Here is a 142,982-nt window from a genome sequence, read left to right on the forward strand (position 1 = left end):
ATATTAAGAGTGTTTCTGGGAATGATATCTGACTCTTTAAAAAATGAATCTTTCTAGTACAGCTGTTAATTTTAATGACTAGAAATCTTAAGTAGAGGTTTACATCTTGTTAGAGGTGACCTTATGGGGCATTTTTACTTTTTTCTTTTGCATTTGGGGTGACAGGAGAAGGTTTTATAATATCATGAATTTCTATAACTCAGGAAATACACTGCCTTGATCTGCGTTACAATTTTTTAAAAGATTTATTTATGCATGCAAGAACTGGGGTACAGGCCAGAGGTGTGGGGAATGAGAGGATTCACCAGAGACAGTGGGGAGCAGAACAGGCAGATTGACTGAAATACACTGCTGGGCCTCCCCAGTGGCGCAGCGGGTTGAACGCAGTGCTGTGAAGCTGCCTGCAGCCTCTGCAGTGCAGGAAATATTCCCAGCTGGCCAGGGAGATTCCCACATGGCGTGACAGACAATGGTAGTGGTAGTGTTATGCTCTATGCCTTGAAAGTGAAATATAAAAATTATTTGGAATTCTTCTGTGTGAGATATTTGTAAAAAACTAGCTTAATTAAATTATTTTTTTAAATTTATTTTGAGAGTTTGTGCTGTTTTCATTGCTTTTTTTTTATTTTTATTTTTTTTTAATAGAGGCATGTTTTTTTTTAATTTATTTATTTGTTTGTTTGTTTGTTTGTTTGTTTTGTTTGTACATGCACTGGGTACAGTCAGAAGTGCGGGAGGGTGAGAGAATTCACCAGAGCCAGAGCGGGGAGCAGAGCAGGCAGAAGGACCGAAGCACACTGCTGAGGGGAGCAGCGGGCGGCAGGAGAGGTCTGCGCGCCATGTGGGACCCTCCTCTGGTGGCCGGGGAGCAGCCGGGGATCGAACTGGCGACGTGGAGGCTGTGGGCAGCTTCGCAACCCAGCGCTCAACCGCTGCACCACTAGGGAGGCCCTCATTGCTTTTTTTTTTTTAATGCCCATAATGGCATCTCTTTTATTTATTTGTTTGTTTGTTTATTTATACAAGCAGTGGGTACAGTCAGAAGCACGGGAGGGTGAGAGAATTCACCAGAGCCAGAGCAGGGAACAGAACAGGCAGAGTGATGAAATACACTGCTGAGGGGAGCAGCGGGCGCCGCAGGAGAGGTCTGTCGCGCCATGTGGCACCCTCACCGGCGGCCGGGGATCGAACCAGCGCTGCAGAGGCTGTGGGCAGCTTCGCAGCCCTGCGCTCAACTGCTGCGCCACCAGGGGAGGCCCCTTAATTAAATTATTTTTAACATGTAGGTATAAAAACCTCTTAGGCGTTTTTCTTTAGAAAGCCTGATTATCATGGCAATACATATTCACTGCAGAAACTTAGAAAATGCAGGAAGATGCAAAGCAACAGAAAAAGAACTACCTGTGAGTCCTCCTCTCATAGGCATCCATTTCTAGCATTTGTTCATATTGCCTTCTAGTAATTTTCTGCATAAAGTAACTTTTAAATAGTACTTTAAATTATCTCATATGAAATAAAAATACTTTATCATTGAATATGACAGTATTTCTAATAGTATTTCAGAATATAAACTACTAACTTGGTAGTTTCTGAAAACGACACTTTGACCTCCATATCCTTTCACTTATGAGGTGCTCAAATGTTTATAAGTAGAGCATTCAATGGTAGGCCTCTTCTTTGCTTTCTAAAACTCAAATTTGTTCTTTATTTTACTATTACATAATGCATGTTTTATTTTTTTTTTAAGATTATTTATTTTATACAAGAACTGGGGTACAGGTCAGAAGCACGGGAGGGTGAAAGAATTTACCAGAGCCAGAGCGGGGAGCAGAACAGGCAGATGGAGCAGAACAGATAGCCGGAGCAAAGACAGTGCTGAGGGGAGCAGCAGGCGAGGCACGAGAGGTCTGCTGCTTTGCAGCACGGCGCTCAACCTCTGTGTCATTGGGAGGGCCCCATAATGCATGTTTTAAAATGGAATAATGTTTGAGTAAACTCATTGGCTAGTTAAAAACTGGCAATGGTCTGGGCTTCACATCTCCAAATTTCTTGTTGTACGGTGTGTTTGAATTCATGACAACTCTATTTTTCTTTATGAGAGAATTTATTTTGTAAAGGTAATACATACTTGTCACTTACAAGATCAAGCAATACAGTAAATACATAGTAAAATCCAAAAATTTTGCTACCTAGAAGTAACCATTATTAACCTCATTCCAGAAAATTTCCCTTTGCATATGTAAGGGAGGGATAAATTTACAAAAAAAATGCTCATATAATACATAACGTACATAAATTGCTACTTTTAAGAGAAGAAAATGAAGCTAAGTTTAGTTAAATATTCTTTTGCAATATATATTCTCACAAATCCCATTAAAGTTTTGCAAAAAGATTATGAGAAGCATTAAGGGGTTGTAGGTTTGTCTGTATATAAAAAGTAATTGAGACAAGAGCAAAAGTTACTTTGAAGCAGCTTTTGTTTAGATAATAGTACTGCTAGATGGACAGAGGTAAAGTATAACTTTAGATATCTTCTTATTAGTTGTAAGGGGCCTTAGAGGACCTTGAATTCAATGCCTTATTCCATTTTTTGCTATGTATGGCAAAGGCCTGATTCAGAATACAAGATTTGTAGTTATATTATCTGAATTGATACCTGTTCTGCCAGTTAGCAACCATGTGGCCACAGGCCTCAGTTTCATCTTCTCCAAGACAGGCTAGTAGTAGCTTTTTCATGTGCTTGTTGATAGGCATAAGGGAGATAATACCTGTAAAGTTCTTATGTTAATAGTGTCTCATACACAGTAAGAGCTGAATAAATATAAGCTATTATTATTATAGAGGAATGTTAGCATCTGAGCCAAAGTATGACATTGAAAACTGTCATTCACAAAATAATCTCTTTCTCATTCATCTTAGAATAACTTCCTTATTAAAGCTGCCTACTCCACAAGTTAAAGGCTGGGGCCCTTAGGACTTAATGAGTGGACATCTGGGCATGAGAGTGCTGGATGTGTGAATAGGCTCCTGATTGTCACCTATATTTATATGAATGGATAGAATACAGTTCTAAACATAATTATACACTACCTATAACAGCAACAATCACTACTATGCATGTTGCTTACATGAACATGCAGAAAGAATTTTATATCCCTGTTTAAAAATCCTCCTTAAAAGTAAACCGATACTGGGCCTCCCCTGGTGGCACAGCGGTTGAGTGCTGGGCTGCGAAGCTGCCCCCAGCCTCTGCAGCGCTGGTTTGATCCCTGGCCACCAGCAAGGGTCCCACAGCGCAGACCTCTCCTGCCGCCCGCTGCTCCCCTCAGCAGTGTACTTCGGTCCATCTGCCTGTTCTGTTCCCTGTTCTGGCTCTCTGGTGAATTCTCTCACCCTCCCGCACTTCTGACTGTACCCAGTGCTTGTATAAATAAATAAACAAATCTTTTAAAAAAAAAAGTAAACTGATAATAGTTTTTCTAAAAACAAGGTATGAAATTCACACTGAGCTTTAATTTTTCATATACTGTGAATTATTCCATGTTTTTGGCATAGAGTGTTTTTGGTTTTTAATTTGAATTTTATTAGTAATATGCAAATTAAGTGGCGCAGCGGTTGAGCGCTGGGTTGCGAAGCTGCCCGCACCCTCTGCAGTGCCGGTTCGATCCCCGACTGCTCCCCGGCCACCAGAGGAGGGTCTCACATGGCGCGCAGACCTCTCCTGCCGCCCGCTGCTCCTCTCAGCAGTGTACTTCGGTCCTTCTGCCTGCTCTGCTCCCTGCTCTGGCTCTGGTGAATTCTCTCACCCTCCCGTGCTTCTGACTGTACCCAGTGCTTATATAAACAAAACAAACAAACAAATAAATAAATAAAACATGCCTCTAAAAAATATGCAAATTAAAATTATTAATAAAAAACTTTATAAAAACCAAGGTAAATTTTACCCCCCCCACCTTATTTCATTATGACTGGCTCCTGAATTTGAACTTTGAGGAAGCTGATGATTTTCTTAAAGAATGGTTTAGTCCGGGCCTCCCTGGTGGCGCAGCGGTTGAGCACTGGGCTGCGAAGCTGCCCGCAGCCTCTGTAGCACCAGTTCAATCCCTGGCCACTGGGCTAGGGTCCCACATGGCGCGCAGACCTCTCCTGCCGCGCCCGCTGCTCCCCTCAGCAGTGTACTTCATCAAGTCTGCCTGTTCTGTTCCCTGCTCTGGTTCTGGTGAATTCTCTCACCCTCCCACGCTTCTGACTGTACCCAGTGCTTGTATAAATAAATTAAAAATAAATAAATAAATAAATAAATAAATAAATAAATAATCTTGGGGAAAAAAGTATTGTTTAGTCCACTGTAATCTTCTTTTTTCCTGAAAATTAATATATTTATCTACTTTGATAATAAAGTGCTATTCAGGTTCTCTATGAAGATATATGTATTTACTTCTGTTACAAACTCATTTTTTCAGCCACAGTTGATTTTTTTGACATACCCAGTCCTAAAAAAGAATTTAAAAAAATGATTTTTTTGTAGTGTGGTTCTTTTCAAGTTTGGGTTAAATCTCAAATTGGATTTTGTTGGTGGGGGAAGGGTAGGGAGAATTGATGAAAAATTGTAGTTGCTTCTTTAAGCTGAGACTAAACTAGATTAGAAACGTTATTTTTTAATGCTCAGGAATTTAGGGATACAAGTTACCACCAGATAACAGAATATATGTCAGTTTTCCATTCTGACTTTTCCTTTCTGCATAGGGAGTACTTTGACTTTTTTTTTTTTTTAAGATTTATTTATTTAGAGAAGTACCGGGGCACAGGCCAGATGCGTGGGAGGGTGAGAGGATTCACCAGAGACAGAGCGGGGAAGACTGACGCAGACTGACGAAATACACTGCTGAGGGGAGTAGTGGGCAAGACAGGAGAGGTCCGCCTTGCCATGTGGGCATCTTCCCTGCGGGTGGGGATTGAACGGGCACTGCAGAGGCTGCGGATAGCTTCACAGCGCGGTGCTCAACCGCCTGCGCCACCAGGGAGGCCCGGGAGTACTGTGACTTTTTAAAGAATTCTTTAAACCATAAATTCTGCTTTAAACAGTTCACTTGTCCCCTAGTTTGGATGTGGATGAGTGATTTTTCAAATGATGTTTTAATTTCTTCATCAATGAAGGTGACATGGGATAAAGAGTAAACTGCACTTGTGTGACTGGATTTTAATCCTGACAGTTTAACTTGGGTTAATTAAGTAGGTTTCTGTCCCTTCATGGTGCTCTACTAAAACTAGGTATAATGTGGATGACCTACTCAGCTTTAATTGGTGTAAAGGAATGGTTCAAAAATAGTCAAATGGTAAATTACAAATGTGACTAACATAAATCTGAACACAAAATGTAGAAACGTTATGATGTATTCCTCAATGTCTTGCTTCTAGAGGTGGCTCACAGTACATGATAACTGTTGAGCTGATGATGCCATTACCTCAGTTTGCAGTTTTCCTACCTTAACAGTTTTCTAACAGTATAGTACTGTGAATAAGTATATTTCTTTATAATGATCTCTAAGAGAGGAACAAAATTATTTGCTTGCACTGCAGTGTCATATTAATATTGTTTTTAATAAGTAAAAACCACTGAATGGAGTTTGGAAATCTTTGTCTACACTAACCCCTCACCCCTCCTTTTTTTTGGGTAAGGATATTTTTTGTAACAGGATTTGACCTGTAACTATTACTGAGAATTTTCTTAGAGGAGTTCAAAGCATTTTACAGGGATCATCTCATCCCTCGAAAGTCAGGCAGAGGTATTATCTCCACTACAAACTGAGAACACTAAAAGGACAAGATAGGTGGGGTTTTTGTTGTTGTTTTGCTAAGATCAAAAAGTAATTCCAGGGCAAAGCCAGATTCCAGTTTGACCTTGTTACATGCTGCTTCTGTAGCACTATAATGTGATGTAGTTGCTTCCCAAGTCTCTCCTTGGCTATGCTAGATATTGAATAATTTCCAGAGTTGACTTCTCATTCATTCTTGCTCTCTGAAAATGGGTCTTAAGAAGAAAATACAAAATAAAAACCTCAAGTTCTCTCTGTCAGAATTTGAGGGACAGGATACACAGCCAGGGATAAACATCTTCCTCCCCACCCCCACTTCTAGCCCAGTACTGTCCACAGTAAGACAAAATACAGGCTGTCAATGCAAGTCTCATGTACAAATTAAAATTACTAATAGTTACATTAAAATATATTTTACGCAGTGTATCAATAATATTATCACTTCAAGGGGGTGGGGCGCAGGGAGGGGAGGGATTGGGGTCAAAATAAGGGGGTTGCTATTGTGTGGGGAATATAAAAATAAAATTTATTAAAAAAATATCACTTCAATATAAAATTACTGAGACTAGTTCACATACTTTTTTCCTGTATATCTTCAAAATCTGCTGTGTATTTCACCGTTTCAGCATATTTCAATTTGAACTAGTGACATTTCTGATGCCTAATAGCCAGCCACCTGCGACTGGGGGGGATCCTGTTAGACAGCATGTCTAAACTTCAGTAGGTTTTTCTTAGTAGATCTCCCTTCAGATCGTTGCTCATGTGAGTGGAATGAGTAGTGTGGGGAAGGGCTCCTAGGTGACCTTGGATAATCCACTTGCAGTTGGGTGGTGACTAATAAACCCTAGCCTTGCTATTTTCCAGATACCAACTGGGGTTAGTGGATCCCATCTAGAAGACTGCCACTTCCCTAAATAGCTAAAACACAAGCGCATTGCCAGGACCAGGTTCATACCCTGTGTGAGAACCTGGGCTAAGGAACCTGTCCATTTCCAGGACTGCTGTTTTGTGGGGCCCTGGTATGTGGCCTGTGGAAAGAAGGCATCAGCAGCAGAGGAAGAGGAGGGCTTCCAGAGAAGGAAGGCCAGCCAAATGGGGGCTTCTTGAGGGCAGGGACTCCAAATAGGCGCTTCTTGAAGGTTAAAGTTCTTTTTCGGCCTTGGTCAGGTCCTTAACGGGCTCCCAAGCCAGGTGAATGAATGCCTGTGCTTCCACCGAGCGTTAGGGGCGGCCTCGGGGGCGAGGATGGGGCGGGGGTCTGTCCCAGTGCCCAGGCCCGCACCCCGAAGCGGCTTCTCGGCGCGGGTGTGAGGGGCGGGCCCAGGCTTCGGCCCGCGCCGCCCCATGTGACCCGGTCCGACATGGTGTCGCCTCCTCCCGGGGCGGCGGCGGCGGCTCGGGCTCGGTTCCGCGTCGGGCCGGCCCGGGGGCCGCTCATGGGCAGCCAGGGCCGCTCGGGGCCCCCCGGGAGCGCGGGATCCGGCGAGGGCGAGAGTGCGGACGCGAGGAGGCTGCAGGAGGGAAGGGTCGCCAGGGGGAAGCGGAGGAAGGGGAAGGGGAAAACAGGAGCGGGGCCAGGCGGAAGAGGAAGAGGCGCGGAAGGGAAGCCGGCGCCGCCAGAGGAGGAGGCAGCGGGGCCCGGGGCCGAGGCGGGAGCAGGGGCAGGCCCGGGCGAGGAGGGAGAGGGGCCCGGCGGCCCGGAGGACGGGGCGGGAGGGCGCCTGAGGGAAGCCGAGGGCAGCGCGGAGGCCGGGAAGGCGGCACGAGGGCGAGATGACGGGAAGAAGGAGGGACGGCGGGTTAGGACTGGGCGGCGGGAGGACCCAAGGCCGGGGAGAGCGCAGGGACGAGGGGGCCAGGCTTGGGGCCGCGGCACAGGCACGGGGGCGGCCATGGCGACGGCGGCCGAGGAGGAGGAAGAGGAGGCGGCGTGGGAGCCGGCCGCCCGCCCGGCCGCGGGGTCCGCGCTCTGGCGCCTGCCGGAGGAGCTGCTGCTGCTCATCTGCTCCTACCTGGACATGCGGGCCCTTGGCCGCCTGGCTCAGGTGTGCCGCTGGCTGCGGCGCTTCACCAGCTGCGACCTGCTCTGGCGCCGGATAGCCCGGGCCTCGCTCAACTCCGGCTTCACGCGGCTCGGCACCGACCTGTAAGCGCCCGCTAGCCCGCCCACCCCCAGCCCCGGGCCGGCCAGCGTCCCGGGAAAGGGCGGGGCGCCGCGGCCTGGTCGGCCTGGGGCCCAGTTCACCCCAAATTCCGAAGCCCAGCCCGGGTCTCCACCGAGGCCCTCTCTTAGCACCTAGGGGGTTCCAGGGCCCCTCTTCTTGAGGCCCCCAGCCGGGGAAGCTTCTCAAGAGCATCCATCAGTCAGCACACTCCCTGGGGTGGCTCCTCACAACTAGCCAGGTCAAGCGTTCCTCGGTTGTCTTTTCGCAGACTTGCTCTGCTGTGGCTTCTCAGCTTCTGTGGAGCCCGACTGGCCTGTGGCTTTTAACACCACCTCCTGTGCAGGTCTAAGACCCAGGTCCACTGTGTGGTCTGTCAGGACGTTTTTGTGGTTATTTGTCCTCTCACCTTCTTGTAAAGGTTGTTTGGCTTCAGGACTTGGGTAAAATGAAATACGGAGAAGGGGCTTAGATCCAACAAGCAGGCCCTAGGTCCAAGTGTCAACCATAGTTTATACCTCAGGAAGGGTGCCTGCTTATGGCTTAGGGCTAGGCTGAATACAAAGGCACGTTATGGCAATTTGGCCTGCTTCTGGTATGGGCTGAGACCTGTGAATGCAAAACTTTTCTGAACCACTTAAAATGTTAAATATGAAAGGGAAAATATGTATATAGAGTTGGAGGGAGTAAAAACTTTCAGTTTGGGTTAAAACATCCAGTTTGGGTTAAAAAGAAGGTCGTGCTAATCCAGTATAATAACATTAAAGTTTGCTAAAACACCTCTAGACAACTATTTTCATTTTTAAAAGTTACCTTTCAGTTGCATACGTCTCTCTACCATTTAGTTGCTGTCAGTGCTCCTATCAGAATAGGTACATAATAAATATGACTTGTATCACGAGATTGTAAACATTCCTCTAATATTAAACTTTCATATTGTGTCTAGCATTTTGCTGTTATAGATAGCAATGGGATAAATAATTTTATGTATTTTGGGTAATAGCTTTATTGAGCTATATATCACATGCCATATAATATGTGTCTTTTTAAATTAGTTCCTTAGGATAAATTCTTGAGGTTGGCATTAGATGAAAGGTTAATAGGTTGTAAAGGTGTTATATCAAGTTACAGTGGTTCCAGCAGAGAACGATTGAACTAGCTTCATGTGAGAATTTAAAAAAATTTTGCTGCTTTAGTGGACATATCTTGGTATCTTTTGTTATTTTGCATTTCTTTTACCACTGAACAGGATAAATATTTTCCCATGTGTTTCTTTCACCTGTGAGATTTTCTGTTCCTAGTCTTTGCCCATTTATTATTAGAGTCTTGATGTTTTTCTTAAAATTGGAATTCTTGTAGGTCATAGATATTAGACTCCAATCTGTCATCTTTGATGCAAATATAAAGTAGATCTGCCCATATTTTGTGATTTTTTTCTTTTGCCCACAAAGCAGAGAAATGTATAGTTTCTCCAGAGACTTGATAACTTTCCTTAATATTCTGATTTTCTTATAATTTTATTTTTTTAACAGTTAACACTTTAATCAGTATCATTTTTGTTTTGGTGCGAGGGGTGAATTCACTTATACTGTTTTCTTCCTAAACATCTGTGTAGTTATCCCTGTACCTTTTGTTAAATAATTCTTTTCCTCCTTTCAGAAAGTTTGCTTTTCCAAATATTAAGTTTATATTTGTATATGTATGCACATATATATGGGTATGTGTATGCAGCCTGTGCCACTTAGAAATGGGGATTCATTATGTATCCTAGACAGTCTCATCATTGTGCAAACATCATAAAGTGTAATTACACCAACGTAAGTGGCATAGCCTACTACACACCTAGGCTAGGCACAGGGACCATGGATATTCTACCTGTCCTTGACAGGTTAGTTGTTAAGTGACAGATGATTTAGTGTATGTGTGTGTTTTTTTTTTTTAAGGATTATTTATGCATACGAGAACTGGAGTACAGACCAGAGGTGCAGGGGGTAAGAGGATTCACCAGAGACAGAGTGGGGAACAGAATAGGTGGATTGACTGAAATACACTGCTGAAGGGAGCAGCGGGCGAGACAGGGAGAGGTCTGCTACGCCATGTCGGTCACCTCCCTTGCGCCACCAGGGAGGCCCCTAGTGTATGTGTTTATATTGGATCTCTATATAACCTCAGTTTTGTTCCACTGCTATAGTTTTACATTTCCATACTATTAAAAATATTGTTGCTTTTGATAGAGCCCAATTATCTGTTAGACTATCCTTGTTTGATTTTGCATGTTTGTCACTCACTCCCAGAAAAAAAAAAATCCTGTGCCTTTTCAAAAGTTTTTATGACTTTCACTGTGAAGTTCCACATGTCTGTTTTTCCGTGTATTCCCAAATATATTTGGCAATCTCTTTCAATATGTTTTCCAGCTGGGTATTATTAATGGTATACAAAATTACTTTAATCTTTTGTAAATATTGAACCTGGTCATTTTGCTGAACTTCTATTAATTCCAGTACAATTCTTGTTAATGATGGTAATGATGCTTTGGGATTTTTTTGAAATGCAGTCTTAATTACCTTCTTTTTCAAAGAACATAGCGGTTGATACGTAAAAGAAATTAAAATAAGTGGAAACCAAACCAATCAAAGCAAAGTTTGGTTTTCCTTATAGAGATTAAGTGAACAAATGAAAGAATTCATGTTTATTTTTCTTTTCATTTCAAATGCTCTAAAGGAGAAAATGGGAATGAGTGTGCATTCTATAAGCAATAATAAAGTGAAAATGTGTTTATGTCATAAAGTGCTTTGAGACTGTCAAGTGATATGATTTTAGTATTAGCCATGTGTGTTTTGATTTCTTGACTGTCCTAGGATGAGGTATCTAGGAAGTTGTTTTTCCACAGTACTTGATAAAGAGCAGGGTCACTGCTCATGTTTTCTGAGTTGCGGGGAGAAGTTATACGTATTACAGCAGGTGGAGAGAGTGTTTACCAGTGTGGTCTCTTTCTGGACAGCTGCAGAGATGTGATAAGCCACCAAGAGAGTTGTTGTCATCTCTGGAGGGAGACAGCATACATCCCAGCCCTCTTTGGGCATAAAGGAACCTGGGTCCAAAGTACAGTGAGAGAATGGCTGCTTGGGTAGTTGGCAGGGCTGTAATATAGACTTTGGGCTTATTTACTGCAGTCTGGACATTGAGATAAGTTTTCAGAAGTACAACCCAAAACTTCATTTATCAGAAGCAACACAGCCTCACTGGACCTGAAATTTACCATCTTTAGAGAATGGGAGTAACATACCCAGTAATATGAGGCTTACATGTAGTAATGTGTAGTTGCCAGCACATTGTCCAGTCATAGTAGTAGTAAATTGTTGTAAAATGGAACTTTTTTTTAAAAAGATTTATTTTCATTTATTTATGCATACGAGAACTTGGTTGTATGCCATACAAGAACTTGGGTGTATGTGGGGCACAGGGGATGGTGAGAGGATTCATCAGAGATTGAATGGGGAGCAGAACAGGTGGATCTACTGAAAGACACTGCTGAGGGGAGAAGCAGGCAAGGCAGGAGAGGTCTGCTGCGCCATGTGGGTCAGCTCCCTGGCGGGGGATGGAATTCATGCTGCAGTGGCTGGAAATAGCTTAATAGCTGAGACTTTAACCCCTGTGCCACCAGTGAGGCCCCTAAAAGTGAAACTTTTTATTTGCTTGGGTTCTCCTGTAATCAGTATGTATATAACAAAAGTGGTTTTATTTAGAGTGTGCCTGAAGTCAGGTGGATGAAACACGTGAGAGAGAGAGAGTGAGTGTGTGTGTGTGTGTGCACGCGCGTGCACAAACATCGCTTCTCTTACCTGTCTTGAATGTTTTTAGAAACATGACAGCAAAACCTGTTGGCTTAGAGTCTGCACTGCCTACCAAAGTGCCTCTTGATTCTCAGAAACACAGACTACTAAAGTTTAGTGACCTTCCGGCCCAGGGGAAGTCTCATTCAGTTTGGCTGTTCCTAACTGATCATAGCTTTGTTGAGTAAGATGAACTGTTTTGGTTCCTTGTGATTTGTTAATGGTCTTATACTTGTGCTTGAAGGCATTTTGACCACTTAAAACCACAAACAAATAATTTGCTTCCCTTTAGGCCTCTTGCCCAAACACTGGTAGTTATCCTGACCCTCTGTGTGTGTGTGTGTGTGTGTGTGCGCGCCCACGTGTGTTTAAATTAGACATAAAGATAATTTGAGTCAGTCATCTGGGTTAAAATCAGTTTTGTTTAAATATTTCACAAAGCCTAGGGGAACAGAAACATCTTTAATATAGAAAAATGAAGGAACTATTTTATAGAACTGTTTTTTAAGTTTTCCTGAATGAATAGTGGAAAAACTGTCTTAATTCATTCTTTCGGAACAAAACAGTGACAGTTGACTGTCATTTTTATAATGTAGGCTAAATATAAGAAGTTAAATTGACATAACAAATGAAAAAGCAGAAGTGCTGTCTGCAAATTCTGATCCTGAAAATTAAAAGCAAAGAGTGGAAAGAAGAATGTGTGTTTGTTTATAAATCTACTTTTAAAGAAATATTTTTGTCAGTCTTAGGGAAAACTTACTTGATCTTCTACCTCCCAAATTAAATCCTACATGCTTAAAATTGAATTTTACTTAAATGTCCTTCCAGCAATACCCGATGCTCTCTTGCATTTGCCTGTGATAGAGATTCCTAGAATTTAACAATAGCTGTTTAGGGAGTAAGGCTCTTGAGGTGTTTGCCCTGGCATGTACATTCATTCCTCAGCCAGGGTTGTAGGCTTGGAGCTCTTTGAGGCTAGGGGACTAGGGTATCTATTTCAGTGATGATTAACGTCCAGAGTGGTGAGATGGATACAGATAAGCAGTGTGTGTTTGTTTGTTTTAAAATGATTGCGCCTAAGAGCATTTTTTGGCCTAGAAAGCATAAAGTTTCCTTTTTTAACTCTGAAAAGAGAAGGCATTGCTGAGTGGTTACATTTAAGGCCTAAACAGTGATTTTCAGAAAACATTTAGCCACTTAAAGTAAACTTAGGCTTTCTCCTTTACCTTTCTGCCTTACCTAGGAAGGAGAGTCTCTTATTCTTTGTTGAAAACTTCTGTATATGGATGTATTTATCTTCAGCCATTTTGAAAGACCATATTTTGAATGGTTTTGTGAGTTAATAAAAGTTGAGTCAGTTTACATGCTTGAATAAATAAGACAATACACCTGTGGAAGCATGAAATGGTGTCGTGCAGTCAGTACCTCCAAGGGCAAAATGCAAGGATGGAAGAGGCCTTTTCTTCCAAGACCATGAGACTATAGAAATTGCTTATATCCTTCCCATTCTTGTAAAACTTAAGTAGTAGGGGATGAATTTCTTAGCTTTCAAGGCAGAAACATGGGGAAGTCCAAAGTCCCATAACTTGCATGATAAGGAATTCATATTGGAATAAGGTTTCTGAAAATATTTTAATATTCTGTACGTTCAGATTTTTTGTGTCTAGCACCTTCACCTTAGGTGAAGATAGTGCTTAAGCAGTTTGAATCAAAATGACAGTGAGATTACTGAAGAAGCATACAGATTTTTTAAAAGAGATTTTTGAGTGTGTGATATAGAAAAGAATCGCCTTTGTGTGACAACTTAACCTTAACTCTGAGTTAACCCTGGATTAAATTAACTTCTCGTCTGGATTTATAAACATGGAGTAAGGAGAAGATGAGATCAACTGTGTGAAAAAATGAGAAAGTTGAGTTTTGAATTTTTAGTAAAAATGGGCATATCCCCCACTTTGTTCTATAGACACAGATATTTGCCAAGCTTCAGAATTTACCTCAGGTGTGTCAGCTATCGAGTGAGTCTGAGAATCCTAAGATTCTCAATAGTAAACTTCTTGAGACAAGTCCTTTCTATTCAGCAGTTTTCCTTAGATTTGAACAGGATCCAGATGGGAGTCAATGGAGGCAAGATGGCTGCACTAATTAAGAATATGTTTATGAATCTTGCATCCTGTGACTGCTTGAACTATATCTGAAACTGAGTGTGCGGCTATCCGGACAAAGAATTTATCTCCTGTTAGAGGTTTGGCTGCTTTGTCTCAACTTTTAAGTGAGTTTGTCATTATATCCAGATTGTTCACATTGCCCACCCTGGATGTCTGGGCCACCCAATGGGCCCTGTGCCTGCCCCTCTTTAGCCTACAATTAATTGCCAGTGCATTCTTTCTTCTTTTCCTTCTCTTTTGGTATTTGACATGAGCTCAAATTGCTGAGAAAGGTGACAACTGTGAAATGAAGTCAAGGCTTGGAGACACCTTAAAAAATACATGCAAAGGCCACTAAATGACAAGAGCAGACTGCTAGGCTCTTTCAAAACATCGCCATGTCTGTTGATTTTCCATTCCTTGTCCACAGCACAGAATTGGAGGTCAAAGAATCATAGGAGTTAGAGATGGAAAAGACATTTGGGGTCAACCAGTTCATCCCTCCGCCTTCTCCTACCCCTGATTCCAAATCATTCCTTACATTATATTTTCTGCTCCCCCCTTTGCTCTTGTACAGTTTTCACGGTCTTCACTTCAACCTCGGCTGTCAACCTTTGGGGAATGATGCTGAAGGCTCTGTCCAGTTTCTCCTCTGCGAAGAGAGATATTGCCTCTACCCCCCGGTGAACTTCTTTGTTGGTGGTCTCAGCTGGGAAGCAGAGACTAACTGGTGATGAGCTTTTCTAGATGGAATTGAAGAGCATTTAGTATATGATGATGTTGAGGAAGGGGAAGAGGTTTCTGGGGTACAGTGTAGTGATAGCTGAATGTGTTCTTAGATTTTGTGTTTCAAGTCTCTTTACCTGAAGGAGATTGTGTGTGTGTGTGTGTCTGTGTGTGTGCGCGCGCGCGTATGTGTATACACAAGGAACATGGTGTTGGGGAGGTCGACAAAGACAAGGAAATTACATAGATTAGGAGTTAGATAACAACCCTAACTTAGATATTGACGAGTTGAGCACATAAATTAAAAATATTAATTCTGTGGAGTGGTAGAGGATTGTTTCAAGAAATACATGTTAGGGATGAAATAGAGTGGTAGCTTACTGTACAGCTTCAGCTTAGAGTCAAGTCGAGGAGAACAGATAGTTTGGAGACAGGTGTTTTGGACTAGGGGACGCTGTTGGTTTTGGGGTCTTCCCGTGCTTTAAGAAAGTAGAGAAAGGGCCTCCCCGGTGGCGCAGCGGTTGAGCGCTGGGTTGCGAAGCTGCCCGCGGCCTCTGCGGCGCCGGTTCGATCCCCGGCTGCCCCCCGGCCACCGGAGGAGGGTCCCACATGGCGCGCAGACCTCTCCTGCCGCCCGCTGCTCCCCTCAGCAGTGTCCTTCGGTCCTTCTGCCTGCTCTGCTCCCCGCTCTGGCTCTGGTGAATTCTCTCACCCTCCCGCGCTTCTGACTGTACCCAGTGCATATATAAACAAAACAAACAAACAAACCAGCAAACAAATAAATAAAAGCATGCCTCTATAAAAAAAAAAAAAAGTAGAGAAAGAGGGTCTTCTGCTTACCTGCTGCCTCATTTGGCAGGGGGAATGGCCAATTTTAGAGGCAGCTTTGGAAATTTCCCTGCTCCCCATCTTGTTCCAGCAGCTGTTGGGAGCTGTCCGAAGGGGGTATTATATTTCTTTTGGTAACTCTGCCAAGAATGAGAGGAAATCCACAATCTGTGGGCTTTGCTTGGGGTAGGGTGGGGGTGAGGTGGGGATGGCAGGTGATGCGACAGGGAAATTAAATTGTTTTATAGAAAATATGTTGAGTTACTTTTCCTGGAAAGCTGTTTCACTGGAAGGAATATTTCCCCTCTTCACTAGCTTCTGTAACGGGCTCTTTCTCTGTGGAGAAAGGGAAATAGTCTTTTAAGGGTACTCTTTTTCTTTCTCCTTTCTAGCTCCTCTAGGACCCTCCTGTGTTTCTGAGTATTTTCCTTTGATAGTCCATGTCAAAAAGTTGAGTCAAGATTCAGATATTAGTAGTGTATGTGTTAAAGAGGGGTGTCTCTCCATAGTGAGTTACTAAGAAAGAACTTCTCTTGCATCCTTGGGTGTCTTGGTTGCAGTGTGACTTTATCATAATGGCCTAGAAACTGGTGGTGTAAAATCTTCATGGGTGGCATCTGGTTCATGTTCTCTTCATTCCTTCATCTAGGCTGGACAGGCGTCAGGGGTTTTGAAACCTGGCCCCTTGCACTGAGAACCTATTTTGCTGATTAATATGGAACACAGTTAAAAACAATAAAAAACAACCTTGAATAGCAGAGCAGTGAATGTACTTGTTCCTTACTTTTCATAAGTGTGCTGGTACCTAATACATAATGCAGAGGATGGCCTGTTTACAAAAATAGCATCTTTCTTGCTGTTGCTTATTTTCAGGAAGTGCTGGATCAGACTTTTTGAAAATTGTATGGTGGAATTACTAAAAAACTGATTATCTGATCAGGTAAGTGTGGTAAATGCTGTGCTCTACATTCCTGCTCTTGGAGATTCTTAATGCCCATTGGTGAATTAAAGGCACTGAGAAGTTCTGTTATAGAGGGACCTGTTTGATTTTGTTTCAACCAGCATGGTCCAAAATGTTTTGATCATAGAATTCCTTTTCCCCCTTATTAATATCTCTTAACATCTTACAGAACACACACACCGGTCAAATGACTGCAAGACAGAATTTGAATAAACAGCAGTTGGAAATAAATATGAATGTGAACATGACCCTAGATCCCAAGCGCATATAAGGATCAGGGTTATGCTCAGTGCTTCTGAAACTACTTTGGGCAGCTTTGACATATGGGTGCCATGTGTAGATACATTATCTGTTCTGATTCCATCCCTCGAGCCCTCTCTAGCATAAGAATTTGGAGGCTTGGTTGAATTCCTAAAGGTGTGGTTTGTTACATGTCTTCAGGAAGGGCCTTTGGAGCTTGAGGGTAATGTGTCCAGGCTCCCGAAAATGCATTGCTGAAAGTGTGACTTCTGAAACTAGACTTTGAGAACTCTTATTTAAGCAGTTCCTGAACAATAGCTATCAAAATACCTTACTATGCTAGGACTGTGGTTGTCATCTTTTGTGTCTAAGACTTGCATCATACGATGTTAGAGTTATTGGTAGTGCGTGGAAGGATTAAAAGGTGAATGCCTTTTTCTTTTGTAAAGCATGTTTCAGAAAGTTGAAAAACCTGCCCTTGATTATTTACTACTTCACTGTCTGGTGTGTTAACTGTTTAAGTAGACCTCATTACTGCCCTGATTGTGGTTTTTCTTATATCCTTGAGGTAAAGTTCATATATGTTCCTCTGAAGATGTACTTTTCCTCATATTTGTAGCAAACTGTGTCATAAGCTACATTGTAGCTCAGTGATTTGTCTGAAATATTCATTGAAGGGGATCTTTAGCTGAAGGAACCTTACTCAAGGTCCCTGGTGTACCAGTGCTATGCAAGCATGCTGGTTGAGAGCAACTTTTAGAAGCACTGGGAGACTGAAGATTTGATCCTGTGGAATTTATGACTGAATTGAATAAACAAGGCATATAACTGTGAACAGCTAACAATGCCCAGATTTATGGTAGTTTCAGTCTAAGTGCTCAGGTGAGATGGAAAAGAATGTTTGGCAGAATCAGGAAAACAACAGCTTCCTTAGATCTTAAAGGATGGATGGATTTGGTGCCTAGAAGAAGAAAGCATTACAGAAAGCTATGGGTATAGGAATGAAGGTAGAAATGGATATAGGAGTGAAGGTAGGAAAAATGGGCTTGGATAGAGCCCATTTACCTATTCAATGGGAAGTGAGGTTGACAGTTGGAGGCTTTGAAGAGAGGATATACTCTAAGCGTTTCTTATGCATGGCCCTGTCCTCATGCTGGCGTGTTCTGTACGATTTCACTTCACTCTGAGTCTTGAGGCTATCCCTCTGTTCCCTCCCAGGAAGGATAAGCAATTATGTTAACAATATAATGATTTTTCATGGATTTTATTTTGCATCTTAATTATAGATCAGTGCTGCTGAGGCCACTGGAGGATTTAATTTAATGCAAGTGTCAACGGAGAGTTAGAAGTTCCTTGTCTTGGGCTGTTTAAATATTTGTACTTTAAAGTCAAATTCTTAGTATTGTAAAGACTGGTGGATAAAGGCAGTATGAAGGGATATCTGCTTTCTGGTAAGAAGATCGGAGAAATCAAGAGACTGTGTTAAAATGCTAAGCCCCCAAGCATCGTTTTGGCCAGTCTTACCCTTCCTCGTTGGCCTAGTGCCCCTTGAGAGGGCCTTGCTCCTGATTTTCAAGCCAGTGGGAAATCATGCCAATCTGCAGGTATGCAGAATCAGCTCCATCAAGGGGAATTAAACTTCAAGATGGGCCAGGAAGGCAAATTGATTTGTGACCCAGGAGTTTTCTGATCTTAGAGGCTGTGCAGGTTTAAGACGTCTCCTATATACCCACATTCCCCCCCTCCACTTCCCAGCCATTTTTCTTCAGACGTGGTTTATTTATTTCCTTTTGGTTTGGGGTGTGATCAAGGAGAGGTGAAGTGAAAGAGGACTCTAGATAACTGCCTAGATTAATTTCTATCCTTTTGGACTCACTTGTTGCTAACATTTTAAGGGACCTGATAGTTTACCCCTGGGTGCATGTTGTATTGTTTTTGTTTAAAATAGGTCCTGCGCCCAGGAATGCAGTCAAACTGTAATGGTGACTAAGTGCCGGAAAGCTGAGAACTGGGCCGAGTGGAAAAATGACCCTGAGGCAAAAGGAGGGCTGGGAAAATGGAAGTTTGACCAGATCCACAGGCCAGGTTAGAGATTCTTCTGTGCATTAATAGCCAAGCAAGAGGTTTATTTACAGGGCACTAATCATTTTGAGGGAGCACCCCCACTTTATTTCTGTAACTATGTTGGGGAAACAACCAACCAGAAACATTTCAAGGATGGGAACAAGGATCCTGAGCGTACTTCAAGAGGCACGTTGCCCCTGTCCTCTCAGTACTTGTGCTACCTTGTGCTATGGATGTGATAGACTCCCACAGGAGGGAGTGATACCTGTTTTCAGAGAAGGGGGATTTTTTTATTCCTTCTGATTTTTCAGGTGCCAAAAATAGGAATATAGATATGGTTTTGCTACCAATCAGGGGAACTGACCATCAAAGATGATTGATCAAACAAAAGGGATGAGAAAGGTGAATTGTTAAGCTGCGTCTAACAAAGTGATACTATATGTCAAGTGAAAGCCACATTGAACAGTTTAAAAAAAAATCAGAATTTGATTTGAAGAAACCAGAGCCAATTATTTTGATTCTGGTGTTGGTTGTGGGAGAGGATGCTTGTACCTGCTATTTGGGAACAGTTTCTTGAGTTCACCTTTGAAAGTTTCTTGTGATCAGGCCCTTAGGGGAGTGCTTTGACCCTTAGTAAAGTGTCACCAAATGGCAGTTGAAGTGACCTGGGAGATGAGAGAAGTGTTGTCCTTATCCTAGTTCAGGAAATGCATTGATTCTTTGCCCCTTATTTTCTTCCTTCTGTGACCCAGGATATTCAGTTTTTGGTTTCACCTCCACTAACTAACTTAGACCTAATTCAAGAAGAAATGCTAACTATAAATGAACTACTATTTGTATGTATGTCTGGGAAGGATTTGCAGATAAAATGTGACAGGGAGTCTAATCCTTTTCCATTAAGACTTTCAGTTCTTTTGGCCCATCCTGTTAACTATTTTTTACTGCCTTTGGATCTCTGTCCATCTAATATCACACTAGTAATGTGAAACCAAGGACCCACATTCACTAGTGGAAGAATTCAGTAATACATTTTAGCTTTTAACATGTATATTCTCAAATCTTAATCATTCAACGTGAAAAAGGACTAATGTTTTACTTAGAAGAATAATTTCTCCTAAGTTATAAAATTAGAAGAAAAAGAAATGATTTAGTTTTAGCGATGACACTATTAATAGATATTAGCTCTTACATATATTTATGTAAAAATAATCTTTTTAATAGTGATTTATAACTTATAGTGCACTTTTGTTTTAGTTATTTTAAAAAATACAATAGCGTGAAATACTGTCCTCATTTTATTTATTTTTAAAATATCCTCATTTTATAGGTGAAGAAATTGACTATGAGGAAAGTTAGGTAACCAAGGTTATAAAATTAGTAAGAGACAGAGCTGGGATTCATTTTCTTAAATCTGCATTCTGGACATTTCCCGCAATTTCATTTAATCTATATTCAGCTAAAGGTAAATTGAAAGACTTAGCCATCAATAATTGTGTAATATATTTAAAAAAATTGCTCATTTCTTAAAGTACCATCTGTTTACTACTACTTTCCTGTTGTTTATGGAGATAAAATTTTTTGTGATGTCTCCTTACCTCTACCTTTATAAATTTGACTTAGTTCTAAATTACCATTATTTGCTATAGTCATTTTTAAAATGTTTTACAGTCTTTATCCCTGTTATTTCTAGAGACAGTATATTCCATTTCATTAGTATACCATTTCCCCCCATAGATAGACATTTGGGCTGTTTCAGGATTTTAGCTCTCATATACAGCTGCAACTATAAATACCTTTGTAAACAGTGTTTTTCTTTTGAATTATTTCTTTGTGATATTGGTACCAAAATTGGGTATGCTGGACCAGAAGCTGTCATTTAACAACTTTTCTCTTAACCAACAGAATTTTTTTTGAAAGGCTGTGCCAGTGTGCTACCAGCAAAAACCCAAAGTAGTGTCTGATTTTTCTGCTTAATAGCTAGGAGGCTGTAATTTACTGATTGTCTTAATGTGCATGGCTGTGAACCGAACTGTTGTGGTTGTAGGATGTCTCCCCTGTGTTCATGGTGTGAATGCTTTGTGACTGTTCTTACCTGTTAGTAGGTATGAATGACAGGGTATTGGAAACAATGTATCAGCCTGCTAGATTTTTATTGGTCCCCTAGAAGTTTTAGAGAGAAAATTTGTAACTGTAGAATTGTTAATTTTCTTCTAATCTATTGCTTTCACTTAATCTGTTTTCTTTATGCAGTCTTTAAATACCTTAATGTCTTCTGAATCCTCTTAAAATCTTGCTTAAAAACTGTTTTAAATTTACTTTCATTTTAAAAAAAGTTTATTATATTGTGGTATGAAATGGTAGTCTCAGTATTTTGCTCTGTTGATAAAATTTTATCAATAGCATTTCTTATTAATATTTAATATTTTTTTCTCTTTACCAAAATATTACATTATAGAAAAACTGGAAAATGCATAAAAGCACAAAGAAAGTAAGAACATCTAATGCTGGCTATCTGGAGTTAACTATTACTATTTTAGAGTATATCCTTTCATTGTTTTTTCCAGTTACGAATATTCTGCTTCTTTCTCTTCTAATGAAGTTAGGAACATGCCACATATAAACCCAGCAGTACTAATTTAAGCAGTCATTTCCTTTTTTAAATATATATATATATATATTTTATATCATTGTTCATTTTTGTACAAAGTATGCTTCTATGCTCTCCTCAGGTGTATTCCCTGTAAAATTCCCACCACCAGTTCACCTGTGAACCATCACCATAGTCCCTTTCCTTTTTCCTCCCCTGTTTTGATCCCTCTGCTTTGTTGGATATTAAGTTCATTTCAGTTTGGGTCATTTCTGGCTTTATTTTTTTTTTTATAGAGGCATGTTTTTATTTATTTATTTATTATATTTGTTTGTTTGTTTTGTTTATACATGCACTGGGTACAGTCAGAAGCGCGGGAGGGTGAGAGAATTCACCAGAGCCAGAGTGGGGAGCAGAGCAGGCAGAAGGACTGAAGTACACTGCTGAGGGGAGCAGCGGGTGGCAGGAGAGGTCTGCGCACCATGTGGGATCCTCCTCCGGTGGCCGGGATGCAGCCGGGGATCGAACCGGCGCCGCAGAGGCCGCGGGCAGCTTCGCAACCCAGCGCTCAACCGCTGCGCCACCGGGGAGGCCCCTGGCTTTATTTTTTTAAGGTCAAAGTATCAGACATTTTGTTTATTAGTGCCTTCTAATTGGATAGAACTAGCAATATAGGAATATAATTGCTCTGTCAATATACACTTTTTGATACTTATTATGCATAAGGCATTGCATAAATGAAAATAGCACCTGGCACATTGTAAGTACTATATTTGTATTTGTTAAATATATTATATTTCTTTTTTTTTTTTTAGTAGAGGCATGTTTTATTTATATGTTTGTTTGTTTGTTTATACAAGCACTGGGTACAGTCAGAAGTGCGGGAGGGTGAGAGAATTCACCAGAGCCAGAGCAGGGAGCAGAGCAGGCAGAAGGACCGAAGTACACTGCTGAGGGGAGCAGCGGGTGGCAGGAGAGGTCTGCGCGCCATGTGGGACCCTCCTCCTGTGGCCGGGGAGCAGCCGGGGATTGAACTGGCGCCGCAGAGGCCGCGGGCAGCTTTGCAACCCAGTGCTCAACCGCTGCGCCACCGGGGAGGCGCTTAAATATATTATATTTCAATCATGGTCCAGAGAGAGCACATTCTAAGTCATTTTTAAATAGTATTCAACTGGGTTAACTAAGCTCTGCTTACTTTGGTGAAAAGATTTTCAGATGTTAGCTTTGAAATAATATATTCTTTGCCTATCTTGGGCCCAAAAAATTGTAGCAGGGAAACCTATCCTGAAAACTCACTTTCTTTAAAGTGTTTCAAAAACAAAAGACCAACATGAAATTATGGATATATAAAACTTAATGATATTTTCAGGAATAACATACTATAAATTAAGCAAAAAGAACATGATAAATTTATAACTGAATATATAAAGAGTCTTTACAAAAAAAAAAAGACCATGAATGTAATTGTTCACACAAGCAGAAGAAATACTAATGGGTTTTAAACCCTTGGCCAATTTCAATATTATCCATAATTTTAAAAAAATTCCCATTTAAAGAATACAAAGGAGTAATTTTTTACTTCTTAAAATGGCAAAGAATAAAAAAAAAACAACCTTAAATGGCAAGATCATGAGAAATAAGGAAAGGCTAAGAAACTGCTGTATATTAGAGGAGACTTGGGAGACACGATAAGTCAGTACAATGTGGATACTAGATGGGGTCTTGACAGAAAAAGACATTAGTGGAGAAATTGGTGAACTCTGAACAAAATCTGCAATTTAGATAATACTGATATAGAGTGTTAATGTCTTAGTTTTGACAAATATACCATGGTTGTATAACATGGTAGTTACCATTAGGAAAAGCTGAGTGAAGGGTATGATTTTTTTTGGAAATTGAAAATGATTCCAAAGTAGAAAAAATTTTTCTTAAAAAAAAAAAAAAAAGCATGGGCCTCCCCGGTGGCGCAGCGGTTGAGCACTGGGTTGCAAAGCTGCCCGCAGCCTCTGCAGCGCCGGTTTGATCCCTGGCTGCTCCCCGGCCACCGCAGGAGGGTCCCACATGGCGCGCAGACCTCTCCTGCCGCCGGCTGCTCCCCTCAGCAGTGTACTTTGGTCCTTCTGCCTGCTTTGCTCCCCACTCTGGCTCTGGTAAATTCTCTTACCCTCCCACGCTTCTGACTGTATCCAGTGCATGTGTAAACAAAACAAACAAACAAATAAATAAATAAACATGCCTCTATTAAAAAAAAAAGCAGAAAATCAAGAATATTTAGAAATAAACACCCTAATATGCTATTGGGAGTGTAAGTTGGAATAACTTCTTTTGATAGTATCTATCAGAATAATAAATACACAATTTCTTTCCGCCCATTCCATACATAATTTTTTCTCCATATATTTTCACATGCAAAAAAAGTATATATTTATTGCAACATTGTTTATAATGGTGAATTTGGAAACCTTTTAAATGTTAATAAGTAGGTGACTGATTAAATGATGATTGAGTCACACAGTGGAATTCTGTGCAACTATTAAAGAGAATGAGATGGTATGTTAATATACCTGAAGGGTGTGATTCTATACCTCTAGGTTATATATAGTGTTATAAATGAATGCTATCTCAATTTAAAAAAGAGAGAATGAGATGCATCTAAATATATAGTAATGAAATGATCCCCAAGATACAGTTAAGTGAAGAAAGCAATGGGAGAATAGTACATGATTTGAAAATGAAAAGTGAGTAGATGTACCCATCAACCATGTACAGTATATAGTTATCTCTAGGGAGGGAAACTCTCAGCCAGGAGTGAAGAGAATGAATCATTTTTGCAGTTAATCTCATGGTATCTGTAATCTCATGGTATCTGTTTTTACTCTCTATATTTACTGTTTCCTTAACCAAAGCAATTCTTCTATACAAATAAATAAGTGAGGATAGAAGGTAGAGTATTATATATCTACCTGCTAAAATAATCTTTTCTAACCTGTATCCATTAGAATCTTGATGGCAGGACTGGCTTGCTCCCTTTGGGGTGGCACAGAGAGGTGAATGTGAAAGTATAGTGGAGGCTGGAAGAAATGCATGTCTCTCTTCTCTGCCAGTGCGTTTCTCTGTAGACATGGCAGTTATCACTGTGTCCTAAGCAGTGTACCTTCTGTTGTCCAGTGGGACAAGCCAAGGAGACAGGAGAGGTTCAGGGGCCTGAAATGCAGTTTTCAGATTCTTGCCAACAATTTCAAAATTGTGTCTAAAGATGCACTTTCAGAGGGGGCTTTGAGCTATTCTTATCCTCCACCACTTAGCGTTCTCCTCCACCTCCAACTATGCCATTTCTATTGCTGATGTGTGTGCCTATCTTACTGCTCCTACCTTACTCACCTGGAAAATACTGTGGACACTCCATCTCCAAAATTTTAATATATGTCAAAGTTGAATAAATTGTGCATACACCTGTCACCTGGATTCTACAATTAACATCTTGCTATATTTGCTCTATTGTACTTTCAAAGTAAGTTGCAGATATCAGTATATTTCAGCTCCAAACATTTTAGCATGCATATTCATGCATATCATTGTCTAGAACATGTTTGTGGGTTTTTTAAGGACAGTTACATGTATGAAACACAATTACATATATGAAACACTCATCTCAATCATTGGGTGCATTTTTGATAAATACACATCACTGTAACCCATATCCCTTTAAAATTTAGACTAGAACATTACCTTAGAGTTTCTGTATGTTCCTTTTCAGTCAGTCCCCATTCCTATCCTGTTGATAATCAGGTTTATTCATCATAGGTTATTCATTATAGATTAGTTTTCCTTCTTCCCAAACTTTACATAAATGTAGCCATACAACGTGAAATCTTCTGTATAAGATTTATTTCATTTAGCATAATGTTTTTGAGATTTTCCCACATCACTGTGTATAGCAATAGCTCTTCACTTTTTATTGATGAGTAGTAGTCCATGACCTGAACACAGGGGTGTGTTTACTATTCCCCTGTTGATGATGCTTGGGTTGTTTACAACTTTTGTCTATTATGAGCAAAATTCCTATGAATATTCTTGTGAGTCTTTTTTTAAATTTATTTTTTTATTTTTATATTCCCCATACAATTGCAACCCTCTGATTTTGACCCCAACCCCTCCTTCCCCCCCCCCCAAAGTGTGTCTCTGGTTCATAGTTGTTTGTTGATTTTGATTTTGTTCTTTCTTGTAGTTACTCTTCTTGTGAAAGTCTTTTTGTGGACATATGCTTTCATTTCTCTTGGGTAATTACAAGGTCATAGAGTAGATGTAGATTGAGATTTATAAACTGCCCATAATACTTCTTCCCAAAATGACTGTACCATTTTGCATTCCACCAAGGGTAGGAGAGTTCCTTATTGGCCTTCAAAAAAAAAAATCATCTATCCATCCATACACACATACACCAAGGAGATTTCTTCATACTTTCTGGATGTAAGCCTTTTGGCAAATATGCATTTTGTGAATATTTTACTGTGGCTTATGTATTCATTTTGGTGAGCAGAAATTTTTAATATTGATAATCCAATTTTTGAATTTTCCTTTGTGTTACTGCTTTCTGTGTCTTCAGGAACCTTTACTTATCCCCCAAGTTGCAGAATTATGATTATATAAATTTTTCTAACAACTTCATAGTTTTAATTTTATGTTTAAGTCTGTGATTTATTTTGAATTCATTTTTATGGTGTGAGGTAGGGGTCAGGGTTCATTTTTTTTTTTAGAGAGCCTGTGGTTCCAGCACTTTTAGTGATCCTTTCTCCATTATGTTGCTTTGACATTACATATAGACACTTTATTTATTTTTAAAGATTTATTTATTCATGCATACAAGAACTGGGGTGCAGGCCAGAGGTGGGGTGTGTGTGAGAGGATTCACCAGAGAGAGAGTGGGGAGCAGAACAGGCAGATTGACTGAAATACACTGCTGAGGGGAGCAGTAGGCGAGACAGGAGAGGTCTCTTACACCATGTGGGTCAGCTCCCTGGCTGGGGATCAAACTCTTGCTGCAGTGACTGTGGACAGCTTCATAGGGCAGACACTTTACCTCTTGTGCCACTTTTGCCTTTTAATACCAGAAAGAAGATTAAAGTATAGACACTTTAAAGAACAAGCTGTTCTCCTTAGCTTTCTTGGTTATCCTAGTATGGAGAATTAAGTGTTCTTCTGACCATTTCATTTATATCCAGATATAGTTTGTGTGTTCCTGAGATCTGACAGAATAAGCCCTGGGACTTTCTCTGGTTGGCAATTTGTTGTAGTAACTGAATTATCTGTTATGTCTTTACATAGGATGACCAATGTTCCAGTAAAGGAACGAGTGAAAGTGTCTCAGAACTGGAGGTTGGGGCGTTGTCGAGAGGGGATTTTGCTGAAGTGGAGATGTAGGTAAGTAGCCTCTTGACTCTTTCACAGCTGCCTGGAACAGGAAAGCATGCTGGGAAATGAGAAGACACCACATTGTCTTGGGCAATGTGGTGCTCTCTGGTGATCCTTTAAATATCACAAAAGAGGCATCAGATGAGTAACTTTTTTTCACATTTTATAAAAGGATTACTCTAATAAATAAATAAATGGATTTCCAAAGACTTTATTTTAACTTTAACAAATTCTGTACTTTTCATAATTATAAAATAATAAATGTTTATTGTAGAAAACTGAAAAAAAAAGAGAAAAATATAAAGAAAATAGAACTTACCTATAACTCTACCACTCAGCAGTAACCACTATTGTTGTACCTTATCGAAAGATAAATGAAGCTAATATTTCAACCTATCTGGTTTTACAATTATATATTTTTTTTATTATTCTACTCTAGAGAGTTAAACCTTCACTCGTGGCTTCCTATAGCCCTGTTTCTTTTCTTTATTAAAAGGCAAAGTAGAATTTAAGAGTTTGGACATATACGCTGTAGCAGTTAGACCTTCAAAAAATTGCCAGAAAATTTAGACATTGGCTTTGGTATTGCTAATGCCACAAATTTTATACTCCATTGATGGAAATTAATTCATAGTTTTAATTTCCTACCAAAAAAGTGCTCCTTGCTGATTGGTTGGAATGGATAGGGATCATCATGATTCCTCATTTCATTTTAGACTGTACTTGTGCTAATAGATTTAGGCAGCCTTCTTTGACTGATGACCCTTTCACTCTTTGCTTGTGTCCAATGTCACTGGTTGCATTGACATTATTTGTTTTGAATCGTGTGTTATTGAAGGTGGTAGTAATAGTGAAGGAACTACAGGGGAGACAGATGGATTTTACTAATGAAGGATTTTACCCTCTGCTTTTTTCTGTTACTCTTCTTTAACTCTAGAGAGTTAAACCTTCACTCTTGGCTTCCTTTTGCCTTTTAATACCAGAAAGAAGAGTTGAGTTCTTATCAAGTTTTTGTCCCTGATGAATTTTTGGGCTGATTTCAAGCAGTTTGGCAAATAAACACACAAAAGTAGTTACCAGGCTGCCCCAGGATTCTGTTGTTTACCTGTCATGAACCTGGTTTCTAGTCCTAGGCTGTTTAGTAGATGGCTCTAAACACAAGAATTCCAACCCAGCCCCCTCTTCTTGTTGCCCACTTGAGTGTGCCGCCAGCTCATGCAAGGGGATGTTGAAGAAGAATGTGCAGAACGTGAATGCAGGAATCTGTACACACTCTACACATGTTCTATACAGTATATACACACACTTGTAAAAGCCTCATGAGCAGAAATTCCATTACTACAATGTCCAAGCTGCATTTAATGGCCCGTCAAGTCAATTTGCAGAACTTTTCCACATTCCCATGACATTTGTGTTAAGGAGTCTGGGGAAGAAACACAGCCCAGTTTGTTCAGATAGGCTTGCAGTTGGAGATGGTGTCTCTGTATCTGGGAATGAATGTGCTGGCCTTACAGTTTGCTCGGGGTTTGGTAGCTCCAAAACCACAAATAGTGGCTGCTGGATATCTCTCTTGGAAAAGGGTAGGTAGTCCTCAACAGAATCTGCTGTCTGGCAGAGTCTTCTTAATGTTCACTCTGTGCCATGGGACTCAGCCTTTCTCCTTTACCCAGATTGTAGAGGGAATCTTTTTTTTTTTTTTTAAAGATTTATTTATTTATGCATACAAGAACTGGGGTACAGGCCAGAATTGTGGGGAGTGAGAGGATTCACCAGCGACAGAGTGGGGAACAGAACAGGCAGATTGACTGAAACACATTGCTGAGGGGAGAAGTGAGCGAGTCAGGAGAGGTCTGCTGCGCCATGTGGGTAGCTCCCTGGTGGGGATTGAACTCGTGCTACAGTGGCTGTGGATAGCTTCGTAGGTTGCTTGTTAACCCCTTGCGCCACCAGGGAGGCCCCTGTAGAAAGAATCTTTAAATATTTGTAGATTCCTCTTATCAGCTGCCTATGAAAGATGACTATTTCTTTGTAGCCCCTGAACTGTTGTGGACTGCTCTGGAGCTGTGTTTTCCCATTTCTGTACTTACCCTTTCATGCAGAACTATAGATCTCCTCTACTCAGTACATTGGCATCCTTTTCTAAATGGCTTTATCCTCTTTACTTATAAATGACCCATTTGCTCTAGTAGGACAGGGAATAGAACTTTCCAGGGCTCCCCCTTTTCTTTTCTCCATCACACCCTAACTGATTTATTGGGGAAGAAGAATGTACAAGAATATTGAAACCTTGAAAGTTGCCACTTGCACTTCAAATCAGTAAGGATGCAGAATGAAAGAAAGGTGCTTCATCTGGCTGAAAGGTTTCTTTTTGACTCTTTCTACCTCTCAATTATTGAATCAGTAAAATTCACCTGCCCACAAGAAATCTGGGTTGCTCGTGATTCAAGTCTTAAGCATTCTCCAATTAAAAGTGATGGTCTCACTCATAGCAGGAATCTAGAAAACTTAAATAAGGGACCAGGAAAATGAATAACTATAAGAAAGTGAAAATCAAAATCAACAAAAAACTATGAACCAGAGACACTTTTAGGGGGGCGGGGGCGGGAGGGGAGGGATTGGGGTCAGAATGGGGGGGCTGCAATTGTATGGGGAATATAAAAATAAAATTTATTATTTAAAAAAAAATAAAATAAAATTTTATGGTTGGGAAAAAAAAAAAAAAGTGATGTTTAGGTACTTCTCCAAAGACGTACATGGCCAGCAGACAACATGAAAAAATGCTCATTACTTATTGTCAGGGAAGTGCAAATAAAACCACATTGAGATAATTTCCTCACTTCTGTGAGAATGTCCCATATCAAAAAGACCAGAAATAACAAGTGCTGGTGAAGGTGTGGAGAAAAAGGAACCCTCTTATACTGGTGCAGCCCATATGGTAAACAGTATGGAAGTCCCTCTAAAGATTAAAAATGGACTCCATACGACCCAGCAATTCCACCCCTAGGTATCTATCCAAAGAATCCATAAACACTAATTTGACAGTCAGCTTGCATTCCACGTTCATTGCAGCACTTATTAACAATAGCCAAACTATGGAAACAACCTCAATTCCCCAAAACAGATGACCAGATCAAGAAGGTGGTATATATACACAATAGAATACTACTCAGTGATCAAAACAGATAAACTCGGGCCTCCTCGGTGGTGCAGTGATTAAGCGCTGGGTTGCGAAGCTGCCTGCAGCCTCTGCAGTGCCGGTTCAATCCCTGGCCGCTGGAGAGGGTCCCACATGGCGCGCAGACCTCTCCTGCCGCGCCCTCCGTTTGTCTCCCTGCTCTGCTCGTCGCTCTGACTCTGGTGAATTCTCTCACCCTCCCGCGCTTCTGACTGTACCCAGTGCTTGTATAAATAAATAAATAAATCTTTAAAAAAATAAATAAAAGACAAAACAGATAAACTCATGTCATTTGTGACAACATGAATGGAGTGGGAAAGGATTATGCTAAGTGAAGTAAGTTAGATGGAGAAAGATAAATACCATATGGTGTGACCTGTATACAGAATATAGAGAAACCACAAAGGGTCAGATCAAGCCAAACTTCAAAACTAAACTTGAAAGCTGACTGTAGAACAAAGGCATCCAGAGGGTGTGGGGGAGGGGCGAGGACAAAATGAGAAGGGAGCACAATGGACTATGGTGTTGGACTGTAGGTGCTTTGTGGTGGGTGTGCTTTGGTAACAACACCTTAATGGGAGGACCCTGTACTGCCAAGAAACAAACAACGATGTGAACCATGTTACCTCAATAAATTTTAAGTTTTGTTAAATTGGTCCGTTAATTATGATTCTCTTAGAAAGTCTAAAGAAGGACCTCCCTGGTGGTGCAGGGGGTTAAGCACTGCACTATGAAGCGATTCGCAGCCTCTGCAGCACGAGTTCTATCCCTGGCCAGCCAGGGAGCAACCTACATGGTGCAGCAGACTTCTCCTGTCTCGCCCGCTGCTCCCCTCAGCAGTGTTATTTCAGTTAGTCTGCCTGTTCTGCTCCCCACTCTGTCTCTGGTGAATCCCCTCAACCCCTGCATCTCTGGCCTGTACCCCATCTCTTGTATGCATAAATAAATAAATCTTTTTTTTCAAAAAAAAAAAAAAGAAAGTCTAAAGAAGATTAGGTCAATTATGCTAATTTTCTGAAAGAAGCCTAGAGAGGGGTAATTTTGAAGGAGGGGAGCAAGGTATACACTTAGCCTGCAGGTTATCCTTGCTAAGATGAGAATCAGTTGGCCGCTCCAAAGAGTAGAGTTGAGTTTTCATGCTATATCTTTTTTTTTTAAGATTTATTTATCCATATAAGAACTGGGGTGTAAACCAAAGGTGGGGGACTTAAGAGTATTCACCAGAGAGCGTGGGGGGCAGAACAGGCAGACTGACTGAAATACACTGCTGAGGGGAGCAGCGGGCAAAGACAGGAGAGGTCTGCTGCACCATGTGTGTTGCTTCCTGGCCTGCCGGGGATTGAACTCGTGCTGCAGTGGCTGGTGATAGCTTGATAGTGCTGTCTTTAACCCCTGTGCCACCAGGAGGTCTCTTTCATGCTATATCTTGATGATCCTTAATTTTTTTTTTCCATCTCTGCAGCCAGATGCCCTGCATGCAGCTCAAGGGTGATTCTCTATACATATCCCAGGCTAATTTCATCCTGGCCTATCAGTTCCGCCCAGATGGTGCCAGCTTGAACCGTCGGCCCATGGGAGTGTTTGCTGGACATGATGAGGATGTTTGCCACTTCGTTCTGGCCAACTCGCATATTATCAGTGCAGGAGGGTAAGTGCTGCAGGTCTCTCCTCCCACCCTCTTTCTTACTGTTCTTCAGGGACCTTTTACTTGCCTCTGGCTTTTCTGTCTCAACTTCAAAGGAATGAGGAGAGAGACTGGAAGAAGGGGTAGTCGTTTTTTCCATTTAAAGTAGAGATTTACCAAAGGTACTTAATAGGGTTAGAGAAGGAAAACAGGAAGAGTCTAATGAAAAGTGAAGCTGGTTTTGATACTCTCAGAGGGGGGATTTGTTTTATCTCTGCTCTGGTCAGCCCCAGGAGATCTGAAGAAGTAAAGGAATCTAGAAGTTCAGGGCCTTACTGGGCTGAATTACTTAAAGTTTAGCAAATTTGGACATCATTGGAAACTTGGGCTGTTCTGTAGACCTGTTCTCTCCAGAAAGAATAATTGGCTTTTGGGTGGGCTCCTTATTTCTCTCCTAGAGATGGGAAGATTGGCGTTCATAAGGTTCATAGCACCTTCACTGTCAAGTACTTGGCTCATGAACAGGAGGTCAACTGTGTGGATTGCAAAGGGGGCATCATTGTGAGTGGCTCCAGGGACAGGACAGCCAAGGTGAGGTGGTCTCCCTCTTACATACTGTTACTCCTTCTGTCTATAGGGAGTGGGTTGGGAGAGGGTGGTTAGGGTCTTGAGTCTCAGGATTGGCTGAGAGCATTGGGTGGGGACAGAGGGGCAACAACACAATAAAGAACTCACTTATTTGCCTCTGGCATGCAGCTTGCCATGCCAGGCTGTGCCCTTGCCAGCTGGATTGGGAAGGGAGCGGACAGTGGCTGGGAAACTTGCCATTCACTTGAAATGTGTGAACTCAAAAACAGAGAGCCTAGCCAGCTTTTTCCTCCCTGAGCTGAGTTTTCTCAAGTTTGTGGGTTAAGTTCTGACCCCAATATTTTATTTTAAAATCTACTTTTTGCTTGCTCTCTGTTTAGGGAGGTTAATTTTTCACCACCTTGTTTATAAGCAGTCAGGCTGATAATTAAAATGTGTTTTTACTGTTCCTCTGGAGAGTGATGTGGTCAGTAAACAGTAGAAAGACGATGAGAAAAAGGTGCTGTTGGTTGTGTCGTTGCCAAATTGCCTGCTCTACAGTCAGACATCTGACAAGGCATGCAGAATGGGCTGATAAGCAGTGTGACCCCTGCTTCAAAGACTTAGCTCATCTACGTCTGAGTCGAACAGGCTCATCCCCATGAAACAGAGAACTTCTTTCTCCATCCCTGTGTCCAGCAGCCCTAGCAAGGGCCTACACAGTCTTTTGGGGCTGCTGTGGGAACTTCACTGACAATTCATTTGATGGTGCAGGAGGCTCAGTAGTATCTTGCTTGTCTGTTTCCCAGCATCGGGAGAGTTCATAGTGCTAACAGGAGCAAAATGCTTGTCTGTGTCAGCAAACAGGCCTGTACAACACACAGGTTGGGAATCAGGAGTGGGAAGTGGCAATCTTTACTACTGACTTTACCGACAACCTGTATCTGGTGATTACTCCTTCATGCGAATATATTGCTAGTGTTTGTGAAAAGAAGTGCTAAATATGTTCCTTTATATTTTTGGAAGTTTCTCCTCACTTTGCTGTTTCCTGCCTTTCTTTTTACTCTTTGTGACCTATGAGAGACATGTATACCAGTGTTTGGGGTCTTGAGAAAAATTTTTGAACCAACGTGGAAATTGAAGTTTCTGTCATGTACTTCCCATTCTCCCTCTGAATACCTGTGGCATGTTTCTCATTGGTCACTGTTTTACTACTGTCCCTTGCAAAGAGACTGGCTTTAACTTGCTGTACTGCTCAGGAGACAGTTTGCATAGAAACATGCGTCATGTGTGACCATCTCATTCTGGCATCTTCTTGTCATGACTTCAGGCTTCCCTTGACTCTTCCTTTTCAGTAACATTTCCTTCCTCTTTCCTATTCTCTGGTCTAACACCCAGAACACTATGAAACTAAGCTTTGTAGCCACATGTAGCAATTCAAGGGGATGAATGGCTCATGGTGGAAGAATGATAACAATTTGATCTGGGATATGGGGTTAGTTTCCTGTTTTACATCCTATCCTTTTGAGAGTTATTTTTTTTTAGGTCAGTGACAATTCTCTCTCCTGGTTCATCAACTGCGGAAAGCTTGTCACCTGTTTTGGAGCTCCCCAGTGACTTCCAGGCCAGCTGATCTCATACAGCTTTCTTGAGCTTGCTTCTGTTGACTTCCTTTCTGTTGTTGTCTTTGCATTTAGCCACCTTCATCTTCCTGGCCCATTTCTGTATTACCCACAGTCTTGTCTAACTGACCATTTCTTTTTGGTGGCATCTGCAATTCCACAGACTTCTAATACCTGAACCTTTTTTAAGAACTTACTTATGTTTGCCTGTGAACACCTATAGGCAATAGGTTGCCTGCTGGGTGTGTGTGTGCGGTGTTTTCAAATTCCCCAAATATTACTGTGTTTTGAAAGGAAATTGGTTTTACTGAGGTGAAGAGAACTAAAAAATTTTCTTTGTAAGTCTTCAGAGCTAGTGACTGCACAGAGAACCCTCTTCCTTCCCCTCCCCGAAACCCTAGTTTTAAATTTACTGTGATTTATCTTGGATTGCTTCTTTGGGCTTCAGTGGATTTGGCTCCATCTTCCATTCTGAGAAGTGATAGGAGGGTAACTTATGTTCTTGGTGGGCCTGGGCTGGTACTGAGCGTTCTTTCATTTCCTCCTTTGTTCTCAGTTCTTTCATTCACTCTTGTGTTACTCTATGTGAAGTTTAGCACACGAGGCGCTAGAGCTCTTCAAAGATGAAGATACAACTTTTCTCCTTAAGGGGGACTGCTGTCTGTGTTCATTGGTTATGAAATTGATTGGAAGTAGCCAGGAATGTGAAGTGTAAGCCTCTAGGGAAAGAAAGTTCAGAGTGGAGAGATCACATCTGACTTGGAAGGAGATACTTTATGAAGGAGAAAGCACTTGAACTTGTTCTATATATTTTTCTTCTTTTAGTTATTTTTCAATGCATAGGTTTGATTGTTTTTTCAATAATTCAAAATTTAACCAGGCACTGTGCTTAGTACTTTATTTTTTTTTATTTTTATTTTTTTAAAGATATATTTATTCATGCATACAAGAACTGGGGTATAGGCCAGAGGTGGTGGGGGGGGGGGCGGTGAGAGGATTCACCAGAGACAGAGTGGGGAACAGAACAGGCAGACTGACTGAAATACACTGCTGAGGGGAGCAGTGGATGAGTCAGGAGAGGTCTGCTGTGCCATGTGGGTAGCTCCCTGCCTGGGGATCGAACTCGTGCTGCAGTGGCTGTGGAGAGCTTCATAGGTTGCGTATTAACCCCTTGTACCACCAGGGAGGCCCTCTGCCAAGCACTTTACATTTATTTACTTTCTCATTTTATTCTTTAGGATAATTGTTTCCCTATATAATTGTGCTCATAATATGTTTCAAATACTCACTATGCCCTGCTGTATATACTTTATTTTATAAGGTTTTCCATTATTATGCAAATTGTGTTATCTTTAATGACTCCACACTGGACTTAACATTTAGGTACCATTTTTCCTACCTGTCATGTTTGTACCTAGTTTTTTCCTACAGTATTAATAACCACTGTTATTGAATGCCTAATACCTGCCAAATACCATGTTATAGTGCTTAACTCATCCACACTAAACTTTGAAAGATAGGTGTTATTTCCCATTTTACACATGAAACTGAGGCTAAGAAGTTATGCGAAATCTCTGTAATGAAAGGTAAATAATAGCAATTAGGGTTCAAACTCAGATTTGTCTGATTTCACAGCCCATGCTTGCTCTTTGTAATTACAAGTTTTAGGGAATATTTTCACCAGTTAGGTTTTTCTTTGTTTTAGGATTATTTTCTTAGGATTGAGTGTCAGCAATAAAATTATCAAGTCACAGACTTTGGTCATTTAAAGTATGTTAATATATATTGTCCGTTTGCTTTTTAAAAGGACTGTGTAAATGTATATTCTCATTGCGTTTATTTTCTTGAGGGTCTGTTTTAGATTTGACCATGAGATTGACGATGTGATCAGCACACTCATGTTTCTGGGGGATTGTGTGCTGCTTAGGTAGGCCGGGAGTGCTACTTTCCAAAGATCATATAAGCAAGAACTTACCTCCTAGGGAATTTGCATCAGGGAAAATACACAGCTTTTCCCCCATGCTGAGGTGGTCTAAAAGAGGACATCAGGAGTGCATCTAGTTACTACCAAAATGGTCTGACTGTAGATCCAGAAGAGTAAGCCAGAATCATGGCACTCCAAGAAAGATGTGGTATTTACCTTTTTTTTTTTTTTTTTTACCCCCCTTCATTCAGGATTTTGTTCCACTTTTATTTTTCCTATGTTGGGAAAAGTAAGTCACACCCTTCTTCCAGTACCCATACACAAAAATCTAAAACACTTTCTCCTTTTATAGAGAAGAGATATCATGTAACCCTAAGACGGCAGGATCACCCCACTCTATCACCTACCCCTTAAACTCTTAGGAATGTAAAAGTTCTTCCATCTAAGGCCCTGACTGGGTTTAGTGTGTTCCCCTTATAGCCCTGCAGGGACCTTGAGAGGTCATTGGTCCACTGGCTGCCTCAGGATCCCTCCTTGGCTGCTGTCTGTGGACAGTGCCGTACATTTGAGGTTTCCTTTCTGTTTGGTTAGAGGCTTATTTCCCTGTGTGTGTCATCTGGGGTAGGGTGAGGTGAGGGGGGCCTTGTGCTTAATGGGAGATTTCTAAATGCACTGGCTGCTGAGAGGACTCTGTGAGTGTTGATTAGAGTTAAGCCCAGAGTGGCTGCTAATGTACATTCCTGACTGATAGGGACCAGATAATGCGCTCCAAGCAATATTTTTAACCTGTAGGAGATATGGACGCTTAAAAGAGTTAAGCTTTTCTGCTACTTTTGGTGATACTAGGTGCTAAATTCCCTGCTGACATGAATAACTTTGGATCCTGGGCATTATCAACAAACAAACAACAATATACCACCTTCTGACATAGAAGTCTCTCTTCTTCCATCTTTCCTTCCCTTTCTTTTTACTCTTTCATCTAATTCTTCTCTAATTCTGTCTCTGTCCTCACACCCATACTATGCCTTGATCTTCTTCCCTCTCTCTACCTCCTTAAAGTAAAATCTTGGTTTGAGATAGGAAAATCCACAGTCATGGGAGGTTGCTGAGAAAAGTGAGCTCGATCTACTCATTCTTCTCAGTCAAGTCTCAGTGAGGAATGTGGAACTTCTGTTTCCCTGGTGTAAAATTGGCTGGTAAGTAAATGCTATCAGGTAGTGATCAAAGGAGGTGGTTAGGACCATGAACCAGGATTTATTAGGTGAACCAGAAGCTGGAGAGGCCCCTTGGCTATATTCTGAGCTCTATGTATGCGGCACAGAAAGGATTCTCCAGTTTCCCAGCCCCAGCACCTCTAGGGACAGTTACCCTGCTAGGAGCATCTTTCTCACCCCATCCTGACCCCAGGCAGTGCCAACAAGAGCATCTTCTCTCATGTTTCCAGGTATGGCCTTTGGCTTCAGGCCGACTGGGGCAGTGCTTACACACCATTCAGACTGAAGACCGCGTCTGGTCCATTGCCATCAGCCCATTGCTCAGGTAAGGGAGATATTTTTGGATATGGTTTTGTCCTATATAATAATGCTTTTATTTTACCAGGTACAGTATGCTAAAAAAAAAAAAATCTTATGCATGTGTATTCTAGGTTCCTTTGAACTGCTCTCCTGGAGATTTTAGAAATCCTCCAGAAACTTGTGGTCTGTAGCCCACTTCATATGTGGATGGGGTTGAAATAACCTTCCTAAAACATCTAATACCAGAAATGTGAAGAAGAAACATACTGTGTGTTACAATGTAACTGAATCCAATTTTTATAAGAATATCCCTTCTAGAACAGATGCCCTTTGTAGTTGCTTCCAAAGCAGAGGTGTCTCAGCACCCCGGGATGTGCCAGCACCAGCCAACGTGCTCTAACAACTGACCTCTCTCTCCTAACGAGTGTGTTCCCCGTGGGAAATGTCCTCTGGAGTAACCCTTATGGCATTAAGTCATCCTAAGGGCTGTGGGGCCTATGTCCAATTGAACCTTCATCCAAAGATACGTATGTAGAGTAGATTGACAATTGTAGCAAAACTGCCAACTTTTTGATGTTGGCTTTACCCTTTTCTTTGGCCTGACTGGTATTTCTCTAGCTTTCCCTATGAATGAGTGAATTTTGCATCCTGACATGTGCCTTCTAGGTGCTCTTGAATCGAGGTGGTACCTCTCTCCAGCAGAGTACATAGATGCCCTCTCCTGCACCTGCTCTGTCACAGTGTTCACTTATGATCTTCTCCCACTTCTGTCGTCTCTCACTCCCCACACAGATGATCAGTGGAAAAGCTGTGGGGCTGCCACTCTCCTTATATACTGGGTTTAAGTCCGTCACTTGTTTTATGAGAGACTTGATCCCTCCTTTGCTCAGCCTCCTTCTCCTCACCCTGCGGAGTCTGCACCCCTCCTGCTCCCTTCCACAACTCCCTTTCAAATTTTTTTCTTCCTGAAGAATTAGAGCCGATTAGCCACGTCATTAATTCTTCAATTTGACGGCTGATATAGCAGGACCTGAAACACATTGCTGACCTCAGAGAATGGAGACCCCGTTCCTTAGCATATTGACGATGGGAGAAGTTAATTAAAATTCCACCAAGCGGAGGTGTCGGCTAACCTATAAACCTGTCGCTGTTCAGAACAAATCATTTTAGCAATCCTAGGAAAGAGGGAAGGAAAGACCAGCAGGGAGTAGAGAGGCCTAAATGTGTGGGAGCGGAAGGTGGAAAATGGAGCCATTGAGCTTTGTTCCCTCCTCATTTTCTCCTTAATTTTGCTCCTTTTAAAGCCAAGCTTTGGGATCTGTGGGGCTGGATATGTGTAAGGATGGAAGGAAGATGGGGCAGCTTGTGGGAGGTGATAGGTGTGCTGGTGACTTTGTCCTGGTGGTTACCTGTGGACTTAGGCTGGTTTCAGGAAACTGGGTGGGTTGAAGTGGGGCAGTGGTAGAAGAAAGTTTCTACAGGCTGGAGATGGTCCATATGCCTTCCGCACATGGATTTTAGGCCAGAGAACACAGACAGTCTCTCCCAGTACCTACACCCTCTATTCCTCTACTTAAGCTGATGCCTCTACTTAGCCTACCTTTTGACAGAATAGGGCATATCATACCTGTTGAAGATGGTGTCAGTAAAAGAATTTGAGGACAGTCTGCCCTTGTCATTAAGAACCATGTTAGATCTCAGTAAATTGGGTTTGGTTTCTTCACATCTTGGAGACTGGCTTTGAGGAAAGCCCTAATTTCCTAACATTACTAGTACTACTCTACGACTGTTATTAATACAAGCAGCTAACATTTATTAGTCATCTGCTGTATGCCAGACTTCCTAAGTCCTGATGTGCCTCATTTTTGATGAGGTGAAGATCGGGGTCTTTTGTTTTCTTCACATTCACCTTCAGAGTTGTCTTGTCCTCTTGATAGATTTTCTTGGTCTTGGCATGATTTTTTTCACTCATTCTTGACTGGCTGTCCAGCACCTGACCCACAGTTATTTGATATGACCCCTGCTCCACTGGTGATGTCTTGGACTCTTTGAAGATAGTTTGCATTTGGAATTCTGTCTTTATACTAGATGACAGAATATATGCTGGTATTATTGCTGGCCTCGAGGGCTGTCTTACTGGACTTCTCACCCAAAGGATATGCAGGGTTAGGGAGCTTATCACCTTATTGTTAGGCCCACTTCTCTTACCATGTCCATGAATTTGAGCCTTTCAATAAACATCAATTTTTCACAGTTTGGGGAAATACTGTTTCCCAACATCGAGATCTGTTCTGGAAGACAGGAATTCTGCTTTACCACTAACCAGCAGGGTGGTCTCAGGGGAGTCATTTACTTCTCTGAGCCTCAGTTTCCTTATTTACTGGTATTTATATATTCTTTATATTTACTGGTAAAATACATTTACTAGTATTTACTCTTTCCCTTTTATATTGTTGTAAATACGATCCAGATAATAACTATGAAAATACTATCAAAGAAAGCTAAAAGGATTATAATGTTTTGCCAACCAGAATCTCTCCTGTCTGGTATAGCGTTTATTTAGTGGTTTAATTGCTCTCATGTCTCCACCTTTTCCTGAGTATTCTCCTGAGCCTTATGGAGTTACACTGTTCTTTTGTAAACTTTTTGAGATGGGGACTCAGCAGGACTCTCTTTCTTGTCTTCTTTTCCCTTTGTAGTATGCTTGTCCTCGATGGCTGTCTTCTGTTCCTGCCACCTCCCCTGTTGAGTAGGGTTGTCAGTGTCACTAATGTGATGTGACCATGAACTTCTCATGAAGAATATGGTGAGGTAGGCTGTCCTCTAGGGCAGGGATTCCTGGTCTACCTGACAGTTTCTACTCCCTCATATAGTTACATGGCACTGGGACAGTTAGGAGACCTAGCACATCTCTTTTTTTTTTTTTTTTTCCTTCCCCTAATTTACCTCTTTTTTCTATTTAAAATACTCTGTCAGGGGCCTCCCCGGTGGCGCAGCGGTTGAGTGCTGGGTTGCGAAGCTGCCCGCAGCCTCTGCAGTGCCGGTTCGATCCCCAGCTGCTCCCCGGCCACCGGAGGAGGGTCCCACATGGCGCGCAGACCTCTCCTGCCGCCCGCTGCTCCCCTCAGCAGTGTACTTCGGTCCTTCTGCCTGCTCTACTCCCCGCTCTGGCTGTGGTGAATTCTCTCGCCCTCCCGCGCTTCTGACTGTACCCAGTGCTTGCATAAATAAATAAATAAATCTTTAAAAAACAAATAAATAAATAAAATACTCTGTCAGAACTGTTCATGTTTATCTTTGATGCTAGGGCTTTGCTTTTTTTTTAATATATATATATATATATATTTTTTGTGTAGAAGAACTGGGGTACAGGCCAAAAATGTGGGGGTGAGAAGATTCACAAGAGACAGAGTGGGGAACAGAACAGGCAGATTTTACTAAAATACATTGCTATGGGGAGCAGTGGGCAAGACAGGAGAGGTCTGCTGTGGTTAGCTCCCTGGCAGGGGTCGAACTCCCCTGGCAGGGGTCGAACTCAGGCCATAGTGGTGATAGCACTGAGACTTAACCCTTAGGCCACCAGGGAGGCCCCTTTTCTTATATGTGCACTTAGACACTTCGTGGTCTGAGACATGAAACTTCAAGCCCTGGGCTTTATCTGAGGTGTTCAAGACTGGGAGAAAGCAGCTTTCTGTTTGGTGTCCACACAGCTCCTTCCTTTCTTTCCATGACCTTGAGTTCTTGATTCTGAATAGTCGTGGAGGTTGATAACAGTATGCTGAGAGTTGTGTTCAGATCCTCAAAAACACAAATGATAAAACAGTGTGCTCCTCAGAGAGGTAACAGGAAAGGAGGTTTTTCTCTATCATTTTCTTGCCCTAACACCAATAATTCTATTTTAAAGATTCATGACATGTTCTTTGTGGAAACTCCTCCAAGGATCTTTTTCTGTGATGGGAATAAGATGTGTGCATAGCTATCACAGTTTCCAGATGATACTAAGTGACTAAAGTCAAGCTGTTTCTGGTTAAGGGGAAAGAGAACTGCCATTCTCCTGGTGGCAGAGGGAGAAACTGGGAAGATCATTGCAGGGCACATGCAGGACAGGGCAGAAGAGGCAGCAGTTTGTGCTCAGGTCTAGCCTGTTGCCACATTGGTAGGGAGGGAGGGACCTGAATCAGGCTTGGGTCATTGCTGTGCCTTCATCACCAGCATCTAGGCAATAGCTGTGGCACTTGAAGGGCTCTTTAGGATCCAGGGAACAGTCTCTCTTCCTGAAATCCAGAGCTGAGATAGATACAAGTTGGGGAAAGCTGCATGTCATCACGGTATGGGCTCACTTGGGTAGCTGAGAACGTTTGCCCTATTCCTGGAGGGCAAATGCACATGAGTCTTTAATTTAGGGGACCTCTTTAAGCCTGATCTGGGGACCCTGGTAGTGAAATGGATCTGTAGACCCACTTGCCCTATCTGCCAGGGAGGCTCTTCCTTCCTCTGCAGGCACCATATTTATTGCCCTCCAAGAAGGAGATACTCAACAGAATCCTTCCCCGTCTCTGAACAGCATTTACTGTCCTGTGAGTAAGTGGTCAGGAAGGCTTTCCCAGGACACTTGGGTTTTAATCCCTTCTCTCTCGTTTCTGTCATCAGGGAAATATATGAGTGGTGTAGGTGTAGAACTTGACTGAGCTGTGTTATTAAATATACAATATAATCTTGTGGTGCCTGTTTGTTTTTGGGGGGATTAGTCCAAGTCTGCATGAAATGTACCGATTGAAATTTGTAAAGTGAGTTGTGGCCTCTGGGCGGGGGGAGTTGCTGCCGCTTCTTGCTTCATTTTGATGGAGGAGTTGCCCCTTCTTGCTTCATTTCTCCCAGAGGTGAGGGAAAGTCTGGAAGGAAAGCAATCACTGTGTACTGTTTGGTAAGGGGGTGGGTTTCTGGGGGAGAGCAGGTTGTTTGTTTCCAGTAGTTACAGGGTTTACTGTGTGTTGTGTGTGGTAGATGCATATTCACCAGCCAGTTGAAATACACCTTTCTTTAGTAAAAGGTGATTGTATCTGGAGTTTGCTTGGACTGAGAGGTTTGAAAGATTGGAAAAAGAGGCAACAAGCATTCAGTTTAGATTCTTCTGGTTCCCAGTGGTTCAGCAATCCTTGCACCCTGGGCTTCATAACTCACTTAGTGCTTTTAGGGAAAGACAAATCAAAAGAAAGGTTATGCCGCTGAGTTTTGCTTTTTCTGGTTGGTCTTGGAGAACTGGGCCTTGAAGGGGATCCCTAACCTTGATAACCTTAGGAAAGATTGGTGGATGACTTTGTTGTGACATTGTAGCTGGCGGCTGCTATGAAGCTCTGTCTTTTCTTCCCTCCCAGGGTTGGGGCAGAGGAAAGACTCCTGGGGCCTGTTGCAGGAAAGGGGAGACCTAAAGAACTAGGCAAGGAGTGCTTCGGTGTCCCCTTTTGCCAGTCTGCAGAGCCCACACGAGTATGTGCATGTGGTACCCCTAAATGAGAGTCAGAGGCACAAAGACACCATGCAGGGACCAGGGGCTGGCATGTCTGGAAGGGATGGCAAGATGCCTGGAGAAAGAAGGAAACTCTAAGTGATGCTAGGTAGGCCCACTGGTCTGGCCTGAAGTGACCTAAAATTGGAAAGTGATCAGTGGGGGTACAACTGAATTGGAATCTGGTCCTGCTGAGTCTCAGGGCAGTGCCTGCCACCCTAGAGTTCATTGCCCGTGCTTAGCCAAGCCTCTCTGGTGGGCGTATCCATTAGTAGCAAGGATGAAATGACACAGAGATGGGTTTCACGTCCTTAAGACCCTGGATTTCTGCCACTGCGCGGGACAGGATGGGCACAGGAGGCTCATTTGCTGAGCTGCTGGCCTGAGACCAGCAACTCAACTAGCCCCGACTGGCTCAGAACCTATTTGTGTGAGTGACTGCTTCCTTGTCCAGGAAGGGTGGCTCAGTTGTTAAAAGTTGACCTAAGTAAACCACTACAAATAGAAACAGAAGCTGCTGCAGAAGGTGGGATACTGTGGCTCCAGAGAGGATGCATCAAGACCCTGCAGCTGCTTACCTTAGTGTTCAGATTATTATTTTCTCATTCTCCATCTCTCTTTCTCCCTCTTTCCTACCACCTAACCAGGTGGTTGTACTAGACACTGGGGAAGCAACAGTGGACTAGACAGCATAATCTGATGGAGAGATGGGCAAGTCAAATGGGTGACTGAGTGTGCTCACTTCTCAGATGGCGATGCGGGGCACATTATGGGGGTCAGAGTCTTTCTCTTCCTGCTGCCTGCACCTCCTTTGCCCCACCTACACTGCTATTTCTTATAGTCCTCCCTTGTCAGGAGGGAAGGCAATTTTCCTGTCTCAGCTGTGCAGACTTTTCTGGGTTGTGTATGCATTGTGCCTGTGTTTTTCCACCTTTGATCGCTGTTCTGCTGACAGATAATTTAGCAGTCACATCCCAAGGTGGAAGCATGGAGTTAATGTTAAAATTAGTTGGTTTTTTTTTTTTTTTTTTTTTTTTTACTCTTTAAACTTCAGTGGGTGATGAGGCAGAGAAAGAGGCAGGAGGGTGAAGGGGAGCCATAAATTCTGTGGCTGGTGTAGTTGTTCTCTAAGCAGCCGGGAAGCCTCTGATGTCTCCACAGCACTTTCATTAACATTTAAATTAAGGGTTTGTTTTCCAGTCTGTTTTATAGGCAGGGACCTTTCATGGCTTGTCACATGCAGCTCCCCCCACTCCCCCCAACACTGCAAGTGTGTAATTGTAGCCACTGCTTCATCCTAACTCTGGGTTGCAGCCGGAGTTCAAAGGGAATTCCTGGAGATGGAGCTCTGGAGGCACAAGGTGTAAGAATCAGGATGTGGGTGTTCCTCCTTACAGGAAGGCACTGTGCAGCAGGTGCTCTTTCCTGCTTCCCTCTGCTCTGTCAAGGGACACACTTCAGTCTGACTGACGCCCCACCCTTCTTTCCCTGAGGCGGTCCAGCAGGTGGAAAAGGGGCCTCCATCCAGTGGTTTCTCCTGTATCACAAGTCAGGGCCTGAGACAGATTATTCTAAGATAAAGGTCTTTGTGCTTATCTTTTTATTTTTTTGAGCCTCAAGAATATTTCTTCTTACTCGGACTTAGAGAAGCAACAGTGTAAAAATATAAAAGCATTACCATCTGAGAAGAATTTACAGTATAAGAGGTCTAAGGTCCTAAAGAGTGCCATCTGGCAGATATGTGTACACTTATTTGGTGCTACCTCAGAGTGCACACATCTTTGAAATAGCTTATTGATTTTGAGAGATCATTCTCTGAGGTCTTGGGATCCAGAGGAAGCTCTCCTGTACCCTTCCACGATAAATTTACTCTAAGCTTCCTTTCACACAGGCATATCTGGCATCATTTGGGGATGTTTTGAAAGACATCCATGCTCTGGTCTGTCTCCTTCCCACCAGCATCTTGTTGAACTCCCGGTGGTGAGGCTATACACCAAACACACACACACACAGTATCTCACTAGTTCCCAACCCCTGAGGGCTTCATTCCCTCACTGCGAGTCTTGAGCTAGATTTCTTCTCTAGATTGTGATGAGGGGGCATTGTGGCCTGTCTTTTTGCTCAGAGGCTATGGATTTTCTTCCCCATGGAACTTTAACTTCACTGCTTGAGTTACCACATCTTTCCTCCTTCATTGATCCACTCAAACCATCTGTGACTTGTCTGTAGGATTGAAAACGGCTGAGTGGCTTGCCCTCCTGTTCCAGGTACTCAACAGGTGGACACCCTCATGCCCTGGAGTTCTGCCCAAGAGGAGCGAGGGAGGTGCTGGGGCAACCCCTATGCAGGTGCTGCTGGGTTCAGATTGCAGGCTGGTTTCCAGGCCCCTCCTGGTGGTGATTAATCTGGGACAGGGGCTGGCAGAGGCCCAGCCAGGGCAGCTTTGGTCCCTCACTGTGAAGACCTTTGGCTCAGTGACTGAACTGATCTCTGTAGCTGTTTCGGCTTGAGTTTGATCTGTCAAGGCTAAAGAGGAACCTGATGGCGGGGCGGAAACTTCTAGCTCTGTCTGACTTATGGCACTGATCCGTTCCAGTAGCCTTGTCATGATAATACCCATATATTTAAGAGGATTTCTCCACCTGTTAGCTGTAACACTCAGATCAGCCAAAAGGGATCTTTATGAAATATCTGTGCTTTTACTTTCTTGAGCCCATGAAGTTTTCTCTTGTAAGTAGACTGGGGGTGGGGATTTGTATTGGACCTGAATGAAAAAGGTAGTGACAGAGATACTGCTAGGTCACCAGCATAATGTATGTTAGTGTATTGGGGGGTCATGTCAGATGGAAGAATCACCCCATTCTCTTACAATTAGGTTGCTCTTAGGCCATTTGAAGTAGATTTCACTATTTTAGTTTGGAATTAAGTCTTCAGTTTCTTGTTTTCCTTTTCATTTTAAGCCAAATTTTTGGAAAATATGATTGATACCCCCACCCTGTCTTTCCATCTCCCAGAGTCCTGGCCCCTGGGACTCCAGGTTTCAGTCTGTAGGGCCAGTTGTACTTCTTCCCTTCTCTGAGTTCAAGACAAAGAACTCAGTTGCACATGACTCTACTTGGTCATGGGCTTTAGGCCAAGAAACAGAAATTCTCTGACTCATGACAGTTTGCCTGTTCCAGTGAGTCTCAGTGAGTTGCATTTTACAGTAGTTTCATTTGGGGATTAGGAGCTTGAGGGTCCAAGAGTTGAAACATTTTCCTCATGCCATGAAGAAAGAGAATAGACATTCTTATATACCACCAGCATTTGAATATGTTGGCACCATTGATCTAGGGAAGTGGCTGCAAAGTGCTATAAATCATAAACGTCTGTGTGGTTCTGAATTTTGCTGTGCTGACTAAAGTTTCCACATATGATGACAGTAAACGATGCTTTTATGCCTCAGCAAGCCAAGCCTTGACTTGGCTCTTCCTTCATACCAGTGCTAAAAGATCTCTGGCTATGGGGATCAAACATAATCCTTGTGCCTCTCTAGCATTTTCTTGAATGAGACACTCTTGACATTGTGCGCTTCTGAGGGCAGGGGTTTTATTTCCTTTCTTGTATAAGAGTTTTGTACCTCTGCACTAAAAACAAGAAACTCCTATACCGCTGGGGTGCCCCATTAAACTGACTACCCGAGATCGTTGCCCCTCTTCCCAGCTTGTTCTTGCTCTCCTCTCTGGCTGGGGCATTTTCATAGGGATGGTTTGTGACTTGGTCTGTAGTGCCTGTTAGAGAGGTTTGGCTCAGGCAGAATGTGCTGGCAGGGGAGGAGGGAAAGAGGGAGGGGAAGGGTTGCAGGGAGGAGGGAGCTGGGTACATGCATGCAGAAGCCATGGTAATTGCCAAGGGAATATTAGTCTAAGAGCTGCTGGCCCAGGAAATTGCTTTCTGTAGAAGCTTTCCTTTTTCATAGTTTGCAATGCAAATTTAAGACAAGAACAGAACACAAAAAAGTATAGGAGGGGCAGTTTTATAATAACATTAAAAAATTTCAGCAATGTCTTAATTTTTAAAAGAGAATTTCTTTTTTTTTTTTTTTTTTGGTCAATGCATAATATTATTGAACATGTATTCTGCCCTCAGCTTTCTCTAGAAATCATTCTCTTGAATGGGAGTAAGTCAGTGTATAACCATATAGAATATATTGTGTATTACATATAACATTTCTCTGACATATATATATATATATACACACACACATATATACATCTGCCTAGCACTATAGTGATAGATATTGTATAGTGATATATATGTGTGTGTGTATACACTATGGTGATAGGTATATATGTGTGTGTGTGTGTGTGTATATATATATATAATTTAAAGTAGGAAGAGAAAACTTTATTGTTATTTTTTTTAATTTTATTTTTATATTCCCCATACAATTGCAACCCCCTTATTTTGACCCCAATCCCTCCCCTCCCTGCCCCCCATCCCTCATAGAGTGTCTCTGGTTCATAGTTGTTTGTTGGTTATGATTTTTACTTTCTTATAGTTACTCATTTTCCTGGTCCCTTATTTAAGTTTTCTAGATTCCTGCTATGAGTGAGACCATCCGGTATTTTTCTTTTTCTTTCTGGCTTATTTCGCTGAGCATGATCCCTTCCAGCACCATCCATGTTGCTGCAAATTGCATGTGTTTATCTTTTTTGAATCCTGAGTAATATTCCATGGTGTATATGGACCACATCTTCTTGATCCAGTCATCTATTTTTGGGCATTTGGGTTGTTTCCAAAGCTTAGCTGTTGTAAACAGTGCTGCTATAAACATAGGGGTGCAGGTGCTCTTTGGAATTGATGTTTCTGTGTCCTTTGGGTAAATACCTAAGAGTGGAATTGCTGGATCATATGGAAGCTCTATGTTTAGTAGGTCCAGAAATCTCCACACAGCTCTCCATAGTGGTTGGACCAGTTTGCACTCCCACCAACAGTGCAGGAGAGTTCCTTTTTCTCCACAACCTCGCCAACATTTGTTGTTGCTAGTTTTTTTAATATATGCCATTCTCACTGGTGTGAGATGGTATCTCATGGTAGTTTTGATTTGCATTTCCCTGATTACAAGTGATGTTGAACATTTTTTCATATGCCTGTTGGCCATTTGCATTTCCTCTTCAGGGAAGTTTCTTTTTAGCTCTTCTGCCCATTTTTTGACTGGATTATTTTCTTTGTTGTTGTTGAGTCTCATCAGCTCTTTGCAGTTTTTTGTGATCAGTCCTTTATCATTAGTGTTGTGTGCAAAAATGTTCTCCCAGTTGGTGGGGTTTCTCTTAGTTTTTGTTATTGTCTCTTTTGCTGTGCAGAAGCTCTTTAATTTAATGTAGTCCCATCTATTGATCTTTGCCTTCACTATCACTGCTTTGAGTGATGTGTCTGTAAAGATGTCTTTGATGTGCATATCCCGTAGTGTTTCGCCTATATTTCCTTCTATGTATTTTATGGTTTCAGGTCTTAAGTCTAGTTCTTTAATCCATTTTGAGTTGGTTTTTGTGTATGGTGTGAGGTAGTAGTCAAGCTTCATTCTTTTGCATGTAGTGACCCAGTTTTCCCAGCACCATTTATTGAATAAACTTTCTTTGCTCCAATGCATATTCTTTGTTCCTTTGTCAAATATTAGTTGACCATAAATCTGTGGGTTTATTTCTGGATTTTCTATTCAATTCCATTGGTCTGTGTGTCTGTTCTTGTTCCAATACCATGCAGTTTTGATGATTATGGCTTTGTAGTATAGTTTGAAATCTGGGAGTGTGATGCATCCATTCCCTTCTTCAAAAGAGAATTTCTAATAGTGAGAGAGAAACTTGTGGGAGATTAAACTATTTATAAATCATATTTTGCTGTGACGCCTTCCTCTACTTCCCCTCCCCACCCCCCATCTTTTCCACATTCTTGTGTTCAGGCTTGTCTCTGGCCTTCTTCAGCTTACCCTGCTGTAGCCTCTGCTCCTTCCTATAGTAATGCCATAATCTAGCTTCTAGATGAATAACTGTGGTGGTCACAATGTAGTATTTTGATTTCTGCAGCAGACTAGAAATAGCAGCCCCATCTAAAGTAAGTGTGGTTTAGACAGTGTGCACACTGTCATACATGTGCTGACAAGCACATATCCCAGGGACAGGGGCTTGCTTGCTTTGAGAAGACAGTAAAAGCCAACAATGCTCTTTACTTTCTCTGCTCCTCAACACTGGGGGTAGGCTTGATGAAACAGAATATGGGGCCACCTGGCCTTTTTCTTCTCTTGCTTTTCCATGCTTCATCTGCCCTGTCTACCAAGGAGTGGCTTTCTGCTTCAAGGTTGGGGACATTTATGTCTGTGTTGCTTCTAGACGCTTCAGGAATGCTGAAGGTGGGGATAAACCGGGATGGCCACCACATTCATTATGCTGGCATAGTAGGTAGTCAGGTGAGAAGTTCTAGACTGATGACTTTTTAGTAGTCAAGCTGCACAGGAGGACACAAAGAAAGGCCAACAGGCAGTGTGGAGGAAGAACTTTTCTAGTATAAATATACCCCTGTAGTAGAGGGTTCTGGGTAACTGTGGGGATTGCTTCTGCCCCCTTGTGTGTGGCTCTGTGGTACATGTGACATGTTTGGCTGGACAGGTAGGAAAGGGAAAACTGAGATGTGAGGGGTAAAGTGAAATGAACTCCTTCTTGCCTGGTGGCCACCATGAGTGTCCCTCCCTCCCTTCTTCATTGATTGTGGAATTTTGAAAGCAAAATTAGCTTGAGTCTTACCCCAGGTCAGTCTTGTGGTGCCTTGTCAAAACTTTGGAGTCTCAGGAGCATAATCTCCCCATAGGATACTGTCTGGATTTAATCGGCCATTACTTAGTACATGTTCCTTACCCTGAACTACTGTACCATGGCCTTCAGGGGCCTCAGAGAGGGGCCAACTTAGAGCATGTGATCCGCTGTCTCTTTCTCCAAAGGATTCTGCTCTTACAGAAAGCTTCTCTCTCTTATATTTTCTGCCTTGTTGCAGCTGTAAATATTCGCTGTGTTGGCTGAGGCTGGGCCTCTTTCCTCCTGGACCTGAATGGGAGGAGACCAAGGGAATGATTGGAGTGTGGTCCTATGATAAATGACCCAAGTGAAGGGTCAGCTGGGCATGAAGGTGAGATTTGTAACATCTGGCAGGGAGGGAACATCTGGCAGGGAGGGACACATGGGTTAATATGTTTGAAGCACTCTGCTCTCCCGACCTGTAGTATCCTGACTAAATCTCACTAGTATCCAGGGTGAGCTATGGTTGAGAATAAAAACAAACAAAAAAAAAAAGTAACAGAAAAATACAGATTACTTAAAGGATTCTTCCACTTGCTAGAAGTCTTGCCACAAAAATTCTTTGCAGGCAGGTAAGGACAGCTCTAGGAATAAGGAGAGGAAAAGTTGAGAATTTTATAATTACATTAGTTTACAGTGAATATTAAAATAAAACTGAAAACCTTTGCCACATAAATTCTACTTCTAAGAATGTATCCTAAGGCAATAACCAGAAAAGTATGCAAGATGTATGTATGAAGACATACTAAGAACACGTAAATATCTATTAATAAGGGTCTGGTTAAAGGTTCTATTGTATTTTCACCCAATAGAATACTACCTAGCTATTAAAAGAATAATAAAGATATACATTTATTGACCCCAAAAGATGTCATGACAAGTTGCATGAAAAAAAGTTTACAAAACAATGATAAGTATTTGACTATCTTATCAGGCTTATTATTATGTGGTGAATTTCTGCTGACATTTTCTTTCTTTCTTTTTTTTTTTTAAAGAGTTATTTATTTGTTCATACAAGAACTAGGGTAAGGCCGGAGGTGCAGGGGGTGAGAGGATTCACCAGAGACAGTGGGGAACAGAACAGGCAGATCAACTGAAATATACTGCTGAGGGGAGCAGCGGGCGAGTCAGGAGAGGTCTGCTGCTCCATGTGGGTATCTCCCTGGCCAGAGATCGAACTCGTGCTGCAGTGGCTGTGGACAGCTTCATAAGTTGCATCTTAACCCCTCGCACCACCAGGGAGGCCCTACTGACATTTTCTTATTACTTTTTTAAATTTAAATTTTTTATAACGAACCTATTTTTACAATTAGAAAAGCACAAATTTCAATTTCAGTGTCAGGCAACTATAGGGAGAATCCATTTTTCTTTACATGGTTATTTAAATTAAAGATGTTTGAACCTGTATTTTCTGAATTTTAAACAGTTTTGCAAAAGTTTATTTTGCATACCCTAAAATACATCCATTTTAAGTATACAAGTTAAGTATACAATTCCATGATTTTTTTTTTTTTAAAGATTTATTTATTTATTTATTTATTTATACAAGCACTGGGTACAGTCAGACGCACGGGAGGGTGAGAGAATTCACCAGAGCCAGAGTGGGGAACAGAACAGGCAGACCGACGAAATACACTGCTGAGGGGAGCAGTGGGCACGGCAGGAGAGGTCTGTCGCACCATGTGGGACCCTCGCCGGCAGCCAGGGATTGAACCAGCACTACAGAGGCTGCGGGCAGCTTCACAGCCCAGCGCTCAACCGCTGCGCCACCAAGGGAGGCCCTACAATTCCGTGATTTTAAGCAAATTTTCTGAGTTGTACAGCCTTCACCACATGGAATTTGAAGTGGACTTGAAGGATGGCTCTAATTAAACTGCAGAAGGAAACTTGAGGCAAGAGAACTGGTATGAGCAAAGGTAAGATAAGGGATAGAGTTGTTCAGTGTTAAGTTTAGCGGTTCAGAGTAAACAAGTTTGGCTGGCTGAGGTGGAAGGTTTGTGTAAAGGAGTGGTGGACAAATGAGACTGGAGGGAGAGGTTTGGAGCCTGGCTTTGGAAGACTGAAGAGCATAGGATATTAGGAAACCATGGAAGATTTGTGATCAGAATGAAACAATTAAATGATGAACGTGGTGGTACAGTGTGTAGGTTACTTTGGGTGGGAGAGACTGGGTAGTTTTCTCAGGAGTATACTTTGTCAGCAGTGAGGGTCTGGATTCCTGGGGACAGTGGGAAAGCAAACATTGGGCTCAGGAGACACAGGAAAAAAACCTGTAGGCATTCATGACTGACGGAAGAGAGGCATTCCCTCTATGGGCATGATGACTGAAGGGGGCTCTAACTTTGAGAAGACAGAGTTCTGTTTTAGACAGGTTGGTTGTGATGATCAGTTGCCATAACTTGAGATAGCCAGGAATGGTGGCCTGAAACTTGGACATGGGGTTGCAATGCAGAAGGCACTGGCATGGAGACAACAGCTGAAATAACATGAGGATTATAAGAGGAAAGATAAGAGAAATAAAGGTAATCAGGCAAGGAGAAACTGAGGCAGAGAGGCAGGAAAACTAGGAGGAGGAAAGTAGGGAGAGAGAATGAGAAAAAGAGAGAGAGCACCCAGTAAGAGTAGAGGAACAAATTATATAAGTTATCACTACCTTACTAGTTATTCTGAGTGATAGATAAAATAGATAAGGGAAAAATGCATAGCTTTGATCTTGATGCATGCAGATTTAGAAACATCTTTTTCTTTGCTCTATTTAAACATTTTGCTTTCAAACTATAATAAATCTTAAGTTTTGCTTTCTTTCAAGTTCTTTCCTCCGACTTTTGTTCTGCTCTGTTGTTCTATCCTGCAGTTTTTTTCCCTTGAGGGTTGTCTGTTTGGTCTTGGTCATTTTTTTTGTCCTGTTCATAAAACTATTCAGTGTAAGCTGGGTTTTGAGGAGGAGCAACTGAACTGGAGATGCTCATGATAAAGTGAGGGAGTGTCTTTAATCCCTGTATTTTCTCCATGTATAATGGTATTTGGGCAAAGCAAGAGAGACTTATTAGGAGAGTAAAAATCAACTGACCACTTTGCCATTTGGACAGATGTGGTATCACAGGGGCAGCCCAGGTTCTGGGTTTGTTTGGACAGCTATGTCCGTCTGAAAACATTTCTTTAAAGAGAATTAAATATAAACTTTCAAATCTTTGAATTTTTAGGGTAGCAATTCCATGGAACATCATTTGTGTTTGAAGCTAGTGGTGAGGAGGGCGGAGTGGGGAGAAGCGAGGGGGTGGAGATGGGAAGTCCAGAAGGAATCAGAGAGAGAAATTTTATTGAGGGAGAGTTTGCTGGGTTTATGGGAGGGAATCTCTCCCCTCCTCCCCATTCGGATTTGAAAGGGCCGGTGAATCTTTGATTAGGTGCAGGTCAAAAGAATTTACACATTGTGACCTTAATAACTAGAGGTGATTGGCAGGCGGGCTGTGGGGAGGGGGCCTCCGGCCCCTTTCATCTCACTTAGCACAGAGGAGAGACAATAGGCTAGCCGATTTTCCTTGTTGTCCCTTGTTTGAAAAGGTCTGGTGTCTCTACTAGGTACCTGTGACATGGGGGTCTTGATTGGGGTCTCATAAAGGCCCCTGTCAGTATGTCCAAAGGCCAAGAGTACAAAAGCGAGCAGTGGGTGGGGGTCTCAGCTGACCACTGAAGAAGGGAGGGGAGGGCCCGGGAGGCAGTGGAGGGAGAAGCAACCCCCGATGGGAGCCCTTATAGAAGGAGGGGAGGAGGGGGGCAGAGAAGGGCCATTTTTGTCCCTAACTCATCAAGCACATCTGCAGAATTGTCCAAGCTGCTGCCTCCTGGTTTCAAAAGGAAAAAAAAAATGATCGTTTGATAAACCGTCCCTGATTCACCACTTTCTCACAAGGGTGGGAGACCCGGCCCTGACCTCTGTATGATTTCACGTCAGGACCGGGCTTCTCTCCCCCACCCCCAGATTGCTAGAGAAACTTTGAAATGTATCCTGTGGCTTTCGCTGCCCCTTCTCAACCCCCCCCCCCCCCCGGCCCCCGTTTCCCACCCTCTCCACCCCACTGGTCTCTGTTTTCTCCCTGGGCGCTCCTGAGTGTAGGCAAGTAATTAGTCCCCTCTTTCTGGGGCACAATGCAGCCAGGGTGTTTGGCGGGCCGCTTCCCACCCGCTTGCAGAGCTGGGGGCCTGGGGGCAGTACCAGGTGGTATGTGTAGTGTGTTCCAGGCCTGTACAGTCGTGGAGGCACAGGGCCGGGGGCTCAGGGCCTAGTGTGCTTCTGCTTCTTGAAGGAATGTGCAGAGGCGCATGCATTAATGGTCCCCACACAATGCGTTTTTTTTTTTTTTTTTCCAGCCAGAGGCATCTTCCCCGTGAAAAGGCTGCCGAACTGGAGCCCAGGCGGGAGTTTGGGCCTCGGAGAGGGCGTTATTTCCCACTCTGCGCTTAGTCACTTGGAGCTAACGTGGGAGACCAACAGGCCACGTCTCCTGAGAGTCCACTCTTTGTATCTGATGCATGCTCCCCCTCTGCCCTGTCAGTTTTGTGTGTTCACGGAGCGTTGATTTTAATGCGGCCTGTGTTGGGCTGGTAGGCCAGGCTTGGGGGGAGCTCAGGTCTTTGTCTTACAGCGCTTCTTCATCTTGGAGGGTCTTCAGCCCTGGAGGCTACTGGCAGATTTGAAAGGTGGGGTGAGATGCCAACTCTGGCTGGCAGAGGATTCCCCCATCCATGCGTCTGTCACAGACCACTGTGGGGTGCCTAGAAAACAAGAGCACCTTGGGATGCTCAGGCACACACTTGCTTGGTCCTCCCACCACCCCTTGAGGGGGGAGGTTAGTTCTACCACGTAGGGCTGCCAGCTTGAAGTGATTTATACCCCCATGTGACTGAGTCTGGCAGGAGCACAGATTGTGAGCCTCAGGGAGCCAGGCCGTGGGGTGCGAGGAGGTGGGGACAGGCAGGAGGGGTGCTGGGAGAGCACAAGTCTGCTGCAGTTGACTGCCCAGCAGCTGGTTAAGGTCACAAGAGAAAGAGACCAGACAGAAGAGAGGCAGTACCTAGGGGCAAACCTCACAAGTTCACCTCTGGCAGTTAAAGGGAGAATTCCTAGACACTGGGACTGAATAGATAGCACTTTCCCCATGAAGGCGAACGGAGACCCCTTCACAGGTGAACCCACTAGGGACTATCTAACAGGATGTCTTCTCTTTTGACAGTTTGTCCCACTGCACTGTATAGCCTCATGCTGAGAGCTGGAAGGAAGCATCTTTGCCCATGCTCAGTCCTAGTCTTGCTGAGAGAAAAGATGCTGAGGCATGACTTGAAGAGGGAGGAAATTGGGGAGCATCAGCCTCAGTGTGGCCTGCTCTCCTTCTGGAACCTAATGGTTCCTTTGAGTCAGGCAGCTGGTGGGTGATGATCTGCCCACCCTCACCGTGGTCAGGCTGTGGTCCTGGCATCTGGTGTGGTGCTAGATGCCTTTATCTGAGGAACCAGGGCTTTGGAAAGCCTCACTTTCCAGGCCATCAGAAGGCTGAGCTAGTGGTTGGCCAGTGAGATAAGGTGGTCCTGAAGAAGCATTCCACCAAGGTTGCCCGAGCACAGTGGCTCATCTATGCTGGACCCTTCAGACTGTGTCAGGAGTTGTGCCAGTCACACTGCCCAGCCTGATGAGGGGAAAGTTGCTGGGGCTCTAAGGCCTTTGAGGGGCCTGAGTCCCAAGGGGCCCACCAGTTAGGAGCAGCTCCTGCTTTGGGTCAGTATGTGGCAAGAACATTTCTTTCGTTAAGAAACAGGCACTCTGGCAATACCCACCCACTCCCTTTACCTTTTTTTTTTTTTTAAGATTTATTTATTTATGCATACAAGAGCTGGGGCACAGGCCAGAGATGCAGGGGGTTGAGAGGTTTCACCAGAGACAGCAAGGAACAGAACAGGCAGACCGACCAAAATAAACTGCTAAAGGGAGCAGTGGGCGAGATGGAAGAGGTCTGCTTTGCCATGTGAGCTGCTGCCTGGCAGGCCAGGGACCGAACTTGTGCTGCAGAGGCTGTGGACCGCCTCATAGTGTGGTGCTCAACCCCTTGTGCCACCAGGGAGGCCTTCCCTTTACCTTTTACTGGTTTTTTTCCTTAACTTTTCCAAGTGTATGTCTCCCTTCTCTTCTCATCCATTCATAAACAGCTCATAAATACCCTAAAAGAAACAGAGCTTATGTGTTTGGGACAATAATGGAGGAAAGGAGTGTCAGGGATGGTGAGGCAAGGCTTCAGGATTTCAGGTAATATGGTCGTTCTCCCCAGGCCATCCTGCCAGGGCTGGCTAGGAGGGCATCAACAGATCATAACCTTTTAATGCAAACTTGATGGAGGAGAAAGATGAAAGCATGGAAACAAATGATATATTTATCTATAGAGGGTGTTCAACTGGAGAAAAGGAGCATTTCTTACTGATTGGAGTGCAGGGCATTTCATTACTAGGCTTCATTAACAGGGCAAGAGTGTGGTGGGCCTCTTTGGGGATTCCCTGGGCTATTTTTTTCCCTTTTAAAAGTGTAATTGTTTCTAGGTTGGAGGAAGAGGCAGAAATTGCTCATGGGAAATTGGGAAGCACCCCGGGTTTTAAAACAGTGTTTGGTACAAGGTGAAGGGAGGTAGATGGCCAGTGGGAGGGTGTTTAGAGGCCTTCCTCATTCCTTGACAATAAAAAAGAGATTGGAAAAGCTCTGGTGGAGGTCTGGAGACCTCATCTTTGGAATTAAGATTAAAGAATTTAGAGTGATGAGAAAAATGTTGATTGGAAAACCTGACTTTCTGGGAGATGATATTTGACTATTTTGACTTTTGTATTAAAAGTGCAAAATGGTGAAATTTAGATGTGCAGTGTCTGACACCAGAGCTATTTCCCAGCATGTCCCGACATTCTCTTTTGGAGCCAATCAAGGGCTGGAGTGGGCTGGCCTTTAACTTGGCTGGGTTGCATGCATATTAACATCTGTTCAGGCAGGGGTGACCAGCTTCTGTCCACAGAAGATTTTCTAAGTCAGGTAAGCTTGACTTTGAAGTTCTGATTCCTTTTCCTGCCTTTGCTATTCCAGTGTTCATGTCCAAAGTATAGTCAGTGCCCAAGAAAACTCTGACCCAGAATGCTTACTCTCTGAAGTGACTTGTCTGGGTTCTGTCTAATGAATTCAATTGTCTGGTATTCAGCATTGCAGGGACTCTGAGGAGAGGTAACATTTTGTCATGACTGAGTTTCCTTCCATGACTGGAGTCCCGAGAACAGAGATACAGTTATCTCGTGTAGACTCAGTGCTTGTTGTGACTTTATCAAACGCCTGGAGTTTTTGCTTTCTCCCACACAAACCATCCTTTCCTTCTACCACGAGTCTCTGCTTAACTCAGGCTCCCTAAGGAACCTGGAACTTGAAATACACTGGATGTCTTTCCGTGGCTGGTAGACCTAATTCAGAATGGTCTTCAATGACCTGGGACCTCCCTAGAAATTGGGTGAGCCTGGGATTTATGAGATCACTGGGCACCTGTATGGAGGCAGCATATTTCTTTTCCCTCATTCTCCTCTTTACTCCCCACATCGCCTTCCCGCAAAGAAAAAAGTGTCCCTTTGTGCACTTTCCAATTCCTCAGAGAGGAGATGAATGGAGGAAGCACTTAACATTTCATGAAAATTAACTGAATGGTAGATAGCCAATGTGTTTTTGCTTTTTAAATTTGCAGGCACATGTCCTCTGTCCTTCTCTTCCCAGCTCTGTGAGAGTGTATGTGTGTGTGTGCGCGTGGACCTGCCATATGTCTCTGAGTCTGTGCCTTTGAAAGTGGATGTCAGGGTGGCAGGCAGGTCTCTTGGTCTCTCTTGGTCCCTCCAAGCAAGAACAACCTTTCCTGAGATGATCCATGTGGACTCTGCCTTTCATCTTCATTACTTTATCTTGCTGTCCCTGCTTCTGCTGGGACATTCACCTTAAGGAGGAACTGTAATGTAGTATGTATGCAGTATGTGGATTCTTCCAGCCACTCAGTTCCTTTCAAACTTGGTTTAGCACCAGGAACCTAGTTATTGAGATTCTGGCAGTCACTGTGTTTCCTGAAGTTCTTTTATTCTTCTTTAGATTATCTTTGGGCCAGTCTTTTCTTTAGGAATTCTCTTCTCTGAATAATCCTCCTTTTAGTGATGGAGTGAAAGGAAGTATAGTTTTCTTGAAGAAATGGTGGGCTTCTCAAGCAAGTCAGAGTGGTACCTGTGGTCACATGGAGAACACAGAAGCTGGGCAGAGGAGAAGGCAGGCTCTCAGGTTGACAGAAGACCCCAGGGTCTAAATTCCTTGGCTTTTCTGCCCAGGGAGCCGTACATTGGAGGGAGCCGTACATTGGAGGGAGCCAGGAGGCCTGCTGGGGGGGGAGTCAGTTTTCTCTAGAAACCTTTGGTTTGAAGATGGTCAAGGATATCTCACTGTCCAGTACTTGGCACAGGCACTGTGTAGCATTGTCAGTCTAAAAAGTGAGGGGGATCACAGAGCCAGTGATCACAACTGTCAAGTATCTTTGTAAATTTGGGTCGTTTCTTTTCATTCTTCTGAAAGGTGTTTGTAGTGGTTAAGTAGAAAAGAAAGGAGGGCCTCCCCGGTGGCGCAATGGTTGAGCGCTGGGCTGTGAAGCTGCCCGCAGCCTCTGCAGCTCCAGTTCCATCCCCAGCCGCCGGCGAGGGTCCCACATGGCGTGCAGACCTCTCCTGCCACCCATTGCTCCCCTCAGCAGTGTATTTCGTCAGTCTGCCTGTTCTGCTCCCCGCTCTGGCTCTGGTGAATCCTCTCACCCTCCTGTGCTTCTGACTGTACCCAGTGCTTGTATAAATAAATAAATAAATAAACAAACAAACAAATAAATAAATAAATCTTTAAAAAAAAAAAAAAAGAAAAGAAAAGAAAGGAAACTTCCTTTTTGGTATCTCAGTGCTTTTCCAAAGAGAAAAACCCATAGTTTTTATAGTTTATGATTTCAAAAATTTATGCCAAAATACATGACATCAGAAAAAAATCTGTTCCAAAACAAGCATTGGGAGTGTGGGGTGAGAGGGTTGAGCTGTAAACTTGAGGAATTGAATAGGATGGGCAGACAATTGCTTAGGGAAGGGATTCCCAGGCCCGGTATCTCCTTAACTCCTCTTTGAAAACCTTTCCTATGTCAAAGGTGCAGTGCAAATAGTCCCTCCTCTCATCCTCTCTAAGGTGGTCAACCACCCAAGGAAGGTCTGGAGGCCGCGCCCTGGGGCCCATTAGAAGGGAGCTGACACAAGCAGAATGACCTATGGGGGAGAGGGCTCTATTCCTGGAGATAATGAAGGAAACAGATAAGGTCACCAATAAAATCTCCTCTGCACATTGTAAGAATTCTTGGCCAGGCATGGGGTCAGAAAGACATGATTCTTGGGAATACGTGGACTCTGCCAGCCTTAGAGTATCAATCCTCTATTTGGAAAACCACACATACTAATGAGTAGCAGATTGCAAGGGTATATATGGATCTGGAATCTTGAGCTTCCCAGAATCATATATACCCTTGTTTTGTGATAGAGCTGACTGAGGTCATGCTCATGCTCCATCCCTAACCACCACCCCAATAGGTAGAAGCTTCCCTCCAGGCCTCTTATGATAACTCAGTTCCTCTGGGACTAAAGTCTCAGAAGAGAGATGATGGTTGTTAAGGTATTTGGGATGCCTGTTGACTATTTATGATCTGAATTCCGGGTTTGAAATTAATTGAATTGCAGAGACAACTTCCTTTATTTTTTTCAAGCCAACAAAATATCCTAAAACCAAATTAAAAAATAACCCAACCTTTCATCCTTCTCCCTCTCCCTGTGGCTTTGTTTGCTGGTGAAAAGTGTTTTCCCCAGTCTCCTTTGGGTTACCATGCTGAACAAAGTGAGAAACCCAGGGAAAGAAGAAGCTGGTGCCAGAAGGGCTGTAACCTGCCCCTCTCCTGCAGCCCCACCCCCACTCTGGCTGCCCAGCTTCTTGTCCCCTGGCCTGCCTTGGCTGCCTTACCAGCTGGGCTGCAGCCCAAACAAGCAAAGGTATCTTGGCCAACAACAAACCCCAGCTTTGTTGTGCCTATGAGGAAAATGCTTTCTGGAGCCCAGGGATCTCCTCTGAGAACCACCTGTGCCTCCCACCCTCCCGCCTAGCCAGGGCCTTCTGGCACAGGGGCCCCTACATTCCAGCCAGCAGGCTGATGGTGGAGAGTGAAGGGTGGGAGAGGTCAGTTTGAGGGGATGCAAATTCCAGTCTGCCCCTTTATGGCCCTTAGTTGGCTCAGAATCTCCTGCGGTCCTGGCCAAGTTAAATTTGTCCTGTCTGTCATCAGCATTGACAGTTCCTTTTTGAAGTAGTCTTCAGAATAGGGACAAGGGAACCTGAGGTCTCTCATCTTACCAGGTCTTGGTGCTTCAGCTGGGCAGCCATGTAGGGAACCCTTTGCTAGGCCACTTCTTGATCACCAAGTGTCTCCAGTGTGTCTCTGTTACCCAGTCAGTGACAGTGATGAAGAGGATGACTGACTCCTATGAAGTGCTGGCAGATGCCCAATACTCTGCTGAACACTTTGTCTCATTTCATCCTCCCAGATAGATACTACCTCCATCCTCAATGTATAAGTAAGGAAACTGAGGCCTGAGGGAAGCTAATTAACATGCCCAAAGTCACTTCTGATATTTGAAACACTTAGGGCTTGAGCACTGGCAGCTGTCTCCAGCATGCACCACTTTTTCTTACCTTCATGAGAAAAATTTTATTTATGAAAATCTTAAGGACAGGGCCTCCCCAGTGGCGCAGCGGTTGAGCGCTGGGTTGCGAAGCTGCCCGCAGCCTCTGCGGCGCCAGTTCGATCCCCGGCTGCTCCCCGGCCACCGGAGGAGGGTCCCACATGATGCGCAGACCTCTCCTACCGCCCGCTGCTCCCCTCAGCAGTGTACTTCGGTCCTTCTGCCTGCTCTGCTCCCCGCTCTGGCTCTGGCTCTGGTGAATTCTCTCACCCTCCCGCGCTTCTGACTGTACCCAGTGCATGTATAAACCAAACAAACAAATAATAAATAAATAAATAAGACATGCCTCTAGAAAATTAAAAAAAAAAAAAAGAATTAAAAAAATAAAAAAAAATCAGAAGTCCCTTAGCTGCAAGAAATGTGGATATGATGCTAAACAACATTTCTTTCCCCTAAATTGAGTAAAATATGGCATGTCACAGTAACCCTTAAAGCAGCAATCTTCAGAGTTCAGTATGGCCTGTACATTTTTAAATAAGCAAGACTAAAGCGAGCTGTAATGGTTTTGTTTTTAAAAATATACTGTGCAACAGATGGCAATTGCATGAAATGATCTTAACAAGGTACATATATAAACTTAAGCAAAATATGTCACATAGGTAAAATATTGATACTGCAACTAGCCATGTGGTTCACATGGTTTCTCAAGAGAATTGAGAGACAGTCTTTCTACCCCAGCTTATCCTCTTAACTTGTTACTATTCGTTTTCAGTAAGGCTTGTGGGGAAACTAGCTATCAATGCTTTTGCTAGAAGATTGCAGTTTTTGTTAATAGTAGAATCAGTAGAGAGACCGTGACATTATAAATCTAGGTCAATAATCTATAGCATGGGTCTCATTAGAGAACTTAGTTGTACAGAAACTTATGTAGAAGCCATTTCAAAGAAGAATTTGTAAGCTTTCGGTATTAATATTTTCCTAAACAGAGGTAGCCCATGAAGAGTCTGCTGACACTACCTAGATAATGACCAAAGAGAAGGAGAAGGTCTTTTGACCAAAGTGGGAAGGGCAGTATGGAGATACTTAGAATCTTTGCTCACTCCTTTCGTTCTTTGTTCTCTCTCCCTGGACTGGAGACAAGGTTGTTTGTAAGTTTTCTTGTGAAAGCTAACTCTGTTTACATATTCATTCAGAGAATTGTTTTCTTTAGATTGTTCCCATGGTTTCAGCTTTCCTTTGTGTGCCTCATAGTTGAGAGGAGACAAACTTGCAAACTGTGGAACACTTCACAAATTTGCCCATCACCCCAGTCACCTCACAGCCCACGGCCCCGCCCTGCTGATCTTGGTGTTGTTCCAAGGATGCACTGCTGGTCCTTTTTCGTGCTGTGCTACATTTCTGCTTTCCTGGGCCATGATCATCTCACTGTCACTTGGAATTAGAACTTGTTGATTTTCTTGAATTGCTTCCGATTAAAAAAAAAAAACACATATAAATTGAAGATTTGATTCTTTGGCTGGGGCTTACGTTACCTAAATGCAAGCCTCTGTGAGTTTACTTTTTCTGAACCCCTTGTGTAAGGCTGGCTGGATAGCCCTGAGGTACTTATGGAAGGAATGAAGCTCCTGTTTTTGCTGCCTCCAGCTTTGGAATTGCCCAGGTGAGCCTTGTTCTGGAGAGGCGTGGTCAGTCTCAGAGTAGGAACACCCAGCTGAGGGGAGAGGGTGGCCTGTGCAGTGGGGTACATGATTGATCCAGAGGCAGTGGAAGGTGGGAAGACAGAACCCAGGCCTGATGTGATGAGGCCGTGCCAGTTGTTCTTAACAGCAGGCCTACTTGTCCTTGGCCTGTATCTGTCTGACCGGAAGCTGTTCCAGGAGTGCTAGGGCAGGGAGGGAGGGTCTGCTTTCACATCTCTGAACTGTGGTGTTTTGATTAGCCATCCTTTCTTTTTTTTAATAGATTTATTTATTTATGCATATAAGAGCTGGGGTGTAGCCAGAGGTGTGGTGGTTGGGGGGTGAGAGGTTCACCAGAGACAGAGTGAGGAGCAGAACAGGCAGATTGACTGAAATACACTGCTGAAGGGAGCAGTGGGTGAGACAGGAGAGGTCTGCTGTGCCAGGTGGGTCAGCTCCCTGGCCGGGCATCGAACTTGTGCTTCAGTGGCTGCGGATTGCTTCATAGTGCTGACACTTAACCTCTTGCACTACCTGGGAGGCCCATCTTTTCTTTACTTTGTGGACTCTCTTAGAGGACCACTGTGACTCAAGATCTTGACAGGGTTTGGGTTGGGATCAGGGTGGAAACCGTAGTTCTTAGCAACCAGCCCAGGTCAGTGCAGGTGCGGGCTTGGGGTAGCACATCATATTGCAGTAGTTTCTGTGACTTAGTCTCAGTGTTGGATGAGTAGGCAAAAAGTTTGACTTGACCACTGCTTAGAAGCCATATGCCAGCCTGTTCCAGCTGCCCCTACCCACAGTTCACCAGTGCTGTTAGAGATTTTGCTGTGTGTGGTTTTTGATGGCAAATGGGAGCATGACCCCACTTCTGTTGGTGTGACAGCAGGGTAGCCCTGGGCAGCCGGGTGGAGCCTTTGCCTTAGGAAGCTCAGCCTCATTTCTTTTCTTCAGTCCTGGTCCTCCTCTGTGGTGATATGATCAGTGGTGAAGAAGCCCCTGAGAGACTCCGTCTCTGGGTTTCCAGACAGCTTTGCGTCAAAGGCAGGAGGATTTGAAGCCATAGGGTGGGGCTCCCTCTAACCCCTGACCGCTCCCACCTCTGCTCAACTGTCTTATTAGTGTCTTTCCTGTCTTATTAGACTTTTTTTTTTTTTCCTGAAAAGTTAAAAAGCATTGTTGTAGTATAACTTTCCCATTTTGTGGACAAGAAAATTCAGGCACCAGGAGGTTACAGGCCTGCCCAAGTTATACTTTGTGAGTGGCTGAGCTGGCACTGAATACTGGTAGACTGAGTCCCAGCTCTAGACCCTTTCTAGTGAACTGCATGCTGCCCTTACTTGCCTTCTCACCTGGCAGCCATCTCAAATCCTCATTCACCCACGCAGCTCATTTGTCAAGCAGTCCTCCTGTTGCTGGTTTTCACTTTTTCAAGGAGAACTGCTTGGGTCTGGAGTCAGGATCTCCCAGGGTTGGTTGTGAGAATCTGGTGGGCCTGCTTGCTGTTGGCTCTCTGGTTTCTTCCACTGTTAGAGTCCACTTTCCGGCCTTTTGGATACCTCACACTCACCCCAGATAATCCACATGCTGCTTTTATCTTGTGCCTTCTTGCCTTGAAGACGCTCCTAAGCTGTAGACTCGCCTCGCTTGGCTGACTGTCGGGGAGGCTATGATGGCAGCTGTAAAGATGTATATTTAGAGGAGCCATGGGTCTCCCAGTCTAGAATCTTTCCCTAGAGCTTTCTGACTCGGGAAGATCCAAAATGTTTTATGAGCTCCAGGCTCAGGCCCTTTGGGGAGAGCCAGCCAGACATAGCAATGTGGCCCTCTGCTCCCCCGTGTCTCAACCCAGCACAGTCCACCATCCCTTTCCTGTTCTTCATTAACGCAGAGCTATAGTGCTAGGTGGAAGTCAACTGCTTGTGTGCCTCCGCCTCCCACAAAGCTATTTGGGCCACTGGCCCCCAGTGGAGAACACAGATTGGGTGGGTGACGATGTAGATCCCTTGACCAGGCCCCAGTCCCAGCTGCCCCCACCAGCCCTGGTCTGGCTCACCAAGGGGCCCAATTCAGAGGCCTCTTTTGTTTGACTTGCACAGAGCAGCCCCAGCTCACCGTTCCCACATGCCAAAGTTTCCCCACCATTCACTGAGAAGGCTGAAAAGCCCTCAGCTAATTGCGTTGGGCTGAAAATTACCACTTCCCTGTGTTCCCCTGCTGCTGAGGACATTTGTGTCACTGCTGTATTTAGGGGGAACAAAGGCCTCCTGTTGGGAGAGCCCAGGTACTAGTGTGGGATGGGGGAATAATTGCAGTCTCTCCAGGTGAAAGCCCCTGTTAAACTTCAGTAAGTCAATTAGGCTGGGGGGGAGGGCAGAGACCCCCACAATAAACTGTTCCCACCAAGCAATTAAAGAAAATCATTTTAGCTTTGAGGAGAGAAACTGCTTATTAGAAATTTTGTGGGTCCCCCTCCTCCCTAGTCCCCTCAGCCCCCCCCCTTGGGGATGAAACAACAAAACGCCTTCCTCAATAGAAGTGTTTCTCCTCCTCCCACTCATTGTGTGGCCTGAAAGCACTTACTGTGGGAGGGTAGAGGGAAGGACAGAGACAGCCAGAGGGGGGAGAAAATGGCTGGGGCTTAACACCTGAGTTAACTAAAACTTACAACTGCCCCCTAAGATGGAGCAGAGAGACTCCTGTGTGTAGTCTTTGCACAGGTTGTGTGTGTGGGGCCGGGGAGGGTGGTGTATATTTGTGTGGGACATACACGTGCCTACAGACCCACTTTCCTTATTTGGAGTGGAAACACCAAACTGGGGGTACATCTGTGTAAGTGTGCAGCATCCTGCATGCCCCCATTACCAAAAAGAGCAAACACAGGGCATGTGTATATGCGTGTGCATGTCCGTGTGTGTACAAGTGCTTATATGTGCCTTCTCAGCAAAGGATGGCAAGGCCAGCTGGGTGTTCACGTCTCCCCAAGACTGTGACTGGGCCCACGTTCTCTCTTCTCCGAGGAGCCAAATACCAACTCCTGGGAGCCGGGCCACAAGCATAGCTTTCTGCCTCAAACAGAAGCTGAGGGCTGAAAGGCTAGCAGCTCTCCCTTGGCCCTGGCCTACGAATAATCTGGGGGGGGCATATGTGTGTGTGTGTGATGGGTGTACGTGCTGATCTCCACAGCATCCTTCCCCTTGTTGCCTGGGTAAGGGTGAGGTATGGAGACTCAGCAGGAAAGAAGTAAGTAGCCTGAGCTGGCACATATTTTCTAGGTGTCCATCTTTGTATCAAAGGATTATGGTAAGAGTCTAATTGGTAAAAAAAAAAAAAAACCAAACCCACCCCTAATCTATGAGACATGTAAAGTTGGAAAGATAAGGTGGTCTTATCTACAGAGGACCACTGGGAGAGGTTGACTCCCATGCCGAAGTCTGCAACTTGGTTATTTGCAGGTGTGTATTCATTGTGTACCCACAGATCACAGGTAGCATGGGTCCATCTCCTACCCTGTCCCAAATCTTGGTCCTTTAGGGGAGGGCCTGTTGGCTCTGAGAGTGGACATGGCATTGAGTCAGGCACTGCCCCGGCCCCAGTGCATCCTGTGGCTAATGATGTGTTTGGCTTTCATTCCAATGTTCCAACATTGGTGGGTTGACTTTTCCCAGAAAACAAATATGCCAAGTTATTTGCCTACCAAGGGGCCTTAGGAGGTAGAATTTGGTGCCTACGCACTGGCAGAAGGGAGGTAAGGGCTGTTAACAGAGTCCTGAGCAGGAGCACGGAGGTGAGGTTGGATGGAGAGTGTGCACTGGTTGGAATCTGGGGATCTCGGGAGGTGTGTGTGGAGTAGGTGGGAGAGGAGCAGGAGGGGGCTGCTCGCTGAGGCAGACTCCACGCCTGTAAGGAGATAAGTCTTCAGAGGAACCTGAAGTTCAAATGTCTAATTTTGCTTCAGTTTTCGTATATGTATCAATAGATGCATACACGTGTGTCTGGTCATGTTATAGTGATATAGTTAGATTTCTTATATGACATATGATATTTATTTTATGCATCAGAATGTGGTTTTCCATGAAAAGGTCTTAGTTTACTTATACCTAATTTCTGACTTAGGACTTTGAATGTCTTTCTGACCTAGGACCAGGATCATTAAAAAAAGAAAATGAAAGGGTTTTGGGGTGACTGCATTAAATATGTGTGCTTTTTTTTTTTTTTTAAGAAAAAGAAATTTTACGTGCTACAAATGGATTCTCTGCCTGTTTCTTCCTGTATTTTTTTGGTGTGTCACTCCAAAAGCAGTGGAATACTTGAGTGTACTCATATGGTTAGATTTATTTTTCCCTTGGTTTTTGGGGCATTGATATTGGGTCAAGGTAGGTAAAAGAGAAAGAATTGCAGTAAAGGTACTGCTCGGGGCTGCAAAATTTTAACTTAAATTTTTTGGGGAAGTAACATTGGTTTACAACAGTGTATATAATTTAGAGGTATAGGTTCATACTTCTTCACACCCACCTCAAAGCACCCATAATCCTCCACCACAGTCCACTGAACCCCCACTCCCTCTTGCTCTTCATCCTCACCCTCATCCTCTGATAACTTCAGTTAGGCAGTCAGATCTCGAAGGTTTGTTCTGGTTTGGCTTTGTCTGTTCCTGTGTTTTGTTTCTTTATATTCCACATGTGAGTGAAACCATCTGGTATTTGTCTTCTCCTTCTGACTTATTTTGCTTAACATTATCCCCTCCAGCTCCATCCATATTGTTGCCAGTGAAAGATTTGATTTTGTGTTTGTGTTTTTGAACTTTCCAAAAAACCCACATTTATTTATTTATTTATTTATTTATTTATTTATTTATTTATTTATTTATACATACAAGAACTGGGGTGTAGGCCAGAGGTACTGGGGGTGAGAGGATTCACCAGAGACAGAGTGGGAAGCAGAACAGGTGGATTTACTGAAATACACTGCTGAAGGGAGCAGCAGGTAAGGCAGGAGAGGTTTACTGTGCCATGTGGGTCACCTCTCTGGCCGGGGATCAAACCTGTGCTGCAGTGGCTGCAGATAGCTTCATAGAGCTGAGACTTAACCCATTGTGCCACCAGGAAGGCCCTCCTCCCTCTGTCTTAATAGGAGGAAAGAGATCCAGGGATATAGGTGGTGATAGTGAATACATAGGTCAACACACACACTGCCTCTCTGAGACTTTTTTCATTAGTGGGTCATGAGGGTCTCTCTTACTTTAAGCCCTGGCAGTCATGAGCCATTGGATGAGGAAAGTCATGTGGTGGGTAGTATGGATGGGCTCTCCTGCTCTTTATTTCTTTAGAGAGCCTCTTTCTAGAAGGTCTTCATTGTAATTTGATGCATGTCACATGAAAATGACTGCCCCACATTGGTGCTTATGGAACACTGGGAATGAAAATAAGAGCCTGGCTAAACTCTAGGGAACTCCATTGCTAGGCCTGACAGTGGGTGAGGAATGTAGGACCATGAATCATACAATGATTTCTCTTTGACCGGTCCTCATCACTCTTCACCATTGGTGTTAAAAACACTTAATGCTCCTATGCAAATCTGGATCAAGTCTGAGGCTCAGGGTCCCTCTGTGGCTTATTAATGTGGATGTATTTAGAAAGAATTGAATAGTGAATAAATTTGAATTTATGCCTGGCTTGTATGGGTGACTCTCTGTTTAGCTCTTTCCTCTGTTTAGAGCCATAGTTGATCATTAGGGTTCTTACCATCATCCCATCTCATTCAGATGCCAGCCATTTATGTTCATCATCAAACCTGAAAAGTCACCAGACTTGTCTGGCGTGAGTCTCCCTAGTCGTCATCAGACCATGTGGGCCACCCATGCCCTGGAGAAGATGCCAGCAGTTTGGTAGCCCAGGCCTTATGCCTGGCCACTACCATGACGCCAAAATGGAATGCCTAAAAGGAAAAGGCTATTCGTTTTGAAATTGGAAATGTATTTTGTGCTTCAGGCCAGCCATAGCAGCCACAACCATTTGGGTATCCAGTATCTAAGGGCACTGTTGTGGCGTTAGCTGTGGCCTTGGCTTCTGTTGGGTTGACAGTCAAGTACTCACTTGTTTGCATACGCTTGTTGTTTACCCCTTTACAGAGACTGATTATGAGGCAGAAGATTGCGGGGGTGGGGGAGGTACTATTAGAGCAGGGATGGAACTGATGTTCTCATGGACAACTCTTCCCAGGCCTTAGCTACTCTGCAGCCCTCTAGGTGAAGGGTCTCTATAGAGGGTGGCAGCCAGATCCAGAATGGAACCCAGAACCATGTGGTTTCTGTGATGTTCAGAATTACCCTGCAACCCATCATTGGGCAACTTCAAAGACGATATTGTTATTACTAGCCTCATTTTAATTTCTTGTTTTCTGTTTTTGCTTTACTTACATAAGTAATATATAAATACATTCCAATTGTAAGGCGTTTGGCTTAAAAAATACATTTTTTATATGTGTAGAGTATAAAGTAAAAATTGCCTTCAGTTTCCAGTGGCCCCTCCCCCCATCCACTTGTTTTTGTAGGAAGACAGGTATGTGTCACTGCAGATCTTTTAATTTGAAGCAAATGTCAGATATCATATAATTTCATGACTGTGTATTTATAGGTACATGTAAATATATACACACAAGTATATGGTTTTGCTTTGTTTTAGGCTCATATTATACTTTTGTTTGGTAACTTGAATTCTTCCCCTACCTGTGTGGCTCAGAGGTCCTTTGCTATCAGAGCACTTAGCTCTAGCACATTCTTTTTTCTGTTGCTTTCTAGTTCAGAATAATATGAATACACCATCGTTTACTTAGTCATCCTGCTATTGATGGACGGATAGGCTATTTCCAATAGTTTGCTCTTATAAACAATGCCTCAGGAAACACCTCTGTACTTGCCTATTTGTGCATGTGGTCTGGTCATTCTAGGAAAGATAGATACTTGGAAGAGACTTGTTGCACAGAGGGGTAAGTGCATTTAAAAGTTTTCAGGTGTTGGGCTTCCCCGGTGGCGCAGCAGTTGAGCGCTGGGTTGTGAAGCTGCCCGCAGCCTCTGCAGCGCGGGTTTGATCCCCGGCCGCTGGGGATGTGCAAGTACATATTTACTCTCTCACTTTACAGTACTGGGCATTATCTGGGGTTTTGTTGTTGATTTTCACATTTGTCTCTGATGGGTAAAAAGTGGTATCTGAAGTAGGGAGTGAATACAGAATAGTGATCAAGAGCTGGACTCTGGAGCCCAACTAACTACGGTCAAATCATGAGTCCACCTACCTGCTGTGTGTGTGACCTTCGTGAGTTAATTTAACTCTCTATTCCTCAGTTTTCCCCTCTGTAAAAGGGGGGTGATTCTGTTAGCACATACTTAATAACAGTTTTTTTTTAATAGACTGTTTTTTTTTTTAAGATTCATTGATTTATTTATATAAGCACTGGGTACAGTCAGAAGCGCGGGAGGGTGAGAGAATTCACCAGAGCCAAAGCGGGGAGCAGAACAGGCAGACTGATGAAATACACTGCTGAGGGGAGCAGCGGGCGGCAGGAGAGGTCTGTGGGACCCTCACTTGGTGGCCGGGGATCCAACTGGCACTGCAGAGGCTGCGGGCAGCTTCGCAACCCAGCACTGAACTGCTGTGCCACCGGGGAGGTCCCGTAATAACAACTTTTAAAAATTTATTCACTGTGGAAAATTTCAAAATATACATCCGGACTTTTGACCAATTTTGCTTTAATATTCCCTACATACTTTCCCCTCCCATATTATTTTGAAGCAATATTAGTCATATAAATATATATTTCAATATGGTTTTTAAATGGTAGTGATGCTTTAAAATATAATTATATATAATTATAATTATTATATAATTATAATATCAATTTAATGATAATTATATAAAATATAATTATAATATCATTTTACCTGAAAAATATATATAGGAGTGCTTTAAGGGTTAAAAGAACTAACCTATATAAAGTGCTTAGAACAGTGTATACATACTAGTAAAAACTATACAAGTGTTTGCTGTATTTGCGTTATTCTAATTTATATTTCTTGACTAATAGGTTTCACACTACTTCATTTTTTTTTGAAAAGTGTATTTTTTCCCATAAATTATTGAAATTTTTTGTTTACTTTTTCCCTCTGTGGTTTATAAGATCTTTTTATATGTTGTGAGCATTAATCTTCTGGTTATTATTATAGTTTGTACTTCCTTTAGTCTCTTGTTTACAATGCCTCCTGTTGCATAGATGTTTTTGTTAGAGATTAACTCTGTCATCCTTATCTTTATGACTTAAGAGTTTTGTCTTAAGAATTTCTTATCTGGGCCTCCCCGGTGGTGCAGCGGTTGAGCTCTGGGTAGCGAAGCTGCCTGCAGCCCCTGCAGTGCCGGTTCGATCCCCGGCTGCTCCCCCGCCACCGGAGGAGAGTCCCACATGGCACACAGACCTCTCCTGCCGCCAGCTGCTCCCCTCAGCAGTGTACTTCGGTCCTTCTGCCTGCTCTGCTCCCTGCTCTGGCTCTGGTGAATTCTCTCACCCTCCTGCGCTTCTGACTGTACCCAGTGCTTGTATGCATGTATGTATAAATCAATCAATCAATCAATCAATCAATAAATCTCTAAAAAAAAAAAGTATGTCTTATCTATTCCAAGACTATACAACTATTCAACTGTGATTTCATACTTTTTTCTAATATGTCTACAGTCTTCATATAATTAAAAAAAAAAATTCTCTCCCTAATCTATCTGGAATTATGTCTATGTCTGCTGTGAAGTAGGGCTCTAATATTTTACTTTTCCTTAAATCAATCTTAAGATTGATGTGTATCCTGTGGTCTCTACACCATTTATTGATTAGCTTATTGTCTTTATTTTACTTATTCTTTTTTTAAAGGTGAGGAGATATTTATTTATTTGTTTATTTATTTATTTATTTAATCACTGGATACAGTGAGATGCGCAGGAGGGTGAGAGAATCCACCAGAGCCAGAGCGGGGAGCAGAGCAGGCAGAAGGACCAAAGTACACTGCTGAGGGGAGCAGCGGGCGGCAGGAGAGGTCTGCGCGCCATGTGGGACCCTCCTCCGGTGGCCGGGGAGCAGCCGGGGATTGAACCGGCGCTGCAGAGGTTGCGGGCAGCTTCGCAACACAGCGCTCAACCGCTGCGCCACCGGGGAGGCCCAGCTTATTGTCTTTAAAGACCAGCTAGGCTCTATTAATTCCTGCAAATGTATGGGCATTGCTTTGGATTCTTTTTTTTTTTTTTTCCCCCTGGTGAAAAATATTATAATACAATTAGCAGCTGGACTGAGTTCAGAGGACCCCAGTTTTGTTGTCAACATCCACAGTGCCCTTTCAGGAGCCACTCAAACATAGGCCTTCTTCTCTCCATCAGGTCTCGTCAGGGGGTGACCTTAGCCTCTCGAGGTCATAGAGCTTCTTCACAGCCCTTTTGATCTAGTACTTGTTGGCCTTGGTGTCCACCATGAACACAAGTGTACTGTCGTCCTCTGTCTTCTTCACGGCAGACTCAATGGTCAGGGGATCTTGATGGTGGCACGGGGTCAAACTCATTTCTCTTTGGAGCACTCTTTGGGGTGCCTTCAGCATCACAGTGCCTTGGGCTGCAGGAAGATGGGTAACAGGTGACGTGATGTGTGGATCTTCTTTTTCTTGTGGCTGTGGACTTTGAGCACTGCTTTGTGGCCTTCAGAGCTTTGGATTGGCTTTGGGAGGGGCAGGGGCAGGGGCTTCCTGCACTTTCAGTGCCATCTTCATGAAAAGACACTGGGATTTTTTTTTCAGATCCATTGATTTATTTGCCTATTCCTGCATGGACATCATATATGGCGTTATAGCATATTTGATGTCTCATAGAGCAACTTCTTAATGTTCTTTTAAAAATATCTCTTGATTATTCTTATGTATTTCCTCTTCCAAATGAATTTTAGAATCGATTAAGTGAAATTTCTTATTTGGATAGGGCTAGATTGAACTTGAGGATTAATTAGAAAAGAACTGACAGTTTTAACCTCTGGAGACTTCCCATCCAGGAACAGGAAATATTTCTCTACTTATTCAGCCACCAGCAGTTATTCCCTTTAGTAGCTTTATAGTTTTTTTATATGAGCATAACTTGGTATTTGTTGTTGTTAGGTTTATTCTTGGTTATTTTATAGTTTCTTAATTCTTTTTTTTTAAATTAATTTATTTATTTATACAAGCCTGCGTACAGTCAGAAGTGCGGGAGGGTGAGTGTATTCACCAGAGCCAGAGCAGAGAGCAGAACAGGCAGCTGAGAAATACACTGCTGAGGGGAGCAGCGGGTGCGGCAGGAGAGGTCTGCGTGCCATGTGGGACCCTCGCCGGCCAGATGGGGATCGAACCGATGCTGTCGAGGCTGCGGGCAGCTTCACAGCCCAGCGCTCAACCATTGCGCCACCGGGGAGGCCCTCTTAATTCTTTTTTAATGAGTGGATTTCTGACTACATCTTAGTTGGTGATTGCTGGTGTATAACAATAGCTAACCTCTCTGGGTGTGTGCTCCCTGCATACACTGCCGCAGGCATCTGAAAGCCTGTGCCTTGGCACTGTTCCTTCTGTTTCACAGGTAAAGAAGCTGGATCTTAGAGAGGTTACTCACCCAGGATCACACTGGCAGAGCTGGTAGCCCTAACCTTGCATTCCTTTCCACTGTTGTACATAGCATGGCAACCACCTAAATCAACCCTGCTGTTTATTTTATTAGTGTATTTTTTTCTTTTTTTTTAATTTTATTTTTATATTCCCCATACAATTGCAACCCCCTTATTTTGACCCCTAGCCCTCCTTTCCCCGCCCCCACCCCCCATAGAGTGTCTTTGGTTCATAGTTGTTTGTTGATTTTGATATTTTCTTTCTTATAGTTATTCTTTTTCCTGGTCTCTTATTTAAGTTTTCTAGATTCCTGCTATGAGTGAGACCATCTGGTACTTTTCTTTTTCTTTCTGGCTTATTTCGCTGAGCATGATCCCTTCCAGCGCCATCCATGTTGCTGCAAATTGCATGTGTTTATCTTTTTTGAATGCTGAGTAATATTCCATTGAGTCTTTGGATTTTCTAGCCTCTTCTTTTTCCATGCCCTTTGTTGGGTACATGGTTTAGTCAGTGTCATTTCTCAAAACTCTGACCCAGTCTTTTTTTTTTTTAAGATTGATTTATTTATACAAGAAGCGGGAGGGTGAGAGGATTCACCAGAGATAGAGCAGGGAGCAGAACAGGCAGACTGACTGAAATACACTTCTGAGGGGAGCAGCGGGAGAGACAGGAGAGGTCTGCTGAGCCATGTGGGTTTCTTTCTGGCCGGCCGGGAATTGAACCTGCACTGCAGAGCTTCATAGTGCTGCGCTCAACCCGCTGCGCCACTGGGGAGGACCCAGTCATTTTTTTCTCCTTAGCACTGAAACATACTACAATTTCCTCTTCTCAGGAATGAACAGAACAGTTCTTATATGGAGTCCATGTAGATAGAAAATAGTGTTGAAACTGCAGCCCCCCAAAATATCTTGTTAAATTCAATAGATTAAATGAACATGTTATTCCATTGTACTGTGAATTTTGTTTTTGATGTGCTTAATTTTTTCTCTATCCTGTTCTTCCATTGCTTATTTTTAAGTTTCTATGCTTCTGCTTCTTGAGTGGAGTGGGTGCATTTGGGAAGAGGCTAACCTCTCCTTGGTCGGGTTGACCTTACCATTGCTTCAGATGAAAAACAACCCACTCTGTCTTTCTATCTAGTCATTTCACAGCGGTAGGACTGCTGTCCTCCTTGGGGCAGGCAGACCTGCTTTGCTGGCCCTTGTTAGCTGGCAGTAGGAGTCCATCCTCTAGCCATTCTGTCCACAGCCTGGTCTTCCTTATATGTGAATGCTCATACCATCCTGTCACGAAATACTTGGGCTGAGAGAGGCCTGGGGGATGTTGTGTGTGTGTGTGTGTGTGTGTGTTTCTCTGGGAATGGGTTCCAGGCCTCTGCCAGTCATGGGAGCCCAGGAGTTGGTCTTATTTCCTGCTGGCCAGTGCCTAATTAGGAGAAAGAGATCAGTGGAGCTCCTCCCTTTTGACCTGGGGTTTGCTGTCCTGCCCTTGGGCTACTGGTCATTCCTAAAGCCTCCAACCAAGGAACGCTAGGCCACCATGCTGACACCTGCTCCTGTTGCACAGAGCAGCAGGTCCACCTGCTCTTGGACATAGGTCAGTGAACAGGAATGTTTGGTTATGCTGTGTTTTCTCTTACAAGATGTAAATATTATGTTTTCCCTTTAAAAAAAAAAAAAAGCACATTCTCATTAAAGTAGATTTGAAAAATAAAGAAAATTTAAAAGAATCTCTAGTTACTGCTACCCAAATACAGTTTGCTTTTAGCTTTTGATTATGTTTCCTTCTACTCTCTTTTTCTATGCATAGGCTATTTTTTAAATAGTTGTAAAAATTACTCTTGTCTTATATTAGCATATCATAAACATCTTGCCTGTATTCTTTGAGAACATCACTTTAAATGACTGTGTAATATTCCATCAAATGGATGACCATTTGTTGAATAAGCTTTCGGTCTTGACCCCTTGAAGGCAAGGGCTGTCTTCCTTTCCCTGTTAACCCATTTTGGTTCAATCATCCATGAAGTTGGCTAACCTTTTAAATTATATTTTCTTTCTGTACCATGTCTTTGAGGTAATGGTGTGCCAATTGCTATGTGAAATGAAACTTTATTTTTCTTAAACATTCATTCAAGTTTTAATTATGAACAAAATTGGACTTTTCCCTCACTGGCCTTACAGCATTAGTTTTGGGTGCCTCTGGCCCCCAGCCTTGAGAACAGGCAGGCACCACATGGATGGCAGGTCCCACACTTGTTGTCCTGTCCCATCACTGATGTGAATGACTCGCAGCCTTCTGGCCTGTGGACGGCATTCAGGGGGATGTTCCCCAAGCTGTGGGATGGGCTCTTTGCTGGGGAGACATTGAGATATCTTTGTCTATTTTTTTTCCTTCCCAAACACATCTATTTCCCTTCTCCTTAGGTGGCCTGAGGTATCCTGTTTGCTGGAACTTGGGAACTGGCTGCCTCACACTTTCACCTACCCCAGTCTTGTCTCTCTTCTTCCTGACTTACGGTGACCACCTGTTTCTACTCCATTGGTCCCTTCCTTGCAGTGCTGTGGCTGCGCTGCTGCTCCTGGCTTCCCTTGCTGAGAGAGTGTGCGTGACCTTCGTACTGCATTCATGCTTCGGGATTTAGCTGCTGCTGTGATGTCAGTGGCACAGGTTAGCAGATGGCAGTGGCAGCAATGAGACCTGACATGTTCTAATGACTCCCTCCTTCCCATCCTTGCTGGCTGAGCCAGTGGAGGGGCTGCAGTTTCCTTGAGGCATTTTAGGAGGGAGCTGAGGGAAATCGGGGGCCCCCCAGGTGCCAGTGAGGCCTGTGACCTTTGCTGCTATAATATCAGTGTTTCACAAGCAGGGCGGTTCGGGAGCCCACTTGCAGTCCATCAAAAATTGATTTAATTGCAATTTTTCCTCCAATTAGGAGCACTGGAGCCTGACTAATTGGAGTAATAGAGAGTAATAAGGCTCAGATAAAAAGCCTTCCTTGGCGGCCTTTGTATCTCGTGTCAGTGCCTGTCAGAGGTCAGAGAGCTTGCATATTCTATTAGGCAGCCCGGCCTTCATTTGTACAAATTAGTTTACCCAACAGTAATTAAAATGCCAATGCGGGTTGAAGAGAACTGAATACACTTGATGGGCATGTTGGTGAATGATGTGACAGCTCTGGTGGCCTCCCTTGCCAAAGTGTGTCAGCCCTGGCTCAGAGGCGGCTGGGGCCTGGGCCAGCTGGGCGGCTCCAGGCCAGCCACGGGGCACAGCTGCTGAGCACACCACTTCTGCTGCCCCTCCTCAGAGTCACTCAGTGCTTCTTCTTCCAAGTAGAGTCATTTGTTCACTTGTCCATTCATTCATTCAGCAGGCATTTGAATTTTCAATATGTGTCAGGCATTATTCTAGGTGTCAGGGAGAGAGCTTACAGGGCAAGGCTCTGGAATGAAGATGGACCAGGTTCAAATTCTATTCTTACTAGTTGCTTCCTCTGTAAGCTAGAGCAAGTCATACTACCTCTCTGTGGCTCAGTTTCCTCATCTGTGAAATAGAAAAAGTGGTCACCTACTGCATAGGTTATGAGGATTAAATGGGATACTGCTTTTAAAACACTTGCTCAGAACTTGGTACATAGTAAGTGCTCAATAAATTACTAGTGTAATTAAGAGGGCCTAAACTAAAGGCAGCAAGAGTCAACCTTTTTACCCTGCTCACACCCAAGTATTGATAATTTCCCTTCTTACCTTCCTCTTCTGGTTTCTGTACTTTGTTATTTTCTATTCCTCAACATGAATACCTAATAACCCTAAGTATCCGTAAGTCTCTCTCTGTTGTGAGTGCTCTTGCTTCTACTTCTTGGGCCAGATGCTCCTCTCTGGATGCCAGGCTTGCCTGCAGAGGGGCTGCAGATCTGAGTAAGGTCTGGGGTAAGATGGAAAAAATAAGACAACTGGTTTTTTGAAAGGGCTTTCTAAAGGCCCCTCAAAAGTAGAGTTTATGGAGTCAGAATGAGAGAGTGCTTGCACTTGTGCAAAAGTGTGTATGTGTTTTGACATTAATTTTTAGGTACTGTTAGAATTTCCCATTTAGTGTCTGGTTGTGGTGCTTATAAGGACTTTACTGCCCTAGTGATGTATGACTATGTCACTGTCACGTGTCATTTAGGTCTGAGTCTGGTGCTTTAGGAATTATTAAGAAACAGAGTAAATACCCCTCTCTTCTTCACAGCCTATATTGACTAGCTTTCCTAGCCTTGTTGGCTTCAAACTCTGGAAGGCCCTTTCAGTCAATTCTACAGATTTGTCCTGAGCACCTCTTTCAGGTCAAGCATTGCTTTGACCGCAGGTTCACAGGAGACACAGAGGGTCTCAAAGGAAAGATAACCCGAGAGCTGTCGTATGTCCCATGAAGGCAAGATCAAGGTGTGTTAGGAACTTAGGAAGGATGGTCAAGCCACCTGGGGAGCCACCAGCTCCTGCCTCTGCCTATCCAGACAGGTTTGCCACCCCTGTCCCTGGGATGCCCCTGCGAGATGAGGCTTCATGCAGTGCACAGATCCCACCTCACACTCCTTTCTTCAGGGCGTGTTACTGAGTCTTTGGGAAAGCTGCGTGCTGAGCAGCAGGTCCTGTATGCAGCGGCAGCATTTTGGATACATTCGTGGAAGTGAAGTGGTCACTTTATTTTACCTTTCTGTACAATGGGAATAAGAGTTTGTATCTCATGGACTCATTGTGGGGGATGAACATCTTTGGGTGTCCCAGAGGAGTGAATTCCTTGTTTTCCTCTGCTGCATGTGTTTCTCTTCACTCTGGCAGGACTGCCGTGGGCATACTTCTTACTCTTCTGACCGTGAATGTGGTTCATCTATGGTCTTGCCTCATATTTCCTAAAATCCATGGGAGTTAGGGGGTGGGGCGCACGTATGGCTGTAAGTAGCAGGGAGCAGTGTAAGGTATGCCGGGACTGCGCCTGTAACCAGCCTTATGTGACCCCAGGAGTCCTGGGCGGTCCCCATGGTTTAGGTGTGAGTCTTGGTGAATGTCGGCAGGGCCTGGTTCCAAATCTCTTTGGCTGCTTGTTGCCTTCATGTTTTTTACTGAGTGTAAACTTTGATCAAATTCCTAGGCCCTTATAAATGCCAAGAGAATTCTCCTCCTCTCTTCCTCTTCTTCCCTCTTCCCGTAGTAAGGCGAGGGGAGAGGGCAGCTTTTGGAAAGAAATGTTTATGGGTGTCACATGCAGGCATGAAAAGAAAGGCCTTTGTAGGATATGATGGTAAGAGGCACTCCTCCTAGTGGCAGATGGACAGGGCCAGGGACTGGTAGGCAGGATAGAGAAGGACAGGAGCCTCATGGGACGTTGGAGCTGTGGAGTGGCAAGGATTCAGGGTCCAGGTGCCTCCCATCTCTCTCATTCTCGTTCTTTCTCTCTCCCCCTCCCAACCTGACCTTACCTTACCTTGATGCTAATTTAGGCCTGTGGCCAGTCAGAGGCTGCCACAGGCCTCCTTTAGAGATGTCTGTGCCGGCGCCCCTCACCTGGCCCCCGCTGCTCTAAAGCTGAGAGAGCCCAATTGCCCGCTCGAATGATTTCCAAGTGGCTATTATGTTTCCAACCCAAGGTAATTGGCTTTACCAGTTATTAATGGATTACCCTCAAGAGAAAAATGTCAGGGGAGGGAGATGAAGGCAACACCTCCTGGCTTTGTAGTTTGGCGCTCCAGTGTCCAGTGACAGCTTCCCAGGCTAGCAGTCACTTGGGGCATGACACGGTGGCTGTTTTGGCACATCATTCTAGTTCGGTGGCTGCTGGTACTTCTGAGGCAAGAGGAAGCTGGAACAGTGGAGCAGGTCTCTAGAGGAAGTCTTGGCTTGAAGCAGGGAAGCCCTAGGGTGGCTCATTGGCCTTGTACCTTTCCTACAATTCTGATTACAAATCAGTGCCTTAGCCAGTGCCTGCCCTAACATCCCCCTTCAGCAGCTGGCGGGCCGGCTCCCCCCAGCTGGAGCCACTAGCTTCTTCAGAGCCTTTCTGTGGAGATCCATCTCCCACCGACACGCTTGGGATCAGAGAGGCACAGGCGCTGGGCAAGGCCTGGGCGGATGAGCTGCGGCCCCCACATTGCTAACGTGTCATTAGTGTGTCCAGCCCTCTTCTCCCCCTGCTGACATGTAAGGGCATGCCTCCGGGCTCCGGAGCGACACAGCCGCTTTCAGTTGTCTTGCTTACCAGTTAGGTTTTCAAGGCCAGGATCCCTACAGACTCCCCGCCACACCCCTGCCAAATCCTCTAACAAAGGGCTGGTCTCGCGCATAGGCTCAAGTTCTAGTGCTCGCACTGGGCGCCCTTGCTCTCTGCACCGATCCGTCACTCTAGGTTATGCCGCCACTTAAAATGAAACTGCAGATTGTATATGTTGAACTCTCTAGGGGGTTATGAGACACTGAGAAATATGGTCAGAGTATTCCCCTTACCCGCCTCTTAGAAACGTCTGCCATTGTCCCCTAAACTCTGCCTCACTGGCATCCTACCCGAGCAAGCCCTGCCTGCCTGGCTCCTCACATTCCCTGCTCCCCATCCTCATGTAAGCACATCGCCTGTCTCTCCTTTTCCTGCTGTCACTTTTCGTAGTCTTTCTTTCCTCAGTTTGGCACCTTTACCCCTGCTCTGTGCTTACACTATAAGATCAGATTCCCTAGTTCTTGAAACTGTCAGTGTTGCCCCCCAGCCCCTCTAACATCCTGGAAGGATGTTACCTTCCAGCACTCTCCAGCCTGTTCCTAGGAGACCTCCTCGGTGCTGTGGCTTTGTGAACTCGGCATTCACGCCACAGAAGCCTACCAGCTTGCCCTCTCTTGGCCTCTGTCCTGGAGGTGTTGCAAGTCCAGCCGTGGTTGTACCCCTGGGTTCTCCAGGAGGGACAGTCCTCACATGCTCCCAGTGGTTCTCCTGTAGCTAAGCTCCTCTGATTGCTTTCTCTGGGCTGCTGCTCATCCTGGCTTAGCTCCACAATCCCTTGGAGAATGAGCACAGTACAGCCAATTGTGTAGCCATTTCCACAGGTTCTGACAAGCTAGATCTGACTCTGCTCTCCTTTTGTTTGGCAGCTCCTTTGTGACAGGGACAGCTTGTTGTGGGCACTTCTCACCCCTAAGAATCTGGGACCTCAACAGGTAAGAGATTCCTGAGTCCACCATGGTTTCCAGTGGGGGTGGGGCTGAAGCAGCCTGGAGGCAAAGGAAAGTGTGGGCTGCATCCACTGGCTAGGAGTGGTTCACACAAAGGCTGAGAAGGACTCCTGACCTGCACCCATGGCAGCCTCTGTTGGGGTGCCTGCTCCCGTGGAATCATTCAGGGTTAACTGGGAAAACTGTGGAAGTAATTATAAATTATGATAGGTAAATAATTTCATGTAGAATGTGTAACAGCAGTTTGGATTTATGATACTCTTTCTCTGAGAAGTGCGGACTATGTGGCTACTTAAAATTCCACCTGTCTGCAGGGATGATTTTTCTACAATAAATTTTGCAATTTTATTGCCCGGGATATAATTGCTGGGTACTTGGTAAGTGGTATCTCATCATGGTTTTCATTTGGACTGCCCTGATAGCTCATATAGTGGACAAATTTTTATGTGCTCATTTGCCCTCTCATATTCCCTTTGATGAAATGTCTGCTCGTGTCACCCATTTTCTCATTGGATTGTTGGCTTTTTCACTGCTGAGTTTTGAGAGTTCTTTACATATCACAGATATTACTATCCTGTCAGGAGTGTGGTTTGCAAATATCTTTTCTCAGTCTGTAGCTGGTCTCTTTCTCCTTTTAACAGGGTCTTCTACAGAGCAAAATTTTTAGATTTGGATGAAGTCAAAATGATCTCAACTTTTTCTCTTATTGTGCTTTTGGCATCAAGGCTAAGAATGCTTCACCAGTACTAAGCGCCCACGTTCTGGTTTCTGTGACAACAGTTCACAGTGGCAAGGACATGACATTCTTGCCTGTCTCCTGCCTCAGTTGCTCTAGCTTGTCTTCTACTTTCTGTCCATCTCCTCAGGAAAGTATTAGCCATATCATTTTTTTTCTGAAAAAATCCATTGTATCGTCAGTCTTTCAGAAGTATTTTTTATTACCGATTAAATGTTTTAACTAAATATGATTTTCTCTACAACATTCTCTTGAATGGTCATCCAACCATCCAACCAGGGGTAGGAGCTACTTGACATCTTCGGCTGGCTTTGAGAGTTGGAAAGCCTGCCCTTCCTTGAGGATTGACCTGCTTCCCGGAGTTGTGGTCTTGGGCAAGAGCCAGGTTGAACCTCTCCTCTGAAGGACAGGCCCTGCCCCTCCAGGGTCTTCTCTTTTCCAGGCCAGAATTCTAAGGACCTTCATTTGTTCACAGACAAGGTAGATCAGTTAGGATCTTTGGGCTATAAGTAACGAAGACCTAACTCAAAAGTGGCTTATTACTTTTGAGTAATTACTTTATTATTACTTTCCTAAATGGCAAGGAATTCCAGAAGTTGGATGGGCTCAGTAGTTCAGTGAGACCATGAGGGCCCATCTTCTCCTCAGCTTTCTGCCTTGCCACCTTCATTACAGTGGCTTTTGCCCTTTCCCGCAGACTTGGTTTCCAAAGTTCCACCATCTCATAAGGCAACGCCCAAAGGGAAGAGAACCGGAAGAGGTTATATGTTCTTTCCTCAGAGCCCCCAAGCATACTTTTCCTAATATTTAGTGAATAAAAACTGTGTTCCAGGGCTTACCTTGAACCAGGGCCTCACAAGGGAAATGGAATGCCCAGTCAGGATTCACCTTGAGGCCTGGGAGAGAGCCAGCTTCTGCCAGTGCAGCATTGGCAGTGGGGGAAAGGAGAGGTGGGCACAAAATCAAGAACCCTTTGGTTAGCACCAAAGGTGGGAAGGAATAGCTGAATGGGTGACCTACAGTATTGGTCTCACACTAGTTTCAGGACCATACTGACTTGACTATTTTTTCTAATATATATGGTTTGATGCTTCCTGAAAAGGGGTGTTCACAACTGAGTATTGAACAGACCAGGTGTGAACTGATGAATGGCAGGTACTATCACCTCCCTTATTCTAGAGATTCTACTTTTGTTAATGTAGCCCTTTGTCATTGTTGCTTGCATAACTAAAACTTCCAAGGGCTCCTTTGTTCTTTTGCCCCTGGGATGTTGGAGTCCCTGCTGTCTGTGGAAGCTGTTCTCACCTGCTAGATTCTTGGCCACTGGCAACTTTTTCCTTCTGAATGGGGCTGAGGCAAAAGGAGCCCCTCCTGGGGGTTCAGATTGGAGGTTGTGAGGAACTACAGAGGATACACAGGTGGTCAAACCTGGATTATTGAACTGACTGCTGCTTTAGTAAGCTCTGCGATCTGGGGACTGTTCCACCTTGGAGACATTAAACCACTCTGAGCTATCTCCTTACCCACCCACATCAGTACCTTGAGGTTTGCTGGGGCTCTGCTTGTCAGTCCTCCAACTAGCTGTGGCCTTGTGACTAGTAGAAAGGTAGGTGAATCTGCTGACCTCATGGCACAGAAAAGGCTCTTGGCACTAAGGCCGCAGGTCACAAAGGTGGGTATTGTTGCTGGAAATTAAGTTGCATTTAGTCACGTAGCTGGACCTGATGCTTGGTATCATCACTGCCCTGGACCCAAGATGGTAGACAAACCAGGGGGAGAGGATACACCCTTGAGGCTTAGTTTTGAGTAATCTTTGAGTGGCCTCTTCAGCCTATAGGTTGCCTTGGTGAGGGTTCTGGGCTCAGATTGATGGTCACGGTGGAGTTCTAAGACACTCCAATTTCTTGAATACCATGCTCATATAAAGTCCCTATCTCACTAACCCCATCACTTGGTCTCTACCCAGAAGGAACCCAAATGAGAATGGGCACAAGACAGCTATGGCCTCGGTTCTCACTGGAGCCAGACAAGTAACAGCCGCTGTACCCACTGGCCAATCTATGGTAGGGCTGCCCAGGGTAGCACTTGGCATTGCCTTGTCCTAGCCCCCAGGCTTCCCTCGTCACTGAGAGGAGCCCAACGTCTTTAAACATGTCTCCTGTCCTCAGAAAAGTGTGGAGCCTGTGCCACGCAGGGATGGAAGGAAAGATTCCCTAATGGAGGCATCTGCTTTGGGTGGGAGGAAACGGACGGACAGGACGACTGTCTGTAGTTCTCTTTCTCAGAGAAGCCCAAGCAGATAATAAAGCCATGTAGAAAATAGGATTAAGGTAATGAACAGGCAGGACAGAGTTTGATCTTTCAATAATGCCAAAGCCTGACTGACAGGCCAATCTGGAAGGTGGAGCAATATCGCCGGCAGGACTCGGTGGCGGGGCTGTGTGCGATACTGGACGGATTCTTTGCTTTTAACCTGTCACTGCTGAAACTTGAGGCGTACAGGATTTTCTCTTTTATGTGTGTGCTACGACTTGGTGGGGGGACTCCTGGAGGGCAGTTTTGCTCTGAGCATTGCCCCTCCAGGGGCTGCCTTCAGGCTGGTGGTGGGAGCTGGGATACACCTCACAGGTATAGGCTCCCTGCTGGGCACCAGGAGCCCCGCATCCGCCTGTCTGCCAGGGACACGTCTCCAGGCAACCTCCGCTACTTCCCTGAAAGCTGGGACCCCTTTCAAGGCCACCATGGCTCCCTCAGCCCTCCGTTCCATCAAGGTCCTTGACGTGTCCGTCCTCCGTATGGAGAGGGAGGAAGCACACAGGTCAGAGGCCAGCACACAGCCGTTGTCTAGTTGGCTGGGAACTTGACTATTCCTTCACTCCCTCCCTTTCTGCCTCTCTCTGTCCTTTTGCTGAGGACCATGTACTGGGCTCAAGGACAGGGGATTTCTCACCTGTCTAAACCAGGCCGTGGCGTCCTTCACCCAATCTGGAGATGCCAGAGTGCTCCCCGTTCCCAGGGAAGATGGGCTCTGGGCCCAGTCACCAGGCTCCGAGAACTTCCATCTTGACAGGCAGTGCCAACAGCCAACCACTGAAGAATCACTGGCTTGGCTCTGTGTTCGCATCGGGCCAAGGAACTGTGCCAAAACAATCCCATTCCTGAGCCTGAGGTCTGGAGGAATCAAGGCCCCGTCTTGTATTCCCTGTTTGCTCTTGATCGGAACTCTTGGCTAGGCCCCAGGGAAGTTGCCAGCTTGACGTGGCTGCTGAAGGCCTGGGGAAACCTGACTGGCCTGACATCACATACGCCCCTCTCCCTGAACTTGCTAGTGCCTTGGGTTATACATCTCTACTAAGTGGCACTGGTGCCTTGAGAGTAGGACACAACAGATGCCCTGGTGGTGGTGGGCAGGCAGGCATCAGGATGGAGAAGGCGTGTGATCCCAGACCTGGGGATGTCACAGTGGGCCCAGCTGCGGTCTGCAACCTGGGCTATCTGATAGAGGAGGAGGCACGAGTGGGCTTTGGTGACCATGTTACTCCAAGGGCATTGAAGGTGGTTGAGTTCTTGGCTAGACGTCGTGCCGTATATGTGTGACAATATGCTTGGCCTCAGCACACATCCCATCTCCCCTTCCCCTTTGGGCCGAGGTCATCCCGAGCTCCCCTTTGTATCTCCATTCCTGTCTTAAACCCCTACGTCTCCTCTCAGAGAAGGCAGGGCTTCTCACACATTGTGACAGGTGCCTGTATTTTTTCCTTCTGCGCCTTTGCTCCAGCTGTCCCATGCCTGGAATACCGTCCTCTCCCTACTGAAACCCTTCTAACTCTGCAACAGAAGTAGCACCTCCACCATGAAGCCCTCCATGATTCTCCCAGCCAGGTGCCCCAGCTCTGCCCCTTGCCTGTAGCTGGTCCTTTTTCTGGGCCACCCTCCACCGCCCGTCATTGCCTGTCACAGTCCTGTTGCTGAAGAATCCGCACTCACAACCAGAAACCTTCTCGCATCTGTCCCCTCATAAAACTTGCTTTCATCTCTCTTCTGGCTGGAGTTGGTGACCTTCTCCACCAAACACTGCCCGAGCACTCACATGGTCACTTGCCAGTCACCCTGTGGCCTAGAGGGCTCCTCCGTGGGCCAGCCATCTCTCTCGGGATCCTGGACTGAGCACAGGAGAGGAGCATCAGAGCACCTAATGGCAGCTGGAATGGCGGCAGCCTTCCTGCCCGCCTGCAGAAGGAACCGGTGGCCTAGGCACATGCTGGTCTGCTCTGAGGGCACCATGAGTGCCCATCCCGCCCAGGTGTGGCTTTGTCTCTTGGACCGCTCGGACCGTGGGGCTTGGCCCTCCGTCAGGGTGATTATGGCAATTGCCCCTCTTTAAAGCACCTGCCTTCTCCTTTGAAAGTATTACTGACAGCTTTTTTCATTTTCTTTTTTTCTTTACCTTTTTAAAGAACCCTGTAATTTCTTTCTTTCTCCCCCCTTTTCTTTCTTGTCCCCTCTGTCCCCCTGAACTCTTTGAAATTGGCTCTCTGCCTGCTGACACCAAACTGATACTTTGCGTTTCACATCTCCTTATCCCTTTATGGCAACAGATGTTGAAATTTTGTATCCTTTTATCTGCCCGGCTGCCCCTTCCTGTAATTACGGCCCTCTTGTTAGCAGTACAAAGTGGGCTGCCTGGCCTTTGAGCCATTGTGTCTGAACACGTGTGTGCAGGCGGGTGCGGGTGCTGTGCACGCGCACACGTGCATGTGAAAGGCCGTGTGCTTGGCCAGGACCCTTCCTTCTCACCTACCTGGCTGGGGCTGGCCGTGCCTCCTCATGGCCATCACTCTGGGCACGCTGGGGGCCCTTGCACCTCCTCCATTCTCTTACCCCACCAGAGCTGCAGATGGGACTCTAGAACCACCACTTCATTTCAAAATCTGCATGGCTCTCTGCAGCCAGAGTTCATGCCAGCGCAGCAGTGTGTCAGCCAGTCCCACCAGCTCGCTGCCCTCTTGAACCCAAGCCTCCAGCTGGACCAGATGCCAGCCAGATGCCCCCAGCTCTGCCCCTTGGCTGGAGCTGGTCCTTTCCCTGTGCTGTCCCCTCTCTTGTCATCGCCTGTGACAGTTCTGTTGCCGAAGCTCAGTACCCACAACCAGAAACCTCTCATCTGCCCCCTTCCCAAACTTGCTTTCATCTCTCTTCTGTGACCCCCCAGTTGACTACATGACAGGCTTCTCTCCCTCACTGGATGGAAACCTCCTTGAAGACAAGGAGACTGTCTTCTTCACATTTCTCTGCACTCTGCTGCACGTGATGCCTTGTATACAGAAGGTGCTCAGTGAGTTGTTGATCAGAAAGGAAGAGCGGGAAGGAGCCTCCTCTCTCAGCAACCATGTTGGCCCCGCTTATACCTTCAGGCTTTCTGTCCTGTTTGCCACCCATCCATCCGTCTCCTCTCCCAAAAACTAGTGTTGCATTTTGGGGTAAAAAACTAGTGTGCATTAGTGTTGCATTTTGGAGGTCAAATGGGGTGTCCTCACATCCAGACAGACGGTAGAAATGCGCACCTATAGCTCTCCAGGGAGCATTGTCAGGAACCCAGTATGTTGACAGTGATGCAAAGACGCTGGGGCCATGGGCACCTCAGCACCAGGCTCCAGGCTCTGGCTTGTGGTGGGAGCCTGGACAGGCTGGGACGCGGGGACTCGGGAGGGAAGTGAAGCAGGATGGGGTTTTGCCAGGGACTGCCCCTCTGAGCCCAACGCTGGCCTGTCTCTTAGGACCTCACCCACATGGACATCTGGGCCGTTACTCTGGGGATGGACTTCAGTTCCCTGTCCCCACAAAGCTGGTGATGGGTGGCATTTAAATTTCGCTCCCCGCCTCGGGAATTCTCGTCCTCCCTCTCCTCTGCCGACGTTGGGCGGGCCAAGCCACGGAAAGCTGGCTGCCTCCCCCCACCCCCTTACGGGGCTCCCAGGGTGTGTACTCTGCTGGCCTTTCCTGCCCATGTACTCTGGAAGCTTCCAGGGGGGAGCCAGACCCTGGCAAGTGGGCTCCTCGGGCTGCCTTCCCCGGCTTGGGTCCGATTCACCAGGCTCAGAGGGGCGGCCCCCTATGTCTTTACTTTCCCTGGCTTGATAGAGAATTGCTGGAGCCGGGCTTGGGGGAGGCTGGTGTGTGGAGGCCCCCAGCCCTCTGCAGCTCCCAGAGTCCAGGCTTTGTGTGCAGGAGCTGGAAGGGGATGGACTTTTTGTCTGGCTCTATAGTGAGACTGGCCCTTGCTCCTGGCTCGGCCTGGGGGCCCTGAGACGCAGCCCTGTTCCCACAAGAGTCTTGCAACAGCCAGGGCTCTGCCCCCCCTTCCCCCCCCAGTGAGCGGCCAGGATGCATTCTCAGCATTCTTTCCAGGGAGAAGGGGTGAAATGTCTGAATTTGGGGGTGACCATATTATACAAATTGCCATCTAATTGTTTTTACAAGAACACACTTGCAGTAGGAAAAGGCCCCCCCGGAGGTGGTGCTGAGGAGACGGCTTGTTTTGTCCCTCTTCCCCCTCCAGAGTTTGGGGCTATTGTTGGCTGATCGCTCCCTCCACCAGAGCAGTTGAGCTAGAGTTTTCTAGTTAAATTGGTCCTGGGGTGGGGGCCATGAAGGGCCCATGGTGCCATTTCTGTTTGTTTTCCCAAATCAAAGCCACAGCAGGGCCCCTGTGGCACCGCTGGGCTGCCATTGGAAGAGCCGGGCCATTTCCCAGAGCCTGGTGTGTCAGTTTATACTCTGAACTTAACCTCTTGGGCACACACAACAGAGCCTTGAGGGTTCCGGGCCCAGAGGCAAAAGAAATTGTATCTCTTTATTGGCCCATTTAAAGCGTGTGTGGCCTTTTCAGAGTACCAAGAAGAGCATGGCCGACAGTCTGCAGCCCCTGGCCCAACTGGCGGGACTTGTCCTGGCCCCAGGGCTGGCGTTCACTTGGCCTTTGGGTCTCTCCCAGATGGGGGAGAAAATTTTGTTTCTTATCACAGATGTGGCATGGCATTTTTCAGTGACGGGCTCGGACACGGAGGCAGGGGCCCAGGGTGGCAGTGCCATCTGGAGGCGGCGCTTACACTGCCTGCCCAGCCCAGTGGTGCCCAGCTCTCCTCCTCAAACCCGGGACCAGCTGTGGGCAGGTAGAGCCATGCTGGGCTTCACCTCCCCAGCCCCCACTGCCTTTCATCTTCTATTTCAAACACACAAACATGAAATTACTTCAGTAGATTAAAGGGGAGAGCTCCTCAGTCATTCCTGCAGGCCTCACTAATGGAGGGGGCAGGGCCCCCAAATCTAGGTGGAGAGGGGGCACTGCGGAGCAAAACAGCCCCTACCTGGTATGCACCAGTGTGTGTGCACCTGTGGGAGCGACCAGCCCATCTGGGAAGACAGAGCTTCCTGGGAGCTGAGGTCAGTGACCCTAAGAGATGCTGACCTGATCCTTTCTGCCTGATCCTTCACAGCATCACCCCCCCCCCCCAACACAGGCTTATCATCAGCTTCCACAGACGGGAGAGTCCGTCCCTGGGACAGAGGCTGGAGCAGGGCTGCTACAGCGACTGTGCTCCCCGCTGGGTCACTGTAGTGCCCAGGGCTCCAGTGGGGAAGGCAGCGTGAGCAGATGGGAGCCCCCAGCCCCCGCCTCTGCCTGCAGGGAAGATGGCTTTGCTGGGGAGAGGGAGGCGGACGGTCAGCCTGTGCGTGGAAGGCCTGGAGGTGAGGGGGTGTTCACCCGTCTGCCCCGGCCCTGGAGGATACTGCTGGGGCCAGGGCTGGACTCGTGAGACCACCCAGTCCTCACACCCTGTGCCCTCTTACCTGGTGTCTCTGTGAGGGACCGTGGCCATGCTGTCGTCCTGCCAGGTTGGAGAGCCCGGCATCCCTGGGTGAAGCTGCGGGGTTGGCCCTGGAAGGGGCCCCTCTTTTTCTTCATTCCCCCCAATCATGCTGCAGAAACTCACTGCATCTACCCGTCCCCAAGCCACAGGGATTAGCGGGTGTACTTGATGTTGAGGGGTAGTTGCTAGGGCCAGGAGGCCCCCCTACGTGGTTGCTAGGGGTCCGGCATCAGGGCGAGGGGTCTGCCCACTGCCGCGGTCACGGAGGGAATTACACAGTCACAAAGAAATTGTTCTTCTCGGTAATCTGCTCGAGGCCACCGGGCGGGGTGAGGGTGGGGGAGCGAGCGGGAGCGCAGCAGGCTGGGGGCTGTGATCACAGAGGCGTGCGAGCCCCGGGCCGGGGGCCAGCGGCCCAAGAACACCAGGGACCAGCCCGCTAAGCTGCTTTCTCAGCGATTTCTCTCCCCAGACACAAAGGTGTTTACTTGTTTTAACATCTCCTGAGACTCCCCTTCTCCCTTTGTGTGGTCTTTATCCCCAATGAGGTTTGAGCCCCAGATTACAGGCGGGAATTAAGGCATTGGACTCGGGCAGCTCAGAACGGCATGACCTGCAGGATCAAGGAGTATAAAGTAACCGAGTGTGTGTGTGTGGGGGGGGCGACCTCTTCAGCAGGGCCCATTCATGTCTGCGGGAGGAGAGACTGCGGTGGCGGTGGCGGCACGCAGGTGTGGTGGAGGGAGTGCTGGCCTCTGAGGGAGGCCTTCAGCAGGGGGAAGGGGCCAGGGCTGGGGGCTGCCCTCCCAGGCCCCTTGCTGAGGGAGTCTAGTTCTTGGGGAGGAGAGCAGCATCTGCCCAGGGGCTGATGCCATTTGCAGGTGAAAAGAATGTGTGTGGGCCAAGGTGGGCCGACCTCTCCTTACCTCCTCTCTCTGCAGCGGGCAGCTGATGACACACTTGGGCAGTGACTTCCCTCCAGGGGCTGGGGTGCTGGACGTCATGTATGAGTCCCCCTCGACGCTCCTGTCCTGTGGCTATGACACCTACATCCGCTACTGGGACCTCCGTGCCAGTGTCCGGTGAGCGTACAGGGTGGGAGGCCAGTATCAGGAGCCTATGCCAGCGCCACGGGCCCACAGGGAGGACACAGAGTCCACGTCAGGGGTCCACCACGTGGGACACCCCACCCTGGGCATTCCTTAAAACCCCGGGAGCTGTCAGGTGTGGCTCCTCAGTCTCCCGCTCCAGCCCATCTGGGAGCCTAGCTGATGTCGCGGTCTGCGAAGCACGGGTGCCGGCATAAGCTGCCGTGGAGTCCGGGGCTTGGCAAGTGCGACCTTTATAGAGGAGGATTTTAAAGAATTTGGGGACTCAGCTTCCTTCTCTCCCAGTAAAAAATGGCTCCCGGAGGAAGCTGGGGTGGAGGTCTCCCCTGAACCGCCCACCTGCGTCTCCTCTTCTTGGACAGGAAGTGTGTCATGGAGTGGGAGGAGCCCCACGACAGCACCCTCTACTGCTTGCAGACAGATGGGAACCACCTGCTGGCCACAGGGTCCTCCTACTACGGTGTCGTGCGACTGTGGGACCGGCGCCAAAGGGCCTGCCTGCACGTGAGTGCCTGCCTCGGTCCTGGGGGGTGACTCCTGGAGGGGGTAGAAGCATCCAATGGCAAAGGTCCCACTGACCTGGGCATCTCAGGGTCAGTCTCTTCCAGCCCCCAATGGGAAAGCTCTGCCCATTCTTGTGCCTTGCCTTGTAGGCCTTCCCGCTGACGTCGACACCCCTCAGCAGCCCTGTGTATTGCCTGCGCTTCACCACCAAGCATCTCTATGCTGCGCTGTCTTACAACCTCCACGTCCTGGACTTTCAAAACCCGTGACCTGTGGGCCAGGGAAGCCAGTTACTCAGGGACTCTCCTGACTGGAGGGTGCAGTGATACCTCCTCCCCTGTCCCATGGCGCCTGCGGTTCTAGACCTGTGACTCCAGCTGAAGGCTACCCACTGACTCGGGATTTGGAGTCACCAGGGGCTCGGTCCCTCCTAGGAACCAGAAGGAGAGAAGAGATGTGCTGCTGAGACAGGTAGCCAACCTGGCCAGGCCTTGCTTCCCTGTTGGCTGGAGCAAGGATCAGGCCTGCACCCTGGCCTGCAGACCCTCGAGCCGTGACAGCTTAGTGAGGCGAGGTGCTCAGCCTTCCCAGCTGTTCCCTTTCTGCCCCTTGCCTGGAAGGAGGGGTAAGGCTGCCAGTACGCCTGCTGGCACCGGCCCCTCCCACCTCAGTCAGACACCCCCCACCCCCTGGCCTTGACCAAGCTCTCCCTGCTGGGAACGCATTCCTGGGACACTGGCCTCCTCTTGATTTGAAACCGAGAGAGGACAAAGGGAACCCAGCAGTTCTGAGCCAACCCAACTTCAGGTTGGCTCTTAAAACATGCTACAATGTTCACTTTTGTAAAAAGTAAAGCTTGATTATTCACAGATCTGTTTCCTCATTGGCTGTGGAGTCCTGGAAGACCCCAGGTTGAGGGAACAACAGATTCAAACTTGGGGATGTGCATGCTGGGAATAGGGCTCAGTGCTCCAAAGAATAAAGGTTTCTCTTCAGGAAGACCTCTATGGAGACCCCTGGTCTCCTGGCACCCTGGATGCTGGGGTAGGTGTCACCTGTAGGTGTGGAGAGGGGACTGTGGATGGGCTGAGGGCGCCCAGTGCTCTCCATCTGCACACGCTATGTCCAACATGCACACCCTCACCACCCTAATTGTGGCTTTTCACCAATGTCTCGATATCCGGGGCTCTGTTTCCAAGGCTTATGTATTTTAAAAATGTCTTCCTCTCCTACATCTATCTTAGGGCGTCCACTTCTGCAAACTAGGGTAGCACAGGGTCCCTGCCAGCCTAGCCTTGGCCTCCATTGAAGGCTCATGCCTCCTTCATGCAGAAGACTTTAGGTTGAAGGTCCTCCGGCTGGAGGAGAAAGGAATGTGTAGCCCCCCATCTGGGGACAGGAGCATACAGAAGTGGACAAGAGGGCAGTCTACCCACAGTGACTCAGAGTGACTTTACTCAGCAGATGCGCTCAGGATGCCCCGAGGCCCGGTTCTTACAGAGTCTGATAGCTCCTGGGAGAGAAGAGGCTGCCCCTGCATGGAACCACCTAGGCCCTGAGGTCTCATGGGTGCACTGGAAGAGCCTCACCGTCCTCTAGCTGGGGGTGCACATCCTTCATGGTGGGGGTGCTCACTACTGGGTCTTGCAGTCCCCATCACTGCTATGGGCCGTCTTCACCTTCTTTAGCTCCTTCTGCAGTTCTGATTCTGCTAACAGGACCTCCTTTGGCTTTTGGTACTGTGCATGGGCCAGAAAAAGGGCATAATTTAGTTATCCCACCCCTACCACACCACCCCTTCTGAACCCTCTATTCAGAGATGAGGAAATTGAGGCCTAGCGGGTTGAAGGATTTGCTCAAGGTCACATGGCTGCGTAAGAACAGGCCATGGACCAGAACCCGGTGCTGTGATTTCAACCTCCCCCAGTCACCTCCATCCTCTCCCAACTGATGATACAGGCAGGCTCTTCTTCAGGCCCCCACCCTGCTGTCCTCACGCTGCAGTAGAGGTGCCTGTTCTCTAGCAGGTGCACTCCACGGGGGTGGGGGGGACGCCTATGGCATGGGAAAAGAACCTCTCCCCGATGCAGTGGCTAAAAAGTCTGGGTGAATCTTACAGAGATGATCAGGGTGCAGTTGGCATGAGCAAAGCTCAGCAGGGAAGCATCCAGAGGCAGCTGGTATCTGTCTAGGTCAGGAATGGAGAACTTCTTATAGTACCTGTCGGGACAGAAAGAGGCCATGAACACCCAGCAAGGTGACCCCAACAGTTGGGCAGCAGGCCTCTCTTGCTGCCAATCCCCTATACCTGCCACACAGCCAAAGAGGAAAAAGGCAAGCCTGTCAGAAGGCCAGGACTTCAGAGCTTAGTGACCCTGGAATGAACAGGGTGAAAGGCCTTGTGGCCTGTCTAGCAGTAGGAGAGTGGGGCCAGTCAGCACAGACCAGTGGTTGGTTAGTGGCTCATCTTTCAGGCTCGGGACCCCTAAACACATGCAGAGAAACCTCTTAGAATATACAGGCAAACTAGGCCTTCTTTGTACCCCAGAAAAATGGAAAATAAATGGAAAATGGAAAAAATGTGCCAATAAGGGACGGGATAGAGCATCTAGGGCCGGCTCCCAAAGGCGGGGAGCTGCAGTTGCCTTTTGCATGGGACTTCCACTGCGCCTCGGCTACCTCTTCTTCCCCTTTGGCTTTCAAGGCCGTGTTAGCCTGACTCCCTGCAGACCACAGAGGAAAGGACATCCTCAAGGAGGGATCTCAAGAGGACAGAGCATGTGACTCACCTCAGAAGCTAGACCTCTGGGGCTCTAGACTACATTGCTGGCCTTGAGACCCCAATCCTCGGTGCCACACACACAGGGCCCCTATCATCTGCAGGTGCCAGCTCAGAGATGAACGATCCCTTTTAGTAAAGCAAACCAAACCAAACAAATAAAAGCTAAAAAAAAGAAAAGAAAGAAACCCCAGATAGCAGGGCGCAGCTCACGATGTGTGTAACTGGACTTTGTTTTGCAAGGAAACCTGACCCCCATTACCAAAGAGGAAACCCAGGCTCAGAGGTGAAATGTCTTGCCTGGAGCCGCAGCCAGCGGTCAGTGGGGTCGGGATTAAAGCAAGCGCCTTGCTCCTGGTCCGGGGCTGGCTGTACCAGGGCACAAAGAATGGCCGCCTCATCTCACGCTGAGTCCACCGGACATTTTCCTGGCCGGAAATGGGGTCTCTTTGGCTCGTACTGCCAGACCTGTCCCCCAGAGCTCACTCACTGCGGGCTGGGGCAGGAAACCCCGCAAGCAGCTGGAGAAGCCGGCGCTCTTCATACTTCAGAGGGTCTGGCTCTTGTGGGGACAGCTCCCCCCAGTCCACCTCAAAGGCCTGATGCCCTGGGGGCTGAGAGTTGCCATCAACGTGGCACGTCTGCCCCTCTCTCCCTGCCCAAATCCTCAGTTTTGAGGCGGGCGCTCCTGGCTCCCCTCCAGGTTCCCCACTCCCCGCCAAGCCAAGGTGCTGGGACTCAGGGCAGGAAAAGAATGTTTACTTAAAGGAGACAGTTCAAAAGGCGTGGGGGTGGGGGGTCCTAATGGCACCACAAGTTTGCTTTATTTTCCAAAGCTCTGCCCCAGGGAAAGGCGATCCATCTGCCTGCAGAGCGGGGTGGAATGCCCGCATCCTCTTCCCAGCCAGGCTAAGGGCGCTTCCTGGGGCCCTCGGTCTGGCCAGTAAAGGTGGCAGACACTGATAATAGGAGGAAGTCAAAGGTTAAACAGCAGAGATTAGCAGAACACAAAGGCTTGTTAGGAAGTGTTAACATCTTCCCTGCGAATAGACACAAGCAGCAGAACGAGGAGTGAGGAGCGAAGCAGCCCCAGCACAGGCAGCCCAACCAGACCGACAAATCAGGGGGCCTGTTTAAGGCCTGGCCATGCAGAGCTCGGGCCATCCTCTCTGCCTACCTAGCTCCTGGGCTTGGGGGCCTGGGGAGCTGACCCACACCTGTATGCACTCAGAGGGGCACTATCAAGCCACATTCTCCAGGTTGGGGCAGTGACCCTGGAAAAAGAATCCCAGGGCTTGGTCTCCACAGCAATGACAAGATCAAAAGGAATTTGAGGTGCGTGGCTTGACACCCCCCCCCCCATTCCCTGTCCTAGTCCCACCACCTTTCATGAGCCAAGCAGAATGGGACAGAGTGGGTCTAGAAGTTCAGCTTTGTTTCGAGTCTCTTCTAGTGGATTTCATTTACTGGTTCAGGTTCAACAACTCTCAGGGGTTCCTACAGGCAGGGTTCCAGGGAGCACGGAGCACCTGCTTCCTCCCTGAGGGAGCAGCCCACCCCCACTCACCTCTTTCCTTGTCCTGGAGTTTGCTCTGAAAGGAACTGTTAGGGGGAAAGGATGTCCTACACACCTGATTTTCTCACCAGAGACAGAGGCCCACCGTGCTCAAGTGTGCCCACACTCAAGCAGCCGTGCGTCACATCAGCTCCGTCCCAGACCCTGAGCTCTGAGCTGGGCACTTGAAGAAGAAGAGACAAGACTGCATCCCTGCCTTGCTGTCAGGAGACTCCCTGTGTTGCCACTAAAAGCAAAGCCTCACAGCGGGTGGTCCTCAGGCTTCCTGCAGGACACAGTCCCAGTTCCCCAGCCCAGCGGCAGTCAAGCTGCTTCGGGGCCAGGCACTGTTCCGAACACTTTGAGACCCCAAACAACCCTCTCGGGCTGGGGACGCCTCTTCTCTTCTATAGAAGAGGAAACTGAGGCCCAAAAGGTATCTTGCCCAAGTCACAGAACAGGTCAATGGAGAAGACGTAATTCTAAGTGATAATCCCCCAACTCTCCTGAGCCCGCCACCTCTCCACCTGCATCTGACCAAGAATGGGGCCGATAGAGTGGGGTGGACTCCCTCCGTCCTGCACTTTACCCTGAGCAGGTTCACTTAAGTTCTTTCCTCAAAGGAACTGCCCTAGAGAAACTCTGGCTGTGAAAGGGACTGGCCGCCTCTGCACTGCTCTTCAACCTGCGCCAAAGGCCAGCTCCTTTATTTTGGCTATTTTGGAAGTGACCTATTGTACCCCATCACTCTACAGTACCCCCTTCCCAATTCACAGTTCTTTCCCATCCCATTCTCCCTTGCAGTGAAGTGACAAAGGACACAGGTGGCCTGGTCTTCAGAGAGACTGGCGGAGGGGGTAAAAGCAGCAGCGCTACGGTGATCACAAGGGCCAAGCCCCGCACACCTCCAGGGGTGCCCTGTGTGCCTGTGCACAGGATCCCCAGAGTGCTCCAGAAAAGCCTGCCAGTTTCACCCTCAGAAAATCACTAGGCAAATCTTTCTTAACCATCAAGGCTTAAGGCCCACTGGTCACCCTGCTGCTGCCTTTTTTTTTTTTTTTTTAAGATTTATTTATTTATTTATACAAGCACTGGGTACAGTCAGAAGCGCGGGAGGGTGAGAGAATTCACCAGAGCCAGAGCGGGGAGCAGAGCAGGCAGAAGGACCGAAGTACACTGCTGAGGGGAGCAGGGGCAGCAGGAGAGGTCTGCGCGCCATGTGGGACCCTCGCCGGCGGCCAGGGATCGAACCGGCGCTGCAGAGGCTGCGGGCAGCTTCGCAGCCCAGCGCTCAACCACTGCGCCACCAGGGGAGACCCTGGTCACCCCTGCTCCTGCAGCCCCACCTAGAGTCATGAGGCGCATTCGCAGACTGAAGGCTCAGAAGTTAATTCCGAGATTCCTAAACTCAGTGACCACAGAATCCCTTTTTCTGGGGGTGCCTGCTGACACCTCCCAGTGTTAGTATCACCAATGCCAAATCAACTGTGTCGTCTTCAAGTTCCAATTTCCAAAGAATTACTGAGGAGCTGCTTCATCCAATGCTGTATAGTTTCATCCAATCCTCTAATTTGTGAGGCGGGTAGAAGCATTCCTCTCCTGGACGAGGGAACTTTGCCCAAATACCACAGGTAATATGCGGCAGAGGCCAGATGGAAGCTGATGGCTCACCCAGCACCCTGGCCCAAACCGCTGCCAGCTTCTAGGCCGAGGCTAACAACCTTCTTCCTGCACACACACTCTTACCAGGAATGAATGGCACCACACCAGGGTCTTGGAAAAGTGCTTTCTTCCCCCAAGAGTCATCCCTCTCCAGTGCCTGAGGTCACAGCACACCAGTGACAATTCCCTCAAGAAAAGTGGCCACCTCAGCCCTTCTTGCAGGGATGGGTAAAGGAACTCCGACTTTTGTTAGGAGCCACACTGCACAACACTAGAACTGGGGCAGGCACGGAACTTGAAGTCACGTCAGAGGGAGACGCGACGTGGGAGACAGAGCAGGTGCCCGGGCCTGGGGAGCCCCACCGCCCCTTCGGCGCGCCGGGCAGCCGTGTTGCTAGGTCCCACACAAGCCTGGGCCCCGCGGCCCCTCGGATGGGGTGATAATCAGAAAATGGATTGTAAAAGTCTCTCGGTTCGGCTGAGGCAGGGCAGGTACAGAACACGGTGCGTCTCCGGGCGGGGGCCAGCGCCTGGGCTCGGGAAAGAGTCGGTGAAGGACAGAGCCGCGCCTCTGACCGACCGCCCAGTGCGGGGACCCGAGGAGAGCGGGGCTGAGCCAGACTGGCCCGCGGGGCTCCAAGGGCGGCACGGACACGCTCCTCTCCCTCCGCGGAACTGAAGCCCGGGCCTGCCGCCCCAGAGCATCACTCCCGCCCCGCCGCGCCTCGCCCGCAGTTCAAAATGGTCTCGGGGCGCCGTCCTGGCGCCGGAGCGGGCGTCTGGCCGCGAGCTCCAGGCCAACAGCGCCCCCTATGGCCGCCTGCGGGCCGGGGATGGGGCCCAGAGGATCTGCCCGCAGATGAAGTTTTTGGTGAGCTAGCTAGCCGCTCTCCGCTCCCCGGTAATCACATTTCTGCCTGATGTCTGTATTCGACAGTGACCTCTGGGGGACAAAAGGGAGGCAGCAGCCAGCTCAACAAACTGCTGGGCTGCAGATTCAAGTGCTATCAGAAGCACTTTTGTTCCCAGTTTGGACCCAGGGCCGCCTCCGCCAGGGAATGCTTGCTGAAGCATGGAGTTTGTTTTCCTAAAGGCAATTTCTCTGTTGTCTGAAATTGCTAAATTCCACTTTAGGCACTGACTCCTGTTAATGATGAGAACAATAACGGGAATAAACTGCCTTTTATCTGAGGGCTTCAAAGTGCTTTATAAACGCAAACCCTTATTATTATGACTTTATATTTATAGACATGGCCCACTGCAGGGGCTGCTGGCTGCATGTACAGCAATAATCCTAAAATTAATTCATTCATCTCCAGTCTTCCCCGTCCCCTTAACCCTGACAAAGTGATAGGATGTGGGGGTCACAAGAGGAAGGTGGGACTCAGGGCTGCACAGGGGGATCCTGGGAGCCACACTGGATCCCTGTGGGCCTCATGGACCTGAGGGAAGTAGAAGGGGAGGCTGGGCCACAACATTTGAGAAGATGGACAAAGAGCTGGGTCCTCTCACCACGTGGAAACCAGAGGGTGAGTGGGGCCCCGCTGGGCCAAGCTGACTGCTCTGTGAGGCACGCTGGGTGGCTCCACAGCTTGTGGACCAGTCACTCATTGTCGTGAACAACACAAGCTGGTACCATACAACATTTCTCTAGGTCAAGTTCGATGTATTACAGGCTTTTCTCTTCACCTGTGGTCAGCCAGCGCTCCAGAAGTCCAAATGGGATCAAGGCATTTCCAAGATCGCCAGCCCAGAAACATCCCTGCCTGGATCAAATCTCCACCCTGGACACTTCTGTCCTCTCAACCCCACATTTTGCCTGTCCCCTAGCAAACCACAAGGAGAGGAGCAAAGGAAAGTTGAGTTCCCCTTTTGAAACATAATGCAAAAGACTTCTAGGAGGCCAAAGCAGTTACCCACTCTCCCTCAGTCCAGGGAGGGATCAGGGTTGCTGCTCCCTGGTGCTGTTTTAAGTCCTGTAACTGCCACCTCAGAGGCGGGCCTCCCCAGTCATGGCTCCCTGCTAACTCTGAGCTGTCACCGGGTCAAGTGTGCTGTGGACTGGATCAAGCGGGTACTTTAAGGCCACAATAACCTTACAGTAGAACTACATCAGATCACAAGCTAATTGCCAGGTGATTCCCTCACGCATCTCTTCATTCATCCAGCAAAAATAAATCAAGTCCCAGTAATGCCAGGCACTACACCAGACACTCATTGTTCCAACTCCCCTGCGCTGATTATGTTATTCATCCCGGTCCCAAGAGGAAGCCTCTCTGCCCTCTGGGGTAGGGAGCAGTCTGAGCCTTAACCCTGGGTCCAACCCCACTCCCCACCTTGCCCCACACAGGCAGGCAGTGCCCACCACACTACTTACTTTTTGTTGGTGGTTCTGACAACAACACAGCGCTCTGTCTGGTCCACACAGACACTATAGACATCCTTAGGGTAGGGGAGATTTCGAATCCGCCACTGGAAACTCATTTTGGTATCCTTCCGCATGAAGATGGGCTAGAAACAACAAATCCAACTCTGTTCTTGGAGGGAGGGGCGGGTAGGGTGGCATGACATCCCATTCTGCAAAGCTTTACCTAGGGGCAGAGTGGAAGACCCTCAGCTCTTCTCCACAACACCCCTCTGATGATGCTATGGCCGGGACACTCCAGATCTGTCACCCTCACCCTGGGATGGCCAAACCCCCGGGGTATGACTCAAGCAAACATTTATACAGCATGTGTGCAGGTGGGGACACTAGAGATGAGAAGTAAACATAGTCGCTGTCCTCAAAGGTCAGTCCAATCCCACCCGACGCCCGCCCCTGACCTGGCCCGAGACACATACATTGGCATTGCTCTCCTTGATGAGTTCAGGCCCCAGGCTCCCTGCTCCTGGGGGTGCTGGCTCTCCCACCTCAATCTGCCACTGGCCCAAGGCTCCGAGGGCACTTTTCAAACGCCACTTTCTCACTGGGGAGAGAAGGAAGCAATGGAGTTATGGGGAAAAGAGGAGCTCTGCTCTTTTCTGATGAATTGTCAACTTCACATCAGGCAAGAACAGAATAAAGGAAGATGAGGTTAGTAAAAGGGCAGTTACTTGTAAGGGAGAAAATCTGGATCCCAAAAGTGTGAGTTGACTGAACACTTTTTTCCTTCTAAAGCTGACAGGTAGATTTATCTCGTGATTCATAAAGTCTATATACAGAAATTCACTCATCGCAGGTATACCTGGCTTAAAACAACAGCCCCCAAATGTATTTAAATAAAAATTTAGACACATGCATTTTAAATGCAATATTTATAGAAAAGCTAATGTGATTTTTTTCCCAAGTGGGACCATCCTTTTATAATGCAAATAACTATCTGCATTTTACCTTGCTTTACAACTCAAATATCTGCATAAGACTTTTTTTAAGTAAGGCACATACATTATGAAAATTATTAAGTGAAACAACTAGTGCAGGACATTACCTAAACCCCCTGCTGGGATTTTCAGGACCGCCTCAGCCCTGTGGAGGCAACCCTGTCCTGGTGCAGGTTATCACTGCAGGGGCTTCCTCCCCCACCCCCAGCGGGGACCCGCCCCTCCCCTGCTCCTTCCCCTTCCCACTGCACTAGGGTGTCGCCAGCCTGGGGAAGCCAGGTGCAGCCTTCCTGCCGCTGGTGTAAGGAGTCACACAAAGGGCCTGGGGTCCTGCCGGAGCCCTTGCGGAGCCCTTGCGTGCGCGCCATGTCTGCCCCGGTCAGGCGGCCGCAGTCCGCTTCTCACGCAGGCTTCTGCGAGACCTTGTGAGGAATCAGGCCCAAACACCCTCGCTGCTCTGAGTAAGGCACGCAAGCTGAACACAAAAGAGGGCTGTAAGATTAGAATTTTTCCTTGAATATGTGTTTTTTAAAGGTCTGCTGCATTCTGCAGTGTGGTTTTATTACGTCTTAGGGCCAAAATTCTCCCTAGAAACACATTTCCAAGTTTATAATGAAAATTAATAAGGAAGAGTAAAACTTGGAGATATGCTTTATAGGCAACTTTTTCCCCCACAAATACTTCTTCTCTCTTAAGTGAATGGACTGTGACTGGGAGTATGTCCAAGTCTATTCATGTAATACCTAGCTCAACTGGAAGCTGGCCTTCTGGGGGTCTCTGTCACAGTCACAAACGCAGAACTGACAAATGCCTCCAACCAGCAGCTCATTGTGACAAGCCCCAGCACCTCGTTCTCCACTGTAGCAAACATGGCTCCCAGTTTCTCACTCAGACTATGCATATAGTCTATGCATAAAGTATGTGTGCAGAATGCACAGGAAATTAATTTTTCCCAGGCACACTGATAACAGCACGAGGGCACAGCTCACAGGGAGGGCGCCAGCTCACCAGGAAGCACATGGGGCCAGTGGGCGAGAAGGGCAGACAAGTGTCCCTCCACCCTGACAGGGCCACCAAGTAACAGCACAGCCATCACACATTAGAAAGCATCTACCCCAGTGCCTATCTTTTTAAAGTGAGAAATATATTTCTTCTCTGGTTGCTCTCCTTCAACCCTCGCCACTGTTCTCCAGGGGACAGAGAAAGAAGAATTTCTGAGGTTCAGGGAAAGAAACTAACTTGCAACTAAAGCCACACTAAAATCCAGGTCTCAGGCCTCCCTGGTGGCACAGGGGTTAAAGTCAGTGCTATCAAGCTACCAAGCTATCACCAGCCACTGCAGCACTAATTCTATCCCCAGCCAGGGAGCTACCCACATGGCACAGCAGACCTCTCCTGTCATGCCCGCTGCTCCCCTCAACAGTATATTTCAGTAGGTCCGCCTGTTATGCTCCCCACTCTCTCTCTGGTGAATCCTCTTACCCCTGCACCTCTGGCCTACAACGCAGTTCTTGTATGCATAAATAAATAAATCTTGGGCCTCCCTGGTGGCACAAGGGGTAAAGCACCACACTATGAAGAAATCCACAGCCTCTGCAGCACGAGTTTGATCCCCGGCTAGCCAGGGAGCAGCCTACATGGCACAGCAGACCTCTCCTGTCACTCCCGCTGCTCCTCTCAGCAGTGTATTTCAGTGGATCTGCCTGTTCTGTTCCCCACTCTCTCTCTGGTGACTCCTCTCACCCCCGCATCTCTGGCCTGTACCCCAGCTCTTGTATGCATAAAAACAAATCTTTAAAATAAATAAATAAATCTTTAAAAAAATAAAATTCAAGTCTAAATTCGAGTCATTAATAAAAGGTTAAATTATATTCAATAAACATTCAATAAGCATTGATATTTAGAAAAGTTTCCATTTTTTTGGTAAGTAGCACTAACTCTTATATTTTAGCCTTTATTTAAAGAAGGGCTTTGATGATCTGAAAATGTCTTTTATGAGGAACACCTCACTATCAAGGCCAGGCCACTGCTGTAATCCCGGGCTTCATGCAACAGGTGTCCTCAAACCCAACACCAGTGTAGCCAGGAGAGGCGATTCTGACCCCGGGGCTTTCTGTCTACTCTCTTATTCCAAGGGATTTGGGTTTTGCAGAGAAATCTTCCCAAGGACCATATTAAGGAGGAAGGTCAGCTACTGGTGTCCTTACTGCTGACCTTAACAGTTGCTTGGGTCACAGGAACTTGGCACCCTTGGCTGTCTCATCACCATTTTAAAACACCTTGGGAAATTAAATTCTTTGTTAAGGTGCAGGTGAAGGTCTCCCTACTCATTTCCTTATAAGATCCAATGTAAGATCGTGATGAAGTCCTGCTATTTTCCCCCCATGTATATGGGTGTGAGTGCACACGTGCAAATACACACTCTGCCTTGTCTTTCTTGTTCTGTCTTTGTTCCAAACTCAAGGACAGTTCCTGCGGCAACAGAAGACCATCTCCACCTGCTGTCACTCTGATTTGATTATATGTTAGCCCAAACTGGTGTGTGCGAGGCAGCTCCCTGGGACGCTGTCACAGCTTCACGGCTGAGCCAGGGCCAGGCCTTGGAAAGGAGGCTGTCAATGACCGCGTAAAGGGTCTGGTGGGGAATATATGAAGGAGGCTGTGCCTGGGGGCTTTTTCCTAAGTCAGCAGGAAGCAGGCTGATGTCCCAGACTGCTGAAAGGAGGCCCCATCTTTCAGGTGGGCTGGAAAGTGGAGGTCCTCAAGGCCTCTTTCCCCAAAGCTCCCAGCCCTGGCCCACTTCCAATGTGGATAATTACATTCCCCTCTCCTAAATACTCCCTGCAGCTTAAACTGGATGCAGGATTCTTCTTTTCTGCCCTAAAACACTGCAGCATTGCTATGTGGCTATTAAACAGCTGCCACGTCCCATCCCTGAGGAGGTTGAAGGGAATCGAGTGGGTCATTTATAAAGCTGGTGAAGTGCTTGGGGATGAAAGTGCTCAATATCCTCCAAATGCAGCCTGGGGTGGTTAGGCTGGCGGTCAAATACCAAAGCAGATTAAGCCTGTAATCCGAATGTAATCGCTAGGGGATGGCCTGCCCTTCAGCCTCTGCCCCCCTGGACATGCTGTGTTCTTCTGGGGCTGGTTTGATGTTCCGATCATTGTTATGGGGCCCTTCAGTTTTTTCCTCTATGAATACATACAGCATCATTGTGGGGGGTGGGAATGAACAGCATTGAGAGGGTAGAAAAAAAATATGACACTGCTACGCTTATTAACACCGACTGGAAGAGCTCTGCCCTACACAGATGCACTACTGGCGATTCTTCCCTGAATTACTTTCTGAGTTTTTCCAGCAGAAAGCCAATTTGGCCAATTCTCAAACTTGTATAATTAGCTGGAAAGTTGGAAACTATTTCCACTCACTCCCATAGTAACCCTGTCCATATTTTACTTCGTAGAATGCACAAGCAAAAGTCAGCTCGGGTCCTGGCATTATTTATACTTAAAAATCAGCAAAGAACAGTATTTTGCAAGGGCAGCTGGCGGGGGTGGGGTAGAGTGGTGGAGATGGGTAAGAAAAGCAGTTACTGCTCACAGCGCCCAGCGGCTCCAGTGGGTGTTCCTGTCTGGCCATCTCTGTCCTGCTCCCACTAGCTCCTACTCACGTCATTCTGGGCAGAGCAACTTTAGTAAGAAAAGAAAGCAGGACTAAATATTCTCAACCCCCAGCAGGATGCCGCTGCAGACTAAATCATGGGCTCTAAATCACAAGACTTAGGCTGATGTCCCACCAGAGAAGCTAACCAGCTATGTGATTCTGAGCAAGATGCTTAACCTCTTGGGGCTTCTGTTTTCAACTGTAAAATGGAGACTGTGTACCAAGTGCCTAGGGCTGTAACAAGGATGATTAAATGAGATGATTCTTGTAAATCACTTATATGCTGCGCAAGGAAAGTTATGGTACTGATATCATTATTAGGTAAACTTTATCCAAACAGTATTCTCCTATGAACCTTCATTTCTGCTCTTAAAAAAAAAAAGGGCTTGGACATGTCATAACAACAACAACAAAAAATCATGATTGTATCAACAGATGCTGAAAAAGCATTCAACAAAGTTCAACAACCATTTACGAAGGCCCTCGCAATTCTCAGGATAGAAGGAACATACCTTAATATAATAAAGGCCCTATGTGACAAACCCATAGCCAATGTCATTCTCAGTGGTGAAAGCTGAAGAAAGCCTTACCCTTAGGATCTGGAACAGGATAAGGATGTCCACTCTCACCACTGCTTTTCAATATAATACTGGAAATCGTAGCCAGAACAATAAGATAAGAGAAAGACATACAAGGAATCCAAATAGGGAAAGAAGAAGTAAAACTATCACTATTTGCAGATGACAAGACAATATACATAGAGAATCCTAAAAACACTACAGAAAAGCTAATCAAAATAACCAGTTTAGTAAAGTAGCAGGATACAAAATCAACACACGGAAATCAGTATCCATCCTATATGCACACAATCAATAGAAGAAGAAATCAAGAAAACCATCCCTTTTATAATGGAAACCAAAAAAACAAAAACAAATAAACAAACAAAAAAAAAACAAAAAACAACCAAGTACCTGGGAATAAACCTAGCAAAAGAGGTGAAGGACCTATACAAAGAAAATTATAAAACTCTGTTAAAAGAAATAGAAGACACAAAGAAATGGAAAGACATGCCCTGCTCATGGATTGGAAGAATTAACATTATCAAAATGGCCATCCTACTGAAAGCAATTTACAGATTTAACGCTATTCCAATAAAAATTTCAATAACATTCTTCAAAGAGATAGAACAAATATTGATAAAATTCTTATGGAACCACAAAAAATTTTGAATAGCCAAAGCCCTCCTGACCAAAAAGAAGGAGAATGGAGGTATCACATGCTTCAAACTATACTATAAAGCCATAATAATTAAAACTGTATGGTACTGGAACAAAAACAGACACACAGACCAATGGAATCGAATAGAAAACCCAGAAATAAACCCAAAGATTTATGATAACTAATCTTTGACAAAGTTGCAAAGAATATGCAATGGAACAAGGACAGTTTGTTCAATAAATGGTGCTGGGAAAACTGAACTGTGACATGCAAAAAAATGAAGCTAGACACCATGCACAAAAACCAACTCAAACTGGATAAAAGGCTTAGATATAAGACCTGAAAGTGTAAAATATATAGAAGAAAATATAGGCAAAACACTACATGACATACACCTCAGTAACATCTTTAAAGATACTTCCCCCAAAGTAAAGAAAGTGAAAGAAAAGATGAACATATAGGACTACATCAATAAAGAGTTGATGAGACTCAACAAAAACAAAGTAAACAATCCAGTCAAAAAATGGGCAGAAGAGCTAAAAAGACACTTCTCCAAACAGGAAATGCAAATGGCCAACAGGTATATGAAAAATGTTCCACATCACTTGTAATCAGGGAAATGCAAATCAAAACTACAATGAGACACCACCTCACACCAGCAAAAATGGCACACATTAAAAAAACAGAAAACAAGTGTTGGAGAGGATATGGAGAAAAAGGAACTCTACTACACTGCTGTTGGGAATGCAAACTGGTCCAACCACTATGGAAAGCTGTGTGGAGGTTCCTCAAACTACTAAAAATGGAGCTTCCATATGACCCAGCAATTCCACTCCTAGGAATCTACCCAAAGGACACAAAAACATTAATTCAAAAGGATGCCTGCACCCCTATGTCATTGCAGCACTATTTACAATAGGTAAGCTATGGAAACAACCCAAATGCCCCAAAATAGATGATTGGATCAAGAAGATGTGGTACATATACACAGCAGAATACTATTCAGCAATCAAAAAAGATAAACTCATGCTATTCACAGCAACAAGGATGGAAATGAAAGGGATTATGCTCAGTGAAATAAGCCAGAGGAAAAAGAAAATTATTAGATGGTTTCAGTTATAGGAGGAATATAGAGGAAATAAGGGACCAGGGGAAAAAAAATTATAATAAAGTAAAAAACAAAAGGAGGGCCCTGCCTGGTGGCGCAGGGGTTAAAGTCTCAGCCTACAAGCTATTACCAACCACTGTGGCCATGAGTTCAATCCCTGGCCAGGGAGCTAAGACACATGGCACAGAAGGCCTCTCGTTGCTCCCCTCAGCAGTGTATTTTAGTAGATCCACCTGTTCTGCTCCCCACTCTGTCTCTGGTGAATCTTCTCACCCCCTGCACCTCTATCCTACACCCCAGTTCTTGGATGCATAAATAAATAAAATAAATTTTTTAAAAAAAAACAAATTAACAGGCAACTATTAATATCAGAGACACTCTGCAGGGGAGGGGTTAAGGATGGGATCAAACTGGGAGGAAATGTGTTCTTACACAAGGGACTATGGTGATGGTGCACGCGTGAATTGGTGGTGGGAATTTTACGGGGCTACACCTGAGAGGAGAAAGCATGCATTGTACAAAAAGGAAGAATGATGTAAAATATATATAAAATAAAATTAAATTTTAAAAAAGCGCTTGGAGGCCACTGTCTGTTCCCACCTGCCAAGAGGGAAAGTTGCCGCTTAATGTGGGGTACTACAAATGAAGGAAGCTGGACTTGTTTTTCATTTTAATTTCATGTCCAAGCACAACTAAGAGGCCTGGGTTTCATTTGTTTGTTTGTTTTCACAGCCACAGCTGCTATGGCTGTTTTATTTGCTCTGTGTGCAGGAGGGAGGTGATACTGGGGCTGGAGGAGAGGAGCTGCGGCGAGTCTGTGGCCTGGTGATGGGTGGTAAGCTCACGTGACCTCTGTTTTTATAAGCTTGCCCTGTTAGGCATTCCAAGGCTGTCACCCCCTGGGAGCTCTATAAATTACAAGGCATTGTGAGGATATTACTACTGTATTGGTTTCCACCAAATCAGTGTCATATGCTAAACACATCAAGATTTTTAATAGCACCAGACTAAGCCAATTGGGACTGGAGTCCAAGCAGCTCATAATAAGGAGGGATCAACACTTCACTCTGTAACTGAACATGCGCAGGACACACGTTTTAAGACTGGAGACTAAGAGAATGCAAACCAGTGTAATCCATGTTGTCGGTTCTAGACATTTATGAGCTGTCAGAAAAGGGGGGGAAAAAATTCCCTTGCCAATACTACCTGTCGATCAGGCCCAGGAAGAAATTAAAGTCAAGAATAATGACAAGAAAATAACCCAGCCCATGACTCCATCATTGGTCTTAGCATTTCAGTTGGAACTTAATAAAAAGACCAACTCCCACTGCTGACAGCCTTAGGCCCTGGGTCAAAGAACCAGCCACCTAGCTCTGGGAAGTCAGTTAATGCTGATGTGCATACCTGGAAACAGAGAACGGACAAATCAAATAACCCCCAGAAACCTGAGCTGGAGCAACTACTCACAAGCCTATTCTGAGAGGAAAAGAGCCGCAGGAATGAAAATGACAAAGCTGCAAAACCACCACTTCTCCCCCCTTCTCTCCTGGAATCCTTCATTCTCCAAGGTGAGGGTGTATTTAATAGTCTGCTCTGACACTGCTTGATCCTGGTGAGGCTTCAGAAAACAAAAGACAAGCAAAACAAATAGAAGGGAAAGCCTGACCTTAGCACTGCTCGGCCTGCAAGGGCCATTTTCAGTTCCACCTGCTCTCTGAAGGTTTTTCCCAAAGGTTTCTCTGCTGCCCATTTCCACCTCAGAAGTGCTTGCTCCCATAGCCTGGGGGCGGGGGGGTGCTTTATGGGTCAAGTGGACTTCCACTCCACTTCTGATGTCCAGCCCTGGGTTCAGATTATTCTCAGGAACATCTTGGTTCATCTGAGGGCATCTGTTTCCCCTAGTTTCAGCATCTGGTACTGGGGTCCTCCCTCAGGCCTCAGTTAGGAGTGTTCACCTGTGCCTAGGTCACCGCAAGTGTACCTACGGGCTGACTGGGAACCCCCATCACTTACCAAGTAGTTCACCTGTCTTCTCATCATATTCTTCGGCCATTTCCTTCCCATCTGGGAACAAGTAGTGCACCTTCCTTCTCCCTGCGCACAAAGCAGAGTACCTTCCTCAAAACCTCCTCTTGCCTTCCACTCTACAGATCAAGGGATCTAGAAGGGAAATTCCAAAAGCCTTGGGCACACTGAGAATCCCTCCCAAGGTCTCCCACAACTCCTCGCCAACCTTGCCTACCATTACTTTAAGACATGTCTGGGACTCCCTTCTGTAGCTTGCTCTGAACTTGTCTTCGCTCTGCTGTTTCCTATACCAGTGAGAGCTCTAGACTTCATCCCATCTGTTGAGCGCCTCCTTTCCCCCTTTAAAATCTAGCTCAAATGCCACTTTCCACTGGGAAGTCTTCCTTAACTATCACACCCAGCCATCTTGGCAGAATTCATCCCCTCGTTGCTTGTGCCGCCTTACTGCTCTATTCATATCCACAGGGGAACACTGATTGGTGTGCTACTTTTTAAGGCCTCTGACTCCCCAGGATTGGTATCATATTGATCTTTTCCTTCCTATTTCCTAAAGCCAAACCTCTGTGCTCAGGACATTGAACTGGATTTTCTGACCATGCCCTCTCTTTAGCCACACTGTTGCTCTGCCCTCTTTGGCACATCTCTGTGCCATCTCTAGCCACAGCGACACAGTGTTAGTGTCCAGGGGTTTTCTTCATGGCATTTACCTTGGTTTTGAATTTTTCTCTATTTGCACTACCTGTCTTTTCTACTAGATAGAAGGGGTTTTAGCCCTCCTAACACCAAGCATAGTACCTGGCATCTATTAGGAGCTGATCATTACCGATTGAAAGAAAGAATGAACACTGATTCATCTTTCATTGAAAGAAGGGGGGGCCTCCCCGGTGGTGCAGTGGTTGAGTGCTGGGTTGCGAAGCTGCCCGCGGCCTCTGCGGCACTGGTTCGATCCCCGGCTGCTCCCCGGCCACCAGAGGAGGGTCCCACATGGCGCGCAGACCTCTCCTGCCACACCCACTGCTCCCCTCAGCAGTGTACTTCGGTCCTTCTGCCTGCTCTGCTCCCCGCTCTGGCTCTGGTGAATTCTCTCACCCTCCCGCACTTCTGACTGTACCCAGTGCATGTATAAACAAAAAACAAACAAACAAATAAATAAAACATGCCTCTATTAAAAATATATATATATTAAAAAAAAAAAAAAAAGAAAGAAGGGAAGGACTAAGGGAGTCTCTAGCCTGAAACTTCCAACTAGGTAGTATAAGCCTTTTCTTAAAAGTGACTATGTAATTCCCCCTACATTCCCCTACTTAGTTACAGGGAGGCTCTTCACTGAAACTAATACTCAACAGACAGGTACCCAACACATGCTTGACAAATAGAGCCCCAACGCCGCTAATGAGCTAAAGGTGCCACTAGCTAAAACAGGCAACTGTATCTGACCTACCAGTACTTTTCCCATCCAAAACACTCCTCTGGGACACAGTTCCCTTGAGTCATTCCTATTTGGTAATCAGGAGAAGTTCACCACATAATTTGCAGGGCCTCTCCCCTAGGTCACACTATTCTTAGTCCTTTGGATGGTAGATAGATTTGAAAGGGGTTTTCCTGCCAGGAGTGGGGTACCTACATAGAGCTGAGAATGTCTGGCCTGACCTTTGCCCCCTGGAGTTGTCTTGAGTCCAGGCAGGATGCAATGCTTACAAGTGGTCAGTATTTAATATATTTTATTGCATTTAATTCTCACAATAATCCTATGTGCCCCCATTATAAGTGAGAAAAACTGAGGCTTAAAAGTCACACAACTTGTCCAAGGTCATAAAGTTAGGAAGTGACAGATGCAGGCTTAAACTCATGTAAGGGCAAAGTCCATGCTCTCATAACCATACTAGGATAATATTCATGGCTCTGAATATTCTAGTAAGGTTGAACACTGTCCTAAGGGCTCATTGGTCATATTCTAGTGAATTACCTGTTTAGGCCTTAGCCTATTTTATTTGGGTAGTCATCTTGTTTTATTAATTTGACTGGACTTTGTATACATTAACCATATATGGGGAAAATATTTTATTTCAGTTGCCTTTTGTTTAAAGATACATAGTATGTATCTATATATTAAAGTTAAGAATTAAAGGTGTCCTGGGTTCTTATTACCAATAGCACATACACATACACACCAGGAGGGTAAATCTACAGGAGAGATTTAATAAGATATATCTATATATTTAATATTTTGAGGGGGCTGGAGGGAAAAAACCCCAACTAATAACATTGGTTTGTGATGCAGATGATGGAGGAACTTAAAATCCTGGCTGATGAAATAACTGTTTAAACACTGGCCCGTGACCAAAGCAGGGTCTTAAACAGATATTTGTACACCCATGTTCATAGCAGTATTAGTCACAATAGCTAAAAAGCAACCCATGTGTCCATTGACAGATGAATGGATAAACAAAATGTGGTACCGATATACAATGAAATGTTATTTGGCCTTAAAAAGGAAGGAAGAGCGTCCCTGGTGTTAAGCAGGGGTTAAGGGGTTAAGCACAACACTATGAAGCTATCCACAACTTCTGTAGCATGAGTTCAATCCCTGGCCGGCCAGGGAGGGGACCCACATGGCGCACCAGACCTCTCCTGACTCGCCCGCTGCTCCCCTCAGCAGTGTATTTCAGTTAGTCTGCCTGTTCTGTTCCCCACCCTGTCTATGGTGAATCCTCTCACCCCCCACACCTCTGGCCTGTACCTCAGTTCTTGTATGCATAAATAAATAAATCTTTTTTTTAAAGATTTATTTATTTATTTATACAAGCACTGGGTACAGTCAGAAGCGCGGGAGGGTGAGAGAATTCACCAGAGCCAGAGCGGGGAGCAGAGCAGGCAGAAGGACCGAAGTACACTGCTGAGGGGAGCAGCTGGTGGCAGGAGAGGTCTGCGCGCCATGTGGGACCCTCCTCCAGTGGCCAGGGAGCAGCCAGGGATCAAACCAGCGCTGCAGAGGCTGCGGGTAGCTTCGCAACCCAGCACTCAACCGCTGCGCCACTGGGGAGGCCCAAATAAATCTTTTTCTTTAAAAAAGGAAGGAAATGTCTTGAAGACATTATACGAAGTGAAATAAGCCAGTCACAAAAGTATACAGCTATTGTATGACTCCACTTATATAAAGTTCCTACAGTAACTAAATTCATACAGAAAGAAAGTAGAACAGTGGTTGCCAGGAGCTGGGAGTAGGGGGAATGTAGTTAGTGTTTAATGGGTACAGAGCTCCAGCTGAAGAAAATGAAAAGGTTCTGGAGAAGGCAGTTGATGATGATTGCATTGCAATGTGAAAGTACTTAATGCCACTAAACCAAATAGTTAAAATGGTAAACTGTGTGTTATTTTTAATAACAGAAACAAAAAACAAAACTTATTGTGATGATCACTTTACAAAGTACATACATGCTGTACACTTGAAACTAAAATAATGTATGTCAATTATACTTCAATAGAAAACAAAACCAAACAAACAAAAAGCAGTCCGGTGAGAAAATGTCCCAAATCTTTAGCTTGGCAAAAGCAATGTATTACAACGTACCCCAATTTATCTGCAATCCTGCCTCATTTTCCATCATTTCCCCTTATTGCTCCATGAGAACTTTCATTCACCCTTGCAGTCTAGCACCTGACAGTGTGGAGGGATGTTTCGAATGGGTGAATGCTTCAACTTCAGTAACCGGTTATTTCCCAGGTAATCAGACATGTGCTTTCATACCGCCTGGCCTTTACACGTGGACATTCTTTCTGGGCTAATTATCCCCATTTCTCCACTCAGCAAGCACCTATTAAATCTTTAGGACCCATCAACTCGACCTTTTCTGTCAGATCTCTCTTCAAGGAGATGTTCATTTCCATCTTCATTCTCACAGCATTTTACAGAAGATTTTGACTTCTGATTAATCTACTATCGTTTATTTACTTGTCTTTTTCCTGACCACTTGGTGAACTCCTGGGACAATATGTCTTTCCTTCTATCTGCTCTAGTACAGTTTAGCACATGGCTAAAGCTTCCCTAAAAGCTGCAAGAATGAATGAGCAAAATTATTTTCGTTTTAATTTCCACACATCCGTGAGTGTAGATGTGAGTGCCTACCTGGTATCTTGAGAGCTACAGGAATTCATACCTAATTCATTCAGGCTACCAAGTGGGCCCAGGAAGAGGCCCTGAAAAACCAGGGCCCTACACCTACCATTCTTAGGAGAAAAAAATCCCACTCCATACTCGTGTGCCCAACTCTTCCCAGCACACCCGGAGACCCTGCTCTGTCTCCCCTAAAGACCCAGGAAACATTTAGAGATTCGCTTACAAACATGAGAGCTGGAAAGGACCTCAAGATATCAAAGGTTGCCACCCCACCCACCTCGTTTTACAGATGAGGAAAGTGAGGTCCAAATAAGTAGAGAGGTCAACCAGAGAGCCCCCGGTGACAGGGTGGTAACTAGAGCCCAGGTCTCCCCATCTCTCCATGGCACCAGGCTGTCTTCAGCAGAAGCCCAGGCTGAGGTTTATGGGGTCCCAGGTCACGATCCAGTTGTACCACTGACTGCCCAGGGCAGTTGGGACTGGCTAACACCTTCTCGCGTTTCCTTTTCTGTAAAATGGGGTGGAAGAGTAAAAGCCTCTTGGGACAGCGGTGTGGAGCAAATAACATAATGAAGATGAAAGGAAGTATTTATTAGTAACAACTCAGAGGTGCGAGTGGTGTAAAGGAAACTAGCGGGTGTTCGGAGACGCGTATTCGCGTCACGTCATCTCTCTGGGCCTCAGTTTCCTCATTTGCAAATACAGGCCCCGGCCGGGCTAGCGGCCACGACCTTTCCAGCTCTGCGGTCCCAGCTGTGAGGCGCCAACGCTGAGGGCCCGACTTGGGGTGTGGGGAGGGCGAGGGAGCTCGCGGGGCCTCGAGTTACCGTCCTGCAGGAGCGCCGTCTTCTCGGCCGCCCGCAGACTCTCCAGCCAGCCGGTCACCGCCATCTTCCCTCCGCCCAGCCGCGCGCCCGGCCGCTACCATGACAACCGTTCCGCCTGGGGCCACTTCCGGCTGACCCGGAAGGTGTCCTGGGCACTTGCTCTTTCCCACTCCCGGAGCCGTCGCACTCGCCCTTCGTCCACGCTCATTGGCTGCCCCGGTAAGTTGTTACTCCTGCCCCCAATGGGCCCGTCGGGTCTTGAGAGACCCCGCCCGGACCGAATCCCGGGAGCCGGTTGGGGGCCTTAGGGCCGGGCCCGAGCACTGCAGCCCTCCTCTGTCCCCCAGTTGGGAGTCCCTGGCACTCGCCAGCTGCGTCCGCGCCGGCTGCCGCACACCTGCCGGAGTCTTCTCCACCCCCAGCTGTGAGACCGAGGCTCCGTCTGTCCCAGGAGGCGCCCCACACCTGCGTTCGTGCCCCATTTCCCCGTGGCTGCGGGGCTGAGCCCTCCTCCCCGCCCCAGTCCAAGAGGCCCGTGACTGCGACAGGTGCAGGGCGTTTCCCCTGCCTCCCAAACACCTGCATCTACACCCCACGTTTTCCTCTGCGGTCTCTGATGGGGGTAGAGAGATTATGTAGGGTTTATGTGCAGCTATTCCCCACCCCCAGTCTCCACTCCTGTTGAGAGCCAAGTCTATTCTAAAGATGCAGTTCTGTATTCTAACTTGGTAATTCCCTCCTTTTGGTAAAGCCCTTTGGAAGTGAGATGCAGCAGGGTAGACGCTGCAGAGTCGCGCCCCTGAAGAATGATCTTACCTAGCCCTCAAAGGTTCTCCCAGTAGTCCCTGTCCACTCTGTTCCCCTTGAAAGGGCGTGAGTGTAGTACAAGGCTAAACCACTGAAATTCAGCTGGGTTTTGAGAGACCCCTGGCAACTAGTTACTGCCCCCAAAACCTGGTCAGTGGAGATTCCACTTCCATAGGCAAAGGGTTTGGGGGGGAACCTCAGATCTCATTATCCTCATGACAACTGCCCAATCAACCCTCAGACAGGCCAGGATCCAGTCATAACTCAATGGACCTCAGAGGTGTCCTGAAGACATTTCCCAAGCGGAAGAAAACACATGCCAATTCATCGCCTAAAGCATCTGCAAAGATTCCCAAAAGGGAAGAGGGAGAAGCAGCAGCAGGTGAGCAGACCTGCTCTCGGGTCCCCAGAGTTATGAGTTATTATATAGCCTAATTAACAAATAGGTGACAAAGGCTTAGATAGTAGGGCAGGGCAGGGGTTGGGGAGAGAGTTTAGTGACTGTGAGGCCTGTAATGGTCTTGTATACACCAGCTGTGTCTTGTGCCTGGTACACAGTCGGTGCTTATTAATATTTGTTTAAAGAATAAATGATCAAGTGAACTGATACCTACAGTATGCCAGGCCCTGTTCTAGGGTATCGCAGGAAACTATTAAAATCCTTGCTCCTGATATTCACTTGATGACCTATGAGGTAATTAGCAATATGCTTGCGGTGGGTCCCCAGAAGGCCAGCAGGTTGGATGGAAGGAAAATGATTGATTGGCGGTAGGGGACTATAAAGAGTTCATTCGGATCATATCTGAAAGTTACAACATTAGGCATCTGGATGTTCCCTCCACAGGGTGGCTGAGCTCCCTGCAGGCCCATGTTGTGCCCACTGGCATAGGGCGAGCCCGGGCAGAACTCTTTGAGAGACAGATTGTCCAGCATGGTGGCCAAATATGCTCTGCTGAGGCCCCAGGAATTACGCACATTGTGGTGGATGAAGGCATGGACTGTGAGCGAGCCCTCCGCCTCCTTAGACAGCCCCGGCTGCCCCCAGGTGCTCAGCTGGTCAAGTCGGCCTGGCTGAGCTTGTGCCTGCAGGAGAGAAGGCTGGTGGACACGGCAGGATTCAGCATCTTCATCCCTGACAGGTGGGCTGGTCCCAGTCTTTCCTCAGATGTTTTTTTTGGCAGCGTCTTGGACTCTTTTTGAGCACATTGGAAAACCAAGATTTCAGAGTAGACAAGGACTAGGAGCAGAGACAGTTTGAGAGCTTTGGTATCTTAACCTCCCACCACTATCCCTGCAGGTACTTGGACCAGCCACAGCTCAGCAAAGCAGACCAAGTCTCTTCTCTTGGAGCCCAGGATGCTCTGGTCGGAACAGCCTGCTCTCCCCCAACTCTTCCTGCCAGACCTATATCTCCTCCCCAGAGGGCAGAAAAGACTTCAAGCACCCTAGTCCAGGTCAGGAGCCTCCCAGTCCCCACAACTCCCTTCCCTAGGAACTAGATCACAGAAACAGGGAGGGCCTGGTGGTGGTTCAGAGAGTCCCAGGCCTGAGAAAGGAAATGTCTCTTTATTGTGAAGCCATTTAGCTCTTCCCAACATTCATCATTCCTGCATTTGTCCAGGCCATATCTACCTTTTACCACTGGGGACCCTACGGCTGGCCACTGGGGATAAGGGTGAGGTGCCCTCCTCATAGAGGGCAGGAATTTATTTTCTTTTCTTCTTTCTTGCCTCAAGCCTGGCTCTGATGATGAAAACAGTGATGGGGAAGAGACCCAGGTTAATGCAGCTGATCTGGAAGCCCTGATCAGTGGCCACTACCCTACTCCCCCTGAGGGTGATGGTCAGCCTAGCCCAGCCCCTGAGGGCCTGAGTAAGTGGGTCTGTGCACAGCCTTCCAGTCAGAAAGCGACCAACCACAACTCCCACATCACAGAGAAGCTGGAAGTGCTGGCCAAAGCCTACAGTGTGCAGGGAGACAAGTGGCGGGCCCTGGGCTACGCCAAGGCCATCAATGCCCTCAAGAAGTTCCACAAGCCAGTCACCTCCTACCAGGTATCTGGGACTAGGGCAGGGTATATGGGGGCCTAGGGTTGGGGGAGTCTTCACTGACCAGAAGTTGATGGAGGTACCAGTCGCACATGGGGATCAGGTGTGGTTTAGGTTTTATGATGTTTGGGATTTGTACAAAAGGAAAAAAAATGGAGAGACAGATGAAAGAAGATTGGCAAAACTTATAATCATTGAAGCTGGGTTTTGGGTACTTAGGTGTTCATTGTACTGTTCTCTCTACTTTTGAATTTTTTCCATAATAAAAAGTTTATACTCTTGAGGCCAGTAGACCAGGGTTTGAATTCCGATTCCCATCATTCACTCACTGTGTGACTTTAGGCAAGTTACCTAAATCCTGTGAGCCTTGGTTTTCTCATCACTGAAAAGGGACTAAGAATAGTAACAAAGTCATAGTGTTCCTGTGAGGACTAAATGAGATGATCCCTGCAGTGCAGGAGCTGATACCAGGAAGGCTTCAGTCAGTGATAGCCGTGATGGTGGTGTGGTGACTAGTACCATCATTATTGCCTTTTCCCTCTTCCTGTGTTCATCTCCATCTCTTTGAGAACCAAAAGATGAGTTACCTAGCCCATGCCATTCAAACTTCTCATCTTCAGCTACGCCCAGGTTTTCACAGCCATCATTACCAACCAGCCAAGGGGCTTTTATTTGGACATCTGCTGAAGGGGAGCCAGCTTCCCCACTGCTGGCTCTACCTTCCCCATCTTCTGACTTTTCTGCCTCTGCCCCCTCCTCTAGGAGGCCTGCCATATCCCTGGAATTGGGAAGCGGATGGCAGAAAAGATTGAAGAGATCCTGGAGAGTGGGCACCTGCGGAAGCTAGACCACATCAGTGAGAGTGTGCCTGTCCTGGAGCTCTTCTCCAACATCTGGGGAGCCGGAACCAAGACTGCCCAGATGTGGTACCACCAGGTCACACCCTGTCCCAGCCTCCACTTTAGTTTTACTATGTCTAGAAGCTTCTGCTGCAGTTCTCTTGCCTTGTACTCTGATGGGGGTGAATCCAGATTACAGGGAGACCACTTTTCAGAGGGCCAGGTAAACCCCTCTTCTGGCTCCCAGAACCATCTCCTTCTTTGGTTCCCTTGGGGCATTAATTTGTGGCACAGGCAGAGACAAGAAGTGTCTCTCTGTCCCCCAGACCAACAAGGGCCTTCCTGAGACAGCAGGCCTCAAGGCTAAGTATCCAGTGTTCCCAGACTGATGGAGTCATGAACCAGTATTTTAGGATTGTGGCAGAGCTGGTTAGGGTATGCTTTCCACGACCCCTTCCTTTCCCAGGTCCCACTGTTTGTAGAATCAGTCATCCAAGGTTGGTCCTCAGACCTTCTTCGGAGTCTGAGCAATGGAAGACTTGTGTACTCATGTACTGTTTCATTAGTGGTCCTGGATCCTTACAGCCTCCCAAACTGGCTTCTTTTTTCCAGGGTTTCCGGACCTTAGAAGACATCCGCAACCACGCTTCCCTGACTACCCAACAGGCCATTGGTCTGAAGCATTACAATGACTTCCTGGAACGTATACCGAGGGAGGAGGCTACAGAGATCCAACAGACAGTAAGCAGAACAGTGAGGAGAGCCAGGCTCTGCTGTAACTTCCAGGCCTGGCTCGAAGTAAAGATACCTTAGTTGGGGAGTCCAGCAGGCAGAGGAAACTGTGGGTCACCAGGGGTTGGAACCAGTGGTGAAAGAGTAAGTTGAGTCTGAAGCTGTGAACCCAATGGAGGGATAGTGTTGGTAGGGTAGCAGGCTACAGTACCATCTCGCTGGGTTAGGGTTCTTAGTAGTCAGAGTTATCATTGGCTTAGATGCTAGAATGCCATTAGGATTGGGCTACTGTTAGGGCTAGATTAGACACTCAAAGACTACTTGAGGATATTGGGGTTTGAACTGGGCTAGGTTATGGTGGGCCAGCACAGAGGTTCTTTATGTTTGTTTGTTGTTGTTTGTTTCTTTTTTTTTTTTTTAAAGATTTATTTATTTATTTAATTATGCAACCACTGGGTACAGTCAGAAGCGCGGGAGGGTTAGAGAATTCACCAGAGCCAGAGCAGGGAGCAGAGCAGGCAGAAGGACCGAAGTACACTGCTGAGGGGAGCAGCGGGCGGCAGGAGAGGTCTGCGTGCCATGTGGGACCCTCCTCCGGTGGCCGGGGAGCAGCCGGGGATTGAACCGGCACTGCAGAGGCTGCGGGCAGCTTCGCAACCCAGCGCTCAACCACTGCGCCACCGGGGAGGCCCTGTTGTTGTTTCTTTAAAGATTTATTTATTTATGCATACAAGAGCTGGGGTACAGGCCAGAGATGTGGGGGTGTGAGGATTCACCAGAGACAGAGTGGGGAGCAGAACAGGCAGACTGACTGAAACACACTGCTGAGGGAAGCAGCGGGTGAGACAGGAGAGGTCTGCTGCTATTGCTTCATAGTGCTGTGCTTAACCCCTTTTGCCACCAGGGAGGCTCCTTGTTGGTTTTTTTTTTAATTCACAAACTTTTTTGAGAATCTTAAGGAAACTATGGACTTTTCTCTCTCCAGAATTTGTATAAATGTACAAACTTTTCTATCTCTGTCCAGATGTATCGACGTCTGAAGGTCTGGTTCAGGGTTGGGGTTAGTGTCAAAGCACAGTACCCTTGGAATTAGGTCTGTGGTTAGAGGGAAGTAACCCTAATTGTAGGGTTACAATTAGGCCTGAATCAGGAGTAGAGTTTTCTTCTTTCTTAGTGTTGGATGCTTTTAAGATTTGTGGTTGTCCTTGAAATAAGGTTTGGCCAAGATTAAGGTTTTATTTAAAGTAGTGTTAGGGATTAAGTGCATATAAAACCTAGATCAGAGAGAGAATAGAGTATGAAATTTAGGGCTAGATATATATCACTTGTTCAGCTGATGTCAGGGTAAAGGGTTGGTTGCTATGGGCAAAATTTACTCACTTTGGTCTAGGATTCTGATAGACTCCACGGAGACCCTGGCCCAGCTGAGTTGAAATTAGCCTCTAGCTCTACTCCCAGGACACTGGACCATGAGGCCCTTGCAGGTTGGATAGACAGCTCCTTTGTGCACCTATCAGCAGGCTTTGGTACAAGTGATGACACTGTCACTCAGCCATGCTATTCAGGCATAGAGAATGTCCCAGCCAGCCTCCAGCCTCCCCACCCCCCATTGGAACAGAAGTGGCTTCCCACCTGGCCTACTCCCCCTATTTAAGGGTTCCAGCCTTAGGCTTTTTTGATGGAATTACTCATCCCAGGCCTCCTCCCATCCTCTTGGGAGGCTCATGAAGAAAGTTGAGGGGATTAGCAGAGCCTGTCTGTCAGGAGAATTGAGGTGTTCTGCCTACTGGTTTCCAGGGCCCCAGAAATCTCAGTGTCCTGGGGTGGAGGCGGGCATCCATCTACATTTGAAAGGCCTCTGTGTCTGTGTGGTGGAGACTAATAGGTTTATCCCCCTCAATGAGGGATGATCCTCTAGCTGACAGTCCTCTCGGTCTTGCCTCTCTCCCCACCAAGTAAGGCTCTGGGCATTGGCTCACAGTTAATGCTTTCTTTCCTTTTTTTTTTTTTTTTAAGATTTATTTATTTATTTGTTTGTTTGTTTATTTATACAAGCACTGGGTACAGTCAGAAGTGTGGGAGGGTGAGAGAATTCACCAGAGCCAGAGCAGGGAACAGAACAGGCAGAAGGACCGAAGTACAGTGCTGAGGGGAGCAGCGGGCGGCAGGAGAGGTCTGCGCGCCATGTGGGACCCTTGCCCAGCAGTCGGGAATCAAACCGGCACTGCAGAGGCTGCGGGCAGCTTCGCAACCCAGCGCTTAACCGCTGTGCCACCAGAGAGGCCCTCTTTCCTTTCCTATGGGTGTAGTCATATTGCTCTATTTGCCCCCAGTTCTAGGCCAGGGGCACCCTGCCAGCCAAGTTCCAACTCAATCTTTCTTTAGCCCCAAATCCTTATATCCAGGACCACTGAGACCAGGCTAAGGACTTCCAGGCTCTTTGTGCTAAATAGAGTTTCACAGAGCTGGACACATGGGTTAGGGCAGAGGCCAAGAGAAGGTGTGCCTTTCTGTTCTTAGCTCTAGAGGGACAGGTAGTGCTTCCCTCAGAATCAGATCTTACAGCTTGTATCTCACCTCAGGCTACCTCTGGTGGTAATAGTGTATTTTCTACTCTTCTAACCTAGTGAAACTAGAGAACAGCCATTCTGCAGGGTAGATCACTGGCGTCTGTTGCTTGGGGTTCATTCCCGCAGGGATTGTCTTGGGGCAAAAGCTGGACATGTGGGCTCCTGAATCAGGCAGGGAAGGCCTGGGGAGAAGAATGCCTTGTAGGCCCATAGCCTTTCACCCCTCATTGCTCTTTCCCAGGTCTGGAAGTCAGCTCAGACCTTCAACCCTGGGCTGCTGTGTGTGGCATGTGGCTCATACCGACGGGGAAAGGCCACCTGTGGTGATGTGGATGTGCTGGTCACTCACCCGGATGGCCGGTCTCACCAGGGCATCTTCAGTCCACTCCTTGACAGCCTTCGGCAGCAAGGTATAAGCACCATTTTTGGATGAGCAGGTTGGCAGGAGGCAGGACAGGGCAGGGCTGGGCAGGAGCGAAAGCTTCAAAGCTGCAGTCCGTAGGCAGGAAGCAGGACAGGACAGCTTTATGAGACCCACGTCCCTTGTGGCCGAGCATTTCAGAGAAGAGGCGAAACAGGCCCTTCGTACCTACACAGAAGTCCTCAATGATACTTGCAGGTTGAGCATGTCTCATCTGACGACGCTGTGGGGGGATGTGGGAGGACCTACTGTTTTACAGATAAAGAGGTAGGCCCAGAGTGGGCAGTCATCCAGAAAATAAATGGGCAAGCTGGGAATAGAGGATGATGGGATGGCCCTGAGCCTGGCTCCCCCTTCTCCATCCTCCAACAACCCTCCTGTGTTGAACCAGGTTTCCTAACAGATGACTTGGTGAGCCAGGAGGAGAATGGCCAGCAGCAGAAGTACTTGGGCGTATGCCGGCTTCCAGGGCCAGGGCGACGGCACCGACGACTGGACATCATCGTTGTACCCTACAGTGAGTTTGCCTGTGCCATACTGTACTTCACCGGCTCTGCCCACTTCAATCGCTCCATGAGGGCTCTGGCCAAGACCAAGGGCATGAGCTTGTCTGAGCACGCCCTCAGCACAGCTGTGGTTCGGGACGCCCAAGGCCATAAGGTGGGGCCTGGCCGAGTGCTGCCCACACCCACTGAGAAGGACGTCTTCAGGCTCTTAGGCCTCCCCTACCGAGAACCAGCTGAGCGGGACTGGTGACCCATGACTGGGGGCAAGGGGTGCCGAGCTGGACTGCTGCTCCATCTGGCCATCAGTACTGCCTTCCAGTCTCAACTGGCTGAATTTCAGTGTTTTAACCACCAGCTCCCTGTGCCTGAGGAAAAGGACCTGCCTGGCTCCCAGGGTCTTCCTAGTTCTCTCCTCTCCAGAAACAGGCTATTATCCCTTTTACCTCACCACTGCCTGGTGGAGTTGTGCACCCACACAGCCCCTTGTCCTGTTTAAAGCAGGAACAGTAGCTGGTTTGAAGCTACCTTTCTGCGCTAAGTGCCCAGTCATTCCTCCTTCCCCACCCGGGGAGAGCCCTGCTGGGATGGGGGCAGTAGGGGGAGAGACAAGGAGCACCACCCATCACCCTGTGGAGCAGAATGAGCCCTTCTCCATGTACGTCACACACCCTGCTTCATGTGCTACTGGAGGTGTGGGGAAGGGGGTGCCCCTGACTGGGTGAGGGCTACATTTGAAGGCCCAGGAACCCAATAAAGTGCATTTGACATTCAACCTGCCTGGTGTCAGTGAGCTGCTATGGTCCCTGCCTGCCCTCTTCCACTCAGGTAGGGATGGAGATGGGGACTGAATGGGGACCCAGAAAGGCAGGTTAACTGCTCCCCCTACAAACAGGCTGGGCCTGAGTCAACTCAGACAGGGGTAGGTGGGTATTAAAAGGAAGAACTCATGGGGCCTCCCTGGTGGCGCAGCGGTTGAGCACTGGGTTGTGAAGCTGCCCGCAGCCTCTGCAGTGCGGGTTCAATCCCGGGCCACCAGGTGAGGGTCCCACATGGCGCGCAGACCTCTCCTGCCTCCCGCTGCTCCCCTCAGCATTGTATTTCGTTAGTCTGCCTGTTCTGCTTGCCTCTCTGGCTCTGGTGAATTCTCTTACCCTCCCATGCTTCTGACTGTACCCAGTGGTTGTATAAATAAATAAATAAATTGTAAAAAAAAAAAAGGGAAGAACTCATGGAGTCAGGAATTATGAGTTCCTCTCTACCCATCAGGGTCTCCTGTGGGCCCTGCCCTCGGACAGGCTATCCGTGAACACAAGGGATCAACCAGTGGTGACCTGTGTGCCACTGACAGCTGCCTGGAGGAGCGAAAGGCAGACTGACAGGAAATCCTGCTTGAGAAGGGTATGCAGGTCACGTTTGGGGATGATTAAGTACCCTGCTTTAGAGAGGATGCTGTATGTCAGGGACCAGGAGAAGGCCAGGCTAGGGAAAGATGGAAAGTCAAGCTGAGGGCTTGGTTTGATAGAGCAGATTACAGCCAGTTTGCCTGCTGGGACAGGATAGTTTTCAGAGACTGGACCTTGGAGGGCGGAAAATCTGGTGAGGGGAGCGTTGGTGTAGAGAAGGTTTGGGCATACCACATGTGACGAAACACAGCATGGACGCAGGGGGAGGAGGCGGTGCTGGAGGAATAGTCAGGGTCCCGGAGAGGCCCAGGGCCTGAAGGGATTTTGAAGCAGAGTGTGAGTGGAAGTTGGGCTGCAGAGATGGGCTCAAATCTGAGTGCCCTGCACAAGAGGTAGGCTGCAGGCAGGCGCTAAGTCCTACAACTTCTGTAGCCTGCACAGTCCAGGAGCTGGCCTTGGGTGTGGTGTCAGAGAACTGAGTAACCTTAGAGTGGGCCCCTCGACTCTAGTTCAGAACCCTAAAGTCAAGCCATGGGCCTTGCCTGCCAAGAAAGGAAGCAAACAAAAGCCATGGAGTCTGGGAGGACTCCTTTCACAGCTCAGTCCCAGCCAGGGACAGCTGCATCCAAGGCCCGTGAGGGGCGAGCTTCTACCCCCCAGGAGGTATGGCAGCCCAGGGCCTGGAGTGGTCCAAAGGAGCTGGGGGGAAATCCCTGGCCCCCAGATTTTAGCACTGCTTTGGGTGCCTCCTTAAGCTCTGCTAGTTCTACTCCAGACAGGGCCCTCAGTAAGGGTCAGAGTTGGCAGAAGCCCAAAGCCTGGAGTGTTGGGGAGCAAATGTGGAAGTTATTTCTCCTTTCTGTTTGTTCCCACTTCAGTGCCCCAGGCTATTCAGCAGCCTCTCCAGGCCTGGAGAAATGGGGCCTTTAGGAGAAGAGAGAACCCATGGGTCATGGTTAACTTGGCCAATTAACCCCTTCTTCCACACAGGAAGCCCCTAGGAACACAGGGATAGTGCTGACTTCTCTGTCTGAAACCAGGGGCCTGGCTTCCATTCCTGCCAACCCCCCACCTTCCAGGGTACTTAGGATTACAGAGTCTGCTTTCAAGCCATACAGACTTCTGGCCTTACCTCCTGACAAGGGCAACAGGAAATCACGGAATAAAAAGGAAGAGTGCCCACTACTTCTAGAAAGATCCTGGTGGTGGTCTCCTTGCTCATCTGACACAGGAGCCCAGGAGAACGGCCAATGGGAGGATTTCTGTGTCTTCAGAAAGTCTGTCCAATTTGAAGGGGGTATTGTTCTCTGAGCCCGACGCCAAGGGTGTGCTGGGCTGGAGGGGCTCGCTAGCCACTTCAGAGTCTGAACCTGGTTCCTGGTCAGGCTTTCAGCCCAGTCTTCACCCTGGAAAGAGAGATTGTGTTTCAGAGCCCTGGTGGGAACTGGCAATCTGTCCAGCAATTGAGCATCTCCCCAAACCATCACAAAGTCACCATGTGGTCCTGGGGAAAAGAGAGTCCCAGCAAGCCTGCCCCCGACCCCAGCTCACCACCACTCTGTCACTGAGCCAGATTTGTTTCTGGCCGGACCTCATGTGTGGTAGGCAGTATAGTGACTCCACCTGCCACCTGCTCCCAAAGATACCCACATCCTAATATCTGGAACCTGTGACTAAGTTACGTTATTTGGTGAGAGGGACTTTGCAAGTGTGATTAGGGTCAAGGGTTTTGAGACAGAGGAACTAATCCTGAATTATCCAGTGGCCCTAATCTAATCCTGAGTCCTTAAAAGTGGAGAACCTTCCCCAATATAGAGGGAAGGTCAGAGATGGGATGTTTCTGACTTTGAAGATCAAGAAGGCAGGCCACCAGCCAAGGAATGAGGGCAGCCTTTTTAAAGCTGGAACAGGCAGGCAATCAGATTTTACTTCAGCGCTTCCATCAGGCAACACAACCCTGCTCACACCTTGATTTTATTCCAGTGGAGGCAGATTTCTAAACAATAGAATCTATTATGCAATGATAATCTTGTGTTGCTTTAAGCCACTAAGTGTGTGGTAATGTGATCCTACAAAAGAGAACCAGATGTGTCTTGGCTCTTCTATACAAATTGCGTGTAAGGACCTTGGGTGTGAACAGGCTTGGCTGTGAGGTGGAGAAGGTCCCCTGAATAGCTCGGTGTGGGGGAGAGGAGGAGGCCTCCTACATCTGGAGGGGTGGGGGTCTGGTGGCAAGCAGAGCCCGGGGCTCCCGCATGTGACTGGCACAGTGTGAGCCTGTCACTGACCTCTCAGGGCTGCTCTGCCCCAGCCTACCGAGCTAGGAGCCTCACCTCTTCCCACGGCTGGGGATGACGACACTGGCCCGAGTTGCACTGAAAAGGGGAGAAGATAAAGCCAGGCTTTCTTCCTGGGTTCTAGCTGTTCATGGTGTGTGTGTGGGGGGGGGGGGGAGGACAGGCATGTACAGAGGGCCAGGGGCCTCCCAGGCCTGGAGTGGGCATGACAAGCTTGGCAAGCCCAGCTGTGTCCTGCCGTACAGGATCCAAGGGCTGGGAACATAAAACCCAGGCCATTTGTCCTGGAAAAGCTGTCTGCTTTTCCAGACAGCTATGGAATTCCTGTCCCTTTAAATGGAACATGATGCCTTTGCTAGGACTAGGGACTACAACTTGGAGAAGACATTGGCCTTACTCCCTTTCTTTGCTCCAACAGAAGAGCCCCTTTCCACACTCCCCACTATCTCAGAGATTGGCCTCCCGTGGAAGTACAACTGTGGGGCAACTGCTACCCAGACTGGACACATTCAGGCACTGCCCCAGCCTGGGATGGGCTCAGCCCCATGACCTTCAGCTCTAGTCCACTCTACTTCAGTCCAGGCACCAGCCAGCTTTCCAGAAGGCGTGAGTCCCAGGGCAGCCCTGCTTCTGAGCTCTGGGACCGGGGACCCCCCCAGGTCTAAAGCCCTCAAGCTGGTCTGAGATACTCAGCCAGAGATACCCTACCTGGGGGTCCTCAAGGCCTGCTCCCCCACACTGGAGGTCAGTGCAGAAGCGAGCCCCAGCAAAAGACCTAGTGGGACCATTCCTGAATAAGGCCCCAGAGATTAGGAGAGAACCCAGGGGTCGAGGGACTATGCGGAGGGCTCTGAGGATGCCGGCTGTGTGGCTGAGGAGCTGTGGAGTCTTTTCTGGCCCTTCACTCTGCTGGGCTTGGGTCTGCCCCCGATAGAGCAGGCCCCAAGCCTCAGACAGTGTTCTTCCAGAGCAAGCCCCGTTAGCCACTGCCACTGCCCCCACCCACTGGGCCTGGGCTCCCTCAGCTGTCACTGCGCCCTGGTGTTTCACTGCATGTTCATGCGCTCATGTGCCTCACGTGCCGACCTGGCCTGTTTGTGCTCTGTGTGTTCCTGATTTGGTATCTGTGGGTGTGTGGGCGACCCCGGGTGTTTGTCAGCGTGTCTGTCTATCCCGAGCTCTTAGTTGCCTGCCCCAGTGTTGTCAAGGGCTCAGGCAGGACCTGGGGGACGGAAGGGGGTCCCTGGAAGTCCCGTGTGGTACCAGGCGGGGACTGCATACGTGCTGGATCCCTGGGCTCTGGACGCTGGGTCCTTAAGTCCACGGAGGCGGCCGCAGGGCGGGCCGCCTGCGTCAGCCTTGAGCGGCCATCAATAGCGCGCGGTTAATTAATTTGATGGGAACAGCAGGGACCGCCGTTTGCATTTAGTGAAGTTCCAGGAACTTCCAACCTCATCTTCATAATTGGCCTCATAAATTGTAAGAAAGAGAGAGATCAGCAAAGCGGGAGGGAGGAGGGGCTGCCCGTCCGTCCTTATTTAATTTTATTGCTGAAATTCATCTTTTTAGCCTCCTCCGGAATCGGCTCTCCCTGCCGGATTTGCCTAATCATGATAAATTAATATTCATTTCCCCACCTCTTACCCAGCTCCCGCGCTTGGATGGAGTTGGGGAGGGTCTCCATCCAGCCCCTCCGCCAGGCCTCTGTGCACCTGAGGGTAGGGACCTGAAGGGGAGTTTGCAAACAGAATAGAAAGTGGAGCCTGGGGAGCTCAGGAGGGAAGAGGTGGGTGCTGTTACTGTGGGGGGCCTGAGGGGGGATGATTGATTGGGGTTCCCAGATCAGAGGCTCCTGAGGCAGGAACAGCCTGGGGTGGGGGTCCAGGATGCTGGGATCAACTACCCTAACCTGGCCAGGGCTGGGTGGGAGGAGGCAGAAAGAGCCTGGGGTCAAGGTTGGGGGCAGTCAGGACTGATTTGGGAGATGGATTTGGAGAGCCAGCTCTGGTATAAAAGGCAGGGCAGAGGAGGTTGGTTGTCTACCCACTCTGGTCTTTGCCCCATCCCCCACCAACTAGATGCAGGCCACCTTGCCCTATGCAGATGTCATGAGGGGCACAGCCTAGTCTGTGGGTCCCACAGCCTGGCCCAGCTGGGTGGCTGGACCCTTTAAGTGGGCACCTTCCTGGGGCAGTGCCATTGTCCCAGTTACTGCTCTTCCTTGGTGATGCCCTTTAAAGGTCTGCAGGGAAGTGCTGATGAGTGTAACGCAGTCCTGCTTTTCTCTGGGCAGTGGGGGGGCCACCTACAGTCCAAAGGATCAACATTCTGTCTTCTTGCTTCACAATTAGTATGTGAGACATGAAAAGGACTTCAGGTTTCATCCAGTTCCTTGCCCCATTTATCAGGTAAGGAAACTGAGGATCAAAGATCAGAGGTGACTGGCTCCAGAATCATGGAAGTCAGGAAGCCTAGGACGCGGAGTAAGGGATGCTTTCATCCCACTTGGAGGCGGGTGTGGTGAGCAGGAGTCTATGACTCCCATGACCCTTGCCCTTGTATACTTCCCTCCTTTTGAGTTCCGGTGGAGTCATCACTTACCATTATTGTTAGTCCTATTCATGGTGAGATTACTTCTAATAGCAAAAGGGAGAGTATCTGAGTGAGCCTCATAGTTTCAATGTAGCTGGCCAGTAGAAGAAGGGGTAGAGAGATTTAAAGCATGAAGGGGGTTTGAAGATAGAGGAGTCCATGTGCAATGACCATGTGCAATGTCTTCAGGATGAGAGCAGCCCCTAGCTCACAGCCAGCAAGGAAACTGGGCCCTTAGTCCTACAAACACAGGAGCTGAATCCTGCCACCAACAGAATGAACAAGGAAACTGATTATTCCCCAGAATCTCCAGACAAGTGCTCAGACTGGCCAACACCTTGATTTTGGCTTTTTGGGCCCCTAAGCCCAAATTCAACTGAACCTGCCTAGATTTCTGGCCTATAGAATTATAAGATAATAAATGGCTAAGTTTGTGATAATTTGTTATGCGGCAGTAGAACATTAACACGCAGGATTTAAGGAAGGGTGTCTTAAGAGACTCCTATGATGGTGGGAAGGGAGATGAATTTGGGGGAAGTCTGAGGCTCTATTTTAATGCTACTTCCCTCCCCCAAATTCTCACATGGCAACAATTGACTGGAGCTATTCTCTAGTTGCCAAAGCCCTCCCTATTGTTTTACTTGGGACCAAACCCTCATAAGCATTTAAATTTGGGGCTCTTCCAGGTGGAGGCTGGGTCCCAGGGATCAGTGAGTTCACTTCTCACAGGAATGAGTCCTCAACAGGAAAAGCTTCTAAGGAATTGGCTCCAAGTAGAGTCTTCCAATATGCGGGCACCATGGGCCAGCTGATAACTTAGTTCCCTGCCAAACCAGTTCCCCTTCCTCATCTCAAGTGAGAGTTTTCAAAAATATTTTTCATGGAGCCTCGGTGGGTATTGACAAGGTTTTTGATTCTCACTTGGAAGGCACCAACGTCTATGGAGGCTGGGGAAGAAAACAGATTTTGCAAATTATGGAAAGAGTCTCCAGTGTGGAGATCCAGGTTAGCTGCACCACCACATTTCTGGTTTATCACGGTTTCAGCAGCATTTATTGATTGATTCTTATGCCTGCCAGTCCACCTTTAACTTGCCTCTGCATGTGGATTATATCATGAGGCCTTCCCAACAGCCCTGTGGATAACTGTATTATGCCCATTTTGTGGATGAGCAAAGGGAGGCCCAGGAGACTTGTGCTAAATCACACAGCAATGAGGAATAGAGCTGAGTTTCAACTCAAATCTCTCTGACCTAGGAAGCCTGTTTCCCTTGCTCCCCACGGGAAGTGGCTCTAGGCAGGATCTAACTGACTTTTCTGCCCTAACCTCACTTCCTTCTTCTCCCAGGTACTCAAAGCAAAGAGCCCTGAGCTTTCCATCTGTGGAGGATTCCTAGTGTCGGTGTTGAAGGACACAGTTCCTAGCCCTGAAATCTGGGAATTTTTGAATCAGCAAAATGTTCACTTGTCCTGAGTTGGGACCCCCGAGACCTCCCACCTCCATGAGGGAATTAGAAGCATGGGAACACTAACTCTTAAGCTGCAGCCCTGCTGTATGCAGGTGTCTTGGCGCTATAGCTCACATGTGTCTTTATACATGCCTGACCTGCCCCCACAGACCACCCCAAACCCCACCTTGTCCCTGGACACATCTGAACCCTCCTTCAAGCCCCTCCCCTCCAGCATACCTGACTTGTTCCAAAGTGGATGCCTCACAAGGCCGGATGAGCGCCTCCCCTGGCCTGAAATACCCTCTGCCCCCAGTTCTTGGCCTCCCCTGAAGATCTCTCATCACCATGATCTTGGACTCAGTGCTGTACGTCAGCGCTTTGGGGTCACTGTGCCAAGGATCTCTGGTGAAGCCTACCTACCTGCCTGCCAAGCCATGCACCTCACTGGAAAGGAATCACCCCTGCCTTGCCCCCTCCCTCCCAAGTCGCCTAATGGGAAGAAAGTCCACAGAGCCCCAGGAAAGAGGGCCTACAGGTCTTGCCCTTCTTCTGCCGGCCAGAGAAGAGTCCTGGAGCGCCGGACAGCCCCAGCTCCCCGGCCAGGGGCCACGAACTACAGCCCCCACTTCAGTACTGAGCCTCAAGCCCCCCACCTTGAGGGGGCCCTGTCCCGGCCCTGCCCAAGTACCTGTGGGAACTGCAGGACTCAGTGGAGGAGGACGGCTCCCGGGAGCGGCCCGAGAGAGCCCCCCGCAGCGCGCAGTGGATCCGAGTCCACGGGCCGGCGTCGCGCTCTCCCCACCCCAAGCCTCAAGTTCGGTCGTCCGGGCCTCGCCGCCGCCAGCCCACCGCAACGGCCAGACGAACAGGCCTCTCGGGAATCCGGACCGGGAACGGCCGCTCCGAACCAGGGAATGACTGGGCCGGGGCGACCCCCAGGGGTCAACTCGGGGCCGGGCGTCGCGACAGCCCGGAACTCGCGGGCCGGGCCGGGCATCCCGCGGGTGTGACGTGGGCGGGGCCGGGCGTGCCGTGGGCGGGGCCGGGGAGGGCGGGGCCGGGCGTGCCGTGGGCGGGGCCGGGCTCCCGCGGGCGGGGCCGGGGCGGGCGGGGCCGGGGCGGGCGGGGCAGCCCCGTCCTGTGCGTCGGGCGGCGGGAGGCGGGGTGCCGCCCATGGGGGCGCTTCGCGGAAGGCGCCAGCAGAGGGCGCGCGAGGACCGGAGAAGAGGCGCGGCCGCGTGCGAAGGCGGGGAGGGGGTGTGGTGGAGAGGGGGCGGGTGCCGGGAGAAACCGCCCCCCGACTTCTCTCGGGTCTCGGGGTGGGGGCGGGGCGGGGAGCCTCCGGGCTGCCCCGCCCCCACCCCGCGGCCCCCGGCCTCCCTCAAAGAGGCCGCGGGTGGGTTTGCGGCCCCGCGCACCCCGTCCTGGGTGGTGGATCCTGCCCGTCACCCCTCAAGGCGTCAGGGACTCGCGGCTCCAGCGCTGGCGACTTTGGCACTAAGTCGGGTGAGCCCCTGCCCCAGACTCACCTCTGGGCGGGATTCTGTGCCTCAGTTTCCCCTGGGGAAGTGCGATCCTTGCTCCTGGAAGCTCTTAACAGAGACGACCCCGAGAGCAGGAATCAGTGCCCCCCGCTGCCCCCGCTCCCCGTCGCAGAGCTTGAGGGAGGAGGAAAAGCTGGGGAGAGGAGAGGCGTGAGCGGTGGGGGGGCAGGTGGCCCCGAGACGCGAAGGCCGGCCGAGAGGAGGGCGGCGCGGAGGGGAGCGGCGTGGGGCCCGCGCGGGGCCGAGCCCTCTCCCGGGAAGCTGTCCGGGGACCCGGGCCAGACGCGCCTCCTCCGGGCGGCGCTGGGCGCCGAACCCCGCGCCCGTGCGCCGGGGACCACCACGCCACCCGAAGCCCCGCTCCAGCCGCCATGATTTATGGCTGGGCCAGGCCCGGCGACCTTGGACGGATAACTAATGGCAGGTCAATAACGCTACAGAAAAAGTGAACTGGTTAGTGTGGGGGGAAGGGGCCCTTAGTCGGCCCATCCTTCTCCTCCCAGCATCTTCTCCCTAACCCCGTGCCTCTCACTTGCGTCGCCTCCCTCTGGGGTCCCCTTCCCAGGAGGATCTGAGTAGGGGGATGAGGGGAGGGTTCTGGAAATACTTCCTTCTCTCACGTTCTGTGGAGGGGAGTCACGCTGGGAAGTCAAAGTGGCAGGTGTAGTTGTCAGGCTGGCATTACCCTGCACCCTCACCCCCTCACACACACACACCCCTGGCTCCCTCTCCTGGCCCATATGTTTGGAGGTGTCCTCTGCCTCCCTCACCCACCGTCTGCAGTCAGAGTGCTTACTTTAGCCTGGGCAGCACCTTATGTTTGCGGTGGTCTGGCTTGCAGAAGGGTTGTAGGAGTTAGGGGCCTGCCACTCAACTCCTAGATCATCTGGCTCTATTGAGAGTGAACCAAGGCCTTCTCCGCCCAGCTCGGTCAACTCCCCTACCCCTGTTTTAAGTCACCTGGATCCCCAGTCTGTTTTGGATACCCCAGGGCCCCCAGAGTTGGGAGGAAGGAAGCAGCTCTCGCAATATCTGACTCGACTGTATCTGATCTGTCAGCAGCAAGGTTCAGGGTAAATATGTTCCATTTTGTGGATGGAGAAGTTCAGGGAGAGGAACAGTCAGCAGATGAAGGAGTTGAGACTCAATTTCAGATCTTCTGGCTCCAAATCATCACCTCAGGGTTCTGGACTCTTCTTTCAGTTAGCTCCTCCTTAACTCTTAACCAGCTCTGTAGGCTGAGGAGACACCAAGGAGCAGGCACTCAGGCGAGGGCATTCTTTCCCTAAGTAGACATGAGTGATGAAACAGCCCGGGGGGAAGAATGGAGCAGTGGTAGTGGGCTGCGGGAGTATATGGCTCTGCGGGTACCCCGTGTGGTGGTGGGGACTAGATGCCCAGTGTGTGTGTGCGCTTGTGGGTGCACATCCTTCCATGCATTCACTTGATCTCTCAGCCACCCAAACAGATATTGAGTGGCTACCACACCTGGGGACTCAGGGCAATGTTAGGGAACTTGTATTTTAGCAAGGATGGGTATGTTTAAGAAGCCATGTTCCCGCTGCATGTGTCCATGTGTGGACTCGCTGCAGCACTGAGGCACATGTAAGTTCCAGGCCCATGCAGGATGGAGACACTGTCTTCACAGATCCCTTTGACTGCACACTAGACCTTCAGACTTACTGGCTGGTTCCAGCCCAACTCACTGCCTTCTCCTTCATGTTCCCTCGTTCTACAGTCTTACATGCTCAACCTGAGAGATCCCTGGAGCCAGGACTGGGTACATAATTTTTGGGGCCCAGTGTTAAATGAAAATGCATGCTTCCTAAAGAATGATAAAGAATTTCAAGACAGAGAGTTAACTAAAGCAGAAGGCCCTTGTAAATGCGGGGCCCCCGGAACTGCACAGGTCACATGCCACACTGACCTGGTGCCTTCCACAAGCCTCCTTTTCCATCCATTGACCTCCTTTGCTGTGTTGGGTGCTAACTCCAGCCTTTTGGGTCTCTTGCATGCACCTATGCCAGCTCCTGCTAGGCACCCTAGCCTGCAGCCTCTTTCCAGCTCCAGTATCTTGGCTCCCGTTGATCTGATAAGTCTGGTTCCTGCTGTACTCAACACCATTCACCTGGACTCCTGTCCCTTCTAGACTCTGGCCTCAAATACTCCCTTACACTTTTCCATACCTTTTTCCAGAATTCAATTCCTTTTGAAAATTGACTCTTCCTTTAGCCATCTCCTCTAGGAAGACTTCTGATTTTACATTTGGAAATCTCATATCACAAACTGTGTAGCTTGGGTCAAAACACAAATCATCTGCCTTCACTCATAGTCATTTGTCTGCCCTTTCAGGTGTGGACTTAAACTTCTAGAAGACAGGGATGGTGCCGTATTTATTATCGTGGTAAAGCCACAATACCTAACTGACCTGTGCCTGGGAGGGAGTCAGTTAGTATTTGTTAATGCAGATGTTGGCATCTTTTGCACATGGGGGTGGGTGTATTTGGAGCCCCTGAATTGTGTACAAAGAACTGTGAGTAAGGGATGGTGTCCCAGACACAAGCTTTTCTGCTTATGTGTATACATATTTTCCCGTCAGTGCATATACCAGCATGTGCATGGAGCATACATGTGCACGACCATAAATGCTTTTTGTAGGTGTGTGCACGAATTGCAGGTGCCTGGGCAGGCAGGTGTCTGTGTGCATCGGCTTAGGTTGGGGGGCGGGTGTGCACCCCGATTTGGGCATAGGTGTACGCCTGTGCTTGGCAGAAAAGCCTATGCCTGCGGTCTCGGGAGGTGCAGATCGGTTGTGCCTGGACAGGAGCGGCAGGTGCTCCCTGCAAGGACACCGGCGGTTGGCGCGTGTGCCCGCCATGTGTGTGCACAGCTGCGTGTCCTGGCCCCGAGCCGGCCGGACGCCCAGTGCGCCCCCTGCACCCGCTGAGCGCTCCGCTTTGTTCCTCCGCCGCGGGCGGCCGCGTGGGTTCCCGGCTTGGGCCTGGGCGTCTCGGGCCCCGCGGTGATTGGCGGGCGGCGGGCGGCTCGGGCCCCCTCCCGGGCGGGCGGAGCCGGATCGGCTCCGGTTACCGGCGCAGAGGGGTAGGGGGTGGGGGGGGGGCGGGGCGCGCCAGGCCATCCATCTTCTGTTATTACAGCGTAATGGGGCTGCTCGGGCGCCCGCCCATTTGTCATCGGCCTCGTTCGCTGATAACGGGCATTTGTCATCACTTTCCTCTGCGCCAATGTCATCAGCGCCGCTGACAGGCGGGGGAGGGGGTGCGGTTTGGGGGGGCTCGCATGCATGAGCACAGGCGCGCACACATGCACGTGGGCCTGCTGGACACACGCTCAGTCATATACACACAGGCACACGGAACCTGAGGGGGCACACCAAACCTGGGGGGACACATGTCCCTGTGCGGGGATCAAAGCTCCCTGGAGAAGGACGCACTTGCAGACAAACTCAGCACAGCCTCATCTGTCAAGCTGATATTCCCAGCTGGAGATCCTCTTCCCCAGTTGAGACGTGTGCTGGGGGAGGGGCTGCTGGTGCTCCGCGGTTAATGGCAGCTTGAGTGCAGGTGGCCCTCTGCCAGCTTCGTGTGCACACGTGTGACATCAGCCCTCAACGTTTATTGGGACCCCCAAAGGTTCTTCAGGCCTGTGTGTGTGCAGGCCATGACAGCACAGGGACAGCCAGGCAGGCTTCCCAGCGCTCAGACGCAAGAACCTTGGCTGAGTCTGCAGGGCCGGGTGCTGGGCCATGGAATGAGGTGGAATGATGGGTGGCCCGCTGGCAAGTGGTGAGATGGTGGGTGGTACTCCCTAAAATGCCTTCTCTCAGTTTTCCAGGGACAATGTAGACCTTTGCTCCTGGCCCTGTCCAGGTGCTAAGTCTCGGCTGATATGCAGCAAGAGGGACTTAAGAAAGATTCCAAAAAGAACTTCCAGCCTTGAAAGGGTGGGAGGCAGGTTGGGGCAGGGATGGCGCTGGTAGCCAGGAGGGGAGCTTGGAAGGCAGTGAAGGTCTCTTATCTATGCCCTGTGCCCTCTGGGCTGGGTCAGGGCCTGGGGCGTGGATGCTGCTTTTACCACATTCACTTCAGGATGCAGAAGAGACTCCATTAGCCTCAAGGAGGGAGGGAGACCCTCCAACTGCAACATCTCAGGTCCCTGGTTGTCAGGGACATAATAGATGCTCATTAAATATCTGTTGAATGAATGAATGATTGACGACAGGGAGGGAGAGTCTACCTAGTCCTTCCCTGAGTGACCGCCAGCCACTAATGACCAAGATCTCTTGGCCTTCTCACAGCCTTCCCCTAACTCCCTCCCTCACTCCTCTGCAGCCCCCCAAATTTCCCTTCTCCCCCAGTCTCTCCCTCTTGGACTAAGGGGGATGGGGGGAAGGTCCCCTGGCAGAGCAGGGCTCTGCTTGTTCCTTGTAAATGAAGACCATAATTAACATTAAATTAAGGTAATACAAATGAAGGCAACATAGAGGCTGACAAGATGAGCGTTTGGGGAGGCAGTGGGGAGAAGTGATTCATATTTTTAATTTACTGTACGGATGGGCCGTGTGGCTAGGGAGCGGGCGGCTCTAGTGGAGGGGGTGTCGCCCCGCGATGTTTGCTGGGCTCTGAGTGAGCACACAATGACTATTAAACTCAACTGTCCATATAATGGGACAGATTCAACATGACGCCCACCAGAGCACTAGGAGCTTGGCCCGCCAGGCTGTAAATCCTGCCCACACAGAGTCTCCCAGCCCACCTGCCCATCCAGCCCGGCTTGGCCCAGGGATGGGCCTGGGATAGGTGGGCACAATCAAGAGACCCAAGGGAGCCTTGGGCAGGGGAGACCAAGAAGGGTAGAGGGTCTAGATGGCTAGATCTGGCTGAGCTCAGGGTTGGGGGGTTACTGGAAGGTCAGGTCTTGAACCTGCTGGAGGTGAGATGGGCCCTGTTACCCCCTCTCACCGAGCCTCGGAGCCGGGATGGGTTGGAATCATGACTCACATGTCGCCTGTTCCAGGAAGTGAAGACACTGGTGTCCCATTTCACAGAGGGGAGCTGGTCCACATCATCCTCACCATGGCTGCTCATGCTCGCCATCGCTGCCCTACCACACCTGCCGCGCACACCCCCAAGCACTTCTCACCCATTAGCAGTTCCTGGAGTCCTCGCAACCATCCCATGAGGAAGATTTTACAGTTGAGGAAAAAAGCTGAGATCGGGAGTGACTTGGTGACAGAACTTGTAAGTTTCCATTGCCCCATCCCATACCTCCAAACCTTAGAGCTGGGGTGACTCCCGGATCTGGTAAACTGTGCATGAAATGAAGGCCAATCTCAGGTGCCCTTCTCCTGCTGACTCTGAGGCCTTACACAGGGCTCTCTGGGGACTTGAAGTATATGACCCCCCCCCTCACCTGAACAACTTTCCACCCTCCCTCCAGTCAGAAGTAAGGTGCCAACAAATCCCAGGCCAGCAGGAAAGATTCCTGCTAACTCACTCTGCAAAGGGAGCCGAAAGATGCACATCCCTGGGATGGAGACGCAAGTGTAATTTAGGTTTTGATATTATGAAAGTCTCGCTGCTCTAAAACAGCGGGGCACTCGGTGCCTCATTAATAAAGGATAAACTCGGAGTCTATTTACAAGGCGCTTTTTGGGGTTATTTACTCTCCAATATACATATGTAATGTTGCGCATACTTACCGCTAGGTACAGCTCATCCTTCCAGCCTGGGCGGTGGAGTCACCCGGGGCTCCTGCAGGGTGGCGGGGGTCACTGGGGAAAAGGCAATGCAGAAGGGGCCACTCCCAGGGGCAGGGAGGCTTTGTGGAAATGCCAGGGCCCCATGGAGGCAGGGGACTCTTAGAATTTTAGAACTGAGAGGTAAAGGGCCAAAGGGCAATGCACCCCATTTTCTCCTCTCCCCCCACCCCTGCCTTTCTGAAACCTAGACCCCTGTAAAGATAAGGTGCAGGCTAGACTTCCATGCTAGGCCTTCAGGCTCTCCCCTCAGCCCCTCCCTATTGAGCCAGGGTGTGGGTATTTCCTGCCCCAGGGCCCCCTCTGACCACACCCTGGCCAGTGTGGGGAAGAGCCCCCACAACGCTGAAAGAGGTCAGCGGGTTCCTACCAGCATGTTCTGTGCAGCACTGTGCACCTAGTCCTAGGCCCTGTCACTGTCCCGCCGGCCCCGCCACTGAACGAGACCGAGCCTGGGGTGGGCGAGGTCTCCCTCAGATCGGATGGGCACTACCTCCCAGCTCTTGGTGCTCCGGGCCAGCCACAGCTGAGATGGCTTCCTGAGCTGCTCAGTTGCCTCCTTTCCCTGCAGCCGCCAGCATCTGAGCCTCTTCACTTTCCGCGCAGCGCCTCAGTGAATCTGCAGCTATCTTATGAGGTGGGCCACTGCTTTCCTCTCCATTTTATGTGAAACTGAGATTTAGGTTAGGGAACTCACCCGGTACCATCAGTAAGTGCCAGAAGGGGATCTTACCCCACACCTGTGAGCCTCAGCCTCTAGTGAGGCACTCTGAAACCTGCCCTCCAAGAGCAGATCTCCCCTCACTGACCAACTCATTGAACACCCACTGTGTGCAGACTTGTGCCTGGGCGTGGAGACCTTGGCCAGAGACCCTGGTTAATGCATGGGAAAGGCTGGAGATAGGGCTCCTACCCACGCATCCCACTATGAGTTTTGAGACTCTGCCCTTTCAACTCCAGGGATGAGGAGTCTGTGGCCCAGGGTCCAGCCTGGGGGGTGGGAGGTGATGCTGGCATACAGCTGGGAGAGGAGCAACATGGGTCCCCTCCCCGTAACCGGGTCCTCTGTACCAAGGAGACATCTGAAGCCAATAGCAGACTGCAGTCTTTTTGCAGGGAGCCGGGGTGGAGGGCTCAGTGTCTGACTGGTCCCTGGGGATTCCCTAGGGCTAAAAGGACACAATCGGCCTTGGGCTGGAACTCATGGCTGCCCTGCTCCTCCGTGCCTGGGGCTCAGCAGGAAGAGAGCAGATTCTTGTATATCCTTCCCAACCCCAAAGTCAGGGGAGAGATGACCTGGAGGTGCTGGACAGAGAGGGGCGGTGAGGAGGATCTGATCCATCATTGTTGGTGAACAATGAGCCATCGCAACCCTAATTAAAGATGCAATTACAGCAAATACATTCAGGACTCAGAATGAATGACGGATGGCAGGAAAGCACCTTGTAGTCAGCAGTTAGGAGATGATACCTCCTAAAGGCTTCCCACTCCAAGTTGGGGAGCCCTCCCCTCAGCACCCCCAAACTGGTTACAGGGTGCCCTGGTCAGCCTCCTGACAGGATGGAGACAGACCGGTAGGGACTGAGCCTGCAGCTGAGGGGCGAAGCAAGGACTAGGGACCTTGCTGGAGAAACGAAGCTGGGAAGTAGGCCAAGAGACCAGAGTGAGAGGGTTGGGGCTGGTGTTTGTCAAGCAGGGAGCAGGGTCAGTTGGGAGTGGGCGTCTTTGTGAGAGCATGACCAGAACACAGAACAGGATTCCAAGGTACAACTGCACAGGGGAAGGAAGTAACTGGACCCCAGTGAAGGCCGGAGGGACCAAAGGCCACTAATCCGAGGCTGAGTGCAGGGCCCAGGTGCAGACTCAGCCTGTAGAGGGTAACCAGGCAGGGCCCTGGCGAGGTATACTGGCTTCAGGTCAGGGGGGTGGGGAGGGGCATGTTGGATTAGTGCTTAACTGGGGGTCAGGGTGTGGGGCAGGCCACATGAGGGGAAGAGAAGTGGGTTTCTTCCACTTACGTGGCTTCTGCTCCCCTCTCCTTAAGCAGGAAAGGCCCCCAAGAACCCCTGAGTTCCACTACCCCTCTCCAGGGCCACCTCAAGCTTGCGGGCACCGACTGTCTCAGGGAGGCCTGAACTTTGGGACATCTTCCAAGGGCTGTTTGCCCTGGGCGCCACTCCCACTTTCCTTCAGGAGACCCTGAGCCCAGGGTCAGGTTACTCTGAGGCCAGGCTGAGTTGTGGGCATCTCAGGGTCAAGACATGAAGACCTGCCTGGAGGGGGGTTTGGCGGCCCAGCCTTTTGGCCCCACCTGCCATGGTGGTCCCTGGTCAGGGCCCCACAGGGTGTGTGGGATGACCCCAGGGGAAAGAGGCCTGGGTGGGGGTGGTGGGGAGCCCAGGCAGGCAGGCAGAGGGGAGGGAGGGAAGGCCACTGACAGCAGAACAAATGCTTGTAATTTTATAACCAATCTCAGCGTGTCCGTGGGGGGCCGTTTGTGCCTCCACTCAGGACCAATCAGCCTGACAGAGCTATGAGTCTGCCTGAGTGAATGTGAGCAGCTTCCCCGCCCCGCCCCCCCAGCACCACTCACTGCAATCTCATTACCTGCCCAGCTCAAGACTGGCCAGAGCCGAGGGGCTGCAGGGAAGGGTACCCAGCCCATGCCAGGGCCAGGGCTGAGCCTAGGGCCCGGAGAGCATGGTGGGAAAGCACTGGACATCCAGCAGCTCCGACGTAGGGAGAAGGGAGGCATTTATTAGGCACCCTTTGGTGGCTGAGCATTTAGGATCTGGATAGTGCACAAGCCCCTGCCCTCAAGGGGCTTGCAGTCACTAGGGGCAGATGGAAAGATTATAGAGGACGGGCGCTGGGAAAGGGGAGGAGAGAGAAGTGACCGAGGAGGTGGGGGGTGGTGCACAGAGCCCCAGAACAGAGCTGGCATCAGAAGAGGGGTGGGAAGGAGAGGGTAAAAACCTCAGGAGTGCCAGTAGAGCCTGGGCAGAGAGAGCATTGGGCTTGGGGAAAGAAACGCCCACTCACAGGAGAGAGGAGGGCGGCTGGGGAGGGGCTGGCCCGCCAGTGGTGGATATTAAAGGACGGCCTTGCTGGATATCTGGCTCTGGGGATAGCTATGTGCCCATTAGTCTCTCTAATTGTCAAAAATCTAATTTAGTGTCTGGAGCCCGGGCCGGCCTCGGGTTAAATGGAGGGAGGCAGGCCTAGCCATAAATCTGCCCTCCCAGTCTGGGCTGGTGCTAATTCTGCAGTTAAGTGAGGGGGTGAGTAAAGCAGCAAGATGGGACAGGGAGAGTTCTGGAGAGGGATCTCTCTCACCCTGTGTGCCAGCTTCGGTGTGCTAGGTCCTAGCTAGGCTCTCCTCTCTTGCTGGAGGAAAGGGACTTGCCTGGGGCTTAACTGGACCATGCAGGGGAAATGCCTCAAACATGTCATGAGTTCAAGAGACCAGAGGTGTCTCCCAGACTATGCAGCTGAGACTGTATAATCATCAGTCTCTCCTCTTCCTTGACTTGCTCTGGGTCTATGTGGACTCACTCACCCCTTGCAAACTGGTAGGCAGGAAGGTGACATTTCCTAAGGACACAGTGAGACTGGTGAGGAGTGGAGAGTCACACCATGGACCAAGTGACTGCTCATCCTGTTTGCTAGGGGCTGCTAGTGATGGGACCCACGGGTCATTCCACAGTGGGTAGAACACACACCATCCTTGGGTGACCCAGACTTCAAGAGGAGCACGGGGATGGGATAGCCCCTGAAGGCCTCATGTGGCCTGAGGCAGGGGAGTTCTCTCCACCTGGGTTGGTAATGTCCTCACTCCCCTCAGAGTTGCTAATTGAAAGCAAGGGGTGTGGTAGGCTCAGCGGGAGAGGTTGGGGGACTGAGAGGGTTCCCTGAGAGGCTCTGCTTCCATCCGGGAGAAAAACAATTTCTCCTGGCTTCGGCTCCATCTCACCAGGCACCCACCCGGCCTCTCCTGCTGCTAACGAAGTGTCTTTAATTAGCAGCCTAATAAAATGCTCTTAATTGGCAAGAGCCAATCAGGAAGAAGGGAGGTCTCCTCCCCTTAGTCATTGCCGATGGTGGCAGAGCTGTAGGTTTCAAGGGGAGAGGGATTCCAGGCCTGGTCTGACTTGAAGAAACAGACTTCAGGGCTGAGTCTTCCAAGGGCATGCTCTAGAGACTCCAGTCTTTCTGGGGTAAATGACCTACCACTGGGTTACAAGATGAGAGGCAAGCACCCATAACCCCCCAGGCTCAGCCTCTGTTCAAGTCTGGGCTGAGGGGCCCAGCTGGTGAGTGACAACAGAATGGACGTCAATGGCCTGAGTGGTCTCTGCTGGCTTTGCCTTTGGCTGCCTGACCTCAGTTGTTAGGGAAGAAACTCCAGTGTGGTCTCGGGCAACGTGGGGTGCCGCTTTTCTTGCTTCTGGAGCTCCCCATGTGCTAAATGCTGGTATCCTGGATGCTCTGACACTCCTCTAGTTCCAGCAGGGAGAGCGCTGCCCCGGGGCTTGCTGAGAATGTCTCTTGACCACAGGGACCAGTCCAAGTATGACAGGCACTGAGACCAGAGCCAGGGAGCCTGGTCAAGCAGGGAGAGAAACTAAAAGCCCAGATGTAAAACAAGGGCCCTGCTTGAGACACTCAGGAAGAGTGAAGAGGTTGGGAGTCCCTTTCTCTCACACCTGCAAGGGCATACATACATCTCTCTGGGTTTGGTTTGAGGCGGAGAGGGCATGGGTTCACTAGGGAGCAGCAGTGTTTTCCCCAGATGGTCAGTGCACCCTTAATTTTTATAGCTTGCTGGAGTCTCTGGAAATTGCTCACAAATGTGTGAAACTGTCGAGAAACTGATCACATGGGATGCAAGGGAGATCTAAGTCTTCTCACCATCTCAGTAAAGAGGAAATTTAAGTTTTGGGTTAAGGTTGGGTTGTAGGAGGCTGAGGCTATGGTGACAAGTTCCCAAACTAGACATCACCTTGGCTTCACTTTTATTCAACACAGGGCACTAACTGTATGCTGGGGACCCCACATTTATCCACACTATTCAGCTCTGATGTTTTTCAATCCTGTTTTCTCATGTCAGATTATTTTAAAAGCTACCTGTGCACTCCCTTGACATAGACATTCACTGAAAAACTCATTCTCTTGATGTTGGGCAAAAAGACAAGACACTTAAAAAATTCACTTTAATCTTATATTTGCAATTTAAGTTACTTTTTTTCTGAACAGTTAAAAAAACCAAAACACACTATATTACCATGATCCTAGGTTATGAACATATTGGTACGCTGACTATACATCACCAGAACATAATCACAAAAGTCAAAGCAGTTCTAGAGAACAAAGGGCTGGACCATCAAAAGCTCTCTCAGGGCAGCTTCCATTTGTTTCCAAGCCTGCCCCAGACAGAACTGGATCCAATGAAGATCGCTCAGACAAACAGTCTGGGTTGGCCAGGAGTGATTACTGATTTGGGGAAGTGTTTGTTTCCTTGGTACCCAGGGGTCTAACCCTCCTAGTCGGTGTTTTCCTTCAGTGTCCAAGAAGGGAAAGGGACAGAGGGGAAATAATGCTTTATCATGCATCGATCCTTACACACACACACACACACACACACACACACACACACAGGCCAATTAGAAGCTGAGCAAGTGTGTTGCAAGTGTATTGGGTTGCACGGATTTTAGATAACATCTGCCTCCAGAAAATTTTACATCATAAGTATTCAATTTCCAACAGAAGAGGTTTGTGGATATCAATGCATTAATTAAGCTTTCACCTGAAATCAGGCAGCCCAAACCATGCTCTTATGCTCTACTTTCTCTCCTCAGTTACATGGTTTCTGAGGTCACAAATGGACTACAGATTAAAAAGAAAAATAGTAAAATGAAGCTTATTCCCCTAACAAAAGGCTGTCTTTCTGGCACTGATTAGATTGAGAGGGGTTCTAGCCTTTTGGTGATCAGCTATGTGAATGAAACCCAGGTTTATTAACTCAGCCTGAAGACTCTGGGTGCACTTATTAGAAATGAGTGTTATTCTAGGAGGGAAGGGTGGAAGGCAGGGAGAAGCAAGGGCACATTCCCAGGTTCTTCAGCTCAAACTGAATGGGGTCTGTCAAGCTCATCTAAATGAGGACAGAGATGAGTGCGGGTTTTAGTAAAAAGGTTTCTCATGCCCTTTTCCGCCTAAGTACCTTGGATTCTTCTGGAAGCCGTCTGGAAGACTAGCCCCACAGGCCTGCTCTACTCTGGGCTGGAATGCTTCCATGTCAGGCAGGGAGGTATTACCATGTAAGGAAAATGGAAGACACCAACGCCAACAATACCAGGGTATCTAATCTAATTTTAGGAAAGACAAAATCGCTGAAATGATTTCCAATACCACACTCCTCTGAAACCGAACTGATTGTGTTTCCATACACAACCAAGGGCTACGCAGGTAGGCTAGCCACAGATGTTCACAGCAAAGGGTAAGAGGAGATGGCAAAGGAGACTGCATATTTTCTTCTCTTCAGCTTTTGATTGTACAGAAGAAAAATAAAAGGATTTTTCTTACTTAAGCAGAAACCAGAATGATTTAGGGGTCCCAGGATCTTTTCCAGTTCAGAAACAAATTACGAGGCCCAGACTTTATTACTTGTCAACAGAATTCCAATGTCCCTGTCTTTGAAATTCCTGAAGTCACCAGAAAGAATTCTGTGAAGGGAAAAGTGTAAAACTTCTCCCCTTCACAATTCATGTCCACTTTCAAATTGCACATAAGAAGTTCTCAGCAGTGGAAATACACACACATGTGCAGAGGGCATGCTGGTTTGTCCAAGCAGCCCTAGTATGAACAGAAGCTCACTTGTGCCCACAAAAGCTCCCAGGTGTGGGTGCACGCACACACTCCGCACCCGCCTTTGAAAGGGCTTCTTCCCATTTTTAGGAAACAATTCTTTCACGGTCTCTTTGCAAACTGCATGAGAAGAGGTTAGACTACACTGGAGACATTTCATTTCAGAGTCAAGAGATGCCTTCAGCTTCTTTTCTACACTCCTTTAAAAGTGTTGAGATCTTCTTTGTCTCTCTTTTCTTTTTAAAAAGGTCAAGCTTTACATTTATTCTAGCCCAGTTGGGGATAAGTGATAATCAATTCCCACTGAAATCATGCAGAGATGGTAAGTGGGGTTTACCTTCTCTGGAAATGAACTTCTACTTACCTGATTATTTCTTCTACAATGAACTGGTAAATGACCCCCAGAGCCGAGAAATGTGACTGACTCAAGTTTTTCAGACCACTTAACTTCATTCCCATTTCCATCAGCAGCGGAGGACAACTTGGAGAATATCCTCGACAGAGCTAATGGCTCCCGACTGCAGGGTCCACCCTTGATCTCATTTATGATGTTCTGGACAAGCTTGAGCAGTCTGAGAAACAATGCACCTTCAACTGAACCTAGATGGGAGAGCAAAACCCGGGCACCAGTGAATATTCAACAGCTCCCACTTTCGAATAGCAGCATATAATAGGAGGGCTGGTACAGTTATGGCTATTGGGCAATATTTTGAAACAGCTCAAAACCCATGCCTC

General features: G+C 47.4%; 3 protein-coding genes across 4 annotated transcripts; 2 read left to right on the plus strand and 1 right to left on the minus strand.

The window, feature by feature from the left end:
• Positions 1 to 7,252: 7,252 nt before the first annotated feature.
• Positions 7,253 to 90,830, plus strand: FBXW4 (F-box and WD repeat domain containing 4; the record flags this gene model as incomplete). The annotated part of the gene is made up of 9 exons (XM_084245061.1): positions 7,253 to 7,962; positions 26,687 to 26,782; positions 31,411 to 31,596; positions 32,031 to 32,163; positions 37,130 to 37,224; positions 79,772 to 79,837; positions 89,401 to 89,541; positions 89,931 to 90,072; positions 90,222 to 90,830. 9 exons carry the CDS (start codon positions 7,253 to 7,255, stop codon positions 90,339 to 90,341), a joined length of 1,689 nt encoding a protein of 562 aa, XP_084101187.1. The 3' UTR covers positions 90,342 to 90,830.
• Positions 90,831 to 91,312: 482 nt separating this feature from the next.
• Positions 91,313 to 112,456, minus strand: DPCD (deleted in primary ciliary dyskinesia homolog (mouse); the record flags this gene model as incomplete). 2 transcript variants are annotated; one of them, XM_084244996.1, is made up of 6 exons in its annotated part: positions 91,313 to 91,811; positions 92,190 to 92,256; positions 98,446 to 98,579; positions 98,910 to 99,034; positions 107,434 to 107,514; positions 112,393 to 112,456. In XM_084244996.1, the coding sequence occupies 6 exons, from the start codon at positions 112,454 to 112,456 to the stop codon at positions 91,707 to 91,709; spliced, it is 576 nt and encodes a 191-aa protein (XP_084101122.1). In that variant the 3' UTR covers positions 91,313 to 91,706. The 2 variants fall into 2 exon arrangements, with proteins under 2 accessions (XP_084101122.1, XP_084101121.1); XM_084244995.1 differs by having other exon boundaries at positions 92,190 to 92,292.
• A 992-nt stretch (positions 112,457 to 113,448) lies between these two features.
• POLL (DNA polymerase lambda) lies at positions 113,449 to 120,737 on the plus strand. The gene is made up of 8 exons (XM_084245778.1): positions 113,449 to 113,581; positions 114,044 to 114,338; positions 114,497 to 114,653; positions 114,936 to 115,253; positions 116,010 to 116,183; positions 116,699 to 116,827; positions 119,630 to 119,798; positions 120,201 to 120,737. Exons 1-8 carry the CDS (start codon positions 113,467 to 113,469, stop codon positions 120,563 to 120,565), a joined length of 1,722 nt encoding a protein of 573 aa, XP_084101904.1. The 5' UTR covers positions 113,449 to 113,466; the 3' UTR covers positions 120,566 to 120,737.
• Positions 120,738 to 142,982: the final 22,245 nt, after the last annotated feature.

This window comes from Talpa europaea (genome assembly GCF_964194135.1).
Source record: "Talpa europaea genome assembly, chromosome: 10".
NCBI classification, from domain to species: Eukaryota; Metazoa; Chordata; class Mammalia; order Eulipotyphla; family Talpidae; genus Talpa; species Talpa europaea.

Coding starts and splice junctions, on each gene's coding strand:
- POLL (XM_084245778.1), top strand. CDS start 113,467: ATGGACCTCAGAGGTGTCCTGAAGACATTTCCCAAGCGGAAGAAAACA. Junction 115,254..116,009: donor AGCCAGTCACCTCCTACCAG/GTATCTGGGACT, acceptor CCCCTCCTCTAG/GAGGCCTGCCATATCCCTGG. Junction 119,799..120,200: donor TGACAGCCTTCGGCAGCAAG/GTATAAGCACCA, acceptor GTGTTGAACCAG/GTTTCCTAACAGATGACTTG.